At 41.0% G+C, this 125,429-nt stretch overlaps 1 protein-coding gene across 4 annotated transcripts; it reads right to left on the reverse strand.

The window, feature by feature from the left end:
* Positions 1-6,461: 6,461 nt before the first annotated feature.
* stxbp6 (syntaxin binding protein 6 (amisyn)) lies at positions 6,462-119,491 on the reverse strand. Of its 4 annotated transcripts, none has more exons than XR_006084553.1 (8): positions 119,195-119,490; positions 97,850-98,068; positions 24,845-24,975; positions 24,517-24,682; positions 16,041-16,151; positions 11,034-11,191; positions 7,115-8,883; positions 6,462-7,048 (listed from the first exon to the last, which is right to left on the reverse strand). XR_006084553.1 is itself a non-coding variant. In XM_024437100.2 (8 exons), the coding sequence occupies exons 3-8, from the start codon at positions 98,001-98,003 to the stop codon at positions 8,860-8,862; spliced, it is 744 nt and encodes a 247-aa protein (XP_024292868.1). In that variant the 5' UTR covers positions 98,004-98,068; positions 100,116-100,273; positions 119,195-119,491; the 3' UTR covers positions 6,462-8,859. The 4 variants fall into 4 exon arrangements, 3 of the variants coding, with proteins under 3 accessions (XP_024292868.1, XP_024292867.1, XP_024292869.1); XM_024437100.2 differs by adding an exon at positions 100,116-100,273 and having other exon boundaries at positions 6,462-8,883; positions 119,195-119,491; XM_024437099.2 differs by having other exon boundaries at positions 6,462-8,883.
* Positions 119,492-125,429: the final 5,938 nt, after the last annotated feature.

The following is a 125,429-nucleotide window of genomic DNA, read 5'->3' on the forward strand; positions in this document are numbered from 1 at the left end:
GTCTGTGAGTATAACAGAACTGATATTGCAGGCGAAAGCCTGAGAAAAATCCAATCCGGAAGTACCTAATCTTTTGAAAGCTCTGCGTTCCAATGTGTCCCTATTGAGCAGTGAATGGGCTATCAACCAGATTACTTTTTCTCCGTATTCCCCAAGGTGTCTACAGCATTGTGACGTAGTTTTACGCATTTATGTTGAAGAATACCCGTAAGCGGCTACATTGCGCAACTGGTCACCTGATGCTATCGATAAACTTACACAAATGCTTGTCTAGCTTTGGCTGTAAAGCATATTTTGAAAATCTGAGATGACAGGGTGATTACCAAAAGGCTAAGCTGTGTCTCAATATATTTCACTTGTGATTTTCATGAATAGGAATATTTTCTAGGAATATTTATGTCCGTTGCGTTATGCTAATTAGTGTCAGTCGATGATTACGCTCCCGGACCCGGGATGGGGAGTTACTAGAGGAGGTACCACGTTCATCTGTACAAAAAATAGTACGCAAGTATAAACAACATGGGACCACGCAGCCATCATACCGCTCAGGAAGGAGATGCGTTCTGTCTCCTAGAGTTGAACATACTTTGGTGCGTTAAGTGCAAATCAATCCCGACTACGTGCAGACTACGGTTTGCAACTGCACATGGGGACAAAGTCTCATAGCAAAAGGTCTGAATACCTATCAAAATAAGTTATCGGTTTTAGATTTTTAATAAATGTGCAAACATTTCTAAAACCCTGTTTTCGCTTTGTCATTATGGGGTATTGTGTGTAGATTGATGATGATTATTTTTAATCAATTTTAGAATAAGGCTGTAACGTAACAAAATGTGGAAAAAGTCAAGGGGTCGGAATACTTTCCAAATGCACTGTATATTTCCCTAATCTAGTCCAAATAGAACAATAGGTTTTTCTCTGGGTCTAAATGGGACAGTGCCAGTCTACATACATCCTCTCAGGACAGACCATCTGCTACACCTGCAGCTTAGTAGATTCACTAGAGTATGCTAGTTTTCAATGTCACTTGTTAAATCTACTTTTCTCCTCAATGTCTTCACTGACACAATTATTAAGTTATCGGACTTCCCTCAATCAGCCAGTGGTTCACGCCTCTCCACTACAGTCAATGTATCCACCAAGACCCAATAACACACAAATAATTACACTTGGTGATCAATTGGTAATAAAATAAAGAGCCACAGCGTACTGCAGGGTTCCTCAACTGGTGACCCGCGGATGATTTTATTTAGCCCCCAAGTTTTCTGAGCAATTTTTTTATTTATTTTGGAAATCTGTTCCAAAGTATTGTCACGCATAATATATACGCTTAGTGTACAAAACATTAGGAACACCTGCCCTTTCCATGAAATAGACTGACCAGGTGAATCCAGGTGAAAGCTATGATCCCTCATTGATGTCACTTGTTAAATCTACTTCAATCAGTGTAGCTGAAGAGGAGGAGACAGGTTAAATAAGAATTTTAAAGCCTTGAGACAATTTAGACATGAATTGGGTATATGTGCCATTCAGAGGGTGAATGGGCAAGACAAAAGACTGAAGTGCCTTTGAACAGGGTATGGTGGTAGGTGCCAGACGGACCGGTTTGTGTGTGTCAGGAACTTGCAAGGATGCTGTGTTTGTCCTGTGTGTATCAAGAACGGTCCACCACCTAAAGGACATCCAGCCAACTTGACATGGGAAACTATGGGAAGCATTGGAGTCAACATTGGTCAGCATCCCTGTGGAACGCATTCTACACCTTGTAAATGCCATGCCCCGACAAATTGAGGCTGCTCCGTAGGTGGAGGGAGCAACTCAATATTAGGAAGGTGTTCCTAATGCTTTTTACACTCAGTATATGTGGTTGTATGCAAATGTAGGCAAGGTAAAAAAAGAAGAAGATTGTGTTTAGTAAAATATCTGTTTGGGCTTCTTGCGGTCAATTTGCAATCTCCAAATGTTTTATAATTATGTTCCGGTCCCCTGACCAGCTGCTCAAGGTAAAACAATCTGGGGAAAATATACATAGTTGATGATCCCTGGCATACTGTATGGCTGGGTAGTGGAATATTTCTGACAGGGCTTTACTACCCCTAGTGGTAAAATATTAAAGTACAGTACCATCACTCCTCCAGCCCTGCATGCAGTATCATACATAATCCCCCAAGGACCTGTCTCACTGAACTGATTTTTCTGGAGTTGCTTTTTATTGGAGATGAATTTAGATCTGGGGAAACCAGGTACAGATGGGTTCCCAATTCCAAATAGATGCCAAGCTTGGCTTAGCTAAAGCAGAACACGGACACCAGTGAGGACAGGGTCAGGTTTAGCTTGAGCATCGCTGTGAACTACCTGTAGCTAACTTTCTGTCTTTTGACCATTAACAGCTGTGCTGGTGTGCATTGGGACAGGAGAGGCTGCAGCAGTCCTATTAGCCTTGGAACAGGCCCAAGCCCCTTTATGACAGGGCAGGTGGGCTATTGAGAGGTTTTTAGGAGGAATGGAGGAGAGGATGATTCAGTGCCTGTTTGGGGAGCGAGTCATGACAGCAAAGCCCGGCTTCTGAGCATTTTTATGGGGTACTTACTTACCCTCCTGGGCAGTAAAGATAGATCATGTATTTCTACATCATTACTGTACCCCACTCCCCTGCATGTCAAAGTGACAGGATCAGTAATTATGCTATTAAAGCACTATTAGTGGGTGGATGAGAACAGGAGGATAATATAGATGCTTTGACAAGATTCAATTCTGCTCGCTTGTGCCTGCCATCCAAATGTATGTCTTCATCTGGGAGTGGATTTGAGTCCTGCCTGCTGTGCTATTGTTGAAGGATATAATTACTGTATACTTCTCCAGATCTGGTCTGTGGAATAACATAGATAATTTAATAAAGTTGAATATCGTCATTAGCAACTTCCTAAAAATCGGAGTATTATTGTAGGAAAGTAACAATTCACATTGCTGAGGGGGCTTCCTACATTGAAACGTGCAACCAACTATTTGATTATATCAACAGACATTCCACTAACCGGTGGTCATGAATGTCAGTTCACTCCATTCCTAGTCCACCAGAATGAAGTCATCCAATTAATTCCAGTACAAAGAGTGCCACACAATCAATAATGTTTAATAAGGACCTACTACTGGCAGACGGAAGTCTCACAGCAGGAAAGACACACAGTACTGTACACAGAATGTCTGGCTAAACAGTGCCACTGTCATAGAGTGTCTAAGGTATGGAGGGATTTTAGGGTATAGGTAGCTGGGTTTCTCAATTCCACGGTACGTACAGTGCCTAGAGAAAGTATTCACACCCTTTTACTTTTTCATATTTAGTTGTGTTAGAGCCTACATCTAAAATGGATTAATTGAGATTGTGTCATTGGAATTATGTTTTTAGAAATACTTACAAATTAAACTGAACAAAAATATAAATGCAACATGTAAAGTGTAAAGTCCCATGTTCCATGAGCTGAAATAAAAAGATCCCAGAAATGTTGCATACGCATGAAAAGCATATTTCTCTCAAATGATTTGCTTTTCTCTTTTCCCAAGATAATCCATCCACCTGACAGGTATGGTGTATGAAGAAGCTGAAACAGCATGATCATTACACAGGTGCATGTTGTGCTGGGGACAATAAAAGGCCAAATGTGCAGTTCTCTCACACAACACAATGCCACCGATGTCCCAACTTTTAGGGAGTATGCAATTAGCATGCTGACTGCAAGAATGTCAACCAGAGCTGTAGCCACAGAATTGAATGTTCATTTCTCTACCATAAGCCTCCTTCAGTACGTTCAACCGACCTCACAACCGCAGACCATTTCTAACGCGCCTTCCCAGGACCTCCACAGCCGGCTTCTTCACCTGCGACCAGCCAGGTGTGGGTTTGCACAACCAAACATTTCTGCACAAACTGTCAGAAATAGTCTCAGGGAAGCTCATCTGCATGCTTGTTGTTCTCACCAGAGTCTTAACCTGACTGCAGTTCGGCATCATAACCAACTTCAGTGGGCAAATGCTCACCTTCGATGGCCACTGGTACGTTGGAGAATTCTGCTCTTCACGGATTAATCCCGGTTTCAACTGTATGGCGGCGTGTGGGTGAGCAGTTTGCTGATGTCAACGTTGTGAACAGAGTGCCCCATGGTGGCGGTGGGGTTTTGGTATGGGCAGGCATAAGCTAGACGACAAACATAATTGCATTTTATAGATGGCAATTAGGATGCACAGAGATACTGTGACAAGATCCTGAGACCCATTGTAGTGCGATTCATCCACCACCATCACCTCATGCTTCAGGATGATAATGCATGGCCCCATGTCACAAGGATCTGTACACTATTCCATGAAGCTGAAAATGTTCTTCAATGGCCTGCATACTCACCAGACATGTCACCCATTGAGCATGTGTGGGATGCTCTGGATCGATGTGTACAACAGCGTGTTCCAGTTTCCGGAAATATCCAGCAATTTCGCACAGCCATTGAACAGGAGTGGGACAATATTTCACAGGCCGCAATCAAAGACCTGATCAACTCTATGTGAAGATGTGTCACGCTGCATGAGGCAAATGGTGGTCACACCAGATACTGACTGGTTTTCTGATCCACGTTTCTTTTTTAGGCATCTGTGACCAACAGATGCATATCTGTATTACCAGTCAAGTGAAATCCATAGATTATGACCTAATGCATTTATTTCAATTTCAATTATTTTAATTCCTTATATGAACTGTAACTCAGCAAAACCTTTGAAATTGTTGCATGTTGAGTTTATATTTTTGTTCAGTGTAATAAAAAATTGAAAAGCTGAAATGTCTTAAGTCAATAAGTATTCAACCCCTTTGTTATGGCAAGCTTAAATAAGTTCATGTGTAAAAATGTGATTAACAAGTTACATAACTTGCATGGACTCATTCTGTGTGCAATACTAGTGTTTTAACATTGATTTTTGAATGACTCCCTAATATCTGTACCCCACACATACAATTATCTGTAAGGTCCCTCAGAGGATTTCCAATGCCCTGCAAAGAATGGCACCTATTGGTAGATTGGTAAAAATAAAAAAGCAGACCCTGAATATCCATTTGAGCACAGTGACATTATTAATTACACGTTGGATGGTGTATTAACACACCCAGTCACTACAAAGATATAGGCGTCCTTACTAACTCAGTTCCCGGAGAGGAAGGAAACAACTCCGGGACATTAACATGAAGCCAACGGTGACTTTAAAACAGTTACAGAGTTTAATGGCAGTGATAGGAGAACACTGAGGATGGATCAACAACATTGTCATTTAGGTTAGTTTTGTGGAGTACCTACAGAGTGGAAAGAATGAAGCCTGTACAGAATAAAAAATATTCCAAAACATGCACCCTGTTTGCAATGAGGCACTAAAGTAAAACTGCATAAAATGTGGCAAAGAAATGAACTGAATACAAAGCAATACAAAGCATTATGTTTGTGGCAAATCAAACATATCACTGAGTACCACTCTTCATATTGCCAAGCATGATGGTGGCTGCATCATGCTCTGGGTATGCTTGTCACCTGCAAGGACTAGGGAGCTTTTTTTAGGATAAAAAGAAACAGAATAGAGCTCAGCACAGGCAAAATGCTCAGTTTGGCCGGGCGGCCAGCTCTAGGAAGAGCCTTGGTGGTTACAAACTTCTTCCATATAAGAATGATGTAGGCCACTGTGTTCTTGAGGACCTTCAATCCAGCAGACATTTTTTGGTACCCTTCCCCAGATCTGTGCCTCGACACAATCTCTGAGCTCTACGGACAATTCCTTCGACCTCATGGCTTGGTTTTTGTTCTGATATGCACTGTCAACTGCGGGACCTTATATAGACATGTGCCTTTCCAAATCATATCCAATCAATTGAAAAATCAATATAATCCATTTTGAATTCCGGCTGTAACACAAAATGTGTAATAAGTGAAATCGGTATGAATACTTTCTGAAGGCACTGAGCATCTTGGTTAAGTTGGGTTGTGATGACTGAGTCGCCGTCAGTCGATAGGAGGAAAGAGTTTGCGGTTGTGTTTGACAAGTCAGGTGTTAACTGAATGTGTCATTTAGCCTATTAAACACAGTATGTTTCCAGTAATTAGGCAGGTCTGATGATGAAAAAGAAACAAAATGTTTGCCTATTTTAAATATATTTTATTTCTTGCAAAAAAAGTATTGTGTAGTTCCATTAGTTAACTACACCACTATATAGCAAACAAGTAATGAAAACACTAAAAACACTACCAAGATTTGAATTTAGTTCAACTACCACCAAGCTACTGCAAAATGTAGTTAAATTACTAGTTGAACTACATGCAGTTCACTACTCCTTACCACTACCTATACACACCTTGCCTTTCCCATGACTTTTCTAGTCTATTGGCCTTATTGTGAAATGCACCCCCCCCACACAAAAAACATTGTCAAAAATGTAGAGACTTGTGGAGACAATTTCTGTTTATTTAGATGGTATGCAATCTGATATAGACAACGAGACGGATGTTTTGAAATAACTCAATATGTTTAATTGAAAATAGTGTTTGTCTGTAATAACCACCTATTCATTCTGTAATAACCACCTATTCATTCTGTAATAACCAGCTATTCATTCTGTAATAACCACCTATTCATTCTGTAATAACCAGCTATTCATTCTGTAATAACCAGCTATTCATTCTGTAATAACCACCTATTCATTCTGTAATAACCACCTAATCATTCTGTAATAACCACCTATTCATTCTGTAATAACCACCTATTCATTCTGTAATAACCACCTATTCATTCTGTAATAACCACCTAATCATTCTGTAATAACCACCTATTCATTCTGTAATAACCACCTATTCATTCTGTAATAACCACCTAATCATTCTGTAATAACCACCTATTCATTCTGTAATAACCACCTATTCATTCTGTAATAACCACCTATTCATTCTGTAATAACCAGCTATTCATTCTGTAATAACCAGCTATTCATTCTGTAATAACCACCTATTCATTCTGTAATAACCACCTAATCATTCTGTAATAACCACCTATTCATTCTGTAATAACCACCTATTCATTCTGTAATAACCACCTTATCATTCTGTAATAACCACCTAATCATTCTGTAATAACCACCTATTCAGCCTTTTCTTCTTCTGTATTCCTCACACAATTAACTTCCAACAAGCACCATACATCTTAAGCAACACCCTCTTTCAAACCTGGTACAAAACATACTTTACTTTCTCCCTTTGGTTATCGATATAGCAAGGCACTGTTCGCCTGGGTTACCACGAGTGTTGTCATAACACAATCAGACTGCTCAAGTAAAACCACATGCTGTTGAATAACTAATAAAAGACTGTTTAAAAAGGCACCAATCTAGAACCATTGCACTTTGTTTAGGGACCTCATCTGGTCCTATGAAAAGTGAAGGATAATAAACGTATTCACTGAGACCAACTAAGGGGCTTGCACTAGCAAAAAACCCCAAAACATTCATAACCATAATACATAGTTTCAATATTTTTATTAAAAACAATGAATATCCAAAATGTTAGGACTAAAGCAGACTAGAAGTTGAGGCAACGAGAATTTCATTAAGAACTTAACAGTGCTCTGCAAGGTAAGGTTGTCCGTGCACTGTAACAGCAAGACATAGAATCTAAAAGTAATAAACATACCCACACTGTGGGTGGTTACTTGTTTGTGATGAAGCCACGGTTACACAGTCAGTGAATGGACACCAATACTGTACAATGCCGCTAGTGAAGAAGTGTCAGTCAGATGTTTTACAGAAAACATTTCATAAACCCCAATTAAACAAGAATTACAAGATGTGACCAAGTTAGAATGGAAATATTATTTTCAGAGATTGTGGTAGAATGCATTTACAGGTTTATAAGCTTGTTAACAACAGTTGAAGCTAATTTACAAATGGCACTGTAGTCTTTCACCTTACAATAAACAGTCTGATCTTGTTCTTACAACCAAGTGCTTCAATAACCCTTCGGAAATGTTACCAAAAGTAAAGCCTAAATGCTTGTCTTTACTCTGTAGGTTTCATTCAACCTTTTGACAGAGACCATGCACCTGAACATTTGGTCACTCAGACCTTTTAGTTGGAAAACAGCACATTTCATACCATCTTAGTTGAAATATAGTCTTCCAGCAGGAGGTTTTTGAAGCAACATGTCCGTCACACATTTGGCTAGTATTATGTCTGCAATGAATGAATGCACCAATGAGCCTTTACAACAGTGTGATGTCAAATGGCAAAAGAGATCTAACATTTTTTTAACAAGTTAATGTTCACATACAGGGATGTACATTGTTGTCTCCAAGTACAGGAAATAGCCATCATGTGATACGCATGTGTCACATCATCCAATCTCTTCTGTCTTGTTAAATTCTCCTTTTCCAGCACTGTATATATATAAAGTTACTTCTTTGAGAGAGACAGCGGAGTTGAAGAGTTGCTCCTTTTTTTTTGGGGGGGGAATCTAAAATGTGTGTGTGTGTGTGTGTGTGTTTGTCTAGGTTGGGGATGGCAGTGCCTACGTAAAGTCATGGAGTACTTAGGGGGCAATGGAGGCAGTGAAAGAGGAGTTAGCTGTGAAACTTTTGCTCTTAACTGTCTGAGCTCTCCCCCCTCAACGTCATCATATATTCTTCATTAGAAACAAGGTAGCTACACAACAACACAAAATTTAAATGTTACCGTTGTTAACAAGAGTAATCATGTTAAAAGTTGTAAGAATAATAAAATCAGAAATCCGTCCTTAATGGCGTCTGGCGCTCTTGGCGGACCCCTACTCCCGAAGGCTTAGCAATGGTTTAACACTTGTGCTTCATGGCCAGCTGTGGAGAGGGAAGGGAGAGAGAGAGGGGACAAAAAGTAGGCTACATGTCAACAATAGTAAGCTGTGGGGATATATAAACATTATACAGTGACTAAACCAAACGAGAAAGCTATTTAACTAAACATTTCTTTAACAGCCCCTCTGAATAGATGTCTTGGGTTTGCCACAAATCATTAAAAAAAATCTGCCTAAAAAAGTATCAAAACAAAGTGAGATGCAAAATCTATTAATCCGTCAATTAACCAGTCAATTCTTAAGTTAGCTAGCACATTCAAAACCAACCACCAACTAAGTCAAATAATCTAATTGATGCGGCTTTGTTTTCCCAACTGGTGGAAGCTAACATGGTTGGCATGGTGAGTAAAAGAACAGGGTCTATTCTCTAGGCAGAGAGGAATGATAGCTTTTAGAGTGGTGCTATTCCTCAGGCTTGGTAAGAGGCCCAAGCCCCAGTGTTTTCATCACCCTGGCTCATTAACAAGGGTTCTAATAGGCCTGGCTGGAGATTCATTAGAGAAAAGGCCAGGGCCACCAATCTAATTCACACACAGAGACGTGCGCACACACACACTTTACTCACCTACAGTTAAAAATAGAGGCGGTTGAAATCCTCAGAGCTAACAAGTGGGGGCAGCAGAGCTGCAGCACAGACAGCCGTGCTGTGGGGATGGTGAGAGCACAACAGTGCTGCAATTGGGACTGTCACAGAGCCTAAGCAGGTGGGAGACACTGCAGAGACGGACTAACCGAACCTGCAGTGCGGTTTCTTGCTCCAGGTCACCTTGACACAGAACTTCTTCCTTGTTACGAAGTCCTGCACAAGATACCGTATGCTCTCAGCTTCAACCAAAAGAATACTGGATCACAGGTAGAAATGATATCTTGTTCAATGGCATGACAAGGGGGAAACGTTTACAAGATTCTCACCACAAACCTGCCTTCTTACTGTACAATAGTTGGCAGATATACAACGTTCCCAACTCTTACTTAACATCAAGACTCAAGAGGGGGAAAGATGATTTACTTCATGTTTTGAAGGATTTTAGTTTAATGTTATCCCCAGGCAGAAAAGACATTGCAGAATGCATTTACTGTAGCTAACACCAAATGACACAGTGGTTATCCAAGTATAGGGCTGCAGTTTAACACAGTCACATACTGTACATGCTTAAGTGAGTCTTAACTTTTCAAAAAAGTGCAAGACAACCAATTAATTAAATAGCCCGTACAATTAAGCATCTAATAGCCGAATAGGGAAGTGGATGACTGGGCCTGTATGGCATGGGGTGTTAAAGGGCCATTCTCTGAGTTAAAGAGTGTTCCCATGAGCTTGATTCATTTCACACCACAGGGTCTTTATCTGTTAACAGTGAGAGGCTGACCATGTCCCATCAAATGGCTTTCAATTAGACCGCCATTGCAGTAGTGTTCAAAATGAATGCAATGTGAACTGTTTTATAAACAAATGAATTGGCGTTCCAGTCCAGAGTGGATAGAACAGTGGGTCAACCGAAGTGGGAAGAACCCGTTTTTACAGGAGATGACAGAAGCAGGCTTGAAAAAAAAATGCTAGCTACTTAAAAAGTTATTGCAATTGATCACAGTCGTGGGCGCGTGCTAGAAGCAGAGAATGATTCATTTCTCATTATATTTCTTCCTCCCGTTTTTGTAGCAAAACCATATTATGCTAATGACAACGTTAAGCAGCAGGTGATTCGTTTTACTTGTGTGAGGGATACAGTTGGATGGAGAGGATGAGAGAAGCCCATGGAGAAGAGCTGGGATGGACAGAATAGAGGAACGCACTGTGGAGAGGGGGACTCCTAACAAGAACATCAAGCTATAGTGAACCAGAAGCAACAAACTAACCACTTCAACTGAATCACCTCAAGAAGTAGAACACTGTTAGATCTTTCTTCTACCGAGTTTACATTTTCATGATAGATGGGATGAATTGTTAGTGAAATACAATTGGGAAATGTGGGTTACATGGTATCACTATGTGGTAATGTGTGATTATGTTTTAGCAATGTTATAGCGTATACCTACTGTAGGGCCTACATTTGATCTGTTCAGTTCATGTGGTGAGGAAAAATTCCCCAAGCCCTTGTAATGATCTGATATGTGACACGTGTGTGTGTGTGTCACCTTGTGTGCGGTGACTGAGAACTGCTCAGCACTGTTCTTCATCTCCCCTGTTTTCTCCTCCGCCCGGCTTAACCGCTCCCCTCGCTCGTTCAGAGCCTGGCTGGCCTTCTGTACAGCACTGGTCACACTGTCTGCTGCAGAGTGGAGTATACTGTTACCTGGAGAGGAGAGAGAAATGGGGAGCAGGGGGGAGAAGAGATGGGATAAATATAATACAGTATACAGTGCCTTGGTGGAGAAGAGGGTGAGGTGCTGCAGTTGCAACAGAGTATGAATCACTATCAACAAAATAACTCAATGCAGCAGTGACATGAGCCTTACAGAAATGCTCTGCATTAGTAGTTAATGTTGATGTTTCATTCAGCATCCCTGGCCGGACTTTGATTATTGACAAGGAACAGGTGAAAAACAGGGTTACTCCAATCAGGGACGTTCTAGGAAGCCAGCTAATGAGTTTTTCTTCAGAGGTTGGTTTCCTGTAAGAAATGAGCCAATGAAATAAACGTGTCACACTCCTCGTTTACAAAGCTTAGATCTGTCTATCACGCCATTTCTCTCAAATGAAATGAAATGACCAACTCGCTAACTAAAAGCATTCCAAATAGCTCCAGGTGTTTCTCAAGGGTTATTATTCTGATTTTCTTTAGTAAAACTTTAGTGGCAGCTCCTTCTCTTTTCCTCCTCTCAGACGGTGTGATAATAGCAGAGCGGGAACGAGTGTGTTCGACTTTGAACCCCTTGCGCTGGCGGCACAGCTGTGTGGATGAGAGGAAATAACAGAACACGGTCTTCCTCCGATAGCACCGACCCTGCGGATGTTTCAAACTGGCAAGCTATTCATCTACGGCTTTGGGGAGCGCCGCCTGCCGTCGACTAGCACTACGCTAACAATCCTTGCTTTAGGTTGGGGACCGCAGTCTGCCCAAAACTTTCACTTCAGAGCCATTACCCTGGCGCAGTGCCAGTACTGTATAATCATCGCTTTATGTGGCGATATATCCAAGGGCAGCGTGCCACTTTGAATAGTTTTGAGCATTGCTTTTCCTTTGAAGTGTCTAATGTTGACCTGGCTGGGGTTATTTGGTTGTCTGGGAAAGAAGACAATGGGGAGGTTTTTCGATCAGTTGTTCCAAAGTTGTGAACAAGTCATTCTTTCAACGAAACTAGGGACTGGTACTGCAACTTTCTGTATGAACAATGGACAAAAAAAAGGCAAAAAAAGGCACAAAAAATAAATAAAAAAAGAGTCCAGATTTGATAATGTGCTCCTCTCAACTGGCTAGTTGTGGAAGGAAGAAGAAATAGAGCGGAACTCAATGTAAATGAGGCCTTCAGTGTTAGATAAGAAATATGGGGTTAGAGTTCAGTTCCAAACAGCCCATGAGATCAAAGCCAATCATAAACAAATCACAGAGCCAATTCTATAACGGGGCTTTGACAATATAACAAATCATCCAATATGTCCCCTCTCCCCACTTCTTCAAAGGGTCTCTAGTTAGAAGACAATATTGCTTCCATTTATTCTTTGAGATAATTGAATAGGAAGACCGAGGACATCCAGGTTCTGCTGCAGGAGTGAGAAGCCACTAAAGATATTGAACACAGCCAGTCATTTTAACATGTCCTCCCAAAGGGAACCCATACTGTAGAGTGTAGGCTATGCAGTGCTGTCCTGTGGCACCCAGGCAGGTACGCTGACTGATAAATAATTGGAGTTGTGGCGCAGCGGGTTAAATGACAGCCCAAAGCAGACGGGATGCCAGCTGGTGTTCCTCTTCTCTCCTCTGCTTTCCTTCAAAGGAAGTTAACTTGATCAAGTAAAATCCATTTCATGCAAAGCTAGCTAGTGGTAAAGCAACCCATTGGATTCCACAACACTTCCAGTAAATACTCACCCCAAAGCTAGATTCCACATTTTCATGGATAATGGAATAAATTAGGAGTACAGAGACACTACACATTTTCGAGCCAAACCCAGCGCCATCACCGCAGTTCCAACATTTTTCCAGCGTTTCGACTTGCAGAAGATCTCCAAGTCTAAAGGTTTTGGCTAGGCTCTGGGTTTAATTACAGTGTAGGGAAGGAGAAGTGTGTTTATCTAGCTTTGCTGTGGTCTCCATCTTCTTCACAGTATTGAAATAAAGACTTGTATTGGGACACAAGTGACATGTCTCCCTCTACATCACCCTTCCCATCCTTTAATAAATAAAACCCTCTCCTTCCCCTGAGAGCAGAGATGGGATGAGACCTCTTCACCTCCGTCCACATCCCTTTAATCCCCTCTCTCCGCTAAGAGAGGGCCCAGAGATTAACACTCCCCTCATCCCACACACTCTTCCCTCTTTCCCGACTCTCACTCCATTCCCTGGGCTGGGCAATTTCAGCCAGCTGCTGGTTGAGTCCCCTCCTATGGTGAATGTAATTTAAAAGAGTAGCAGGGAGGCAGGTTGTGTGGTGACTTAAGGCCCTGGGTCTTTACTCTGTAGAGTTGATGAAGGTGCACTCATTCTGTAACAGAGATTTGGAAGGAGTGATGAAGCGCATGGTGATTCAACTCTCTGTACTCTGGTGGTTCTATTGAGGTTTCTCTTTACAAGAACATGGGGGAGTGATGTCTTGCTTTTAACAAGCACCTCTGGGTTGGTTTTTCAGGAAACCAAAGTAATCTCTGCTCAGAGAAAAATGTAACTTCAGTGTTACAAAAAGGGTTGAGAGCTGGCACATTTTTGGGGGGAGAAATTTGTTACGATCACATATGTGTTTGGCTGGTGAGTTTTTCCTGAAATGTTTCGCAGACTATCCCTGTAAAGGAATCTAACCTTCCTGAAGCTGTGTCCTATGACCAGGGAACTCCTACTTCAACAATGGAGGGAGAATGCGTTTCTACATCCCCATGATATCAATATAATCAGGGCGCGCCTGTAAAACAAAAAAGGCAAAATCTTGTTTCTGCAACAAAAGTTAAAGAAAAGTGAAATGCCCCACAATGAACCCAGTAGAGAGAAAGATGATCCAAATACACGATTCCAGGGTGATTCTATTCCTTGAGCCTTTGACCTCAATAATGAAGTGACCACAAGTCAGGCCGACACAATGTAATGTTGTGGTTGTGAACATTTTGAATGTGCAGGAACATGACGATGACTGTCAATCGCCACTTTCTCTCAAAGCCTGCTTGATTGGTTATGCCACTCACGAGTTTCCCAAACTCGGTCCTAGCCCCCACCATCTCACCTCAGGTGCACGTTTTGGTTTTTGCTCTAACACTACACAGCTGATTCAAATAATCAAAGCTTGAGGAGTTAGTTATTTGAATCAGCTGTATAGTGCTCGGGCAAAAAAACTAAAGGTGCACCCAGGGGAGGTGCCAGGACAGAGTTTGGGAAAACCGGACTGGAAATCACCCAATTAATACATTACACTCAGACCAATGCAAGCATACACTCAGGCATACATTCTTAGAGGCACATGCATGCTTGCTAGCACAAACACACCCTTGCATAGGCCAACTATCTTAAAGAGGTAAGCTCAAGCAGAGTCAATTACCATCCAGTATGAATAGTGTACCAGTATGTTGCCCTGAGGCAGTCTCTGTGTAGGTGTGGTAGGACAGAGGGTAGAGACCAGAGATGGGTTCTATATCTATGGTAGAGAGACTCTCCTGTAAAGTACAGCCCCACCTACTCATCTGTACATTACACATTTCATCAAAAGCTTTCCATATTATTTATGACCAAAGGGCCTTTGTCATTGTTCCCCTTAAAGCAGAGTTACTGGAAAATGGAACAGCTGTAGCATTGTGTAGCTACAGTAACTCACTCCCCTGTCATCCTTAGTTTGTCAGTAAGAATTTCACACCCTGCAGCTCAACATGGTGCTGCACATGCTGTGCACAGCGACGGGGAGAGGAGGAAAGACGAGAGTTGAGAGAGCTGTAGTGCTCAAGAGAAGGCAAAACAGATAGTGAGAAAGGGAGAGTGAGAAGGATACACAGCAGTCAATAGAGACTGACGTAGGCAACACAGGATGAACTCAATGTCACCCACCCAGAGCTCCCCAAAAGGATGGCATCACACTGGGCATACTGCTGTACCCACCGAAACCCCCCCCCTCCCCCGCTGGCAGCGGAGAAACCAAGGAGACAAATCCATTGAACGTTCCTTAACTCCCCCCTCCACTTTTCTGCTGTCTAATTCATGTAAATCTTGACATTAACTTCTAACCTAAGCCCCCGTTTTCTTCTTAATACAGTGTTAATCCACTTTTTAAAAGTCATTAGGAGAAAGGGTAAGATTCTTCTGACATTCTCAGCATGGTTACAGTAGAGTTGTGCATTCATTTTGGCACTGCTCTGCTAATAGGGTTGCAGCAGTCAGGGAGTGGGGATGCTAATGGAAACAAACATGGAACATTCTGTCCCTGAACTCAAGAGACACTGTAGGTCTAATGGAGCAAATTGCTACTAGGTATTCAAGTACCGTAACCCTCATGAAAGTTTAAAGAGATAAACGTCAGGGTTGCATATTATACTGAAAAACCATAACCCTGTTCATAATGGCCTTGTTTATATTAGTTCAAGGAGAGTTTGAGGATGAAATCGGTATTGAGGTGACTATAGTAGGTAATGCTCATTTTGTCATTTTACTGTCCTTGTGCTTGAGGTGGAGAGAAGGTAAGACTTAAGTTGATGACATGGTTCCTCGGAGTCAATGAGCTGGTTTAATCTGGAAGGCTGTCAGTGAGGTGATCGTCCATCTACATAACTCACATAAGCTGTGCATCTTAAAGGGGAGTCCTTTCTGTACACCGGGCCCTCAAAATGACAGTATCACACTTGGAAGTCGTATACTGTGTGTGTATACAGATATTCTAGAACACACACTGTACATTCTGTAAGCCATCAAATGTTATAGAATTCATTGAAGATCGAACATTTAGGAGCTTAACTGCCTTGTTAGTAAAATGATTAATTATTTTAGTTGAATGTAAAATTTGTTTCCTGCTTACCTTCTAAGAGTAGCCGGCGACCTTGGCGTCGACTGTTTAAAACAACTTCTTTCCTCATTCTGCTCAAAAAGACCTTGCAACGGAAAACGACTGAATCTACAGTTTCATCGTCTGTGACAAGAAAATGGAAAAGGAATGTCTTCATTTGGGTTTGTTTTTGTTATTTTATCTGTTAGACAGAATAAATGACTGTATGTTGGATAATACTTATTACAACACACTACAGTTTGTTTTAATATGGTCATTTTTGTTAACTTTGGTTAAATCATGTAATAGACTTACTGTTTTACGTTATTAAAAGGGTTATTAAAAGGGTTTTGTTCAAACAGTGAAGTAGGAAAGAAATCAAATATTTGAATTTTGGGTAACTGGAATAGATTAGGGAAGTTAGGGTACCGTTTAAATAGAAATGAAGCATTGTTTGTTATTAACTTGATGAAAAGGTAGCCTATATTCTAACACGTTTTCACTTGAGTTGTATTTGACTGCATAATCTACGGTTTCCCATAAGAAATCTCACAACAGTTTAAAATGGTGTGAAGAAGTCTTCTTGAAGTGCCCTCCTGACAGTAAGCATTTGCATGATGGTTTCCAAAATGATTCAATAGCTAATAAAAAGGAGTGTATAATAGCATTTAGCATCCTAGAATTAAAAAACTGATGAAAGCAAGCAGCCAATATTTTAAACGCCCTCTCACTATTCTAAGACACGCTCTGCCACTTAAGCAGAGGTCCATGATAGTCTGTGGGGAAGAGTGCGTGCTGCAGCCTCAGTCGATCCTGATAACATGGCATTAACAAAATGAGTCCAGCAACGCTGCTTTAATCAGGCCCTATTACACGGCCCATCAGGTATCACTACACAGGTTTCCTGGCTGCATATCTCCTCCACAGCGATCTCTAAAGGGAGTTTACAGTCTCTGGATGAGGGAGGCTTTTCGTGCATCACCTACACATAACAAATGAGGCGACAACCAAAAGACGTGACCAAGATGGAAGTCTTTGATGAGAAAATAATGCTTGTCATTATTTAACCACATGCATTAAAAAAAGGTGCACTCCGTAGTTTAACATTTCAGTCAATAAAGGATAGGACCAGGTGTCCTATTTATGTGTATTTCGGTCTAAACCTTCATTATGTGGAATTCATACCGTTACCACAAGGGGAAGTACAGCAATGGAGAGTGCCTTCACCCTCACCTTAAAGCCCACCTCTGTATTATAATTCCAGACCTTTCTTCAGATGAAGTAGATCTGCCAGAGTGAACCAGCAGGCCTCTTCAATAAAGGATGAATAAAGTTTGCATAAGCTAACAGAATCCACAGTAAGCCTGACGACCTTGTCCTGTCAAACCTTTACAATCTCTCAACGCATAAGAACAACCGTCCCGGAGTCCGGCCTGCCAATTAATATCATGTTCACTAACACATAGAACTCTGCCTCACTAAAACGGTGGCAAAGTGACAAGCCATTTCTTTGTGTTTGCCCAGCTAACAAAGACGAGCTCTTGTGTAGAATAGATAATTGCCTGTCAGGGTGACCCAGTGTAGAGTAAGCGCCTCTGTTCTGTGTTAAAGGCAAATCTAACCAGCAAGAAAGGGCAAAATCCTCGTGGGTCATCCTCCCAGAATCCTCGTGGGTCATTAGGCCCTGTGTGTTCTAGCAGTGTAGTAAAAAGTATGTTATCAAAGGCACCTCAATTACGACAACTGGTCTATTAAAGCCTTCAACACACAAACACAACCACCATAATAGTGATTGTGTCAACCCCAACAAGGTAGTGTGTAAACAACACGGTTTCGGACCCTTTGACTCAGTGTTCTTGGTGACAGTTCAATGGGACAAACCATGTTCATTGTTACATTGACAGCAGGATGTTATTTTTATCCGGGAAGTTAACGAGTCCAGTAAAGCAATACAATACTGTACATTGTGGTTACACTAAAGACCTTCAAGCTATATCTATAACAAACTATCTAATAGTGTATGTGACTTTTGAATAGGGTCCTATACTCCAGAGGTAGTTGCTTCGTCATCCCTATTCCCCATGCTGGTCAGTCAGAAGAGGGGCGTCCCACACAGGTATTGTCCCACACCGGAGCAGCGTCATGATATTTGTTTTGCACTGGTGTGAGACTTAAACTGGAGGGGACAGTGGTGGCAGCACTCTGACATTCTCTTCTTTCTACTGTCACTAGGTCTCTGGCTGTGCGGTCACCGCCGTTGGCAGTCACGCTACTCATTGTGCTTCCTGGGAGCTGAGAGTTGGCTTTGATGTGATTGAACAGGCATGGCGTTGCCAGGTCAATGTCTTTCTATGCTCTATATATAATCTAAGTCTATTAGATTGAAAGCATTAGCAGATTTGGGGATTGGATATTGATAGTAAAACTAATATTTTGAGTCAATTACTGGTTGAGCTGGTGGTTACATAAATAAACTAAAAACCGTTGCCAAAATACTGGAATAAAGCGTGCTTTGTGTTGGTGTTTAAGTATGTATGTGTGTTGTTGCATAAGTGAGACACTACACAACATCCCATTACACCCAGTATGCAGATGACCATTTAACTGGAGTTGTCTGACAGAGTGAATGAGAGTTAGGTCACAGATGTTCTCGGTTTTGTCATATTCTTCAGCCCCCCCGGAGGACAATACAATAACCTCTACCCACACTATAACTACAGCCCAGCCAGCAATACACTACTGTATTTGTCAGGGGTTACACTGAACAAGTTAAATAAGGAAGAAAAACATACAAGCTGTGGTTTATGATGTAGGAGGGAGAAGATCAGGGCAGAGGCATATAGCAATGAGGAGGAGAGGGAACTTTAACAGCAGGAGTAGCTGGGAAAGGAAAGGAACTGTCCTCCACTCAATAGTAATTGGCTAATACAGCTTTTTCTATAGAGGGAATGATATATTTTTTAAATGCATTGTTACAATAATGATCAAGCAGTACTACGTCTATAAAGAACACATGATCAGTGTGCAATATTCCTCTCAAAGTAACTGTTTATGAATGTTAATACAAAAAGCTTTTCTGGAGTACGCCCTTTGAATCACATTTGATCAAACACATCTCTCTCCACGATAGCTCCCCTCTCAGGTCTCTAGAACATGTTTACAGAATATGTTTACATGTTCATATAGGAATTGGTTGTGTTGTGAACGTATGTTATTTTGAATATAAGCTTGTGTATATTGTTTAGTTAGAGTGTGGGAGTGAGTTAATATTCCTTGTGACTAAAGATTAGTTCTCAGTGGACTGGTTCTTCCAACATCTCAGGAGTAACTGGATTTAATGATGATGTATCATAGTACAGTTAAACATCATTAGGTAGATGTAATGATGATGTATCAGTACAGTTAAATATCATTAGGTAGATTTAATGATGATGTATCAGTACAGTTAAATATCATTAGGTAGATTTAATGATGATGTATCAGTACAGTTAAATATCATTAGGTAGATTTAATGATGTATCAGTACAGTTAAATATCATTAGGTAGATTTAATGATGATGTATCAGTACAGTTAAATATCATTAGGTAGATTTAATGATGATGTATCAGTACAGTTAAACATCATTAGGTAGATGTAATGATGATGTATCAGTACAGTTAAATATCTTTAGGTAGATTTAATGATGTTGTATCAGTACAGTTAAACATCATTAGGTAGATGTAATGATGATGTATCATAGTACAGTTAAACATCACTAGGTAGACTTAATGATGTTGTATCAGTACAGTTAAATATCATTAGGTAGATTTAATGATGTATCATTGTACAGTTAAACATCATTAGGTAGATTTAATGATGTATCATAGTACAGTTAAATATCATTAGGTAGATTTAATGATGTATCAGTACAGTTAAATATCATTAGGTAGATTTAATGATGATGTATCATAGCACAGTTAAACATCATTAGGTAGATTTAATGATGTATCATAGTACAGTTAAATATCATTAGGTAGATTTAATGATGTTGTATCAGTACAGTTAAATATCATTAGGTAGATTTAATGATGTTGTATCAGTACAGTTAAACATCATTAGGTAGATTTAATGATGTTGTATCAGTACAGTTAAACATCATTAGGTAGATTTAATGATGTATCATAGTACAGTTAAATATCATTAGGTAGATTTAATGATGTATCAGTACAGTTAAATATCATTAGGTAGATTTAATGATGATGTATCATAGCACAGTTAAACATCATTAGGTAGATTTAATGATGATGTATCATAGTACAGTTAAATATCATTAGGTAGATTTAATGATGTTGTATCAGTACAGTTAAATATCATTAGGTAGATTTAATGATGTTGTATCAGTACAGTTAAACATCATTAGGTCGATTTAATGAGGTTGTATCAGTACAGTTAAACATCATTAGGTAGATTTAATGATGTATCAGTACAGTTAAACATCATTAGGTAGATTTAATGATGTTGTATCAGTACAGTTAAACATCATTAGGTAGATTTAATGATGTATCAGTACAGTTAAACATCATTAGGTAGATTTAATGATGATGTATCATAGCACAGTTAAACATCATTAGGTAGATTTAATGATGATGTATCATAGTACAGTTAAACATCACTAGGTAGACTTAATGATGTTGTTTCAGTACAGTTAAATATCATTAGGTAGATTTAATGATGATGTATCATAGTACAGTTAAACATCATTAGGTAGATTTAATGATGATGTATCATAGTACAGTTAAACATCATTAGGTAGATTTAATGATGTTGTATCAGTACAGTTAAATATCATTAGGTAGATTTAATGATGTATCATATTACAGTTAAATATCATTAGGTAGATTTAATGATGTATCAGTACAGTTAAACATCATTAGGTAGATTTAATGATGTATCAGTACAGTTAAATATCATTAGGTAGATTTAATGATGATGTATCATCGTACAGTTAAACATCATTAGGTAGATTTAATGATGTTGTATCAGTACAGTTAAATATCATTAGGTAGATTTAATGATGTATCAGTACAGTTAAACATCATTAGGTAGATTTAATGATGTATCAGTACAGTTAAATATCATTAGGTAGATTTAATGATGATGTATCATAGCACAGTTAAACATCATTAGGTAGATTTAATGATGATGTATCATAGTACAGTTAAATATCATTAGGTAGATTTAATGATGCTGTATCAGCACAGTTACATATCATTAGGTAGATTTAATGATGTATCATAGTACAGTTAAACATCATTAGGTAGATAAAATTATGTATCATAGTACAGTTAAACATCATTAGGTAGATTTAATGATGATGTATCATAGTAGAGTTAAACATCATTAGGTAGATTTAATGATGTATCATTGTACAGTTAAATATCATTAGGTAGATTTAATGATGATGTATCAGTACAGTTAAATATCATTAGGTAGATTTAATGATGTTGTATCAGCACAGTTAAATATCATTAGGTAGATTTAATGATGATGTATCATAGTACAGTTAAATATCATTAGGTAGATTTAATGATGTTATATCAGTACAGTTAAATATCATTAGGTAGATTTAATGATGTATCATAGTACAGTTAAACATCATTAGGTAGATTTGATGATGTATCATAGTACAGTTAAATATCATTAGGTAGATTTAATGATGTATCATTGTACAGTTAAATATCATTAGGTAGATTTAATGATGTTGTATCAGTACAGTTAAATATCATTAGGTAGATTTAATGATGTATCAGTACAGTTAAACATCATTAGGTAGATTTAATGATGTATCAGTACAGTTAAATATCATTAGGTAGATTTAATGATGATGTATCATAGCACAGTTAAACATCATTAGGTAGATTTAATGATGATGTATCATTGTACAGTTAAATATCATTAGGTAGATTTAATGATGCTGTATCAGCACAGTTACATATCATTAGGTAGATTTAATGATGTATCATAGTACAGTTAAACATCATTAGGTAGATAAAATTATGTATCATAGTACAGTTAAACATCATTAGGTAGATTTAATGATGATGTATCATAGTAGAGTTAAACATCATTAGGTAGATTTAATGATGTATCATTGTACAGTTAAATATCATTAGGTAGATTTAATGATGTTGTATCAGCACAGTTAAATATCATTAGGTAGATTTAATGATGATGTATCATAGTACAGTTAAATATCATTAGGTAGATTTAATGATGTTATATCAGTACAGTTAAATATCATTAGGTAGATTTAATGATGTTGTATCAGTACAGTTAAATATCATTAGGTAGATTTAATGATGTATCATAGTACAGTTAAACATCATTAGGTAGATTTGATGATGTATCATAGTACAGTTAAATATCATTAGGTAGATTTAATGATGTATCATTGTACAGTTAAATATCATTAGGTAGATTTAATGATGATGTATCATTGTACAGTTAAATATGATTAGGTAGATTTAATGATGATGTATCAGTACAGTTAAATATGATTAGGTAGATTTAATGATGATGTATCAGTACAGTTAAATATCATTAGGTAGATTTAATGATGATGTATCAGTACAGTTAAATATCATTAGGTAGATTTAATGATGATGTATCAGTACAGTTAAATATCATTAGGTAGATTTAATGATGATGTATCAGTACAGTTAAATATCATTAGGTAGATTTAATGATGATGTATCAGTACAGTTAAATATCATTAGGTAGATTTAATGATGATGTATCATAGTACAGTTAAACATCATTCGGTAGATTTAATGATAATGTATCATAGTACAGTTAAATATCATTAGGTAGATTTAATGATGTATCATAGTACAGTTAAACATCATTAGGTAGATTTGATGATGTATCACAGTACAGTTAAATATCATTAGGTAGATTTAATGATGATGTATCATAGTACAGTTAAATATCATTAGGTAGATTTAATGATGTTGTATCAGTACAGTTAAATATCATTAGGTAGATTTAATGATGTTGTATCAGTACAGTTAAATATCATTAGGTAGATTTAATGATGATGTATCATAGTACAGTTAAACATCATTAGGTAGATTTAATGATGATGTATCATAGTACAGTTAAACATCATTAGGTAGATTTAATGATGTATCATAGTACAGTTAAACATCATTAGGTAGATTTAATGATGTTGTATCAGTACAGTTAAATATCATTAGGTAGATTTAATGATGTATCAGTACAGTTAAATATCATTAGGTAGATTTAATGATAATGTATCATAGTACAGTTAAATATCATTAGGTAGATTTGATGATGATGTATCACAGTACAGTTAAATATCATTAGGTAGATTTAATGATGATTTATCAGTACAGTTAAATATCATTAGGTAGATTTAATGATGTATCATCGTACAGTTAAACATCATTAAGTAGATTTTTGATGATGTATCATAGTACAGTTAAATATCATTAGGTAGATTTAATGATGTATCAGCACAGTTAAATATCATTAGGTACATTTAATGATAATGTATCATAGTACAGTTAAATATCATTAGGTAGATTTAAAGATGCCTTTAGGGAGGGCAATCCTTAAAATGAAAAGTCCTCAAAGTAAATGGGAATAATAACTCGGTCTCGTTATACAACCAATCAGATCTGAACATGTCAGTGGCATTCTCGACATACAGAACAAAGGACTTTTCAGTTGAAAGACAAAACAGACCTTGGAGTGAGAACACTAGATCTGACTAAGAGCTTTTTCTGGATCAAAATGGGGCTTAGGTGTTGGGCGTGGCCAATGGTGCAGTCGCAGTGACAAAACGTCACTGGCTAATTTCCTGCAATTATATTCATTTTGCCATGTGGCGGAGATGCAATTTTGCAGTTTTAATGCAAATATACTGAAATTCTACACATTACCTTTCCTATTTTCACCCCCTTTTCGTGGTATCCAATTGGTAATTAGAGTCTTGTCTCATCGCTGCAAGTCCCGTACGGACTCGGGACAGGCGAAGGTCGAGAGCCATACGTCCTCCGAAACACAACCCAACCAAGCCACACTGCTTCTTGACACAATGCCCGCTTAACCCAGATGCACCAGAGGAAACACCATACACCTGGCAACCGTGTCAGCGTGCATTGTGCCTGGCCCGCCACAGGAGTCACTAGTGCGTGATGGGACAAGATCCCTGCCGGCCAAACCCTACCCTAACCCGGATGACCCTGGGCCAATTGTGCGCTGCCCCATGTGTCTCGCGGCCGGCTGTGACAGAGCCTGGACCACTCGGTCCAGTCCACTGCACCACTCGGGAGGCCCCCACATTATCTTTCCTACATACTTAATATTTGGTTTTAGTCGTTTAAGTTATTGTTTGGACATAGGCGGCATGAAAAAAATGAAAAGGCAGAAAAAAAACCTGACTTTCATACAGTTAGTGAGAGCAAGAGAGAGAGAGATGGTGTGTCTTGACACTGTGTCTCTTACCTCCCAGCAGTTTAGACTGACAGTTGACAAATTCTGGCTTGCTCTGAGAGCTGTAGCGCTGGCAGGTGTGGTGGAGGATCTGGATAAAGGTGCACTTTTCGCCGGCCGAGCCAGCCACCCACTGGTCAAAGGCATTGTCAAATGCCAAGTCAAACTCTGGACAGTCCTTATAGAGAGAGATACAGAAACAGAGCAAGAGAGATAGAGAACAAGCATGACCCAGGCAGTAGGTGTCGATATGGGATTTGCCCAAATGAAATGGCTCAGGTCATGTAGGTCAGGAAAAACTCAGCCCTCGGCAGGTAGGTTCAGTGAACTGTAAACTCACTTTGTTGGGGTCACAGCCGTTGACCTGTCTCAGCTGGTCGATGGTCCACATTGACCTCTTGGCGAAGGACGATGAACCTGGGAACTGCTTCACCTTGGTGATGGACACATGGGAAGGCTTCTTATTAGTCACTGGGGAGAAGAAATGAAGTAACATTTAGTTCAAAAATAAAATAAATGATCTGTTAACAATAGTAAGGGATTCAACTTAAATTGAACAAAGTTAGATGCCAAATGTTCATATAATGAAGGTGCTTCATTTTGAACAGAGTGAATGTGAGAACACACTACGGTCACCACAAGCAATGAGAGTGACAAGCTTCCTCCATAGCAGCTGTGTTCAGGAATACAGTAGTCATTGGTGCCAAAAAACAACATAGGCTTATCAGCAAAAGCAACAGAAAATAAAAAGCTTTTTTTCCCCCTGAGAGACAGCCTGGCCTAATGTTGACCAGACCTCCCTGTGACCGGGCCTTAGACATTATAGTTATCCAGTCAAAATATGCCTACTAATCTTTAATTTACTTCCAATGGGAGCTATCGTCTTTAACCAACCACACAGTGTCTGACAGTACGATAAGGTGCAGTGTGACAAAGAAAATAAAAAGTTTACTTCGTTGGTCTTGTCAGAGTCGGCGGTTATGGCACCTTTTACACTTCACCAGATGCAACTCGCACAAAAGAAAAGCACCCGTTTGTATTGATAAAAATGATGCATTGCATCCAGTCCTCTGTTGACTAAATCAAGAACAGCTAAAGCCTTGTGGTAGATAATCTACTCTCAGTATCTGGAGGAAGAGGGAAAGTATAAATCAACACGTGTGGTTGAACCAAAGAGGAGCACTCATATTAGTAAGTATGGCCTGAGGCCTACTGTAGTATCTAGTATCCACATCCTGCCCTGTGACATCACCAGAATATCACCACACCTCCCTGTAGCCCAGACTCTTTCCATGGATCAAAGCGCTGTGATTACAGATCATCCTGTTCAGTGTTCCGTCATGTGTCAGAACCACTGCATTCGTGCACAGCTGGATCCAGGCACACCAATATCTTTTGGAAGGGCCTACGTGCTCCTGTGTTGTTTCTGCTGGCTCAAATACCAGGCCACTGTTTCTGCCGTTGTGTCTTTCTGGATAGACAGATAGGCCTTGTGTAGGTCACTCGTATTCTGTTCCGAGTTTGGTTTCCAAAACACAGTCCCATCTGGGCAGGTTGTTATCAGTTACCGACATGTTTTTGAGGCCTAGTGTCCGACCAAGCCCTTCTCCTGTTTTTCACATTGTCTTTTAATAACATAGGTAGGGCTAGATCCCTGTCTGTTTTTTGCATCATCCTGTTTGTTGTGATTGTATCTCTTTGGCGAGGGGAGATGTTTGGATATATTGTACATTTATACAGCTGTATCTAACAGCGGAAGTTGTTGACTTTGATCTCAGGATGTGACAGTCAGGGGCATGGTGTGAAGAGTCCCGTTTTCTACCTGAGCCGCGTGGTGCTTCTGGTAAGATCTACTCTGTTCATTTTGATATTACAGACTTCCAGTGAGGACTGGAAGCACTTTCGGTTTAACCAGTAAAATTACGCATCTACAAAGTGGAAATGGTTTCTTTAAATGGTTCATCTTGACTAGCACACCTACAGAGAACAGCGAGAACGAGTCAGTCAGCCATGACAGGAGGCATGAAGGGATCCGATGACCGCGACTTTTTGCCAGTCCTGTCAGGTCCAGTGACAGTGTGTTTGTGCCCATAGGCGACATTGTTGCCAGTGATGTCTGGTGAGGACCTGCCTTATGACAGGCCTACAAGCCCTCAGTCCAGCCCCTCTCAGCCTATTGCAGACAGTCTGAGCACTGATGGAGGGATTGTGCGTTGCTGGTGTAACTCGGGCAGTTGTTGCCATCCTGTACCCGTCCCGCAGGTGCGATGTTCGGATGTACCGATCCTGTGCAGGTGTTGTTACACGTGGTCTGCAACTGTGAGGACGATCAGCTTTCCATCCTGTCTCCCCGTAGCACTGTCTTAGGCGTCTCACAGTATGGAGATTGCAATTTATTGCCCTGGACACATCTGCAGTCCTCATGCCTCCTTGCATCTTTCTGCTGGATTTTTTCAGAGTCAGTAGAAAGGCCTCTTTAGTGTCGTAAGTTTTCAAAACTGTGACCTTAATTGCCTACAATCTGTAAGGTGTTAATGTCTTTATGACTGTTCCACAGATGCATGTTAAAACCCTTTGCAAAGAAGATCTGTGAAAATATTTGGATTTTTACAAATGATCTGAAAGACAGGGAAAGACAGGGTCCTGAAAAAGGGCCGTTTGTTTTTTTCCTTCTGAGTTTAGGTATTTGAAGTTGTCCACATATTCTAAGTCATAACCGTCCAGAGTAGTGATGCTAGACGGGCGGGCGGGTAGAGATCGGTTGAAGAGCATGCATTTAGCTTTGCTTGCATTTAAGAGCAGTTGGAGGCCACGGAAGGAGTGTTGTATGGCATTGAAGCTCGTCTGGAGGTTTGTTAACACAGTGTCCAAAGATGGACCAGAAGTATACAGAATGGTGTCGTCTGAGTAGAGGTGAATGAGAGAATAACCAGCAGCAAGAGCGACATCATTGATGTTTACAGAGAAAATAGTTGGTCCGAGAATTGAGCCCCGTGGCACCCCCATAGAGACTGCCAGAGGTCCGGACAACAGGCCCTCCGATTTGACACACTGAACTCTGAGAAGTAGTTGGTGAACCTGGCGAGGCAGTCGTTTGAGAAACCGAGGCTGTTTAGTCTGCTGATAACAATGCAGTGATTGACAGAGTCGAAAGCCTTGGCCAGGTCGATGAATACGGCTGCACAGTATTGTCTTTTATCAACGGCGGTCATGATATCGTTTAGGACCTTGAGTGTGGCTGAGGTGCACCCATGACCAGCTCGGAAACCTGATTGCGGAGAAGGTACGGTGGGATTCTAAAAATGGTAGGTGATCTGTTTGTTAATTTGGCTTTCGAAGAAATTGGAAAGGCAGGGCAGAATAGATGTCTGTAACATACAGTGCCGACCGCAAAGCAATTCTCCCAAAATGGATTAAACAGCCAAATGGTTCTACTGTACAGTGGTTCTACTGCAAGTTGGGAGAGGCGGTGGAGAAGGAGTGTCGTCTACAAAATATCCGAGAGTGAGAGAGTAGACTACTCTGCTGAGACCATAATATTGAATTGCCATCATCCCAACCCCTTTGGCACCGATGCCAAATGAAAAGTGTGAGCTGCCTGCTGATCATAAGACAATACCAAACTGTATACAGAAATTAAGAGGCAGAAATAAATGGACCTGAAAGTAAAGTAAGAGCTCTATAAAATGAAGTACTGTAGGCCTGGTTTTAAAGAATCACTTAGGAAGAGAGGCTGCGGTAAGATAAAATGTCAAACATGTCATCGCTCAAAATAACGGTGCGTGCAAATCAATAAAGTCATGGAGATTGACAAGAAGTGTTATGATTCTTCCCCTTTGGGACCGAACAGCCTTGACTAACAGATCCATCATTAGCATATTCCTCTGCTCAATGGGAAGGCAGCAAATTACAGGCTTCGTGGCGAGCTCGCTTTCAAAACAATCTGCTTGATGCCAGGATGGTGAATAACGGTTATGTAAAGCTTGGGGAAACAACGGGAGAAATGCATCTGAAATGATCCGTTACAGAAGTGAAGTAAAAATACACCTAGAACTGTTTGGGGAAGACATGTTTGTTTTGCTCTTTCATTGGAGAAATATGATTGGCATTGTCTCAAGAAATAGGATGGGTTTCTCTGTTAGAGGACAAGGCTCATCAGTTAATGAGTGCTGAAATCTCAGGGCCACTCGGCTGTACTCTCAACACTCTGAATTAAACAAGCAGACATCTGAGCCGATCCAATCAGTTTCTTATGCTGCTGTTGACTCCTACCTTGTCTGAGTTTGTCTCCATGTTATCAGACAATTACTACATTCCATCAGAGACCTTGGCTCCAATGTCAGAGAAAGGATTGTGAGAAAACAAAGGTCTCTCAAAGGAAGTTCACACTGTAATCATGATTCTGTTTTCACTCACTCGAGACTCTAGGGTATTCCAGTAGATAATGAACATTTGAGATAATGGTTAACATCATATGCAGTAAATGCCCGTTTCAAATTAGAATTAAGAAGAAGCAACTCAGACATTCGTGTAAATCATTACTTGAAGTCAATGGCAGACTCTCAAAGACCTATCTGTACCATGAAGGAATGAGCATACGTACACACGCATGCATGCACACAGCCACGCCAGGAGGTTCTGAAACATGATTACCCCTCATGCCTGGGCCAGAGACCCCTTCAGAACTTAATATCACTTCACATTATAGGTGTGGACACTTCTGTAGCTCCGCATTTGTCCACCCCCTTTCCATAAAGCACTAAGGTGGATGGGAAAATAAAGCACTCATCAAGCTTGGAAGATGTAAGAGCTTTTTGACGTGCACCGTTTGACTCACTCTTCCTCTATATGATCAATTTCAAAGCTTTCTCCAGACCAGGTGGGTGAAACCCTGTTAAGAATTAAAATCCTTCAGTCAGATCTGTTCGGCCAGAGTGGCACCGTGGAGAGAGGGAGGGTTACCATGGCAATCTAATCTGCATGGTACAAAAACAACAACTGATTTCACAGGAGGGATGCCATCTGTAGCCGGTTAATTTAGGGCAGCGGTGTCACTCATTAGGCCCTGGGGGCCGCATTGGGTCCGGAGGGTCGCCCTTAAAATGTGTTATATTGCCTCCTGAGTGGCGCAGCGTTCTAAGGCACTGCATCACAGTGCTAAAGGTGTCACTACAGAGTGAGCCAAGGTCATCCGACAATAGACACTGATATCAAGGCCATCCCTGTAGAGATTGCATGTTAAGGTAAATTCTGCAGAGAGTTTGGACTCATTCACTTGGCACGGACCCACGTTCTTGTATGCTAGTTAACATGGTCCGCTGTGATGTTTAAACAGAATGAAAAAGTGAAAGTTCAGAAACAGTGTGGTGAGTGTGGTCAAATTATTTTCCAAAAGCTCTATGGCCAATCACAGCTTTAAAAGTAGGCTAATGTTTCAAGACTCAAACAGCTCTTTTGATTCACTGGAAACCATGTATACAGAGGGATAAACAAACAAGCGAGCTGACTGGTTTCTGAGTCAGTGAAGAGGAGATGCCTTCACCATGCTCTAACTTGTTATTATAGTGCTGGAACGACCCATCTAACGCTGCTCTCTGTCTGGGCCTACTACATCATTACTGGTCTATTTAAACCTGCCCCGCTCAGGCTGAACTGGAACACATTGTTACACTCCAACAGAGCCTGTCACTGTGACATGCGCTAGGCTAATACTGGCTAGACAGACCACAGCAGCCCACAACAATCCCGTCCACAGTCAATTCATGGGCTCAGGGACAAGGACCTGCTGTGTGGCCCATGTTAGTGCAGAGTGGAGGCCATGCCATGGCCAGACACTGTGGTAGTGTGGAGAGGACACACCATGGTACCTAACAACTGAGCAATGGAGCGCTGCTTGGTTCAATGCTATGTGAGACCCTTAATCAATCACCCAGCAGATGCAGAAGACATCATTTATTTACACGTGGGAGAAACAGTAGAGAAGTGATTGTCTGTGTTGTCATGTGCATTCTCTTAAACAGTGAAATCTTTATCATACCAAAGACAATGTTGAAGTGGTTATTGTGAAAGCTCTGTCGGCTCAAATCGAATAAAGTTTGATGTGTCACATGCTTTGTAAACAGGTGTAGACTAACAGTGAAATGCTTACTTAAAGGCCCTTCCCAACAATGAAGAGAAACAATTTGAAGTAATAGAAAAATATTAACAAGTAACAAATACACATTGACTAATGATAACTTGGCTATATACACAGGGTACCAGTACCGAGTCGATGTGCATGGGTATGAGGTAATTGAGGTAGATATGTACATATAGGTAGGGATAAAAGTAACTAAGCAACAGAATAGATAATATACAGTAGCAGCAGCATATGTGATGACTCAAAAGAATTAGTGCAAAAACAGTCAATGCAGATAGTTAAAGGGATAATCCACCCCAAACCACTAATTCCTATTATTAACCATGTTAAATAACACTAAAAGTGAAAACATTTTGTTGTAATAACAAGATAAACATGGGAAAATAATTTAAGGAAATCCATTGCATCTCAAGTCTACTACAAAACTCACAATGCAATGTTCTCCATTTCCCTGGGGTGGCTGGTTAGCTAAGTAGCTAGCCACAAAACATAGCTACACACAATCACACCAAACTCAATATCAACATGTGAAGTAGCTAGCTAGCTGTAAAATCGCCTAAACATACTGCGCTGTCAATTTAGGAGTCTCTCACAGAGTTCAACTTGCAGCTTGTCTCTGCCACTGAGCTATAAATGGCGTCTCTGCCCAGAGCAAGAGCAGCATTATGTTGCTTTCCCACAGAGCTAATTTTGAGATGGGAAACGTCATTAGAATCGGATTGTGTGACGATTAGCTTAGCAACCGAGTGACGCAGTATGACACGTGAATGCAATTGGTCGACAGTCAGTTGGGTGGGGCATTTTTCCATTATTTGCCCAATGGGATTGCCATCTCCTTTCTGTAATATATCCGTTTCCTACAGACACGGTGCATTACAACATGGTACTTGAAGGAGAAACGGTCGTTAATAATTTGGTAGACTGTTTAGACTGAGCACATCTATGCGAAATCTGCACTTAGTCATGACGATATAAACAGATGGATGTGTTATAGACAAGTATGACCATACCATCTATTGGCGATCTAGTGTATGTCATTGTTTTAAAAGCGTTATGAAATGTGATAGGGGAATACACAAATCTCCAGTGACAAGAATTGTATACCAATTCCTACACAATTTACTATTTTACCCAGTAGAACATAGGCTTTCACCAAATTGACAGGAGTATCATGATTTTTATTTCTGGGGGTGGATTATACCTTTAAATCAAATAGCTACCTGTACTAACTGTTTAGCACTTTTATGGCTTGGGGATAGAAGCTGTTCAAAGTCCTGTTAGTTCCAGAGTTGGTGCATCGGTACCGCTTGCCGTGTGGTAGCAGAGAGAACCGCCTATGACTTGGGTGGCTGGAGTCTTTAAAAATGTTTATGGCCTTCCTCTGACACCGCCTGGTATAGAGGTCCTGGATGGCAGGGAGCTCGGCCCAGTTGCAGAGGATAGTACGCGGTGATGCAGCCAGTCAAGATGTGGTCAATGGTCCAGCTGTATAACTGAGGATCCAAGGGCCAAATCTTTTCAGCCTCCTGAGGGGGAAGAGTCGTTGTTGTGCCTTCTCCCCAACTGTGTTAGTGTGTGGGGACCATAATTCCTTAGTGATGTTGACACCGAGGAACTTGTTCACGACCCGCTCCACTACAGCCCCCTCAGTTCCCTGTAGTCCATCAGCTTCTTTGTCTTGCTGATGTTGAGGGAGAGGTTGTTGTCCTGTCACACAATTTATGGACAGAGATTGAATACATGAAACTCCTGTTCTTTGAGAGTTTACACCCTTCCATTTTTATATCTCAATGACAGGGACAAATCCCAGGCAGTTTTTTTTTTAAATGGATTGTAGATATTTTTTATCTCCCTTTAATCCCATATTCAGAGTATTTTCATAATATGAAAGGGTCTTTGCTGTGGAGGGGAAAAGAACAGTCTGATCAATGAAAAATGGAGATTAACTGACAGAAGCTGACCAAAATTCCTTTTCATCTGCCGACAGTAACACTTCCCTTTGTAATTTAAATCAGGGACACATCACTACCCAGAACACAGTATCTGTGCATTCTGAAAAGAGATACAATTATTATCTGCTTCAATATTTGAACAGCTCCAACTATCTGGGTGGACAAGGATGAAACAAAACCCTTTGAAACAGGACACTGGAGAGAGAAAAAGTTATTCATGTCAGTTTGACAGTTGGATGGAGAAATAGGGATACTATTTTCTTTCCAGTCACTTTTTCCAGGTGTTTTTAGCCATGTTTGAATATATTTTGAATTTAACGTCTCATTACCTTCAAGCACAACATCAATTCCGCTGTGATGCAAATGGCTCTGAGTGTGTAGCATATGCATGGGGTAACCTAATGATCATTACTATGACAACACCACAAAATGAGGATGGATTGTCAGGGCATGTTTACTAGAACAGTGTGAGAAGTTAGATAGGCTGATGTTCCTCCAAACATTGGGAGTAATTCAACGTATTTTAAAAGACTACTACACAAGAGACTTGCAGTTTTTTATTAGCATTAAATGGTCAGAGGCTTTTGGATAATGAAAACATATGTTCTACCTAGTGCTGGGAGGGGGTTGTTTATTAAACAGCTAATTGACCAAGATTGGTTCAATTACTTCAATTATTTTTAGTTCCTTTTTTTTGTGAGCCCCAATGAGGCATTTCTTTAGCTCTGCAACATCCTTAAGCAGACAAGCCTAGCTAAATAGGATGACTAAAGTCATCAAATAAAAAAGTAGTAATACACAAGTGAAATATTTGATTCTGTCATAGTCATTTTCTATTGATGTGTACCCAATGTGGACCTAACAGACAACGGAATATTGGCAGTTGAATGTTCACTATTTTTGGCTTTGGAATTTGCATTAAAAAGCTCTAAAATCATTTCATATCGTTATTTCCTAATGCATTTAATAAAAAAGAAAAAAATTGAAACCGATTTTTTTTTTTTTTTTTTTAAATAATCAAGCCGAAGCGACCTCAAAAGCACTAATCGCTCAGCCCTAGTTCTACCTTATCAATGGGAGTTCTAGGCCTATCTCCTAGCCAAATTATTGCCACAAGCTTCAAGCTAGCCTTTAGTTCATTTATTTTTTTATTCAACCTTTATGTAACTAGGCTAGTCAGCCAAGAACAAATTCTTATTAACAATGACGGCCTACCCCGGTCAAACCCAGACGACGCTGGGCCAATTGTGATACTGCCTGGGTTCGAACCAGGGACTGTAGTGACGCCTCTTGCGCTGAGATGCAGTGCCTTAGACCGCTGTGTCACTCGGGAGCCAGCCCATTACTCTTCCATGTTCTGAAGGGAATTTCTTCTCTTCTTATGTCCTTGTGATGCTGAATGTTTTACACCCTAATGAGCTATTTAAAATAAAGCTCCTCTTGCCTTCAGTCACTTCTGTAATGCATTCCATCTAAAACACTCGGCAATAGACCGCTAAATTGGGCGGTAGGATGCCTTATTAAAACAGGAAGGTCCCTACATGCATTACTGGGAGTACAGCAATTTAATGAAAGATGTGGAAGTTAATTTGTCTGGATTCTGCTGACAGTTTGTAATAGTGCCAGGGAGATGTTGCTGATTAGTGGTTAAATGAGAGATGAAGAGGATGGGAGTCAGTACGCTGTTCCCCACAGACACATGAGTGATGAGAAGATTTGACAACAGACACAACGGCTATAATGAGGGTCGTTTGGAAGAGCAAAGTTATTGTGAGAGAGCGAGAGAGAAAGTAGAGTGAGTAAGAGAGAGATCTTTTCTCATGACCGACATATCAGGTCAAAGATATTGAGAACACTATTCTGAATGGTGTAACTGCATAGAGTATAAGAAGGGTTTCAGAGTTGTAGCCAGTTAGAGAGGAAAGGGACATTCAGAAGAAGTGGGACGAAGTCACAATCTCTCTGGAAGAGAGCGAGTCATGTTTCTGAAAATAAAGACAAAACAATGACAAGCCATAAAAATTATTCAGATGCAAATACACACACACACAGATTTATGACCGACATGTGGCAAGTCAACAGGCAGGAATTACATACAGCAATAATGGAGATGTTAGGAAGAGGAAACCAGGAACACATTCATCACCAAATACAGGGGAAATAAAATACTTCCAGCCTCCATATAGTGGCATCTCATTCCTTCCCTTCTCATTTCTCCTACCGGTCAAGGGGAAATGGAGAGGGTGTGCTGTGAGGCCATGACTACACACTCCGAGCCCCTCTGCTCGTTTACCACACTGAGCTCTGTTAATAACATAGGACATTCTCCAGCCCATTCAGCCTGGGCCCTGCTGTGCACATACTAAGAATTCCTCAGGAGCCGGGGCTGGAGGAGTAAAATAAGTCTTTAATTACACAGGGGCAGAGACCTGGTACCTGCCAAGGGGCTTCTCTCCTATTGACTATGTGGTGGAGTGGGCCTTGTCTGCTCTGCTATCTGATGTCCTCAATGGGGTTTTCTACAGTTGAAGTCGGAAGTTTACATACACCTTAACCCAAGTACATTTGAACTCAGTTTTTCACAATTCCAATTCCAATTCCAAAAATTCCCTGTCTTAGGATCACCACTTTATTTAAGAATGTGAAATGTCAGAAAGTAGTGTGATTTCTTTCATCACATTCACAGTGGGTCAGAAGTTTACATAGACTCAATTAGTATTTGGTAGCATTGCCTTTAAATTGTTTAACTTGGGTCAAACGTTTTGGATAGCCTTCCACGAGCTTCCCACAATAAGTTGGGTGAATTGTGGCCCATTCCTCCTGACAGAGCTGGTGTAACTGAGTCAGGTTTGTAGGCCTCCTTGCTCGTACATGCTTTTTTCAGTTCTGCTCACAAATTTTCTATAGGATTGAGGGTAGGGCTGTGTGATGGCCACTCCAAAGGCTTTTTTTATAGCTGGTTTGAAGCAGTGGCTTCTTTTTTATTTTATTTATTTATTTCACCTTTATTTAACCAGGTAGGCTAGTTGAGAACAAGTTCTCATTTACAACTGCGACCTGGCCAAGATAAAGCATAGCAGTGTGAGCAGACAACACAGAGTTACACATGGAATAAACAATTAACAAGTCAATAACACAGTAGAAAACAAAGGGGGAGTCTATATACAATGTGTGCAAAAGGCATGAGGAGGTAGATGAAGTTACAATTTTGCAGATTAACACTGGAGTGATAAATGATCAGATGGTCATGTACAGGTAGAGATATTGGTTCTTCCTTGCTGAGCGGCCTTTCATGTTATGTCGATATAGGGACTCATTTTATGGTGGAAAGATACTTCTGTACCTGTTTCCTCCAGCATCTTCACAAGGTCCTTTGCTGTTGTTCTGGGATTGATTTGCACTTTTCGCACCAAACTACGTTCATTTCTAGGAGACAGAACACGTCTCCTTCCTGAGCAGTATGACGGCTGCGTGGTCCCATGGTGTTTATATTTGCGTACTATTGTTTGTGCAGGTGGTGGTACCTTCAGGCATTTGGAAATGGCTCCCAAGGAAGAACCAGACTTGGAGGTCTACAATTCTTTTTCCTTGGCTGATTTCTTTTGATTATCCCATGATGTCAAGCAAAGAGGCACTGATTTTGAAGGTAGACCTTGAAATACATCAACAGGTACACCTCCAATTGACTCAAATGATGTCAATTAGCCTATCAGAAGCTTCTAAGGCCATGACATAATTTTCTGGAATTTTCCAAGCTGTTTAAAGGCACAATCAACTTAGTGTATGTAAACGTCTGACCCACTGGAATTGTGATACAGTGAAATAATCTGTCTGTAAACAATTCTTGGAAAATGACTTGTCATGCACAAAGTAGATGTCCTAACCGACTTGCCAAAACTATAGTTTGTTATTAAGAAATTTGTGGAGTGGTTGAAAAACGAGTTAACCTGTTGGTACTAGGGGGCAGTATTTATTTTTGGAAAAATAACGTTCCCAAATTAAACAGGATATTTTGTCAGGACAAGATGCTAGAATATGCATATAATTGACAGCTTAGGATAGAAAACACTAAAGTTTCCAAAACTGTAAAAATATTGGCTGTGAGTATAACAGAACTGATGTTACAGGCGAAAGCCTGAGAAAAATCCAATCCGGAAGTGACTCATCTTTAGAAAGCCCTGCGTTCCGATGCGTCCCTATTGAGCAGTGAATGCCCTATCAACCAGATTACACTTTCTACGTATTCCCCAAGGTGTCTACAGCATTGTGACGTAGTTGTATGCATTTATGTTGAAGAATACCCGTAGGCAGCTTCATTGTGCAAGTGGTCACCTGATGCTCCCAGAGAAATTCTCGCGTAAAATACAGAGGTAGCCATTATTCCAATCACTTCTACTGAGAAACCAATTGTCCAATTGTTGATATATTATCGAATAGATATTTGAAAAACACCTTGAGGATTGATTATAAACAACATTTGCCATGTTTCTGTTGATATTATGGAGCTAATTTGGAATATTTTTCGGCGTTGTCGTGACCGCAATATCCGGTTGATTTCTCAGCCAAATGTGAAGAACAAACGGAGCTATTTCGCCTACAAAAATAATATTTTGGGAAAATAATAAACTTTGGCTATCTACCTGGGAGTCTCATGAGTGAAAACAGCCGAAGTTCAAAGGTAAACGATTTAATTTGATTGCTTTTCTGATTTTCGTGACAAGGTTGCCTGCTGCTAGCAAGGCATAATGCTATGCTAGGCTATCGATAAACTTACACAAATGCATGTCTAGCTTTGGCTGTAAAGTATATTTTGAAATTGAGATGACAGGGTGATTAACAAAAGGCTAAGCTGTGTTCCAATATATTTCACTTGTGATTTTCATGAATAGGAAGATTTTCTAGGAAGATTTATGTCCGTTGCGTTATGCTAATTTGTGTCAGATGACAACGGTCCCGTTCACGGGATGGGGTGTCACTAGAGGTTAATGACTCCAACCTAAGTGTATGTAAACTTCTGACTTCAACTGTATGTTAGCACAGCTGAAAACTTGTACTGATTAAAGTTCTGACTTCAACTGTAATTGCAGAAGGCTTTTCTAATGATCAATTAGCCTTTTTAAAATTCGTGCAATTGGAACACAGAAGTGATGGTTGCTGACAATGGGCCTCTGTACACTGATGTAGATATTCCATTTATTTATTTTTAAAATCAGCCGTTTCCAGCTACAAGTCATTTACAACATTAATGTCTACACTGTATTTCTGAACAATTGAATGTTATTTTATTAAATGGCACAAAAAGGTGTTTCTTTAAAAAACAAGGACATTTCCTTTTTTTGTATTTTATTTAAATTTTACCCGCTTTTCTCCCCAATTTTGTGGTATCCAATTATTAGTAGTTACCATCTTGTCTCATCGCTACAACTCCCGTACGGGCTCGGAAGAGACGAGGGTCGAAAGCCATGCGTCCTCCGAAACACAACACAACCAAGCCGCACTGCTTCTTAACACAGCGCGCATCCAACCCGGAAGCCAGCCGCAATGTGTCGGAGGAAACACCGCGCCTGGTTAGCATGCACTGCACCCGGCCTGCCACAGGAGTCGCTAGTGTGCGATGAGACAACGATATCCCTACCGGCCAAACCCTCCTGAACCCGGACGACGCTAGGCCAATTGTGCATCGCCCCACGGACCTTCCGGTCACGGCCGGCTGCGACAGAGCCTGGGTGCAAACCCAGAGTCTCTGGTGGCACAGCTAGCACTGCGATGCAGTGCCCTAGACCACTGCACCACCTGGGAGGCCCTACAAGGACATTTCTAAAGTGACCCCAAACTTTTGAAGGGTGGTGTACATTTAGGAAAATTGCACATTAATTAATTGGCAACAGCCTCTATATCCTCCCACCTATCCATTTCCTGTCTCAGGTAGCCCACAAAAGTCAGCATGGATAGAACGTAAGAATTGACAAATATTTGCCATATTCTATTAAATCTCATGTGCCAACATATGGCCACAGTCTGTGGTGAAATCGTAACTCCTGTAGATCTGGGAAGGGATCACTACCGCTACCTCACTTTCCAAACAAGGTGCATGAATTGAGGAGGAAACAGATTCAGCAACACTTGAAGGACAAATGGAATTAAATACAAAAAAAGCTTCTTTATTGCAAAGCGTAGAAACGCCGCATTTTGGCCTTCAGGGTCTTCTAAAGTAATTGGATGGAGAGTAATTGTATCTGAAATAATTGGATGGTGAAACTTGCTTCCAGCCAAGGTGGCCAACCAGAAAAGCAAGAAGAAAACATTATTTAGCTGAAAAATAGATTTAGCAAGAAGTAGGCATTTAGAATTAAATGTGGAGTCGAGCTTTATGGTTACGTGATGACATCACATGCCGTATACAGTACCTTCAAATGTATTCTGCAATTAACATTTATTTGAAAAACACATTTTCCATAATTTGGTTGCAATAAAGTTCCACAAGATTAACATTTTATCTTCAGAACATTTCTCCAAAAGCTGCCACTTCCATTACACATATTGTATTGTTTTCTTTCTGCATTGCTTTGTCAAATAATACTGGGTCAATGGAAACCTGCCTACTATAGCCAGTTAAACTCAGATACTGCCTGCCTCTAAGAAGTCAGAAATCTCACCAATTCAATATTTGGCGAAGTTCTGAAGAAGGCATCTCAGTATGAAAACATGTCTGTGATCACCCTGTGCCATTAGTATTCTGTCAGGGACCCCATTCCACTCTTGCCGAGTCTGGAGACATTATTTCCATTTTCCCTAAAATATAAAATGAGTACTTTGTCATCAGCAATCGTGTCATTGTTGTTTTCTCTATGATGGGGACGAGGATAACTTGACTTTTGTCTTGGAGGATAATGTTTGTTTTCTGTTATCGTCACATCTACTTTTGAGAATGCGGGGCATGACAAGTGTAATCCTCCCTCATGCTAAGGCATTGTTTTCCATGTCCAGACAGGATAAGAGCCCAATCTGAAATACCTTCAGGATTTCAAGGAAGAAGGTAGACATTTCAGGTGAGGATAATACAACAGAGACAACAGAAAAACAACTCCATGGGGAATTGAGTGCATGGTTAGGTAACTTGATAAGGTTGGATCTCAACTTACTCCTCCAATACTCCACATCTAACAGGTATAGTAAACAGAGCCTTATGTGTTGAGATTTTCAACTTAAACATTTAGGTACCAATCACTCAATCATTCATGCATCACCGTATCTTGCATCACACAACAAATCACTCATTCAAGTCAGGTTGACTCGCATGTTTGTAAACTAACGTCAACTTTAGTCCATGAAGAATTCATCACATTTCAGGTGCATAGCATCTTAAACTCGTCCACCTTTGACCATTCTCCTCCTTCCTACAGAGTAAATGATGGATGGTCTCTCTGTTAAATAGCAGCAATGCATCTCCCCTCCTCACATCTAGTCAATCAGAAAGGTACCGGGGTCGGTCGGTGGCATTGTGTGGAATCCATCTTTAGAAAGGACAGATGGAATCTAGGAGTTGTTAAACAAGCACTTTTAAAAACGATATCTCAGATGGTTCTCCTACACCAGGGAGAAAGTGGACTATAATTAGAACCCAATGGGCAGTCATTTCAGAGGATATCCTGCATGAAATCCATCTATCAGAATCAAAGCCCGTTTCACAGTTCAGATCAGTGTTCACAAGGAGAGCTTATACAAAATCATTACTAGTTAATACATTAAATTATGTAAGCGAAGTGATGATACAAACCAATCAAACAATGCTACCAAAGTGTAATCCATTTTGTTACGATAGCTTTATAGTTTATTTGTCGTCATGAAAGAGGGGGTCTGGGATCACTCAATGACAGACTCATAAACAGGGGTCTATAAATATTGAACACGTTTGTAAAGGAATATATACACACACACACACACTGAACAAAAATATAAACGCAACATGCAACATGCATCAGTCAATTGAAATACATTCATTATGCCCTAATCTATGCATTTCACACAACATAAATAGATGTGCATCTGTTGGCCACAGAAGATCAGTATCTGGTGTGAGCTCCATTTGCCTCATGCATCGTGATAGAGTTGACCAGCATAGAGTTGATCAGGCTGTTCATTGTGGCTTGTGGAATGTTGTCCCACTCCTCTTCAATGGCTGTGCAGAGTTTCTGGATATTGGCCGAAACTGGAAAACGTCGACCCAGAACATCCCAAATGTGCTCAATGGGTGACATGTCTGGTGAGTATGCAGGACATGGAAGAACTTGGACATTTTCAGCTTCCAGGAATTGTGTACAGATCCTTGCGACATGGGGCCGTGCATTATCATTTTTGATTTAACCACTGTATTACCAGGTAAGTTGACAGAACACATTCTCATTTACAGCAATGACCTGGAGATTAGTTATAGGGGAGAGGTGTGGGGATGAATGAGCCAATGGGATGATTAGGTGGCCATGATGGTATGAAGCCAGATTGGGAATTGAGCCAGGACATGGGGGTTAAAACCCCTACTCTTACAATAAGTACCATGAGATCATCAGGTCAACCGTTTAACATCCCATGCTGAAACATGATGGAGTGAAGGAATGGCAGGGCAATGGGCCTCAGGATCTCGTCATGGTATCTCTGTGGATTCAAATAGCAAATCAATGAAATGCAAGTGTGTACGTTGTCCGTAGCTTATGCCTGCCCATACCATAACCCCACGCCACCATGGTGCACTCTGTTCACAACGTTGACATCAGCAAACCGTTCGCCCACACAACGCCATACTGCCCGGTACAGTTGAAACCGGGATTCACCTGTGAAGAGCACACTTCTCCAGCGTACCAGTGACCAGCGAAGGTGAGCATTTGCCCACTGAAGTCGGTTACGACGCCAAACTGCAGTCAGGTCAAGATCCTGGTGAGGAAGACTAGAAAGCAGATTACCTTCCCTGGGACGGTTTATGACAGTTTGTGCTGTCTCAGACAATCCCGCAAATGAAGATGCCGGATGTGGAGGTCCTAGGCTGGCATGGTTACAAAGAGTACATTACAATTATATAGTTTACTTTATGGGGACTGAATGTTGAGTTAAGGCTCCCAGGCTTGCAAGGACAGACCAGATACAAATTCAATTAGCACTAATGTGATAAGTAAAAGCTGTCGAGGCATTTGGGCCCAACAAGTGGCAGAAGTCTTTGAAGCGTCCTCTGAAGCCCCCTCCTGCTGTTCAAAGACAATACAATGGCATTTTCTACAATAAATCTGCCTCCAGAAATAAAAGCACACATGCACTGTTGGGGCGAGTGACTCCGAACTTACAATGGCAAGCCACAAGTTATATATTACATTTTTTCTTGTGCATTTTGCTTCATGACTCCTGCATACTTTGTTGACTACAAACATTCTTTACCCAACCATAGGACCAACTGTTTGTTCCCACACTCAGGATTCTGACTATATTGGTTACACAGATGTTGGCTTCCCATCCTATTCCAACCACCTCTCGCTGGCTTTGTATTCGTGTTACCTGATGAAATTGCTGTACAATATGATCTTTTTGACATTGATGAGCACATTCAGATGTCAAAAATCAGCAGTGCAGAACTCTCCCTGTCCTCTGCTGTGCCTTGATTGTATTACTGCTGATGACATCTGGAAATGTGCATCTACACCCTGGCCCATCTGCTATTGCTAGCCCAAATTCTGACTTGTGCTCTGATATCTCCTAAACTGATTTCTGCTCACGTAAAAGCCTGGGTTTTCTGCACGTCAATGCAACCGCTGTGTCAGTTTTCAAAAAAACTTTACCCGCAAAAGCACATCATGCTATAATCTGAGTACAGCGCTCAGAGACCAAAACAAGCCATACAGATATCCGCCATGTTGTGGAATCAACAGAAGTCAGAAATAGCATTATAAATATTCACTTACCTTTGATCTTCATCAGAATGCACTCCCAGGAATCGCAGTTCCACAATAAATGTTTGTTTTGTTAGAAAAAAGTCCCGAAATGTATGTCCAAATACCTCCTTTTTGTCACGCCTTTAGTTCACAAATCCAAATTCACGACGCGCAGGCAATTCCATGAAAGTTCGTAGAAACATGTCAAACGATGTATAAAATCAATCTTCAGGATGTTTTTAACATAAATCGTCAATAATGTTTCAAGGGGAGAATTCCTTTGTCTTTAGAAATGCAATGGAACGCAGCTACCTCTCGCGGGAGCGCGCCTGACTGAGCTCATGGCTTTCTGGCAGACCCCTTACTCAATAAGCCCTTATTCTCTCCTCCTTCCCAGTAGAAGCCTGAAACACGTTTCTAAAGACCGTTGACATCTAGTGGAAGACTTAGGAAGTGCAATCGGACCAAATTTACACTATCTTGGATAGGCAAAGAGATGAAAAACTACAAACCTCAGATTTCCCACTTCCTGGTTGGAATTCTTTCTCAGGTTTTCGCCTGCCATATGAGTTTTGTTATACTCACTCACAGACATCATTCAAACAGTTTTAGAAACTTCAGTGTTTTCTATCCACATCTACTAATAATATGAATATCTTAGCTTCTGGGCCTGAGTAGCAGGCAGTTTACTCTGGGCACCTTATTCATCCAAGCTACTCAATACTGCCCCCCAGCCATAAGTTAAACTCGTTTTTCAACTACTCCACAAATTTCTTGTTAACAAAATATAGTTTTGGGAAGTCTGTTAGGATATCTACTTTGTGCATGAAACAAGTCATTTTTCCAACTATTGTTTACAGACTGATTATTTCACTGTATCACAATTCCAGGGGGTCAGTAAGTTGACTGCCGTTAAACAGCTTGGAAAATTCCAGAAAATTATGTCATGGCTTTAGAAGCTTCTGATTGGCTAATTGACATCATTTGAGTCAATTGGAGGTGTACCTGTGGATGTATGTCAAGGCCTACCTTCATACCGCTTTGGTTGACATCATGGGAAAATCAAAAGAAATCAGCCAAGACCTCAGAAAAGAAATTGTAGACCTCCACAAGTCTGGTTCACCCTCAGGAGCAATATCCAAATGCCTGAAGGTAACACCTTCATCTGTACAAACAATAGAGCGCAAATATAAACACCATGGGACCACGCAACAGCCATACTTCTCAGGTAGGAGACGTGTTCTGTCTCCTAGAGATGAACGTACTTTGGTGTGAAAAGTGCAAATCAATCCCAGAACAGCAGCAAAGGCCCTTGTGAAGATGCTGGCGGAAACAGGTACAAAAGTACCTATATCCACAGTAAAACAAGTCCTTTTTGGAGAAATGTCCTCTGGTCTGACGAGAAGCCACTGCTCCAAAACCGCCATAAAAAAAGCCAGACCGCGGTTTGCAACTACACTGGTGGCAAAGATCATACTTTTTGGAGAAATGGCCTCTGGTCTGATGAAACAAAAAAATAACTATTCGGCCTGAAAAAGCATGTGCGAGCAAGGCCTACAAACCTAACTCAGTTACACCAGCTTTGTCAGGAGGAATGGGCCAAAATTCACCCAACTTATTGTGGGAAGCTTGTGGAAGGCTACCCGAAACATTTGACCCAAGTTAAACAATTTAAAGGCAATGCTACCAAATACTAATTGAGTGTATGTAAACTTCTGACCCGCTGGGGAAAAAAACGTATTTCATCTTTATTTAACCAGGTAGGCAAGTTGAGAACAAGTTCTCATTTGCAACTGCAACCTGGCCAAGATAAAGCATAGCAATTCAACACATGTAATAAATAAAACATACAGTCAATAATACAGTAGAAGAAATAAAACAAAAAGTCTATATACAGTGAGTGCAAATGAGGTAAGATAAGGAAGTTAAGGCAATAAATAGGCCATGGTCACGAAGTAATTAGAATATAGCAATTAAACACTGGAATGGTAGATGTGCAGAAGATGAATGTGCAAGTAGAGATACTGGGGTGCAAAGGAGCAAGATAATAAAAAAATACAGTATGGGGATGAGGTAGACAGCCCATCTGTAAACAGCCCATCTATGTACAGGTGCAGTGATCTGCTCTGACAGCTGGTACTTAAAGCCAGTGAGGGAGATATGAGTCTCCAGCTTCTGTGATTTTTGCAGTTCGTTCCAGCCATTCGCAGCAGAGAACTGGAAGGAAAAGCGACCAAAGTAGGAATTGGCTTTGGGGGTGACCAGTGAGATATACCTGCTGGAGCGCGTGTGCTGAGATAAGGCTGGACTTTACCTAACAGAGACTTGTAGATAGCCAGTGGGTTTGGCGACGAGTATGAAGCGAGGGCCAACCAACGAGAGCATACAGGTCGCAGGGGTGGGTAGTGTATGGGGCTTTGGTGACAAAACAGATGGCACTGTGATAGACTGCATCCAATTTGTTGAGTAGTGTTGGAGAATGTTTTATAGACGACATCTCCGAAGTCGAGGATCGGTAGGATGGTCAGTTTTACAAGGGTATGTTTGGCAGCATGAGTGAAGGATGCTTTGTTGTGATACAGGAAGCTGATTCTAGATTTAATTTTGGATTGGAGATGCTTAATGTGAGTCTGGAAGGAGAGTTTACAGTCTAACCAAAACACCTAGGGGTTTGTAGTTGTCCACATATTCTAGGTCAGAACCGTCCAGAGTAGTGATGCTAGTCGGGCGGGAGGGTGTAGGCAGCAATCGGTTGAAGAGCATGCATTTAGTTTTACTAGCAGTTGGAGGCCACGGAAGGAGTGCTGTATGGCCTTGAAGCTCATTGGAGGTATGTTAGCAGTGTCCAAAGAAGGGCCATATGTATACAGAATGGTGTCGTCTGCGTAGAGGTGGATCAGAGAATCACCAGCAGCAAGAGCGACATCATTGATATATACAGAGAAAAGTTGCACACAGTGGCCATACACACAGCCCCGTCTCCTCTGCTAAGTTTTCAGGATAAAAACTTTTAACTTGATGGACAGACAGCGTGGTGATGAGTGAGATCAGGCCAGGGGTTATAAAGGTTAGACAGGATGAGGACTGGCATCTTGGTATGTCTCTCTCCAGGCATCTCCTCTCTGAATGGGCTTGGTGATAGGGCTCTCTGCTGGACCTCTGGTGGGAGCAGGCAGGGGCTTCCTCTGTGTCCCTGTGTGGGTTCCGCTGTGGTATTTGTCTTAAGGGTCATGGAATGGCACTCCTGCCGATTGCCTGACAGCGCACACCCACACACAAAACACTTGCACTCATACAGAACAAACACATCAGCTGGAAGAGGAGATTGCATTTTTGATCATTTTGAAATGAATTTCAGTCATTTCAAATTGCTGTAGAAAATGATACATCTATTTGTCTCACGCCAAAAAGAACTCAAAACAGGAATTTATGTTCTGATCTTTAAGGCTGTTTCAATCCCAGGATGGAAGACCGTATTGCTTCATATCATTCAGGGCTCAACAATTAACGCTTGTCCTCTTGTCTGGAACAAGTTTAAAAAAAAAAATAGTTGGACAAAGAAGAATATAGATTTGTTAAATATATGCTAAACGCCAGTCATGTTTGCCAAATATATTGAAGGATAATTAACATGAACATCTAAAGTCTTGATTCTGTCGAAGTACTCGGCATCGTTCGTTCAGATCAAAATGGTCACAAGACCGGCGAGGGAAGGACCGTGCCTGTTGCGCACAGCACATCATCCACCATGAATCTGAGTGGAGGCGGTCAGCATTTTCAAACTATTTAACTATTTTGTATTTATTACTCTTCCTGGGGTCCAAACACATTAAAGCACTTACATCACACATAAAACTGAACATTATTACACCACTACATATCCATAATACAAGATGTATAATACTACCATACAACAATATTACAATGTACGTGTGTGCAGAGTGTGTCTGTGTGTGTGTGTGTGTGCGTATGCATTTGTCTGTTCCTGTGTGTGTGTCTCTTCACTGTCCCCGCTGTTCCATAAGGTTATTTGTATCTGTTCCTTAAAACTTATTCTACTGCTTGCATCAGTTACCTGATGTGGAATAGAGTTCCATGTAGTCATGGCTTTATGTAGTACTGTGCGCCTCCCACAGTCGGTTTTTGACTTGGGGATTGTGAAGAGACCTCTGGTGGCATCTCTCGTGGGGTATGTGTGGGTCTCAGAGCTGTGTGCTACTTGTTTAAAACAGACACCTTTGTGCATTCAGTATGTCAACACTTCTTATAAAAACAAATAGGGATGTCAATCTCTCCTCCACTGAGCCATGAGAGATTTACATGCATATTATTAATGTTACCTCTCCGTGTACATTTAAGGGCCAGTCGTGCTGCCCTGTTCTGAGCCAATTGTAATTATCCGAGATCCCTCTTTGTGGCACCTGACCACACTACTGAACAGTAGTCCAGATGGGACAAAAATAGGGCCTGTAGGACCTGTATTGTTGATAGTGTTGTAAAGAAAGCAGAGCAGTGATTTATTACGGACAAACTTCTCCCCTCTTAGCTACTGTTGTATCAATTTTCTGACCATGACAGTTTACAATCAAAGGGTTACTCCAAGCAGTTTAGTCACCTCAACTTGCTCAATTTACACGTTATTATTACAAGACTTAGTTGAGGTTTAGGGTTTAGTAAATTATTTGTCCCAAATACAATGCTTTTAGGTTAACTTAATGTATTTCTTGCCACCCATTCTGCAACTAACTGCAGCTCTAACTGTTGCAGTAATTTTACTCACCGTAGTAGCTGACGTGTATATTGTTGAGTCATCCGCATGTCATTAGTATAGATTGAAAAAGTAAAGGGCCTAGACAGCTGCCCTGGGGAATTCCTGGAGAGGCTTCCATTAAAAGGACACCCTCACTGTTCCCAATATAGCAGGGGGTGTAAAGCCATAACACAAGTTTTACCAGCAGCAATGATCAATAATGTCAAAAGCCGCACTGAAGTCTAACAAAAAAGCCCCCCAATCTTTTTACCATCAACTTCTCTCAGCCAATCAGTCATTTGTGTATGTGCCATGCTTGTTGAAAGAGCAGGCAGCTTGATGAAAGCCAGTCAATATTTAAATCACTCAGAAAATATACCTCTGTTGATATCACATACATTATCAAGCATATCACACATGTTATCCAGATACTGACTGTTAGCACTCGGTGGTCTATAGCAATTTCACACAACTTCACACAAGAATGGGCTTCAGGTGAGGCAGGTGAACCTGTAGCCATATTACTTCAACATTATATCTCCTCTTAAGCTTTACAGGAATGTAGTTCTGAATTTAAACAGCAACACCTTCACCATTGGCAGTTCTGTCTTTTCTGTAGATGGTATAACCATGTATTTCTACCGCTATCATCAACAGTATTATCTAAGTGAGTTTCAGAATTTGAATGTCATCTGTTACTAGAAAGTTATTGATTTCATGAACCTTGTTTCTTAAACTACATATGTTAACGTGGGCTGTTTTTAGCACTTCTGGGATGCTTGATTGTTTTCATTGTTTTACTGGGAAGCTTAGCAGAAGTAGACATGCTCTTGTTATTTATGTTAGCTGCACACAGTGCACTTCCTACTAGGGCACGCCACCTCAGTGCTAACAGTACAACGCCCCTGGGATAATGTACATCTGCTGAAGCAATATGACAACTCAGCAACACAATGGTAGGGGTTAACTGAGCTGGGCTTGGGTCATTGATAAGTCATTGTCTCAACGCAGCATTATAAGGCTGTGAAAGGATCCAGGAACACAAATAAAATATTTTGTTTCTAAAATGTATCAAAATTGTCAACAAAAGCTACACCCATTGAGCTGCAATAATCACAGCCAGTTGTGAAGCGTAAGAATCCTGCTAAAGCGTTCAATGCCACGATTCAGAGGGCATAGGGCCAGATATGATGGGTATTTTATTAATGTCTAGCAGAGAATCAAGCAGCTTTTTAAAATTCAGTGTCAACAGTTCAGAGCTGCCCTTCATAATGTCCTTAAAACCAACATGGACTACGATAGAATCAATTCCATGTCCTTGTGTAGAACATTAGGGAGAAGCTTAGTAATGTATCATACTCAAACTCTGGGATAGCACAGTGTTTTTGCACCAGGAACGGTGACATTTCTTACAATGGAGCTGCCCAAAATTATGGCTGGCGAGAAGGAAATCCATCCACTCCCACGCATCACAGGATTCGGAGAACCCTTTAAGGATGGGCGAGAGGCAGGATAGCTTGAGCCAGTAGCTCCCGGCGTCTGGTGCAGGCCTCCGACAGATGGAGAAGCCCCGCCTGATCCAGAGAAGGGACGGAAGGTTGTCGACTTCGAAATCGTAGGCGAAGGAGTAGGCACAGCGGCCGCAGACACAGGTACCCCCAGCGACGAAGGTGCAGGAAGATCTGGATCCAGGGAGGGGATATTTTCATCTCTGTCACATGAAACCGCTTGCATGTGCGCTGCACTTTTGAGAACAATGTTTTCCCGCTAATTGCATTTTGGAAAATTCAAGCAAAGCCTACAGCTATGTGCGGATTGTTGAGTTAATCATTTTAAGAAATAAAACCTCCAACATTTTAAGCTAAACTGTCTGGTCTGTTGCATCAGCTCATTGCTTTAAAAAAATATATATATCTGCCGTGGTTATATGAATTTTGGATATTTTGAATCTTAGACACATTTTTCCGTCCCACGGACGACAGGACTCCCTTAATTTTGATCCCTGGGAGGGAATTATTTTATAAAGACACAAAAGTGTCTGGTTATAATTTTGCAATATTTCCTAGGCTACTAAGGGGCTATCCACTGGCTCTCCCTCTATAATCATTACACTGCAACTGACTGATCTACAGGGGCTGAGCTGATGTCTGAGGGGAAAAGAGAGAGAGTTTGCAGAATAGATGCTGGAATATGTGTCTGTCTGAGTGATTGCCAGACTAATGGTGAGTGGGTATCCGGTCCTTATCAGCAGGCCCTTTGTGTGGGATTCAGATGGATAGACATGCCAGACTGTGGGTGTTTGTGTACACCTGTTTTTCCTCTGACCTTGGTGATAAGACTAGAAATACCTGTGTGTGTGTGTGTGTGTGTGTGTGTGTAGTATTGAGGATGGCAGGCTCAAACATTGTGGCTCATGGAGGGACTGTAGAGGAGGATAAATAGATATCTTATACCTCTAAATAAGCTTTGTTGTATAATTAAAGGTAAAATACACTGCATTTAAAAACAGTCAGCGATAATGTAATGTCATTTACAAAATAGCCTCCAATACACTACTCTCCAAATTGGATGCAGTCTATCACAGTGCCATCCGTTTTGTCACCAAAGCCCCATATACTACCCATCACTGCGACCTGTACGCTCTCGTTGGCTGGCCCTCGCATCATACTCGTGGCCAAACCCACTGGCTCCAGGTCATCTACAAGACCCTGCTAGGTAAAGCCCTGCCTTATCTCAGTTCACTGGTCACTATAGCAGCACCCACCTGTAGCACGCGCTCCAGCAGGTATATCTCTCTGGGCACCCCCAAAACCAATTCTTCCTTTGGCCGCCTCTCCTTCCAGTTTTCTGCTGCCAATGATTGGAACGAAGCACAAACATCTCTAAAACTAGAGACTCATCTCGCTCACTGGCTTTAAGTACCAGCTGTCAGAGCAGCACACAGATTACTGCACCTGTACGTAGCCCATCTATAATTTAGCCCAAACAACTACCTCTCCCCCTACTGTATTTATTTATTTTGCTCCTTTGCACCCCATTATTCCTCTCTACTTTGCACTTTCTTCCATTGTAAATCTACCATTCCAGTGTTTTACTTGCTATATTGTATTCACTTCGCCACCATGGCCTTTTTTTCGTTGCCTTTACCTCCCTTCTCACTTCATTTGCTCACATTGTATATAGACTTATTTTTCTACTGTATTATTGACTGTATGTTTGTTTTACTCCATGTGTAACTGTTGTTGTATGTGTCGAACTGCATTGCTTTATCTTGGCCAGGTCGCATTTGTAAATGAGAACTTGTTCTCAACTTGCCTACCTGGTTAAGTAAAGGTGAAATAAAAATAAATAAATGAATTCAAAGCTTGGTAAATGATACCGTGGCTGAATATATGCCTTCCACAAACCATAAGACCACTAATAATTTAACCACTAATAAAATAATAAATTATCTAAATAGTTGTACCTGCTTTTTTGTTGTTGCAATAATTACTGGTCTGGCTTTCAGGTCTGTCTATAAAAATGCCCCTTTTTGTTACAAATGTAACCAGAACTGCACATAATGCGCATTCACTAATAATGCAGCAGGCATTATAGAAAACAAACAATCACTCAAGCACGAGCCCACCTGCTAGTGAGTAGTCAGCTAATATTTATATTTCAAGTTTAGCAAATTTCACAAGCTATAAATTAAGCTAACAAGGCAAAAGTTCAATTGTCATGAACATAACCTTCAGTCCGTCTCCAACTGTTTGAACAGCATGCTAGCCTGTCCACTTTGTTCAGATGTTGGAATAGTGTCCTGTCTTATTTCACAGAAAGAGCCAATTTCTTATAATAGTTTGATGCTTATCGCACATTTTATACAGCTGAAGTAGGAAGCCTTCCACAAGCTTCCCAAAATAAGTTAGGAAGAATGGGCCTAAATTCACCCTGACAGAGCTGGTGTAATTGAGTCATGTTTGTTGCTCGCACACGCTTTTTCAGTTCTGCCCACACATTTTCTATAGGGTTGAGGTCAAGGCTTTGTGATGGCCACTCCAATACCTTGACTTTGTTGTCCTTAAGCCACTTTGCAAGTATGCTTGGGGTCATTGTCCATTTGGAAGACCCATTTGTGACCAAGCTTTAACTTCCTGACTGATGTCTTGAGATGTTGCTTCAATATATCCACATCATTTCCCTACCTCATGATGCCATCTTATGTGAAGAGCACCAGTCCCTTCTGCAGCAAAGCACCCCCACAACATGATGCTGCCACCCCTGTGCTTAACGGTTGTGATGGTGTTCTTCGGGCTTGCAAGCCTCCCCCTTTTCTCTCCAAATATAACGAAGGTCATTATGGCCAAACAGTTCTATTTTTGTTTCATCAGACCAGAGGACATTTCTCCAAAAAGTATGATCTTTGTCCCCATGTGCAGTTGCAAACAGTGGTCTGGCTTTTTTATGGAGGTTTTGGAGCAGTGGCTTATTCCTTGCTGAGCGGCCTTTCAGGTTATGTCGATATAGGACTCGCTTTACTGTGGATATAGATACTTTTGTACCTGTTTCCTCCAGCATCTTCACAAGGTCCTTTGCTGTTCTGGGATTGATTTGCACTTGTCGAACCAAAGTGCATTCATCTCTAGGAGACAGAATGCGTCTCCTTCCTGAGCGGTATGACGGCATGGTGTTTATACTTGCATACTACTGTTTGTACAGTTGAACGTGGAACCTTCAGGCATTTGGAAACTGCTCCTAAGGATGAACCAGACTTGTGGAGGTCTACAATTTTCTTTGAGGTCTTGGCTGATTTCTTTTGATTTCAAATCAAATCAAATCAAATTTTATTTGTCACATACACATGGTTAGCAGATGTTAATGCGAGTGTAGCGAAATGCTTGTGCTTCTAGTTCCGACAATGCAGTAATAACGAGCAAGTAATCTAACTAACAATTCCAAAAAAAACTACTGTCATACACAGTGTAAGGGGATAAAGAATATGTACATAAGGATATATGAATGAGTGATGGTACAGAGCAGCATAGGCAAGATACAGTAGATGATATCGAGTACAGTATATACATATGAGATAAGTATGTAAACCAAGTGGCATAGTTAAAGTGGCTAGTGATACATGTATTACATAAGGATGCAGTCGATGATATAGAGTACAGTATCAACGTATGCATATGAGATGAACAATGTAGGGTAAGTAACATTATATAAGGTAGCATTGTTTAAAGTGGCTAGCGATACATTTACATCATTTCCCATCAATTCCCATGATTAAAGTGGCTGGAGTAGAGTCAGTGTCATTGACAGTGTGTTGGCAGTAGCCACTCAATGTTAGTGGTGGCTGTTTAACAGATTTTCCCATGATGTCAAGCAAAGAGGCACTGAGTTTGAAGGTAGGCCTTGAAATACATCCACAGGTACACCTCCAATTGACTCAAATGTCAATTAGCCTATCAGAAGCTTCTAAAGCCATGACATAATTTCTGGAATTTTCCAAGCTGTTTAAAGGCACAGTCAACTTAGTGTATGTAAACTTCTGACCCACTGGAATTGTGATAGTGAATTATAAGTGAAATAATCTGTCTGTAAACAATGGTTAGGAAAATAACTTGTGTCATACACAAAGCAGATGTCCTAACCGACTAGCAAAAACTATAGTTTGTTAATTAACAAGATATTTGTGGAGTGGTTGAAAAATTAGTTTTAATGACTCCAACCTAAGTGTATGTAAACCGCCGACTTCAACTAAAGCACACCCGACTACCTCATCCCCATATTATTACTTACCCTCTTGCTCTTTTTCACCCCAGTAACTCTATTTGCACATCTATCACTCCAGTATTAATGCTAGATTGTAATTATTTGCACCTCTAGGGCCTATTAATTGCCTACCTCCCTACATTTGCACACACTGTACACAGATTTTTCAATTTTTCCTTTCTGTTATTGACTGTACGTTTGTTTATGTGTATCTCTGTGTTGTTTGTGTCGCAATGCTTTGCTCCATCTTGGCCAAGTCGCAGTTGTAAATGAGAACTTGTTCTCAACTGGCCTAACTCGTTAAATAAAGGTGAAATAAAAAATAAATCAAATATTTTTTTAAACTCGCGCAAATAAGGATCCACGTGTATGGTTGACTTTTGCTGTAAACTGAGCATCACTATTAGTAAATTCTCTGGGTTCTCCTGTATTCAGAGTTAGGCTCAGGGTTGCTGTAATGCAGTGTGGGTGGGCTAATGGGTGCGGGTGATTGAGGGGTGGGGTCATTCCATCTGCATTCCATTCTGCCCCACCACTGATTTCAACCTTTCCTTCACCCAAAATGAAGGCTGTGTGCCCTGCAGTTTCATAACAAACCCATGCGCTTTGTGTGAAAGGTCTTTGTTCTCATATCAATGTATCATAATAGAATGCTTGTTTCAATCTCAATGATTCAGGCAGTGGGGGAAAAACAACAACAAGAGTATCTATTTAGAGGTGAATAATGTTGTTTTCAAGAGTTCTAAATACTTGCAGAGCTATGGTAATGAGTATGCAGTAGAAACAAACTAATCCTTGTAGTGTTGTGTTGGAGTATTTTCTACGGGCACGGGGTGTTCACTCCTCTCACTTTCCTAGAGCCTCAAAGCCTGGATGATCTTTCAAAGTAGAGGTACTGTGAAAGGTGATGGGTGGGGAGCATTTAGTGGTTTGCAGGGTCCTGGTGAGACCCATACGGCAGGTCCGTACTCCTGCAGTGTGTGTTGTGGGGACAGGGAGAGGGACTCCAGCTGCTCCTTGGGGTGACCTTTATTAGCACGTGTGTCACTCAGAGACTGACTGTGCTGGGTATGATACTGTACTGCAGCCTTGCAGTGGAAGATCCGTGCTGGATAGGCTTAATGTGCTGGCCTTCAGAATTTCCCTGACCATATTAGCGTGTATAGACAATTGACTGTCGTATTGCCCTGCTGCAGAGGCAGTGCAGAGGAGATGACTCTTCAGGTTATAAAAGCATACCAACTACTCTGAAGGACACACGGTTATTTAATTGACCTGGCTGACTGGTATGATTAAAGAGATGACAGAAAAATCACTCCACCACCCAGAAAAGTGTGAATGTGTACACAATAAGCATATCTAAACACTGCACTAACACAGCAGATTCAGCTAATCAAAGTCATGATAATTAGTTGACTGAATTGGAATTCTGCACAGAAAATGGGCAATTTCCCATTTGTGAATTAAATCCAATTCCACCTCTTATTAAAATACTGAGCTGAGACGGAATGGACACCAACCCATTGTCTGAATAGAGCAATCCTCAATCTTCTTCCAGTAACCTCCTCCCACACCAGTAACCCCTGATAGGAAAACTATCACACTCTGGATCACATTACAGCTAATGAGCACTTTATTCAGTCCCTTTGGTTGGAGATTAGTCTGGGGGCTAATCGATTCCTCTCCATGCTTAGAAAGAAAAACCAAGAGGCCAAGCAAGGTGAGCAAGACTGAGACCATCATCTCCCTGCTCTAATCTGGTCTAGTAGAACACAATCTTTGTCTTCTGCATCTAAATAGGTCCCTGGGGAAGGAGCAGGGAACACGCAAAAACACAGGGCAGCCTAACTGGGAAGTGAAAGGGGCCGGATCTGTTTTTTATTTTTATTTAACTAGGCAAGTCAGTTAAGAACAAATTCTTATTTTCAATGACGGCCTAGGTACAGTGGGTTAACTGCCTGTTCAGGGGCAGAACGACAGATATGAACTTGCAACCTTTCGGTTACTAGTCCAACGCTCTAACCACTAGGCTACCCTGCCGCCCTGTAACGTCAGAACAGAGCAGAGGTATTGGCCGTAGTGTTGTCCCGATACCAACACTTTTACTTCAATACCAGGTTCAGTATCACGATACTTGATACCATCACGATACCGAAACAATACCACGACAAAAAAGGCATATAATCCAGTCACAGATTGGCACTTAATTCAGACAGATCTTTTGAGGTCAATATTATTACATAAATGTAAGCTTTTTGAATGTATTCATTCATTAATCAATACAATCATTTAAATCAATTTGATTAAGTTTTTTACCAACCTAATAACTACATAACAAAATAATGGTAATCATTTATTTGAACATAAATATATATTGATAAACTGGGTAAATCAAGATGTAGTCTAGGCCTATTCACAATATAGGTGAATGCATATTCAATAGGAGTGTGTGCGTGCATTGAGTAATCAAGCTGGTTTTGGCTGATTTCATAAGACTACAGACGAAAAACAATCTTTCACTTTGATTTGAGACCTATGTTATTGTATTGATCAACAAGATTAACATAGTAGCAATCTCTTTTATAAAAGTAAGCGCCGTCTAAGACTCATAACATCATTCACACACAGTCAGTTCGAGGCTCAAGCAAAGATGATCTCGACTGGGAGAGACGAGGTAGGGAAGACAAAGTAAATTAATAACGTTTTTGGTGACAATCAGCTTTGAAATAAGCAATAGTTTCCATTGTGATTTGCATATGATCACAAACGAGGTACTAGGGTAGTGAATTGATGTTGGCTTCGCCTTCAGCCGTAAGCTAGCAAGGAAAGTTAGCCTTCCAAGCTGAAAGCTACCAGTATCTTCTTGCATTGTGAAGTGTTTTAGTCTTTAATGGACATTGTTTTGCAAACAGTAATTAAGTTTCAACATTTCTAAATACTGTACATACTGTATTGCATTATTGATGTGTTTTAACTTTTGTGCAGCATAAGTGGTGATGCAGCCCAGACTCTCAGTGAGTGCAGTGGCTCCTCCGGACAGGTTAGAGCTGGCAATGAGTAAGTGGAGCAGGCACGTTGGAGACACGGAGGAGGCACGGTGGAGACGCGGAGGAGGCACGGAGACGACGCGGAGGAGGCACGTAGACGACACGGTGGAGGCACGGGGGCACAGAGCAGACACGGTGGAGACACGGAGGCACGGAGCAGACACGGAGGAGACACGGAGGCACAGAGCAGACACGGAGGCACAGAGCAGACACGGAGGAGACACAGAGGCACGGTGGAGACACGGAGAAGGCACGGGCTGCGCTGATAGACGATCCTCTGTCAACCAGTAGATGACAGAATTGTGTGTGTGTATGTATATATATATATATATATATATATATATACACACACACACACACATATACACATACATATACACATACATACACACACACAGTGCCTTGCGAAAGTATTCAGCCCCCTTGAACTTTGCGACCTTTTGCCACATTTCAGGCTTCAAACATAAAGATATAAAACTATTTTTTTGTGAAGAATCAACAACAAGTGGGACACAATCATGAAGTGGAACGACATTTATCGGATATTTCAAACTTTTTTAACAAATCAAAACTGAAAAATTGGGCGTGCAAAATTATTCAGCCCCCTTAAGTTAATACTTTGTAGCGCCACCTTTTGCTGCGATTACAGCTCTAAGTCGCTTGGGGTTAGTCTCTATCAGTTTTGCACATCGAGAGACTGACATTTTTTCCCATTCCTCCTTGCAAAACAGCTCGAGCTCAGTGAGGTTGGATGGAGAGCATTTGTGAACAGCAGTTTTCAGTTCTTTCCACAGATTCTCAATTGGATTCAGGTCTGGACTTTGACTTGGCCATTCTAACACCTGGATATGTTTATTTTTGAACCATTCCATTGTAGATTTTGCTTTATGTTTTGGATCATTGTCTTGTTGGAAGACAAATCTCCGTCCCAGTCTCAGGTCTTTTGCAGACTCCATCAGGTTTTCTTCCAGAATGGTCCTGTATTTGGCTCCATCCATCTTCCCATCAATTTTAACCATCTTCCCTGTCCCTGCTGAAGAAAAGCAGGCCCAAACCATGATGCTGCCACCACCATGTTTGACAGTGGGGATGGCGTGTTCAGGGTGATGAGCTGTGTTGCTTTTACGCCAAACATAACATTTTGCATTGTTGCCAAAAAGTTCAATTTTGGTTTCATCTGACCAGAGCACCTTCTTCCACATGTTTGGTGTTTCTCCCAGGTGGCAAACTTTAAACGACACTTTTTATGGATATCTTTAAGAAATGGCTTTCTTCTTGCCACTCTTCCATAAAGGCCAGATTTGTGCAATATATGACTGATTGTTATCCTATGGACAGAGTCTCCCACCTCAGCTGTAGATCTCTGCAGTTCATCCAGTGATCATGGGCCTCTTGGCTGCATCTCTGATCAGTCTTCTCCTTGTATGAGCTGAAAGTTTAGAGGGACGGCCAGGTCTTGGTAGATTTGCAGTGGTCTGATACTCCTTCCATTTCAATATTATCGCTTGCACAGTGCTCCTTGGGATGTTTAAAGCTTGGGAAATCTTAGTATCTCAGACCTGCCTGGTGTGTTCCTCGTTCTTCATGATGCTCTCTGCGCTTTTAACGGACCTCTGAGACCATCACAGTGCAGGTGCATTTATACGGAGACTTGATTACACAGGTGGATTGTATTTATCATCATCATTAGTCATTTAGGTCAACATTGGATCATTCAGAGATCCTCACTGAACTTCTGGAGAGTTTGCTGCACTGAAAGTAAAGGGGCTGAATAATTTTGCACGCCCAATTTTTCAGTTTTTGATTTGTTAAAAAAGTTTGAAATATCCAATAAATGTCGTTCCACTTCATGATTGTGTCCCACTTGTTGTTGATTCTTCACAAAAAAATACAGTTTTATATCTTTATGTTTGAAGCCTGAAATGTGGCAAAAGGTCGCAAAGTTCAAGGGGGCCGAACACTTTCGCAAGGCACTGTATGTGTGTATATATATATATATATATATATATATATATATATATATATATATATATATATATATATATATATAAAAAAAAATTTAATCTATTAAACAAACTGTTTTTCATGTTCTAGTATCAAAACAAATACCGGAGTTTTGGTTTACCGTGGAACACTAATTGGCCAAGGGTTGTTTAGCCAACAAAAGGAAGGCATTACATGCATAGAAATCGTGCATTTAAGATAAGGTCATTGCAAATAACTGCAAGCATCAGGTCTTTGGTCTCCTGCGTTTGTCTTTTATGCAAATGACAATAGATTTCTCAGTGGAGTAAATTATCCAAATGGTTTGCCACAAGGTCAGACAATACACTGTTTCCACATAGCGTACAGTGTTCGTATTCCAATGTCTTGACCTGCACTGAGCTCTATTGAAATGCACTTGGCTGCGGAGCCAGAGTACTGCAGAACTGTTTGTTACTGTAGAGAGTAGCTTGACATCCTGACAAGCAGAGCACTTAAAAGCATTAAGTGGAAGGCTTAATTCTGCCTGGCTTTCAGAGGGCTAAGGAAAATGCACTGATGGCTCAGGTTGAATATTCATAGAAAGTTCATTCCATAATCAGTGGGAATGCAATTATAAAATGACAAAGTGAGTAATATGAAGAGGACTGAAGCAGTAACACTGTAGCATTGCGAGGTGAAAAAACAGATTAGAAATGACAATCATTCTTGTTTTCCAAAATTTTTGGCAAGTATATTTGACAAATAATTGAGATATGTTTCAATGTGCATTGCAAGTTCTAGTGTAGAATTCCTTTCCCCAAAGTCATAGAAGACAAGCCATGATCAGAGAGAGAGAGATCGAAAGCGTTTCATAACTTCTCCTCAGCCTGTCAGCTTGATAATCTTCACACTCACATCAATACAGAGACACCACTAGACTCACACAAATGCACGTACAAACCCACTTTCACTTCACCAGAAATTCAGTCCTTCACTGCGCCCCTCATCCAGGGCTGCACTTCCTGTAATGGAAGCAGCATTTATCTTCCTCACCCCTGCTATTCATCATTCTAGAGCAGCCTGGCACTGAGGAGGAAGAGTGAAGAAAATCATTTGTTTTCTGTTTCCTCATGTGTCCCACTTATAGCAGAGGACCAGTCACATTGAGTCTTCTAAAAATCCTCCAAGGGCAGTTCATATCAGTGCAATGGCAAAATACATGATTAGAACATGTTCTTCACATCATCTCTCTCTCTCTCAATCCAAAGCACAGGACATTGTTTTCATATAACCGTGTAATGAGAGAATGTCCTGTACAGGAAAACAACACATACTAGAACACCTACATCTAGGCCAATATTTTGATACAGCCCTGCTGTCAATTATTTTGAGAGGTTACATTGTTTTCTACTGTATCAAACGCCTCATGAGGACATGACTCAAGGGAGATTGTTGTTTGAGTCTGAATCATCTCTGAATATTACTCCTTTTTAGCAATAACCAGATCGTCGTAGGTACCAGTGGGAGTAGTGATGGACGGTATATTCTCGGAATCGCCTTTCACTGATCTGCAGTCAGCTAATAATCACATTCTCTACAGTGGAGGCGCGAGGGGCAAGAGAGGTCACCGTCAGGAAAACCCTGTCTGCACCAGGGTTTCCATTAGCTGGTAATAGCTGACTTTAAGCATATATATATATATATATATATATTTTTTTTAGCCAATGAATAAAATTACCAATTGTCCAGGAGAAGAAGGAAAAATTCCATTGCGAAATGATGCTTTTTAGCCTAGCCATTGATGGGAATACCAGTCCATGTAAATAGATTTAACTGGTCAAGCTTATCATCTATAGGTTCATTTGCATAATTTAGTGGAATTAAATTGGTGTGTGTGTACAGTATATTCGTTATGTAGGCTCTTATTTATCACATCGTACCGCATACAGATACAGAGCCTTTGAGGGGAAAAATCTATCAAACAGCGCGAGAGCTGCTGCTACAGCATCTCAAACAGAAAATGCACAGGGAACTGAAGGCAGGCTTCATCAGCGCGTCACACACGACTTTGCAATGAGCTGGAGGTATTATGCATTTTGAAAACATGCACTTCATTGTTTGAGCGCTGAATGTTTTGCTACATATGAGGGATGTCTTACCTTGCTTCAACGTAGCCTAGCCACAATCCGACCAGATCAGTGGAGCCAATTATGTTATTATATCAATTATAATCGCCCCTTTTTCTAAATTTCTAACGGATATTTTCATCCGCTGGCATGTGCCGACAGTGTTTTTCCACTAATTGCATTATGGAACAAACATCCGCGCGTAACCTACTACCTTGCGCGCATTGCTGCGCTTATAATGTGAATAGTTTGCTGTTTAACTAGTTTTTTTTATATACACTGCAAAAAAATAATAAAGGGAACACTAAAATAACATCCTAGATCTGAATGAATAAAATATTTTTATTAAATATTTTTTTCTTAACATAGTTGAATGTGCTGACAAATCACACAAAAATTATCAATGGACATCAAATTTATCAACCTATGGAGGTCTGGATTTGGAGTCACACTCAAAATTAAAGTGGAAAACCACACTACAGGCTGATCAAACTTTGATTTAATGTCCTTAAAAGGAAGTCAAAATGAGGCTCAGTAGTGTGTGTGGCCTCCACGTGCCAGTATGACCTCCCTACAAAGCCTGGGCATGCTACTGATGAGGTGGCGGATGGTTTCCTGAGGGATCTCCTCCCAGACCTGGCCTAAAGCATCCGCCAACTCCTGGACAGTCTGTGGTGCAACGTGGCATTGGTGGATGGACGAGACATGATGTCCCAGATGTGCTCAATTGGATTCAGGTCTGGGGAACGGGCGGGCCAGTCCATAGCATCAATGCCTTCCTCTTGCAGGAACTGCTGACACACTCCAACCACATGAGGTCTAGCATTGTCTTGCATTCGGAGGAACCCAGGGCCAACCGCACCAGCATATGGTCTCACAAGGGGTCTGAGGATCTCATCTCGGTACCTAATGGCAGTCAGGCTACCTCTGGCGAGCACATTGAGGGCTGTGCGGCCCCCCAAAGAAATGCCACACCACACCATGACTGACCCGCCGCCAAACCAGTCATGCTGGAGGATGTTGCAGGCAGCAGAATGTTCTCCACGGCGTCTCCAGACTGTCACGTCCTTCACATGCTCAGTGTGAACCTGCTTTCATCTGTGAAGAGCACAGGGCACCAGTGGCAAATTTGGTGTTCTCTGGCAAATGCGAAACATCCTGCACGGTGTTGGGCTGTAAGCACAACCCCCACCTGTGGACGTCGGGCCCTCATACCACCCTCATGGAGTCTGTTTCTTACCGTTTGAGCAGACACATGCACATTTGTGGCCTGCTGTAGGTCATTTTGCAGGACTCTGGCAGTGCTCCTCCTGCTCCTACTTGCACAAAGACGGAGGTAGCGGTCCTGCTGCTGGGTTGTTGCCCTCGTCCACGTCTCCTGATGTACTGGCCTGTCTCTTGATAGCGCCTCCATGCTCTGGACACTACGCTGACAGACACAGCAAACCTTCTTGCCACAGCTCGCATTGATGTGCCATCCTGGATGAGCTGCACTACCTGAGCCACTTGTCTCATGCTACCACTAGAGTGAAAGCACCGCCAGCATTCAAAAGTGAACAAAACATCAGCCAGGAAGCATAGGAACTGAGAAGTAGTCTGTGGTCACCCCCTGCAGAACCACTCCTTTATTGGGGGTGTCTTGCTAATTGCCTATAATTTCCACCTGTATTCTATTCCATTTGCACAACACCATGTGAAATGTATTGTCAATCAGTGTTGCTTCCTAAGTGGACAGTTTGATTTCACAGAAGTGTGATTGACTTGGAGTTACATTGTGTTGTTTAAGTGTTCCGTTTATTTTATTGAGCAGTGTATAATAAAGTAGCCTAAGCCTACTGGTTGTATGAATTTTGGATCTATCGTCCCACAACTGTCCCAGAGTCTATTTGGAATAGGTCATTTCTTTCGACAAACTGACCAATAGAATAGGTAAACTTCTCTACTATGGGGGATAGTAGATTGACATTGGCTAGTGATTTTGCTGTTGGTTACTCGTCTTGTTGGATGAGGAATAGTACATTTGGATAGTTATTCTAACATCTTCAAAGTACGCATCCGAATTAGGTAAGAAGCAACGCACATCATTGCATCCTCGTTCTGTTAATATGAATTACCATAATCTTTACATAACAAAAATATAAACGCAACAATTAAAGATTTTACTGAGTTACAGTTCATGAGGAAATCAGTCAATTGAAATAAATGTATTAGGCTCTAACCTATGGATTTCACATGACTGGGCAGGGGCGCAGCCATGGGAGGGCATAGGCCCACCCACTGGGGAGTCAGGCCCAGCCAATCAGATTGAGTTTTTCCACACAAAGGGGCTTTATTACAGGCAGAAATACTCCTCAGTTTCATCAGCTGTCCGGGTGGCTGGTCTCAAACAATCCTGCAGGTAAAGAAGCTGGATATGGAGGTCCTGGGCTAGCATGGTTACACACGTTCTGTGGTTGAGGCCGGTTGGACATACTGCCAAAATATCTGAAATGATGTTGGAGGCGGCTTATGGTAGAGAATTAACATTCAATTCTTTGGCAACAACTCTGGTGGACATTCCTTCAGTCAGTTGGCGAATTGCACGCTCCCTCAACTTGGAGTCATCGGTGTCATTGTGTTGTGACAAAACTGCACAATTTAGACTGGCCTTTTATTGCCCCCAGCACAAAGTACACCTGTGTAATGATCATGCTGTTAAATCAGCTTCTTGATATGCCACACCTGTCAGGTGGATGGGTTATCTTGGCAAAGGAGAAATACTCACTAACAGGGATGTAAACAAATTTGTGCACAACATTTGAATTAAATACGTTTTTTGTGCACGTGGATAAACTCAGGGAACTTTTATTTCAGCTCATGAAACCTGAGACCAACACTTTACATGTTGCGTGAATATTTTTTTGTATAAATGTGATTTCTGTCATTCTGAGCACCGTGGGTGGACGCCCTAATCAGGTTACGCACCCAAAGCATATGGGTCTGATACATTTTTCTAAATGTTTGGAAAATTAAAATGCTGCCAGTCAAATGTCAGGCGCTATATTTTCCTAAAGGGAACACTGATCTGGTAGACAGACTGCGCACACATTCTCTAAATAGTAGGGTCAAAATATTATTGATACGATGGAGAGAAGTCAGTCAGAGGCCTTTTCTAAACCACACACATACTGTAGTAGCCTAAAAGCCCACGGACATTGAGAGTGACATACAGCCATAACACTTACTGTATGTCATTCTCTGACTTCAGTGCTTAGAATTAGTGTCTGATCCATGTTACAATTGATATTGATCATGAATAAGAAACTTCTGTTTCTAATTAGGTTTCTCAACGCTTACTCATCACTTGGTCTTTGTTCCTCTCAGATGTAGATCAGCTGCTAGAAAAAAAATGGCAAAAGAAGTTCAGAAAGGAAACCACGTAGAAATATGTTTAACCATTTATTAATCTTTAAGAGTCCAAGCAGTTGGGGGGTGGATCATTTAGCTATTTGATTTGGAATTTTAGGATACCTTAAAGTGTGTGTGTACACACACACAACCAGTCAAAAGTTGACACACTCAGTCAAAGTTTTTTATTTACTTACTATTTTCTAGTAAAAATATAATTTTAGATTCTTCAAAGTAAGAACCACACAAGCAGAGATCATCCGTTCACGTACTCTGCGTCACAGACACACCGGTTGGAACCAAAAATCTAAAATTTGGACTCAGCAGACCAAAGGACAGATTTCCACCAGTCTAATGTCCAGTGCTTGTGTTTCTTGGTCCACGCAAGTTCTCTTCTTATTGGTGTTTTATTAGTGGTTTCTTTGCAGCAAATCGACCAGAGGGCTGATTCACGCAGCCTCCTCTGAACAGTTGATATGTGTCTGTTACTTGAACTCTGAAGCATTTATTTGGGCTGCAATTTCTGAGGTTGGTAACTCTAATGAACGTATCTTCTGCAGCAGAGGTAATGCAGGGTCTTTCTTTCCTGTGATAGTCCTCGTGAGAGCCAGTTTCATCCTAGCTCTTGATAGTTTTTGCAAGAAATTGCCAATAAACTGAGGATCTCGTACAGCGCTGGGTACTACTCACTTCACAGAACAGCGCAAACTGTCTCTACCCAGAATAGAAAGAGGATTGGGAGGCCCCGGTGCACAACTGAGCAAGACGACAAGTACATTGTTTCTCAAACTAGACACACCAAACGCCTCACAAGTCCTCAACTGGCAGATTCATTCAAATAGTACCCGCAAAACACCAGTCTCAACGTCAACAGTGAAGACGCGACTCCAGGATGCTGGCCTTCTAGGCAGATTTGCAAAGAAAAAGACATCTCAGACTGGCCAATAAAAAGAAAAGATTAAGATGGGCAAAAGAACACGGAAACTGGAAAGAGGAACTCTGCCTAGAACGCCAGCATCCCGGAGTCGCCTCTTCACTGTTGACGTTGAGACTGGTGTTTTGCGGGTACTATTTAATGAAGCTGCCATTCACTCCATATTTCCAGCTACAATAGTCATTTACAATATTAACAATGTGTACACTTTATTTCTAATAAATGTTATTTTATTTGGACAAAAAAAGTGCTTTTCTTTCAAAATCAAGGACGTGACTAACTTTTGAATGGTAGTGTGTGTGTGTGTGTGTGTGTGTGTGTGTATATATATATATATTTTTAATGATTTGATTGAATATTGAATTTGGCCTTTACTACAATAGCCCATAGAAATACATTGATTAACATTCATAAACGGTAAAAAATGGTCAAAAACAAAATCATAAGGAATAAGGTTTTGAACGGTCTGTCCTATCTCTAGGAGATAATTGTTTCCCGTAGAGCAAAACGGAGACCACCATCATGTTTGTGACAGTTTCATCTTTCCATAGAGTGGTCATAATAGCCAAACTGTTTGGATGCTACAGAAGACCAATTTTTGGGATGGCTCATGGTCTGACAACCACCGCTCTCGCTCTACCACCTTTCACCGCAGATGCCGAAGTGCAACATCTGTGGATGCGGTGGATTGAGACACATTCAATACAACAAAAAACATCTAACTTGAACTGATGGGGATTTTTTATTATGTTACTTGGACTAACACACCGGTGCATCAATCGACTCCTGGGGGTTAACGAATGAATAATGCAAGTCTTGGCAATACAGGCGCTGCAAACACACACTAGCAGTAGTAGCAAAAAGCAGCAGGATTAGTGAGCAGAACAGGTCATCTTAAATAGGCCGCCAAATAAGGTAAGCATGATAATTACTAGCATCTAATTGGTGCAATCAGTCGGGCAGTCGGGGTTCCCTTTCTGAACTGGCTTCACTTTATTAAAAGAGAACAATGAAGACAAACAAGCAAGACAAACAGGGTTAACTAAGGTAAAACTAGAATAACTACAAAATAGGAAAACATGTCGCAAAAACAACAGGTTATAGACACTGAAACAAAATAAAAGGGCAGGAGCTTAAGTGGTTAATGTTTTCCTGTCAAATATCACATGACAACAAAAAAATCCATGAAAACATTTGACAGACAAAGTGTCCACCTGTGACATCACAGCACTCTGGCAAGAGCTTATCTCATACTGTAAGGCCCTTAATCTGACTACCTTGACGCTGCACAATATTTCCAAATAATACTTTTTCATAAAAACCTCACCCAAAAGACCACTCACTCCAGCCTCAATATGAGCATTTGAGGGGCTTTTTTGATCTTATAACCATAATAATGAATAATGTGATGCAATTATTATATTTTCCAACGGGGCTATACATTTGGGTGAGTTTTTCCTCCATTTTTCCCCCCACCCGAGTAGCCTCGTTTCACTGCCAAAAATAAAATAAAACCATCTAGTGTTCAGAAAATTAACAATGTCAAATACAGGTAACCTACTCAAATAATTAACATCCAATCACATTAACCGTTACTCTTTCGCGGGCATTCCACTAGCAGTCTGTATGTAGCCAAAACGTAGCTGCTGCTCATGTTGGTATCTGTACTGATGGCGCAAAAGCCATGACAGGGAGACATAGTGGAGTGGTAATGTGGGTGCAAGCAGTTGGGTACACTGCAGCATCCACCGAGAGTCTTCCTGCCAAGGGAATGCCTGACAGCTTGAAAGACTGGACACTACAGTGAAAGTGGTTAACTTTGTTAAAGCAAGGCCCCTGAACTCTCGTGTATTTTCTGCACTATGCAATGATATGGGCAATGACCATGTAACTATTTTACAACATACAGAAGTTTGCTGGTCATCATGGGGGAAAGTAAACACTTTTTTACTGACCATAATTTTGACCGCTTGCATGATGAGTTTCTCATACGACTGGTCTATCTGGGTGATGTTTTTTCTCGCCTGAATGATCTGATTCTTGGAATAGGGGACTCTCCAACTATATTCAATGTGCAGGACAAAATTGAGGCAATGATTAAGAAATTGGAGCTCTTCTCTGTCTGTATTAACAAGGACAACACACAGGTCTTTCCATCATTGTAGGATTTTTTTGTGTGCAAATGAACTCAAGCTACCGGACAATGTCAAATGTGATATAGCAAAACATGAGTGAGTTGGGTGCGCAATTACGCAGGTACTTTCCCAAAATGGACGACAAACTGGATTCATTATCCCTTTCATGCCCTGCCTCCAGTCCACTTACCGATGTCTGAACAAGAGAGCCTTATTAAAATTGCAACAAGTGCTTCTGTGTAAATTGAATTGAATTACAAGCCACTGCCAGATTTCTGGATGGGCTGTGCTCAGAGTACCCTGCCTTGGCAAATCGCGCTGTTAAGACACTGATGCCCTTTGCAACCACGTATCTACGTGAGAGTGGATTCTTGGCCCTCACTAGTATGAAAACTAAATACAGGCACAGACTGGAAAATTATTTAAGCCAGACTCTCTCCAATATAACCCAACATTTGCAGAGTTATGTGAATTATGTGCATGCATTTCAAGCACACCCTTCTCGTTAACCTGTGGTGAGTTATTCACCATTTATGAATAAATAAGGTTATATATGTAAGATGGTTAAATAAAGAGAAATTATTATATTATTATTTGTGCCCTGGTCCTATAAGAGCTCTTTGCCACTTCCCACGAGCCAGGATGTGACAAAAACTCACTCATTCTTATGTTTAATAAATGTATCGTATAGTGTGTGTGTGTGGTGGGGGGGGGGCTTACAATGATGGCAAAAAACAACATTTGAGAGTACGCTAACCCTGGTGCTTGAGGGGGTATGCAGATAGAGGTTGAATGTTTGAAGGGGTACTGGACTATAAAAAGTTGAGGGGGGATTATAAAGTGAGAGTCTAAGACAGGGATCTATAGAGGCTTGTTTGGAACCCTGCCCAGCTCCAAATGTAAGCACTAACGTTTTAGAAGGGGGGGGGGCTCCTGTAGGTTTATCCAAGAGTGCAGGAATCTATGGGAACAGAAACTCTTCCATTCTTCACGTCCCAAAAAAGATGCAGCCTACTGCAAGTCCTGTATTAATGAATCAGCTTAATAAAACCTCTTAGTGTTCCATAGGGATATCTTTTTAAAATATATTTTTTTAAATAAACTGAACCAGTCTTTATCCAAGGCTGTGAAGAGCTTGATTAATTCACTCTTACAAGTGATAGTTAACTCCAGAAGCACTGGACTCCGTCAAATCTGTGCCCCTTCAAAATCAATACAGCTTTAAAAATGATATAAGAATCCTCTGCTAGCGGGCTGGCACATCAGGCTGGAATCAGATACGTTGGGAATTCATTAAGTCTGTAGATATCGGTCATGGTGCGGCTTGTTAGAACATTCCCTCTGAAGCCGCTCCCTCAGTCCTCCTAAATATCTGTCATCTCAAACAGCTGCAGTCTGGCAGGTCGTTGACAGGGAAGGTGAGGGAACGACATTAAAAAGTCAATTGAAATTGCTAGGGATATATCAATGCTAGAGGAGTCATCTTAGTGATGAAGCGATAGGCCTAAGCACAGGAAACAAGTACTGGACTCTAGAGTGGGGCCACCAGGTTAGGCATGTTTTATGGACTATTGCATATGCGTAATGTAGCCCATTTGGTGTGTGTGACTTCAGTGTTTTCACACCAAGTAAGGTTCCTGGTCAACATAATAAAATTATACGGTAAGTAAATAGACTCCGAGATAAACAAATATACATTGTCAAACTTGCGTCATCACAACATTAATGGTTCATCCCAATGAGTGTAAAGGACTTACTGACTCAACATCCTCACATTGTTTGCCTTTTGTATTCAACAGTACTCCTTTTCAATGTCTAATCGCAGCTAGATTCCATTGCAAAGACAACCTTTCAAATTACATGTAAGTATTCCTCCTACAGTGATCAGCTTTGTGAATATGGAAATTGCAAAAGAGCCCATTGTCACAGCTAGCAGTCTCTACCCACCCTTAGGGAAACTAATTATTGACTGTGTGCATGCATGTTAATGTGTACACAAGTGTTTGTATGTGCATACAGTGCCTTCAGAAAGTATTCATGCCCCTTGAGTTGTTCCACATTTTGTTGTGTTAGTCTGAATTCAAAATGAATTAAATATTTTTTTTTTTACCTCACCCATCGACACACAATACCCCATAATGACAGTGAAAACATATTTAAAAATTTTTTTTATTGAAAATGTGACCGACAGCCTTGATTCGGTCTTCTGCAGGAAAATATGAAATGGTATTTTTTGCATTGGATAAAAACAGAGACAGAGCTACAAAATGGTATATCAAGCACAGCATTTGAAGAATGGGAAAGTAATTCTGCTTTGAAAGTTGATAAACTTGTCACCTCACAAGAGAAAATGGCCTTTGAATGTTTTAGTACCTACTGTCAACACCCATTCAACATCGTTCACACTCTTATTTATTTACTTCACCTTTATTTAACCAGGTAGGCTAGTTGGGAACAAGTTCTCATTTGCAACTGCGACCTGGCCAAGAAAAAGCATAGAAATTCGACACATACAGAGTTACACATGGAATAAACAAAACATAGTCAATAATACAGTAGAACAAAAAACAAAAAGTCTATATACAGTGAGTGCAAATGAGGTAAGTTAAAACCAGTTTTGGCTGCATCCCTTTGTTCTCAATTTCCACCTGAAGACATACCCAAATCTAACTGCCTGTAGCTCAGCCCCAGAGGCAAGGATATGCATATTCTTGGTATCATTTGAATGGAAACATTCTGAAGTTTGTGGAAATGTTAATTGAATGTAGGAGAATATAACACAGTAGACCGCGTGGAAGAAAAGAGAAAGAGCATACGTTTCCTGTTTTTTATTGTTGGAGCATCATCTTTCACATGTACTAGAATAGCCACACAGTCAAGATAGGATGCTGGAGATAATTTTGATGGATAACACAAGAGGGCAACTGTAGGTGTGCAAAGTTTCAGACTGATAACTTCAGGAATGGGTGAGCTACATGACATTTTGCATGAAGTCACCCAGGTGTCCCACACAAGTTGCCCAAATGTACCCAAGTGGCCGAATTGGTGAAATGACCTATAACTATATACAAGAGTGCAAATAACTATATACAACATATCAAAAAGCAATTCTAACACACACACACAAAAATGTAAAAAAAAATATTAGAAAATGTATATTTATTTTTAAGTGTAGACTCAATTTTGCTGCCTGTGCCATGTCCCATAGCAGTCTCTTTCTGATGTAAAGCAGAGGCAAACTGAACAAGTGGTGCAGTTCATGCGATACAGAACACAACAACGCCTCCATGCTGTGCCCTTTTGGCCTGAGGCACAGTCATGCCTGCAGTAATGAACTGTGGCATATGAACACCACTGGGGGCTTCCAGTCGCTATCACTGTGAAAGAAAACGTTAAAAAAATATTTGTATTGTATGAGCCTTTTATCATCACATAAAATAAACATATGTATTGTATAGAGCAGAGGGAACAGTCACTAAGGTGAAGTGCTGTTCCATTTAACTCCGGCCATTGTTGTGGGCCTGCCCTCTCCTGAACAGCACCCAATGGCTATTTCATATGGAAATGGAGAGGAGTAGCAGGCGCAGTGGCCATGTGTGTGTTTGCTGTTCTACTCCATTCCATTTGAATAAAAAAAATGGAAAATATAATCTGACATGGGAAAAAATATATATAATTATACATACACACACATTTCATTGCAAAAAAAATATTTGTTTTATATATAATGCATATATTTTTTTATATTCCATAAAACGGCATTAGCACTTACCCATCCAGAAGTATGTCCTGTCCTTGCAGAAACAGCTCCTCAGTTTGTTTGAATCATAACACTCCAAGATTCCTCAAACAAAAAATCTCACTTTCACTTTGCTTTTCCTGATTTATTCGCCATATCTTCAATGAAAACATTGAAAATATAACTTTACAAAATACAGCTGCGCGTAAAAAGACTTACAGCAACTCCTCTGATCGTCAAGGAGAGAATGGAGTTCCTTACGCGTGCGATTACAAACAAGGAATGGTGGTCCAACCCAAAACCATTACATACTGGCGTTTACCTCAGCTCATTGGCTATCTACCCAGCTAGATTTCAAGAAGATCAGTGGTCATTGGGCAGAAATATAGTCAATCAATGAAGCGTCGCTAAAATTATTGGTGCATAAGGTAGTCATTGCTCATTGTCTTCAAATCAGTTCACTTCGGGTCAACACTTCCCGCAAAAAAAACAATGACATTTGGCTGTGTTGCAAACATCCAGAGGAATGCACTGAAACCAACCATGACTAGATAAACGATTGTTTACGGTGTGTAATCACGCCGAATACTCCGTAAAAAAAATGATAGAGATGGAATTCACAGCACAAACGGTTTACAAAATGTTTTGATTTAGGCTATAAAAATGGATTTTATCAAAGAAAACGGCACTTCATTTGATCACTGGGACCCTCAGGAAGAGAAATAAGAGCAAGATATCAGAAGTCATAATTTTACCTTCAGATGTGAATGTGTAAAAACTCATGGCGGAAAATGTTTGTTGTTGATTGCTCTTCTCAAACAAAAGCATGGTATTTGTTCTCTGTAATACAGTGCCTTGCGAAAGTATTCGGCCCCCTTGAACTTTGCGACCTTTTGCCACATTTCAGGCTTCAAACAAAGATATAAAACTGTATTTTTTTGTGAAGAATCAACAAGTGGGACACAATCATGAAGTGGAACAACATTTATTGGATATTTCAAACTTTTTTAACAAATCAAAAACTGAAAAATTGGGCGTGCAAAATTATTCAGCCCCCTTAAGTTAATACTTTGTAGCGCCACCTTTTACTGCGATTATCCCAAGCGACTTACAGCTGTATGTCTATCAGTTTTGCACATCGAGAGACTGAAATTTTTTCCCATTCCTCCTTGCAAAACAGCTCGAGCTCAGTGAGGTTGGATGGAGAGCATTTGTGAACAGCAGTTTTCAGTTCTTTCCACAGAGTCTCGATTGGATTCAGGTCTGGACTTTGACTTGGCCATTCTAACACCTGGATATGTTTATTTTTGAACCATTCCATTGTAGATTTTGCTTTATGTTTTGGATCATTGTCTTGTTGGAAGACAAATCTCCAAATCTCCATCCATCTTCCCATCAATTTTAACCATCTTCCCTGTCCCTGCTGAAGAAAAGCAGGCCCAAACCATGATGCTGCCACCACCATGTTTGACAGTGGGGATGGCATGTTCAGGGTGATGAGCTGTGTTGCTTTTACGCCAAACATAACGTTTTGCATTGTTGCCAAAAAGTTCAATTTTGGTTTCATCTGACCAGAGCACGTTCTTCCACATGTTTGGTGTTTCTCCCAGGTGGCAAACTTTAAACAACACTTTTTATGGATATCTTTAAGAAATGGCTTTCTTCTTGCCACTCTTCCATAAAGGGCAGATTTGTGGAATATATGACTGATTGTTGTCCTATGGACAGTCTCCCACCTCAGCTGTAGATCTCTGCAGTTCATTCAGAGTGATCATGGGCCTCTTGGCTGCATCTTTGATCAGTCTTCTCCTTGTATGAGCTGAAAGTTGAGGGACGGCCAGGTCTTGGTAGATTTGCAGTGGTCTGATACTCCTTCCATTTCAATATTATCGCTTGCACAGTGCTCCTTGGGATGTTTAAAGCTTGGGAAATCTTTTTGTATCCAAATCCGGCTTTAAACTTCTTCACAACAGTATCTCGGACCTGCCTGGTGTGTTCCTTGTTCTTCATGATGCTCTCTGCGCTTTTAAACGGACCTCTGAGACTATCACAGTGCAGGTGCATTTATACGGAGACTTGATTACACAGGTGGATTGTATTTATCATCATTAGTCATTTAGGTCAACATTGGATCATTCAGAGATCCTCACTGAACTTCTGGAGAGAGTTTGCTGCACTGAAAGTAAAGGGGCTGAATAATTTTGCACGCCCAATTTTTCAGTTTTTGATTTGTTAAAAAAGTTTGAAATATCCAATAAATGTCATTCCACTTCATGATTGTGTCCCACTTGTTGATTCTTCACAAAAAAATAGTTTTATATCTTTATGTTTGAAGCCTGAAATGTGGCAAAAGGTCGCAAAGTTCAAGGGGGCCGAATACTTTCGCAAGGCACTGTAGCTATTTTAAATTGGAAAACTAAGTTTGATTACCAATATTCTAATCTTTTGAAGGGTGTAAGACACTTGCATTTTCATGAATGTTTAATGTTATGAAGTTGTATTTTTAGTTGTCACTCTGAAATTACCCCTGATGTACAGGGATCGTAGCCATAACAGGTTAAGGAAATACATTTTTTCTTAAGCTTTAGCACACCTATCTCTTTAACCTCTCTAGGGTAGGGGAGACGCTCACGTCCCACCAGGCCAACATCCGGTGAAACTGCAGAGAGCTAACATTTTAAATACACCATTCGTTGTATTAAACATTCTTGTAAATACATGTATCTTACATCATTTAAAAGATGAACGTCTTATTCATCCAGCCGCTGTGTCAGATTTCAAAAAGGTTTACTGCAAAAGCAAACATGCGATTTTCTGAGGACGGCGCCCAACACACACAGGTATTACTAGCATTTTCCAACCAAGCATTAGCGTCACAAAAGAAAGAAATAACTAAATAAATCGCTTACCATTGAATATCTTCCTCTGGTGGCAATGCCAAGTGTCCTAACTACACAGTGAATGTTCGTTTTGTTTGATAAAATCAATTTTTATAGCCTAACACGAAACATTTGTAAACCGGTTGCGTCGTGATTTCCGTCTCATTAAACTTTGGACGAAGCGTCCGTGGTAATTACACACACTAAACAAATGTTTATCCAGTCATGGTTGGTTTCATTGCAATCCTCTGGTTGTTACTAACACAACCATACATGACGGTTCTTTTCCCAGGATGTATTGACCGAAACAAACCGATTTGTTACCATTGCGCACCAATGGTAGGACCGGTCTATCGTTGATTGACTGTATTTTGGCCCAATGACCACTGATCATCTTGAAATCTAGCTTGGAAGATAGCCAATGAGCTGAGGTAAACGGCAATATGTAAATGGTTATACGTTCGAGGACCAGCCTTTGTCGTCAACTCTGGCGTTAAATAGGTTCATTCGCCATTGCAAATCCTAGTTGACGGAGCCACAAGTGTTACGCATAGCAGTACATATTCAACAGCATTTTCAACAAGTTTATATATTTAAATTATGGCGAATAAATCAGGAAAAGCTAAAACAAAGTCTAGGTATACAGATTTAACCCAAATTATAGAGGAAATTGATCGAGACAGCGAGACAGAGTTTCTTCAGGAAGATGAATCTTGACTCTCAGGCGGAAGTAATGTTTCTGCACGGCGAGGATGCCATGCTGGATTGGTACATTCGAATGCTAATGTCATTGAAATTAATAGGAAATATTATTCATGAGATTTTTTTACATTTTCATATTTTATTTGCAATATATAAAAATATAATCTGTAATGAAAATGTGTAAAGTACACATTGGCAATACTGTGTGTGATATATTTTTTAAATTCATTTTTACACAAACTTGGAATGGAACAGCACTTCACCGTAGTGATTATGTTCCCTGTACTCTATATACATGTATATCGGTTTATTTTACATGTTGATACAGGGCTCACACGTGAAAGTATTGTTACTGATTTTTAAAATCTTTCACAGTGAGAGTGATTCTGATTATGAGCCGCCAATGTCTAGGTGTCCATCTCCCTCTAACGCTGGTTCATCCAGCCGGACCCCCGCTGTCTCCGGCTCCACACCTACCCGGCCATCTAGAGTTGAAGTCAGTGACAAAGAAGAAGAGGTGGGGAAGAGAAACCTGCAGAGGGCCAGAGGGTCATTGGCACTCTGTGTTAGAAGATATAGAACCAAATCCACCAGTTTTTAGACCCAAAAGGGCAGCCAGGACCTCAACTAGACATGACTGCAAAGTACAGCCCCCTTCAACTTTTTTCAACTGTTTTTCACCTCGTCAGTTGTTGATTCCCTGGTGGCGAAACACCAATAAGTATAGGGCTTAGAAGCAGGCAGGAAAGAAAGAGGCATGGAAGACCATTTCCATGTCAGACCTTTTCTGCTACTTTTCAATGGTCATTTACATGGGGCTGGTGAAGTTGAAAACTCTAAGGGACTACTGGAAAACGTCAGCTCTCTATCACCTGCCTTTCCCCATGACTGTCATGTCTTGTAAAAGGTTTCTGGCTATCTCACATAAGTGATCCAGAAGTTGATGGGGAGAATGACGAGAGGCACAGGTTTGATAGGCTCTGTAGGCTCTGTAAAATAAAACCTCTACCCCAGCATCGTTGATGCCTGCAAGACTTATTTTCAGCCCGCCCAGAACCTGTCCATTGATGAGAGGATGGTAGCCTCAAAGGCCAGAATCAGCCTCAAACAATACATGCGTAACAAACCAACCAAATGGGGTTGCAAGCTGTTTGTTTTGGCTGATTCTGTGTGTACACTCGCAATTTTTTTGTTTATGAGGGGAAAAACAGTTTTGCTACCGGTAATGGACTGAGTTATGATTCCGTTATGGAGTTATTGGATTTTCAACTGCTGGAGAAGGGCTACAAACTGTTTGTGGACAACTTCTACACAAGCCCTACCCCGTTTACAGAGCTGAGGAAGCGGGAGGTGTCGGCTTGGCACCATTCATACCAACAGGGTGGGATTTCCAAAGACCAAGGTGAACAACATGCTTAAGCGAGCTGAGCACCATGCAATGGATCCGTGAAGATGGTCTGCTGTTTGTGAAGTGGATGGATACCAGAGAGGTGGTGTGCTCCAGTATCCACAAGTCCTTCAGTGTAGATCACGTCGTCAGGCATGTGAAGGATGGTGCCGGGGCATGGACCACAAAAAATGTCCCCATTCCAGCTGCTGTAAAGGACTACAATAAGAGCATGGGAGGTGTGGACCTGTCAGATGCGCTGATAGGATACTACAATGTTCTTCACAAGACCATGAAATGGTACAAAATGGTACATTTTTCTATCATTTCATTGACATTGCTGTGGTGAATTCCTTCATCCTCCAGAAGGAAAATGGCCAAGAGCTGTGGACAACCACCCAACTCACAGCTAGCCTTCGGGGAGCTGCTCATCCAGGAGCTTGCTAGCTACAGCAAGTCCATTGCAGCACCTTCTGCTACAACCAGTGGTGTTCACCTGCCCAGATTCATCTCTGCAGGCATGAATGTGCCACAGGGCAAAAAGGGCACAGTAGGGAGACGTCGTTGTGCCCTTAGTCACAGGAAATGCCCCATCACCTGCACCAGCTGTTCAGTAAGCCTCTGCTTTACAGCAGAAAGAGACTGCTATGGGCCATTGCACCAGCAGCACAATATTGTGTAGAGGACAGAGGGTCTTCACAATATTGTAAATAGAAAATGTGTAAATAGTTACCCTTGTTATGTTTGTTTATTATTATTTATTTTTGTAATTATTGTTTTCATATATAATTTTTGTGGGGGGTGTGTTAGAATAGCATTCATGTATAATGTTCTTTCCTTCAAAATGTATCACTGTACCAATTTGGCCACTTGGGTACATTGTGTGGGACACCTGGGTGACTTCATGCTCAATATCACGTAGCTCGCTCATTTTTGAAGTTCTGTCTAAAACTTTGCTCAGCTATTGTTGCCATCTTATGTTCTTCATTCAAACCATTCCCAGCATCCTATCTGTATGTTTGGCTGTTCTTGGTCATTTGAAAGATGCAGCAACAATAACAAACAGAAAACAGATTATTTTATTTCCTTGCATTTTCTTCTACCAGATCTAGTGTTATACTCTCCTACATTCAATTCACATTTCCAAAAAATTCAGAGTGTTTCCTTTCAAATGATACCAAGAATATGCATATCCTTGCCTCTCAGGCAGTTAAATTAGGGTATGTCTTTAGGTGGAAATTGAGAAGGGGGGGGATACCTTAGAGGTTAAGGGTTGATCTGTACTTTCTTTCCTAACAGTAGTAAAGCACCCAAGCTAACTGGCTAACGTTGGCTAGCTACTTCCAGAAATGAGAGAACTCACTGACCATTTCACTCGCCCTCGCAGAGTTGGTTAGGATGTTTTTATTTTATTTAGAGTGTTGGTGACTGCAACTGTGCTGCTGGCAACAATGAAAACGAAGTAGATAGACGTAGCTGGTAAATTCGCTCTTGCTATCAACAGTTGTCGCAGTGACATTCTATAGAAATGGGAACCTGCATAGTGGAGTCTTTGTTAAGAAATGTAGCTAGCTAGCTAAACAATGAACCATAATCCCAACTCATGATGTTACTACCCTGCATGAATCTACAGGTAGCTAACCAACCAGGTTCAATGTTCGCTAGCTAACATTAGGTTGTAAGAATCAAAGCAAATGGCTCCGATACGAATATCATACGCGTAACGTTTGCTAGCGAGTCAGCTAACGTCAGCTAGCTAGTTAACAGTACACCAACTTGAAAAGAAGTGTGACATATTTGAAAACGTAGCTAGCTAGACTATCTTACCCGTGCTCTGAAATTGAAGTAGATAGCCAGAAAGAATTTACCAGCTACATCGATCAGCAGTTGTTGCAGTGACATTCTATTGAAATGGATACTTGCATAGTGGAGTCTTTTGTGAAGACATGTAGCTAGCTAGTTAAACAAGCAACCATAATCCCAACTCATGACGTTACTACCCTGCATGAATCTGCAGGTAGCTAACCAACCAGGTACAATGTTAACATTCGGCTATAATGAAGTCACTGAAACTCATAAAGCTGTTGCAGTCTGTTTTAGAATCGGTGGCCAGTAATAAACTGGTCCTGAACATGTCTAAAACTAAGAGCATTGTATTTGGTACAAATCATTCCTTAAATTCTAGTTCCCAACTGAATCTGGTAATGAATGGTGTAGCTATTGAACAAGTTGAGCAAACTAAATTACTTGGTGTAACCTTAGATTGTAAACTGTCATGGTCAAAAAATTTTGATTCAATGTTTGTAAAGATGGAGGTCTGGCCGTAATAAAGACATTGTAGCGGTATTTATTAGAGAGGGGTAAAGAAAGATTTTGTTCGGGCGCCAGGCAGGTATTAACCATGCCGAAAGGAAAAGAGTAGAATAGAGAGAGTACCACTACCAGACCCACACACATCAGCAGAAGAGACTGCCTAGAGTGTAGCCTGTTTACCAGATAGCCAGTGGAGAGAAAAGAGAATACACAACATATAAAACCCACATCACAGCACAGGGGTAACCCCAACAAGAATACCTCATACAATAATAATAATACTAATAATGGCAGAGCAATTTAACACAAGAAAGAACCCAGTCATCAGAGGATTTGCAATAATATGTATTATCGTCCAGTGGAGGAGTGCAGAGGGTATGAATGTGGGGAGTGTTCATAGACACAAAGGCGTTAAGAATGACCCCAATCTTCCTCGGCCACATGTCATTAGTACACCTCAATACAGTTCACATAACGCATAACTTGCAAGCAACCTCCCTTTTAACTAAAATGTCCACCCAAATACTTCTGGCAGGGCAATAATAGTCCAGCTCTAATGAACTTCAATGGGAAGTGCATTGGAAAAATAGAGAGTCTGTTGCAGGGTAAAGCCCTGGGAAGAGAAAGTGAGAGAAAAAAAAGAGAAATCTTAGCTGTGGTCTTCAGGCCTGCCGGTGTACTGTCTGACTGTCCGATGGTTTGTTGGTTTGTATGGTAGAGCTTCGCAACAATGTTGCTACTAATCCATGCGATCCATAACAGGCGCGGTCCCAAACAAAAACAACCACGATCTAAAGCGATCACACCGATGATTGAGGTAAATACTTTATAAACTATAAACGCTAAAAACAAAACTTCTGCAGCACAGCACACACAATCAAACTGTCGCGCCACCCAAGAGCCCCTCCCCAAAGAGCTGAATGAGCTCTTTATTTTCTCCTTCCTTACTGTTCATGCGCTCTTAAAGTGGCAGTGCACGGTGAAGGCTCCGTGCAGATTTTGCCACAACATGCTCTGCTTTTTTGACACCACACTCCAAAAAGCAAGTTCTGCCTAATCTTGATTATTGTCCAATTGTGTGGTCCAGTGCTGCAAGGAAAGACCTATTTAAGCTGCAGCTGGCCCAGAACAGAGTGGCACATTCTGCTCTTAATTGTAATCAGAGGGCTGATAGAAATACTATGCATGCCAGTCTCTCTTGGCTAAGAGTTGAGGAGAGACTGACTGTCACTTCTTTTCAGAAGAAACAGTGTGTTGAAATTCCTCAATTGTTTGCATAGTCAACTTACACACAGCTCTGACACACACACTTGTCCCACTAGACATGCCACCAGGGGTCTTTTCTACAGTCCCTAAATCCAGAACAAATTCAAGAAAGCGTACAGTATTATATAAAGCTCTTATTGCATGGAACTTCCTTCTCATATTGCTCAAATAAACAGCAAACCTGGTTTCAAAAAACAGATAAAGCAACACCTCATGTCACAATGCCTCTCCCTTATTTGACTAGATAGTTTGTGTGTATGCATTGATATGTAAGCTAGGTGTGCCTTATTTAAATGTAGTTCTGTCCTTGAGCTGTTCTTGTCTATTGATGTTCTGTATCATGTCATTCTGTATTATGTTTAGTGTTTTGTGTGGACCCCAGGAAGAGTAGCTGCTGCTTTTGCAACAGCTAATGGGGATCCTAATAAAATACCAATACCAAACTAGCTAGATAGGAATAATAAGACCATACACGTAACGTTAGCTAGTCAACAGTACACTAACTTGAACTGAAAACGTCTGTCAAAATTAGAAACGTGTAATATCGTAAAATGTAGTTAACTAGATGATCTTACCCGTATACATCATTGATGGACGCCTCTCCCTGTCAGAGGCCATGGATGCTCTTAATTTGAAGATGTAATCCGGATACAGGTGTTTCTCTCCATCTCCTTAGCTATCATACTCGAATTCCACTGATTTCAAAACTCGGTCCTCCAGAAAGTGGAAAGCAACACTTAACGATAAAACTTTTTTTTTAAAGCAGCGTTAGACAGGATTACTTACAGTGCACATACTAACCATCTCAAATAGATGCGTGCTATATGGCAGACCAAACCAAACTCATCTCTTGGCATGCTCAGCCCACTCATTATCTCAGCCAATCATGGCTAGCGGGAAGGTTGCTGTGGGTAAACCAACTAGGCTCGTAATTGAACAATTTTATTCATATTTACAGGTGGCATACAAGTCTGTTATCAAGGCACATGAAAGTTCACATGTCCAGAAGGAATTTCTGTCCCCCAAAAAGTTTACGTTCAAATGGCTCTCCTATGACGCAGTGACCCGAGACATAAGCCTAGTTTCCTGAAACGAGTCACAAATTATATACAGAAATATAATTTACATAAGTATTCACACCCCGGAGTCATGTTAGAATCCCCTTTAGCAGCGATTACAGTTGAGTATTTCTGGTTAGGTCTCTAAGAGCTTTGCACACCTGGATTGTACACTATTTGCACATGATCATTTTTATTAATTATTCAAGCTCAGTCTAGTTGGTTGTTGATCATTGCTAGACAGCCATGTTCAAGTCTTGCAATACATTTTCAAGCCGATTTAAGTGAACTGTAACACCACTCCAGAACATTCAACGTCGCCTTGGTAAACAACTCCAGTGTATATTTGGCCTTGTGTTTCAAGTAATTGTCCTGCTGAAAGGTGAATTCATCTCCCAGTGTCTGTTTGAACCAGGGTTTTCCTCTAGGATTTTGCCTGTGCTTAGCTCTATTCCATTTATTTTTATCCCCCAAATCCTTGCCAATGACCACCATGCCCATAAGATGATGCAGTCACCACTATGCTTGAAAATATGAATAGTGGTATGCAGTGATATGTTTGGGGCAAATCCAACACATCACTTTCTATTCAGGACAAGATAATTTGCCAAAAATGTTTGCAGTTTTACTCTAGTGCCTTATTGCAAACAGGATGCATGTTTTGGAATATTTGTATTCTGTACCGGCTTCCCTTTTTTCACTCTGTCATTTAAGTTTGTATTGTGGAGTAACTACAATGTTGTTGATCCAACCTCAGCATTCTCCTATCACTGCCATTAAACATTAAAATAGTTAATGGTCACCATTTGCCTCATGGTGATATCCCTGAGCGGTTTCCTTACTCTCCGGCATCTGAGCTAGGAAGGACGCCTTTATTTTTAGTGACTGGGTGTATTGATACACCATCCAAAGCGTAATGAATAACTTCACCATTCTCAAAGGGATATTCAATGTCTGTTTTTTTATTTTTTTACCCATCTACCAATAGGTGCCCTTCTTTGCGAGGCCTCACTGGTCTTTGTGGTTGAGTCTGTTTAAAACTCACTGCTGACTGAGGGACCTTACCAATCATTGTATGTGTGGGGTACAGAGGTGAGGTAGTCATTCAAAAATAATTTTAAAACACTGGTTAAATTTGTACTCCTGAACTTAGTCTTGCCATAACAAAGGGGTTGCATACTTACTGACTCAAGACATTTCAGCATTCCATTTCAATACATTTGTAAAAATGTATAAAAAATATAATTCCACTTTGACGTTATAGGCCAGTGGCACAAAATCTCAATTGAATCAATTTTAATCTGTAACAAAATGTGGGAAAAGTTGAGGGGTGTGAATACTCTGGCTCTCAAACTCACTGAAGGCACTGTATATGTAAGTGTGTTTGCTACATTTACACAGGCCCTTGGGCTAGATGCTATGTGCATTCCTCATTGAGCATGTCACCCGTGTGAAAGTGTGGATTATTCATGGTATACCGCACTCAGAGATGACAAATGAAAGCAATAAACGTGCAGCATTCACTTAAAATCGCTCCCCTTTCAGAAATAATCTTCAATGAATATGCAGTGAAGGGAAGTGGACTCCTGAAGACCATTCTCCCTCCATGCAATAAGATGAATGTGTATAGGCAGACTGAGCATACTGCAAGACTACGTTGAGGGATTGCGGCTGAGAAACTCCTTTGGCAGTTTAGGGTAATAAAATGGACAGGAACCAACGACCTATGAGTTTGAGGAATGTCATTAATCCAAAATTACTTTAGGGGCAAATGCTGCTCCTGCTGTAGAGTGGGAGCAAATGGATCAAGTGCCAAAGATAAAATGTGACAGGCAAGAGGAATACACCGTATACACAGACTTCCGGCGCCGACAGAGATGGCCGCCTCGCTTCGCGTTCCTAGGAAACTATGCAGTTTGTTTTTTTACGTGTTATTTCTTACATTAGTACCCCAGGTCATTTTAGGTTTCATTACATACAGTCGAGAAGAACTACTAAATATAAGATCAGCGTCAACTCACCATCAGTACGACCAAGAATATGTTTTTCGCGACGCGGATCCTGTGTTCTGCCTTACAAACAGGACAACGGAGTGGATTCCATGCAGCGACCCAAAAAAACGACTCCGAAAAAGAGGGAAACGAGGCGGTCTTCTGGTCAGACTCCGGAGACAGGCACACCGTGCACCACTCCCTAGCATTCTTCTTGCCAATGTCCAGTCTCTTGACAACAAGGTTGATGAAATCTGAGTAAGGGTAGCATTCCAGAGGGACATCAGAGACTGTAACGTTCTTTGCTTCACGGAAACATGGCTCACTGGAGAGACGCTATCCGAGGCGGTGCAGCCAGCGGGTTTCTCCACGCATCGCGCCGACAGAAACAAACATCTTTCTGGTAAGAAGAGGGGCGGGGGCGTATGCCTTATGACTAACGTGACATGGTGTGATGAAAGAAACATACAGGAACTCAAATCCTTCTGTTCACCTGATTTAGAATTCCTCAAAATCAAATGTAGACCGCATTATCTACCAAGAGAATTCTCTTCGATTATAATCACAGCCGTATATATCACCCCCCAAGCAGACACATCGATGGCTCTGAAGGAACTTTATTTAACTCTCTGCAAACTGGAAACGATTTATCCGGAGGCTGCATTCATTGTAGCTGGGGATTTTAACAAGGCTAATCTGAAAACAAGACTCCCTAAATTTTATCAGCATATCGATTGCGCAACCAGGGGTGGGAAAGACCTTGGATCATTGTTACTCTAACTTCCGCGACGCATATAAGGCCCTGCCCCGCCCCCCTTTCGGAAAAGCTGACCACGACTCCATTTTGTTGATCCCTGCCTACAGACAGAAACTAAAACAAGAGGCTCCCACGCTGAGGTCTGTCCAACGCTGGTCCGACCAAGCTGACTCCACACTCCAAGACTGCTTCCATCACGTGGACTGGGAGATGTTTTGTATTGCGTCAGATAACAATATTGACGAATACGCTGATTCGGTGTGTGAGTTCATTAGAACGTGCGTTGAAGATGTCGTTCCCATAGCAACGATTAAAACATTCCCTAACCAGAAACCGTGGATTGATGGCAGCATTCGTGTGAAACTGAAAGCACGAACCACTGCTTTTAAATCAGGGCAAGGTGTCTGGTAACATGACTGAATACAAACAGTGCAGCTATTCCCTCCGCAAGGCTATCAAACAAGCTAAGCGTCAGTACAGAGACAAAGTAGAATCTCAATTCAACGGCTCAGACACAAGAGGCATGTGGCAGGGTCTACAGTCAATCACGGACTACAGGAAGAAATCCAGCCCAGTCACGGACCAGAATGTCTTGCTCCCAGGCAGACTAAATAACTTTTTTGCCCGCTTTGAGGACAATACAGTGCCACTGACACGGCCTGCAATGAAAACATGCGGTCTCTCCTTCACTGCAGCCGAGGTGAGTAAGACATTTAAACGTGTTAACCCTCGCAAGGCTGCAGGCCCAGACGGCATCCCCAGCCGCGCCCTCAGAGCATGCGCAGACCAGCTGGCCGGTGTGTTTACGGACATATTCAATCAATCCCTATACCAGTCTGCTGTTCCCACATGCTTCAAGAGGGCCACCATTGTTCCTGTTCCCAAGAAAGCTAAGGTAACTGAGCTAAACGACTACCGCCCCGTAGCACTCACATCCGTCATCATGAAGTGCTTTGAGAGACTAGTCAAGGACCATATCACCTCCACCCTACCTGACACCCTAGACACACTCCAATTTGCTTACCGCCCAAATAGGTCCACGGACGATGCAATCTCAACCACACTGCACACTGCCCTAACCCATCTGGACAAGAGGAATACCTATGTGAGAATGCTGTTCATCGACTACAGCTCGGCATTCAACACCATAGTACCCTCCAAGCTCGTCATCAAGCTCGAGACCCTGGGTCTCGACCCCGCCCTGTGCAACTGGGTACTGGACTTCCTGACGGGCCGCCCCCAGGTGGTGAGGGTAGGCAACAACATCTCCTCCCTGCTGATCCTCAACACTGGGGCCCCACAAGGGTGCGTTCTGAGCCCTCTCCTGTACTCCCTGTTCACCCACGACTGCGTGGCCACACACGCCTCCAACTCAATCATTAAGTTTGCGGACGACACAACAGTGGTAGGCTTGATTACCAACAACGACGAGACGGCCTACAGGGAGGAGGTGAGGGCCCTCGGAGTGTGGTGTCAGGAAAATAACCTCACACTCAACGTCAACAAAACTAAAGAGATGATTGTGGACTTCAGGAAACAGCAGAGGGAACACCCCCCTATCCACATCGATGGAACAGTAGTGGAGAGGGTAGCAAGTTTTAAGTTCCTCGGCATACACATCACAGACAAACTGAATTGGTCCACTCACACAGACAGCATCGTGAAGGCGGCGCAGCAGCGCCTCTTCAACCTCAGGAGGCTGAAGAAATTCGGCTTGTCACCAAAAGCACACAAACTTCTACAGATGCACAATCGAGAGCATCCTGGCGGGCTGTATCACCGCCTGGTACGGCAACTGCTCCGCCCTCAACCGTAAGGCTCTCCAGAGGGTAGTGAGGTCTGCACAACGCATCACCGGGGGCAAACTACCTGCCCTCCAGGACACCTACACCACCCGATGTTACAGGAAGGCCATAAAGATCATCAAGGACATCAACCACCCGAGCCACTGCCTGTTCACCCCGCTATCATCCAGAAGGCGAGGTCAGTACAGGTGCATCAAAGCTGGGACCGAGAGACTGAAAAACAGCTTCTATCTCAAGGCCATCAGACTGTTAAACAGCCACCACTAACATTGAGTGGCTGCTGCCAACACACTGACAATGACACTGACTCAACTCCAGCCACTTTAATAATGGGAATTGATGGGAAATGTAAATATATAAACAATGCTACCTAATATGTTTACATACCCTACATTATTAATCTCATATGTATACGTATATACTGTACTCTATATCATCTACTGCATCTTTATGTAATACATGTATCACTAGCCACTTTAACTATGCCACTTCATTTACATACTCATCTCATATGTATATACTGTACTCGATATCAGCTACTGTATCTTGCCTATGCTGCTCTGTACCATCACTCATTCATATATCCTTATGTACATATTCTTTATCCCCTTACACTGTGTATAAGACAGTAGTTTTGGAATTGTTAGTTAGATTACTTGTTGGTTATTACTGCATTGTAATAACTAGAAGCACAAGCATTTCGCTACACTCGCATTAACATCTGCTAACCATGTGTATGTGACAAATAAAATTTGATTGTATTTGATGTGTGAAAATGGAAATGAGTAACGAGACAAAGCCACTAATCTGAAGTCTCCAAAAGTGTATCTTTATTCATGTGCCAGGGTAAAGGAGCATTGTATTTGTTATTCCCCGTTACCAACCTACAAGGCTGGAGAGAGCGGAACAAATATTTGCTTTTGAGAAAGAGAAAAGTGCAGACTGTTCTGCAAAAAGCTGATCGATAATTCTCTGACAATAAGTTACAACCTGCCAATGAGCCAATTCATTGTCCTGAGGAATTGGCTTAGGTTGACAACGAACCTAAGCAACATTTTGTTTAGACAGATAGGGTAGTTTTCCCCCCAATGTAATCTATATTCAGAGGCACTAGGAGACCATACTTGTGGGACTGGTTCAGCGGACTTTGGTTGCAGTGCAAACGGCAGAGAGTGTAAAGGGGCAAAACCCTCACTGAAAGAAAGGAAAGCATTAGGCTGAATTCCATTTAGTCATTCTTAGTGTATCATGAAGAAACTTCATTTCAAATCAATCATTCTGGTTTCCAATGAAGTTATTCCCTCATGGGGAAACCAGTGGGGTGAAGATGCTGATACTGAGAGGAGTACTAAATCAGAAAACACCCTGCCACTTTTGCCTCGTAAGACAAGAGCACAATACCACTACAAAAGGGCTTCTCTGTGGGTAAGTGAAATGTATATATTCCTGAGGCCTTTGTACCAGATAGACAGATTTTTGTAGGGAGATAGTAGCCACCTGCCTACTGCCTCTGTAGTGTGACAGACAGCTCAATCTGAGATCTCATTGCATGGCGGAAACTAGATCTGCCTCAACTGGGAGCATCCAAAAGCAACAGAGGCTTCTCTAAAACAGGCAGGAGGCACTGAGAAACATGAGCCCTGGAGCGATCCCAAAGAGAGGGAAAGACAGTGACAACACCGGGAGCCATAATCATCCAGAGGTTGTGACTAATTCATGATGGCGTCTCTCTCAATGTTTTATTTATGCAGCACTGGGGGTCTCGGATGGCACCCCTCTGTTGGACAAGGGGGGTGTATATCAGTCGACGGCACAAATTACACTCCCACCGCCGCTTGGGAAGATTGAGAGCCATGTATGAGTGTGTGTGGAATTAAGAGTTGTGGAATAAGCATTTGGCTCATGCAACATCCTGAGATAGGGCAAACTTTGTGATTTACTGTGAGCTGGATCCACCGTCTTTGTTTTGCATTGTTCCTAGCATGGCATATTCATGCACAGCATGGCTTAAAATTATAGACCTGTTTGAAAACAACAGGGGGAACTTGAGCTGCTGCCTCAATGACCTTTCTGCTCCTACTGGAAATAAATTGAAAATGTGTTAATGCTTACACTATGTAGTACAATAAAAAAAAAGTTGAGTTTGGAATGGTAGAAGTCATGGAGTTGTCCTTTACCATATAGCCAACTCTGAAGGCTACTGAATATGAAATCTGGATCAATATATATATATATATATATATATATATATATATTCTCCTCAAATGGTCAGGATTTTGTAAAAACCAAAGACCTATTAAAAGCATTTGGGTAAACCACACCACTCATTTTCCACATCTCGAAGCCTCTTTTCCCAGTAAGGCCTATCAGATGCTAAGTCCCTGGAAAACTCCCTCTCCAGACATCCTCCTATCCTGCAGGAGCATGGAACTGTCATTAAACATACCAGACAAATTAATGAACCAGACCCAAACCATTCAGACTGCATGGCTGTGGTCTCCTGTTGTGTTTTTTTTAGAAAGACCAAATCAAGGGCAGGGAAACTTTAAAACCTCTACAGGATCGGTGTCCCTATACTGGGACGGTTAAGCTAACATGCGCTAATGTGATTAGCATGATGTTGTAAGTAACAGAAAACTTCCCAGGACATAGACATGTCTTACTTGGGCAGAAAGCTTAAATTTGTGCTAATCTAACTGCACTGTCCAATTTACAGTAGCTATTACAATGAAAAGATACCATGCTATTGTTTGAGGAGAGTGTACAACAACTAAAAAGATTTATCATGGCAACTGGTTTGATACATTCACCTCTGAAGTTAAATAATGTACTTACATTCAGTAATGTTGCTCTGATTTGTCACCCTGAGGATCCCGGAAATAAAATGTAGCTTAGTTTGATAAAAATCCATTTTTATATACAAATGTACAGTTTAATGCGCTGCCGTCTCTGGCTCTACACCCAACCCGCACAGCCATTTAGATGTTTGAAAGTTAGAGTATAAGCGAATTATCCATCATGTACGACATTCCTAGGAGTGTGTAAACTTTTTTTTTTTAAAGATATGGTAATACAAAATATATGTTCTCTATAGTTACGCACTTGAAAATGTATCAATTGATTAATTCGGCACATTTGGGCAGACTTGATACAAAATATTGTTCAGTATTGCAATGCTTCACTGGATCAATCTGAAACTTTGCACACACACACACTGCTGCATTTAGTGTGCAAAATCTAAATTGCACCTAAACTGCAATATTATATTAAAGGCCTTTCTCTAGCATTTGAAAGATGGAAAAAAATTCATGGTTTTTTTGTATCATCTTTTACCAGATCTAATGTGTTACATTCTCCTACATTAATGTCACATTTCCACTAACTTCAAAGTGTTTCCTTTCAAATGGCATCAAAGAATATACATATCCTTGCTTCAGGTCCTGAGCTACAGGCAGTTCGATATGGGTATGTCATTTTAGGCAAACATGTAAAAAAATGGGTCTGATCCCAAGGTTCTAAATAAGACATTGGTTTTGTTGGCTTATTTTGAGTGGACTCTAGAGGGAAAGGGTCACTATGATTACTACATTCTACAGTCTCACGTAGCACTAGATACTTTGCTCTACAATATTAATATGAACTAATGAATGAATTAATAAAATATTAAATGTGGTCAAAAGCTGGCATTAAATATTTGTCCATCTTTGGCCAGCCTTAATTCTCAAACCATTATTTTTCCAAACATCTCTGAGGCAGTTTAATACTGCTGAAGTAGAAAGTGGTTGGAAGTCACTGAGAAGCTGTAAATAAAGCAGGTTAAGTCATGAAGGCTTTCCGTTTGACAAGTACAGGGCACTGGCCAATTATATGCATGGCTGCCTTTTACAACAGCCACTACAGAGACTTTGTATAGGACTTTGTTTTTCCTTTTCATCCTCCATACATTTTCAATGCTATCAATTTATTTTAACCCATTGCACACCTCACAGATGATGCTCTGGTACCACCAAACAGCCGAAAACTTCCTGAGGACGGCTACGTCAGTTTCAAATGCAAAGAGGAAATGTACCTTTGGTTCAACTCTGGTCATGATACAGCACGTTGGCTGAGCGGTTGCCCCTGTGTATCTAACTATCCAATCACCTCATTGTTATCCTCTGCGCCGTTGTCCCCTAAGAGCATCAGCTCAACACAAGCTGTGAAACATTAACCACCATGACTTTCAATCATTTAGAAAGTAACTACATCTCTCAGCAGAGAAAAGACATCCAAACTCGAGTTTGTCTGGTTCCAAACGCCTCCGTCAGATGCATCCTCTGCTACATGTTAAGAGTTTGGAACCAGCCGACCCCACTTGTTGTTGTTACTGTAAGTCAAACATGGGCATTGGTGAGCACTCCAAAGCTACAGGACATGAGGGAAAAGGGGGATACCTAGTCAGTTGTCCAACAATGTATTCACCTAAAATGTGTCTTCCGCATTTAACCCAACCCCTCTAAATCAGAGGTGCAGCAGGCTGCCTTAATCGACATCCACGTCGTCGGCACCCAGGGAACAGTTGCTGCCTTGCTCAGGGGCAGAACAACAGTTTTCCCTTGTCAGCTAGGGGATTCTGCCAAAACGCTCTAACCACTAGGCTATCTGCCGCCCCAGGAACTTGTTTACTGGTCTCATGGAGAAGATGGTGAACATATTCTTCTTTGGCCTTGAGCAAAGCTGTTAAAAGCCTCACTCAGACTTGGGTGCAATAAAACGTATACAATTCATTTTTGTGGCATCTACAAGAAAACATGCTGAGTTTTCCACTGCAGTGAAGACAAGCAACAAATCTTCATGGGATCAAGAATTCCACATTTTGTAAACAAGCTTATTAGCTCTGATCCATTACACCACACAAGTAAACAACATTGGCACACTAACTCAAATATATAGCAGTATGCCATCTCCAGATAATTTGTCTGATGCATAGATCTTCAATAAAAGTCTGCCCCATTATAGATTTAAAATCTTGGAGGGAACACAAAGCACTAACTCCTTGTCCAAATATCCCCCTTCCACCTCTCCCCTCTCCTCTGTTCCCCTCCAGTGTGAGAAGAGACCCTCACAGGCTCTGTGCAGCCTTAAATCAGGAGCTGAGGAGAGGTAGCAGCCAAAGGGCAAGGTGGGGAGGAGAGAGGAATGTAAAAAGAAAAAAAAATCTAAATAACACACCGCCTCCTCAACTATCAGAGTTCCAGTCATAAAGAGATGGGGATCCCTACTGCTAAACAAAAGCATGTTACTTCTACACAGCCAAAGAAATGACCACAGTAAAGTCACTAGGCTGCCAAGTGGCAAGAGCTGTAATGGAGGAGTTTATATACATGCCAAACTAACCCGGATTCAGATGACCATTCTACCCATGCTAGATTACGGAGACATCATTTATAGATCAGCAGATAAGGGTGCTCTCGAGTGGCTAGATGTTTTTTTTCCCATTCGGCCATCAGATTTGCCACCAATGCTCCTTACAGGACACATCACTGCACTCTATACTCCTCTGTAAACTGGTTCTCTCTGTATTCTCATCACAACACCTACTGGTTGATGCTTATTTATAAAACCCTCTTAGGTCTCACTCCCCCCTATCTGAGATACCTACTGCAGTCCTCATCCTCCACATACAACACCCGTTCTGCCAGTCACATTCTGTTAAAGGTCCCCAAAGCACACACATCCCTGGATCGCTCCTCTTTTCAGTTCGCTGCAGCTAGCGACTGGAAACAAACTGCAACAAACACTCAAACTGGACAGTTTTATCTCAATCTCTTCATTGAAAAAGACTCAAATCATGGACAGTCTTAATGAGAGTTGTGGCTGCTTTGTGTGATGTATTGTTCCCTCTACCTTCTTGCCCCTTGTGACATTTTGGTAGTGTATAAACGTGACATGGAATTTTGTCACAGAAAATAGTAGGTTTGCAGTATGGATCAGATGAAATGGAGGTCATTACCACTAAATAAATTCATAGGGAAGTTTTAGGTGTGCCACAGAATGTTATATCCCATCAAGTTGTGCAACTGTTCAAAAAAAGGTTTGGCAACCACTGGTGCATACAAATCTAACTGCAGACCCAGTTACTGGCATTGGCACACACTAAGCTTGGGCGGTATCCAGATTTTCATATCATACTGTCCTTCACTCATCCCAGGATTTACGGTATAGCACACTAAAAACAAGAAAAGGCCTTTATTACCAGAACGCTAACAGAATTAGCATAAAATAGTGAAATCACATCAACGCTGTTCTAAAAAAAATTAAGCTACAACAAACAAACTAATTGCAGACAGGCAAATCCAGCTCATGAAGTTATCCAAGCATAGCTAGTAGCTACCCAATGTCATTTTCAGTGAGTGTGGACATTTACAAGCGAAAGGGAATGAGATTTTTTTTTTTAAAGGAACAAAGTTGTGATGAATGTTTTTCCAAAGGAAGAGCAGCACTTGTACACTGAGCAGAGGGGAGAAGAATGGAGGAGAAAAACACTAATAGGAAGCACAGGAAAAAAATAACTCATCCAGAGCTCTTTGACTTCACGCAGAAAGCCATAAGATATCTGATGTTAGTAGTGAATTACATACAAGTGTAACTTCATCACTTCATGTGCACCGCACAACGGAGACTCTCCAATAGTTATAGAACACTATAGACTCACCGGCTCCTGCTTCCTCCAGTTGTGCTATTTACGAACACTTGACTGTTCTGGGGAACTACACTAAGCTTCACAATGTGACAGGTGAAATGAAGAACGCAATATGCTTCATCTAACATATTGCACAAGTTGACTGCAGGTATTAACTTAGGAAAGTAGCTACAAATATTCAAATCTATTGAAAAACATCAAGAAATAGTTTTGAAGGTATTTACAGTGTTGAGAAACCATCCTATGGCTTTTTCCAAATACCCCAGTATACGGTATACCGCCCAAGCCTAGCTTGCACACACACACACAGTCCTACACACAGATACCATCCTGCTGATGTGGCTGAGGGAGTCCTGCACTATTTCTCTCCACTCTAAATACTGAAAGCAAAGTGCCGCATCAATCTGCAGTGGATAACTGCATCATCAGCCTTGAGAAGAATACAGAACATTCCTCAAAACCAACACCAGACCAACCAAGTCGCACCTCCACAAACACTTATTTGTCAAGACTGAGAACATTGTGACTTCATTTCAAGCTAAACACTCAGGAACTTTTTTCAAATCCTGGCAAAGAAATGTAAATCCAACTTTGACTTTCTCGTCACGACTATTTTCACGAGTTAAGATGCCTGAAAACACTTTCATACAGCAATGACCTGGGGGAGAGCTGCAGAGGAGAGAGGAGAAGTACAATGATCCAATATTTCTTAAGTTAACTATATGCGACTTTGAAGTGCTGAGAGATTCCGTGTAACCTTTCCCTGATGGATACCTGCCTTTAAAAGCACTGTCATCCATCTTGTAGCGCAGATGGTGTCAATGCTTTCCATCTATCTCTAAATAAATATGCTTCCATCCTCATTCCATCTGGACCGTGTGGGTTACACTGACCTCTCTGCAAAACCACATGTGAATACATAATCATGGTGGGGAGGATTTCTGCTGTGATTCAGACTTGATAACTAAGTTCAGACAGCTTTCTTGACTTACCTATTCACTACAGCTAAGAAGCTAAGTCTACAAGTATGCCTGTGGGGCTACACACCAATCCATCTCCCTACATAACAAATCATCTATGAAGGTGAAGGGGGCTAACGTTCATAAAATCAGTGACAGATTGGTCCCAATTTAAGTTTGAGATCAATCTGTTCATGTTTGTCAGGCCTTCTCAGCTTGGTGGAGTATGTCTCAGGTTCACATATACCTACAGGGGGATGGGCTGCTGGAATGTCGACACACACACACAGAAACCCTTTACACATGCAACCATGGTCATCCACACCAGGGTGAACACACAAGCACATCATGCATACAAAAGCATGTGCTCCCACACACAAACGTACACCTGCATAAGCACTTAGCATACAAACACACACTCACCACCTGCACATAAAACACAGATTTGTTAGTGTGACATGGCAGGGTCTTGCTGTGTATTGATCAGACAGGAACGGCTCCATCACTGCCTGCTCCTCATTTCCTGCTCTAAACTCCATTAAGCCCTGGCCAGCCTCCGACACACAGACAGACAAACAGGCAAACGATACAAGAACATCCAAAACTGCAAAGGTGCTGGTTTACCCTTTGTTTATACTGTACTGTCAATATAGTCTTCAACACTTGTTTAGCTGTCCTGCCCAGTGTAAAAGCCCTGAGATTCAGTACTGGAGAGAGACAAACATGGGAACACAGTGATCAAAGTCTGATCCCACTGACTTGGCCCTGCCTGGGTTCCTGGCACTGCGCCAGCACTTTCCTTCTCTCTCATACGGAGTACGAAGCCCTGATGCACTATCCTTTAGGTGTGTGTGTGTGTGTTTGTGTGAGTGACAGAGACTGAGACTGAGATCAATGTCCGTTTATACAAGCATATAGAGCACACACACAGCAACAACAGCATCCACTGTACCACTGTTTATGTCCCAACTTCCTTCCAATGTCTGACTACATTTCCACCAATTCAACCCCATTTTATAAAAAGCAGTGCAAGAGTTTCCAGACATTAATCCAACAGTGTATACATTACACCCTGTTTAATACATTCCTATAACACTAACAGTGCAGCGATAGTACATTTTAATAGCCAGCCCATTGATTTTGGGGAAATAATGCTCCAGGAAATGCCTTGTAGTAGAGTCATTTAAGTAACACTATTCTACTTGATGATCCCAGAGTACACTGACTCACTTGCTAGTTATGGCCCTCCTGGCCAAACAGTCAAGTCAGCGAGCGTTCGTGTGGTTCCTGCCGAGACAGAAGTGAAAGACAACAAGGAAAAGTGCAGTCGCAGCATCTTGTCCAGGCCTATAGGGTTCAGTGAAGAATGCACCGACCGCACATCTCCCTGAGAACAGAACATCCATCCAATTCACACCCACTAAACTCTCACTCAGTGAACAAAACACACACCTTTAAACTTTTAGCTTTCTTGTTGCTAGAAGTCAATTGTACAAAATCATGGCCTTGAGCGTGAATTGATTTAAGATCAACGCTGTAAAGAACACCTTGTCAAGACCAACATTGGCAGTAATTTAATTTCACTGTGCATTGAGCACCAATAAATTAAAATCAGGCTACTTGGTGACATTTATTCAATAACGGTTATGTGTCATGATAAAGTGCATTGTAACGAGACCATTCATGACAATGTTCTTTGAGAGACCTCCCGCATAGTCTGAATGAAAGGATGCTCTACTCTCTGCTTGAGTAAAGACATGCGGTAGGGCACTATACCAGTAATGGACTGACTGGACCGATTTGAACGGCATCCATCTTGCCTGGGGTCACTGGCTGTAGCGGTACACTACGTTCAGTGGCCAGAGAAAGTGAAGTACAGTAGAGCGCTCTGGGCTCACTGATCCTAGGTCAGTATGGTGGCCATGTCAACACAGTAGCCTTACTGTACCAAAGGCGTGTCAATAGCTCCTTACATAATAAAAGTGCCTCTGTATTTCGATGGGCCTCACTGCCTACTGTTCTGTACCACTGGAGCAGCAGTCATGGGATTGTCAACTCATCCTTGAGGTTTTCCCACACACACAAGCACGCACAGAAGTATGGCTGTCAATGACAAAAAAAAAAATCATAAATGGTGGTCGACCAAGAGTCAGCTGTTCTTTCGATTGGTTGTCATTTTCAACAACAAAATGGCCGTTGAAATCAGGTTCATTTTCAGTTCTGAATGAAAGTTGAAAACAATTTATAGAGGTCAAAGTTTGGACCAAATCAAGTCTGGTCCAGACCGGACAAAATCTAAACCAAACATAAACATCGATCATTGGTTCAGATTTGGTCTGGACCAATGTCCGTGGAAGTGACAGCCAAAAGGTCCGTGATTACTGTGCTTACACAACGGAATTTCATGAATGCCCAAGCCATTGCACTGGCTTAATTAGTCCTGATACCTGTGACTAATAAAGTTGGCTATTTAAGCACTGAATATCAGCTACCCAACCTTATCAGGAGTTACCATGAGTCTATTTGCAATGCGTTTAAACAGCTGGAAAAGCAGAAGTATTTTATTTTTCGCTATGATGAGCTTGTCATTTTTTTTTTTTACAGATACAAACATGAAACCACTGATCAGGACAATGGGGTGAAACTCCTTCTCCAATCCATAAAGTCCATTTAGGCTATTTGATCGGAGAAACCTGCATTATGTAAAAAATGTCTGTCTCATTACATTGTCATACATTTTACCTCCAGCCTTTACCTCCAGCCTGTCGATTATAGAAAAGGCCACACTCTTTCTTCCTATCCTATATCTGCTACTTGAGATATGTTAGTTTATTTTATTGACTGAACGTTGGTGGAGCGCCAATCTGAAGTCGTAGATTGCCGAGTATCAACTGCAAGATAAAGAATGGTTGGCTGATTTTGCCTTCAACCGTGGACATCATGGCCCCCATGAATGAACTGATCAGCCTCAGCCTTATCAAAACCTTCAAGGGAAAATGAATCCTCCTGACCAGCCAAGTAGAAGCCAACAATCTCACTCACCTTCCGACACTACTAGTCTGTTCCCTATCAGGTGACCAGCGGGAGATGTATACATCGCTGCTGCGTGCTTTGAACAGTGACTTTCCTCGTCGTTTTGAGGATTTCAAAGTCTTGGAAAATGACCAGCTGTTGGTTTCCTCTCCTTTCACCTTCAATGTGGACAACGCTCCCACTGACCTGCAACTTGAGCTTATCGATCGTCAGTCTAATGCAGTGAATGGAGAACTATTTAAAACAATGTCACTGACGAGGTTCTATGCATCTCTTGATGAAAAAAAAACTTTCCAAAGATTAAGAGTCATGCCCAGAAGATGTTTGTACTGTTTGGGTCAACCTATGTATGTGAACAGACATGCTCAGTGATGAAATATAACAAGTCAAGGCACAGATCATCTCCTACTGACTCACCACTCAGCAATCCTGCTCATGGCGACGTCAGAAACTATACCCGACTTCACCGCTCAGAGACTTCACTCCTCACACGGAGTAGTTAAAATGTAATGTTGCGCTCTCTTGGTGTTTTTGTTCATACCCAATAACAAGAGTTCTGTCCGTGGTGCCGAATGCACAGTGTACATTTCCCTCCGTGTAGTTCATTGCATGTTTAATAATGAAATTACCAACAAAAATCAGAACATGGGTGTGGTTTATAGATGTGCATGTTAAAAAAGTAAAATATGTAGCATATTTAGATGTGATTTACAGTAGATATATCTGTCAGTCATACACATGACGTATAGTCCCATAATATGATCCTGGCACCCGATGGCAAAAATATATTCTTATGTGGCCCTCCATGGAAAATAATTGCCTAGTCGGTAGTGAATGTGTACAGCTCCTAAAAGCTTATGAGCCATATAGAGGGATAGGATCTGTGCTGCTCCACAAAGCACAACCCTTACAAGATGTAGTAGTAGACCTAGCTGCATGTACAAGGAACCCAGAATGGAATTGTGAATGTGCATCCATTCACATTATAGCAGTCAGTGGGACAAACGGAGGGTTCTCCTTCCCCATCCAACAAATTCCACCAACAGTCTTTGCATCACAAATTTACAGTGATATTTAAAGCGTCGCTATAGAGGTTTTGAATAATTTCAGCAAGTAGTTTTGAAAGTAGTGTTCACAAGCCAAAATGTCTTATTTCTTCCACTCGATGTTGGAACATTGCTGAGGGGATTTGCATCCATTTAGCCACAAGAGCATTAGTGAGGTTGGGCACTGATGTTGGGCGATTCATTCCGAGGGTGTTCAATGGGGTTGAGGTCAGGGCTCTGTACAGGCCAGTCAAGTTCTTACACACTGACCTCGACAAACCATTTCTGTATGGACCTCGCTTTGTGCACAGGGGCATAGTCATGCTAAAACGGGAAAGGGCTTTACCCAAACTCCAGCCCCAGACCATTATTCCTCCTCCGCCAAACTTTACAGTTGGCACTATGCATTCAGGCAGGTAGCGTTCTCCTGGCATCCACCAAACCCAGATTCGTCCGTCGGACTGCCAGATGGTTATGTGTGATTCATCACTCAAGAGAACGTGTTTCCACTGCTCTAGAGTCCAACTGTGGCGAGCTTTACGCCACTCCAGCTGACACTTGGCATTGCTCATGGTGATCTTAGGCTTGTGCGCGGCTGCTTGGCCAGTTCTTGTGCTGACGTTGCTTCCAGAGGAACTTTGGAATGCGGTAGTGAGTGTTGCAACTGAGGACAGACGATTTTCAGCAATCAGCGGCCCCGTTCTGTGAGCTTGTGTGGCCTACCACTTAGCGGCTCAGCCATTGTTGCTCCTAGACGTTTCCACTTCACAATAACAGCACTTACAGTTGACCAGGACAGCTCTAGCAGAGCAGAAATGTGACACAGATGGAGATTGCATGGCTGCATATATCAATATTTATTTTTCTTCTTGCAATTCGTGTATGTTACAAATCCACTTTGTACAACACGTTATGAATTTGTAGGTGCTTTAAGATCTAAGAAAAAAGTGCCCAAGAATTTAAAAAATAATAATAATCTGACCAATAGGGAAATGGTGAAGAGGAGTGCTGTACAGTACTACAGACATCAGGGTAAAAATAATGTCAACTGTCATATTGCACCATGTTGTAATTACTTACTGGAAGACTACATTGAGTCCTGACGCAGTGGCGTCAGCGAGGTAGTTTTGGCCTTCAAGGTTAAGGTTTACAGCAGTAAACAGGCTCTTCAGAGAGAGTATTAGAAGGTGAAGTGAAGGGGACGTGTGTTGCAATGTGGCTGTGGTCTCTCTAGCATGTTACCTCAAGTCCAGGCTGATAACACTGACAGTGAGGATAATCACTCTGGGCAGACATTAGATCAGATGCAGTACCGCCCCCTCTAGTTGGTCCACCAACACACACATACAAATAAACAAACACACACACACTCATACCACTGCCATCAAGAAACCTGTCAATAGCAGGGACATTATAGCCACATGCCACAGACAATGCTACAGGGAAACCTGTCAGTCTGGAGTAGTCATCAGCACAGGAGCCCCAGGACTCACAGATATGAAGAGAGGAAAGGAACACAAGACTGTAAAGAGAGGAACAGCAAAACAATGAGAGAAAAAAACTAGGAAACGAGGTAAAAAGAGGAAAGACAAATAAATGAAAAAGGTGAAAAGTAGGAGTACCTGAGAGGCAGATGAAGGTCATGTAGTCTCCCTGTCCTCCAGTAGCCAGGAAGGGGATCTTCTTCTTGGTCCTCCTCTTCACCTGCACGGCTGCAAGCATCTTCTCATCGTGGGGCGTGAACACCGCCTTGTTGATGGCTGACTTGGCACTCATCTTGGGGGAGGGGGAGAGTCGCAGAGAGAGAGAGGGTAGATGGAGAGGAGTTCGTCAGCTCTCCTCTGTGGATGGAAAGAGACAAGATCATTGGTGAGTGTTACTTTGGTGGAAGGGGTTAGGTTATAGGGTTTAATATTTTCCCAGTATTTTACAAATGTTGCATCCTGAGAATAAACCTCTTCTCCCGGGTAGCCCGGTATTTCCTGCCAAAACCAGAAGTGTAATTCAAGACGATATGAAGCAAATATTTTTTAATTTTTTTAAATCAAGCCTGATGCTTCCTGAGCCTGATAAGCTATACATTATATACAGTGGGGCAAAAAAGTATTTAGTCAGCCACCAATTGTGCAAGTAAATTCATTAAAAATCCTACAATGTGATTTTTTGGATTGTTTCTCATTTTGTCTGTCATAGTTGAAGTGTACCTATGATGAAAATTACAGGCCTCTCATCTTTAAGTAGGAGAACTTGCACAATTGGTGGCTGACTAAATACTTTTTGGCCCCACTGTACATTTTATGAACCCAAGCCCCAAAAAAGCTAAATGATTGTGTCATTATCCAATACATATGATTTATAGGCTTTATAGGCCAGATATGCTTTACGCACGTCATAAAAACAAAATCCCATAGATGTAGCTAGCTATATGCTCTCTTGAGTAAATAAATGAAACAAGCTCCAGTAGGCTAATCTTTTTGAGTGTGAACTGTATTACATGGACTGGAATTATGCACCTCCTTCAACTCATGATGAAGCTGGGACAGAACTTTCTGGTGCATCACATGTGGATTCTGGTGCATTACATACGGCCTACAAAGTTAGAAGTATAGGCTAGAGAATTTTATTTTAAAATATAGTAGGGCCTATTTGTATTAGTAGGAGGCTGACTCATATATACATTTGATAATATTTCCCCTAATGTTATAGCCTACCTCTTTCTATTGTTGCTTCATTCTTTCCTCACAACAGTTAAGTTACGTTGTCCTCATCTTCATTATTCTAATGACATGCTTGTATAATAGGACTATAATTAGATTGATGGCTTTCACGAAGATTGAATTGTTATATGTCTGAATAAATAAATGCTATAGCCTACCGCCATCGCGCGTTCTCGCTTCTTTCAAATGACCCGTGAGTTCTATTGTCTGCTGTAATTAACAGTCAGCAAACAACAGCTTACACCCATCTTTGAATAGTCTATTGCTATGAGAAATGCACACAAAAAAGTCCAGCAAATTATTCTAGTCTAGCTTTTCTTGCATGGGACCCCAAGAGCTAAGGAGCTTTTTTTAAGGAGAGAGACCAGAGGAGCACAGGTGTGTGCATATTGCACAAGAGACAGAGGCTATAAGTTAGAAGCTTATTATTCATAACCCATCATTAATTAGCTAAATAGAAGGCTGCATTGAATGTATTACCTGAAAGAGCTAAGCTAGGACATCTATATATGCATATATCAATCTTGAACAGGATTATCTATTTTGGATGCACTTTGAATCTAATTTAGAAAGACTGCGAGAGTGCTTGCGCATGCATTGATTTAATGCAACAACATCCAAGTGATAGGCTGTTTTAAAACTCTGCAGGTGCAAAAAAAATACATCTTCACATTCTTCCAGAATCTCCCAGAAGTGGTCAATTGGGTTGAGATCTGGTGACTGAGTCAGTCATGGCATATGGTTGACATTATGTTCATGCTCATCAAACCATTCAGTGACCACTCGTACCCTGTGGATGGGGGCATTGTCATCTTGTTGGGGCATAGCCATTGTAGCCAAAAGAATTCCCTGCCCAGCATTTTTACAATTGACCCTAAGTACGATAGGATGCTAATTGCTTGATTAACTCAGGAACTACACCTGTCTGGAAGCACCTGCTTTCAATATACTTTGTATCCCTCATTTACTTAAGTGTTTCCATTATTTTGGCAGTTACCTGTAGCTCTCACTTTCACATAAATCATGCATTGTCAATGCAAACTTTCTCCAGAGCATTCTATCCTAAATCAAATCAGTCCAGCCAATATCACAGAATTATTCTTATAATGAAGGGAGGAAAAGACACACTGGTAGAAACAGTCTTAGTTACATGTCAGAGGAAATCACATACCCAGAAATCACATTGCGAAAGCAGTGAGATCAGTCCGGGAAGAAATAAAATAAAAATGGCCATTACATCCGACTGCTCTGTGCTTTTCCAGTCCCCAGCGTCAGAAAGACCACTCCAATCTCATTTCAGAAACATTCTGCTCCCCAAAATAAATGGCCCTATAAAAGAATGTAATGACAGAATGAGTGACCGCCTCCAATATGGAAGACAGGCCATCGTTTGTGGAGTAGTGCAAATAGACATCTCTTAATATTACACAATGTTCCCTCCAACATCTGCTGCAAAATTTTAATGACTTCAGTTAGTAGACTTTTCAGAAACATCATTGCCATTGAACAGTCATCACATTTTACATTATTTGAAATACATATTTTAAATGTAACTTTGTTCACATTATAAACTGTCAGCTCCTCATCGAATGAGACGAAACACCCAGGTCCACAAACACAATGTCTTTGCTGATCGCGTCAGAGAAAGCAGTGCTGAGGCAGTGCAAATGTGGTTACATTAATGGAGGAGGCAGTCATAAACAATAGCGTTTAATTGTGTCCAAATGCTCTCCAGGGAACTATGGAGTTTAATCATTGTCTCAGCCAGACACACACACACACACACACAGAGGTGGTGCACTGGTGATACAAAAATATAACTGTCCGTCACAACAAATGCTACATGAATTAGGGCAACTCAGAGGCATAGCAACAATGCCATCGTCAATTTGGATTTCTAATAAGCAGGCCCAAAATACTCATTTTTCACACTGCATTGAGCTTCAGATAAGTGTTTGGCAGTTGAGGAGGAGAAGCAAGGAAACAAAATAGTTTCACAGAAACATTAACCGCAGCGTTCGAAGCATTGCCAAGACTAATTAATTGTAGGGAAAACACTAACAGCTTTTTGAAGTTTTGATGGAGCAAGAACAGTTGACTTATTAAACCAGATAAGCAAACTACTGTACATCAAGGTTAAGCTTCCAACACTGAGGATTATGTTTCTGTGAAACTATTTTGTTTCTCCTCCTCAACTGCCAAACACTTATTTGAAACTCTATTAGGAGTAACACTGAACACCCATGTCTCTTCATCTTCAACAGTCCAGCGAGAAAAACATTCTGGCCTTTCTTTGAGAACAATAAATACAACAGGTAATATGAAACGTCAAGACATCGAGATTCCATCCAGAAAAGCCAGGATTGTTTACTTTCAGACATTTTGATTTTCTGAATCATGAATGGTGCTGCATCTGGCGAGATTTAGTTCTAAGCATTGGCACATTCACCGTTTCTACTGCTAGGTACACCTATCCACAGGGTAACGTTAGGTCACAGTGAACACTATGGGAGAGCACAATTCAACTAGCATAAAAACAGTAAAACAATCCAGCTCAGCAAATGGCATTTCAAAATATCAGCAGACTAGGCTCTAAACAAATTGTCTCTCTCAGAGAAAACATACAAGCCAAGATTTCTTTGAGAGCAATTAGCCAACAAAAATGTATTTCCTTGTAGTGTTTAAAACATCCAACACCTAAATCTACAGACAAGTGCATACAGCAGTGGTAGCTACCCAGATGAGGAAAGGGAGGACCATCCTCCTCAGTGAATTTCATAAAAATCTGAATAGTTAAAAGGTAAAAATAAATAAAACTAATGATAAAACTATACTACATATTCACGTTAACAAATAATCTATAAAAACACATTTGAAGGTATACAGTCGCCTCAACAGCACTCCCTGGGGTAGCACCACGGGGTAGCGGGAGGACAGCTAGCTTCGGTCCTCCTCTGAGTACATTGAGCGAAATGTTTGTGCTTCTAGTTCCGACAATGCAGTAACAACTACAACTACCTTATACACACACAAGTGTAAAGGGATGAAGAATATGTACATAAAGACGTATGAATGAGTGATGGTACAGAACGGCATAGGCAAGATGCAGTAGATGGTATCGAGTACAGTATATACATATGAGATGAGTAATGTTGGGTATGTAAACATATAAAAGCGGCATTGTTTAACCTCTTGAGCTTATGGCTGAATACTGCCCCCTTTGGAGGAAGTGCGTGCCCATAGTAAACTGAAAATATTTTTTTCCAAAATTGATAATATATGCATATAATAATAATTATTGAATAGAAAACACTCTAAAGTTTCTAAAACCGTTTAAATTATGTCTGTATGTAAAGCAGAACTCTCAGGGCAGCCTTTCTCCCAAACTCTCTCTTGTCAAGAGAAAAGTTGGGTCAACTTTGACGTCATCGCCCCCACCCTTCCCAGGCAGCTACCGATCTGGGAACAGTATGTATTTGTTCAGCGCGATGTCTGCTTTCAATTGGCACGTTCATTGTTTGAATTTCGCGCTCCCTCATCCTTTGGCGGGCGAAAATGCCCGGTTCACTCTCACATACATGCACTCTATTGCGCGCGGCCGATTTGGAGAACGTTCTTTTCCAATAGACACCAGTTGAAGCCGGTTCGTTTGTTCGCGATGATCATTGTTTTACATGATAAAAACATCATTTTGCTCGATTCTGCACTTAGTTTGACCAGTTTAGTCAACATATAATATGTAATTTTGAAGTTTGATTGCGCAAGAGTGCGGGACCAGAAGGAGCAGAAGTTATTTTGGGTGCATTTCAGCTGAAGCTGTTAGCATATGCTAATACAAAGACGCACAACTTGAAACCAAACGATGTATTGGGTAAGTATGACTCCTTCTACGTCTTCTGATCGAAGAACATCAAAGGTAAGGGAATATTTATGTGGTTATTTTGGGTTTCTGTGGACTCCAAACGTAGAGGAGACACTGCTAATATCTGAGCGCCGACTCATAGCATAGACTAGTGAACGAATTCTGTAACGTTAAAAATAAATGTAACACAGCGGTTGTATTAAGAAGAAGTGTATCTTTGTAACTATATGTAGAACATGTATATTTAGTCATGTTTATTGCTTGTTATCTGACGTTATCTGTCCGAGCTATCATAATTTCTCCGGACATTTTGAGTAGCATTTTTGAAATGTCGTCATTGTAAACAGAGATTTATGGATATTAATGGCATATTATTGAAAAAAAAAAAATGTACTGTGTAACATGTAATATTACTGTCATCTGATGAAGATTTTCAAAAGGTTAGTGAATTATTTATTTTTTAATCCTACTTTTAAATTTTATATTTTCTGGGACAAAATGGCCGCCGCTTGCATTTTGTTTCGGTGGTGGTCTAATATAAATGTGTGCTATGTTTTCGCCGTAAAACATTTTAGAAATCTGACTTGCTGGGTAGATGAACAAGGTGTTTATCTTTCATTTGAGCTATTGGACTTGTGTAGGTGTGGAGGTTAAATATGTCTAAGAATATTTTTTCACATTTTGCGTTATGCTAATGAGCTTGAGCCGTAGTCACGATCCCGGATCCGGGATGGGTAGCATCAAGAGGTTAAAGTGGCTAGTGATACATGTATTCCATAAAGATGGCAAGATGCAGTAGATGGAGGCTCATGGTTCTCACCCCCTTCCATAGACTTACACAGTAATTATGACAACTTCAGGAGGGTGCCCTCCAACCTAAGAGCTCTTGCAGCATGAACTGACATGTCTACCCAATCAAAGAGAATGAATCTTGTACTGAAAGCATAACCTACAACTAGCTAGCACTGCAGTGCATGAAATGGGGTGTTTTGACTCAAGACAGAAAGACAAAAGTTGAACAGTTTTGAACAAATTCATTTCTTTGAAGCAAGAGTATTGTATTTTTTCACTTACACAGCTAGCAAATGCAGCTAGCTAGTTTAGCCTACTCAAATAGAGAGGGATGCCTTGTTAGCTAGCTGGCTAAGGCTACCAAACACTGGAACTCTTGCAGGTCAAGGTAAACTTTTGGTTTTATTACATTTATTGCCACCGGGGCCACAAGTGTAACTGCTTATCCGTTTGCTGTACTGCATGATTGTAGTGAGTTTACTAACACGTTAGTTCTAGTAGCTATGTTGACTATGACTAGCTAATATGGTGACAACGATGTAAGCTGTGTGTAGCAGTTATCGGTTATAGTATGAAGGTTTGGCTTGGAAAGGTTTTTCGCCTGGTCACAGACAGCTGTTGTGTTGGGCACTGAAGTCCACAAGCGAAGAGAAAAGGTGAGAGGAGGAGTGCGTGTAGATGCAAGAACCTATTGATGTTACATTGAGCTGGGTGAATGAAATATGAATGACAGTCATTCAATATGCTGTAATAGAAATAACGCCATGTAGGGGCCTCCCGAGTGATGCAGCGGTCTACGGCACTGCATCGCTGGGATGTCCTTGTCCCATCATGCTCTAGCAACTCCTTGTGGCAGGCCGGGAGCCTGCAAGCTGACTTCAGTCGCCAGGTGTATGGTGTTTCCTCTGACACATTGGTGCGGCTGGCTTCCGCGTTAAATGAGCAGTGTGTCAAGAAGCAGTGTGGCTTGGCAGGGTCGTGTTTCGGAGGATGCATGGCTCTCGACCTTCGCCTCTACAGAGTCAGTACGGGAGTTGCAGCTTTGGGACAAGACAAACTACCGATTGGATATCACGAAATTGTGGAGAAAATAAAATACAAATAATAATAACAATAATACTACCTTCAAAAAAATAAAAGCCATGCTCATAAAAGTGCATTCTTTCATCACATGTGCAGTGCACGCTTCCATCACATGCACAGTTGATTCTCAAGAGCTTCCACACTAATGAGATGCTATTGAGGCTAGAGGTCGACCGATTAATCAGAATGGCCGACAACTTGAAATCGGCCCCAATTATTCATAACAATCGGAAATCGGTATTTTTGAGCGACGATGTGCCGATTTTTTTTACATAACTAGGCAAGTCAGTTAAGAACCCATTCTTATTTTCAATGACTGCCTAGGAACGATGGGTTAACTGCCTCGTTCAGGGGTAGAACGGCAGATTTTCACCTTGTCAGCTCAGGGATTCAATCTTGCAACCTTACAGTTAACTAGTCCAACGCAATAACGACCTGCCTCTCTCTCGTTGCACTCCACAAGGAGACTGCCTGTTACACGAATGCAGTAAGCCAAGGTAAGTTGCTAGCTAGCATTAAACTTATCTGACTGAGCGGTGGTAGGCAGAAGCAGGCGCGTAAACATTCATTCAAACAGCACTTTCGTGCGTTTTGCCAGCAGCTCTTCATTGTGCGTCAAGCATTGCGCTGTTTATGATTTCAAGCCTATCAACTCCTGAGATGAGGCTGGTGTAACCGAAGTGAAATGGCTAGCTAGTTAGTGCCGCTAATAGAGTTTAACATCACTCGCTCTGAGCCTTCTAGTAGTTGTTCCCCTTGCTCTGCATGGGTAACGCTGCTTCGATGGTGGCTGTTGTCATTGTGTTGCTGGTTCGAGCCCAGGGAGGAGCGAGGAGAGGGACGGAAGCTATACTGTTACACCGGCAATACTAAAGTGCCTATAAGAACATCCAATAGTCAAAGGTTAATGAAGTACAAATGGTATAGAGGGAAATAGTCCTATAATAACTACAACCTAAAGCTTCTTACCTGGGAATATTGAAGACTCATGTTAAAAGGAACCACCAGCTTTCAAATGTTCTCATGTTCTGAGCAAGGAACTGAAACGTTAGCACATATTGCACTTTTTTCTCCAACACTTTGTTTTTGCATTATTTAAACCAAATTGAACATTTTTCATTATTTATTTTAGGCTAAATTGATTTTATTGATGTATTATATTAAGTTAAAATAAGTGTTCATTCAGTATCGTTGTAATTGTCATTATTACAAATAAATACGTTTTTATTTTAATTTTATTTTTTAAAATAGTATTTTTATTTATTTAATTATTAGTAGTAAAAATAAAAAATGTTTTTATTAAAAATCGGCCGAGTAATCGGTATTGGCTTCTTTGGTCCTCCAATAAATCGGTATCGGTGTTGAAAAATCATAATCGGTCAACCTCTAATTGAGGCCACACTACTACACTGTCTGAGCCAAGGACTACATGCTTTCTGGTAAGTTTTGATTACAATACTGGGTGGGGTGAATCTATTGCATATGACACACATGATTTTTTGTCAACTAGCAAATAGTAGCCTACAGCAAAGTGTGTTAAATCATTTCTAACTTGTTAATTTCTGCTAGTTAGTTTTTACCTTGTGGGTTTTAGCTTGCTTGAGCCTCCTACTGAAGAGTGTTAATTCACCTGTTTCCATACATGTTTCATTTTAAAACATCTTACAAAATTAGTTGTTTAATCTGACTGCTTAACTAATCGTTACAAGAAAATGCCACGGGCACAATCTGATATGTGGAGACATTTCACACGGAGACATATACCACAATCTACCTCACCAAGCAGAGTGAGAAGAATAAGAGCACCACATCGAAGGTGCCCAGCAATACCATTTGGGGTGGTGTTGTCATGTTTGACAGTCTCCTGGAGGGAAGGAGTCTCTCCAAGAAATGGCCATATCACAGTCTGCCGATATGGACAGCCCCATCAAGAGGATCCTCCTGGATGATGCATCTTGGGAGAGAATGGTACGCAGCCTGAACCCTATAGCAGTAGCCATTGCATGGATTGAGGGAGACAATGCCATTCTGTCTGATGTTCAGACTGCTTGCAGATGTAAGAGAAGAAATCCATACTGCTCTGCCCACTTCACTGTTACTCCAAGCAGAGGAAACTGCAGTTCTAAAATACATCAAGAAGCGTGAAGACTTCTGCCTGAAGCCCATACACACCGCAGCGTACATGTTGGACCACAAGTATGCTGGCAAGAGCATCCTGTCTGGTGCAGAGATTGACAAGGCCTATGGTGTCATCACTACCGTGTCTCGCCACCTTGGCCTGGATGAGGGCAAGGTTCTTGGCAGTCTGGTGAAGTACACTTCCAATCAAGGGCTTTAGGATGGAGCTGAGATATGTTGGCATGACTGCCATATTACATCAGCAACCTGGTGGAAGGGACTTTGTGGATCTGAGGCTCTTTCTCCTGTGGCCTCCATCCTCCAAATCCCACCAACATCAGCCGCCTCAGAGCGCAACTGGCCCTTGTGTGGGAACACGCACACCAAAGTACGCAACAGACTGACCAATACAAGGGTTGAAAAATTGGTGGCCATCCGGGTAAATTTGAGGCTTTTTGAGCCTGACAACGAGCCATCCTCAACAGGGCTGGAAAGTGACAGTGAAGATGAGGCCTCAGAGACTGATGTTCAAGAGTTGGACATTGAGGAGGTCCAGGGAGAAGACATGGAAGCCTGAGGGGAAGACAACCAAAGCTTTAGTTTCTAGACTATGTTGAAAATGTTTTGGGAGATGGGATGGATCATTGGGGATCATTCAATATTCCCTTTTGTTGTTCAGTGAAATAATCCCATGTGAAGAATCAACACAAACGGATAGGGCCGTGTTCAGTTTTCTATAAAAACAGAAACCCTTTGTTCTTCCACCATTTCAGCCCAGTGGTGCCCACCAATATCTGTACAAATGATTCTCTAGTAATTCAGAACTTCAATCAAATTAATTGAAGTGGGAATAATACGCTTCATTATGCACCTACGCGTATGAATAAAACATATGAAAACCTTGATTTTGTTTTGAGAGATGGCCTCAAACACAAATCATATGAAGACACTAGTAAACCTGAACATCAAATGTCAATGGTCCTACTGTCACCTTAAGAAGGGGGTAGAGAGGCATAGAGAGAGGGAGAGAGATAGTAGCCCTAATCCTGGGTGTCCCTACCGATCCATTATCATCCTCCAGCTGAGAGAGAAGGCTCCCCGTGTCTCTCAAAGCTGTCGGCAGATAGTGGTGAGTCTATATCCTGCCTCAGGTGGGCAACTGAAGCGCGAGGGATGGAAGGGAGGACCTTGGAGATTGAGGGTGGATTTCACTTTGTGATGTTTTGAATTACATCAGCCTCACATTCCGACACTGCCTGGCAATGGTGAAAACAACCAGCTGTGGAAAAAGTACCCAATTGTCATACTATAGAAAAAGTAAATACATGTTAACAGAAAATGACTAAAGTAAAAGTCACTCAGTAAAATACTACTTGAGTAAAAGTCTAAAAGTATTTTGTTTTAAATATACTTAAGTAAAAGTAATTGCTATAATATACTTCCTTATATTAAGCAAACCAGATGGCACTATTTTCATACATACATGGAGAGGGGCTCACTCCAACACTAATTTACAAACAAAAAACATTTGTTTTTAGTGAGTCCGCCAGATCAAATCAAATTGTATTGGTCACATACACATGGTTAGCAGATGTTAATGTGAGTGTAGCGAAATGCTTGTGCTTCTAGTTCCGACTATGCAGTAAAATCTAACAAGTAATCTAACAAATTCACAACAACTACCTTATACACACACAAATATACAAATGTAAAGGGATGATTAATATGGACATATAAATGAGAAATGGCATGCGGCATAGGCAAGATGCAGTAGATGGTGTAGAATAAAGTATATACATATGAGTAAATGTAGGATACGTAAACATTAAAGTGCCGTTATTTAAAGTGACTGGTGATACCTTTATTAAGTCTGTATTTAAGTGGCCAGAGATTTGAGTCCGTATGTTGGCAGCAGACTCTCTATGTTAGTGATGGCTGTTTAGAGGCAGTAGGGATGACCAGGGATGTTATCTTGATAAGTGTGTGAATTGGACCATTTTCCTATCCTGCTAAGCATTCAAAATATGAGTACTTTTGAGTCTTAGGAAAAATGTATTATTTTCTTTAAAAACTTATGGCTGGGGGCAGTATTGAGTAGCTTGGACGAATAAGGTGCCCAGAGTAAACTGCCTGCTACTCAGTCCCAGTTGTATATGTGTATATTATTAGTATATTTGGATAGAAAACACTGAAGTTTCTAAAACTGTTTGAATGTCTGAGTATAACAGAACCTATATGGCAGGCAAAAACCTGAGAAAATATCCAACCAGGAAGTGGGAAATCAACTCATTCCCTATTGAAGAAACAGTGGGATATTGGTCATGTTGCACTTCCTAAGGCTTCCACTATATGTCAAGTCTTTAGAACCTTGTTTGATGCTTCTACTGTTAAGTGGGGGCGAATGAGTCAGAGGTCTGCCAGAATGCCTTGAGCTCGTGACGCTCGTTCACGTGAGAGCGAGCTCTGTTCCATTGCAATTCTAAAGACAAAGGAATTCTCCGGTTGGAATATTATTGAAGATTTATGTTAACATCCTAAAGATTGATTCTATACTTTGTTTGACATGTTTCTGCTGACTGTAACGGAACTTTTTGACTTTGTCTGCTCCTAATGAACGTGCTTTGTGAGTTTGTTTACCAAACGTGCTAACAAAAGGAGCTATTTGGACATAAATGGCAGACATTATCGAACAAAACAAAAATTTATTGTGGAACTGGTATTCCTGGGAGTGCATTCTGATGAAGATCAAAGGTAGGCGAATATTTATAATGATATTTCTGACTTCTGTTGACTGCACATTATGGCGGATATCTTTTTGGCTTGTTTGGGCTCTGAGCGCCGTACTCAGATTATTGCATGGTTTGCTTTTTCCGTAAAGCTTTTTTTAAATCTGACACAGCGGTTGCATTGAGGAGAAGTGTATCTAAAGTTCCATGTATAACACTTGTATTTTCATCAACATTTATGATGAGTATTTCTGTAAATTGATGTGGCTCTCTGCAAAATCACCGGATGTTTTTGGAACTAGTGAACGTAACGCACCAATGTATACTGAGATTTTTTAAATATAAATATTAACTTTATCAAACAAAACATACATGTATTGTGTAACATGAAGTCCTATGAGTGTCATCTGATGAAGATCAAAGGTTAGTGATTCATTTATCTCCATTTCTGCTTATTGTGACTCCTCTCTTTGGCTGGAAAAATGGCTGTGTTTTTTTGTGACTTGGCTCTGACCTAACATAATCGTTTGTGGTGCTTTCGCCGTAAAGCCTATTTGAACTGTGGTGGGATTAACAAGAAGTGTATCATTAAAATGGTGTAAAATACTTGTATGTTTGAGGAATTTTAATTATGGGAATTCTGTCGTTTTGAATTTGGCACCCTGCACTTTCACTGGCTGTTGTCATATCAATTCCGTTAGCGGGATCTCAGCCCTAAGAAGTTATTATGGAATGTAGTGAAGTAAAAGTTGTAAAAAATAAATAGTAAAGTAGATACTTTAAAGTACTAAAGTATTTTGGGGGGGTATTTTTACATAAATACTTTACAACACTGAAACTCGCGTTGTAACCCTGTCCATCACCCCATTTTCCAGTGACAATCCCTCCCTTCCCAGAAACACTTAATTCACTGTACCTCGCCAAGCGGTGAACGGAGGGAGCAGTGCCGAGTGCAGTCTCTCCTTTCGCTCAACGTGTTAATGTGAAATCTGTTCAGCCAGAGCACACGGCTCTCAAGAGGTCTCTTGAGTAAGGGTGCTTTGCTTTAACCTACAGCCAAAACTTTCAGCACTCCCCACCACTCCTTTCCCTGCTTACTTCTTTACACAGGCCAATAGAATTAAGCGTAGGCTACCACAAAGCCAATTCAATTAGTTTGACATCTTCCAGAATTGCCAAACACTGATTTAAAAAAAACAGAAAAATCAAGAAACTGATTCCTGATTATTTATGTTTAATCTTTGGTATAGTGAGAAATTTGGAATGCTGTTGTTACAGCTACTTTCCTCTGACATTTACAGTTAATGGTTAACAACCCTTTGAAGAATCCTTCAGAAAACAGAGGATCTGAAATAGGCTTGGGCGATATACCGGGGTATTTCGAAATACTGACGGTATGATATGGCAATGCATATGACTATAAATTAAGTATAACTACAAGAAATGTAGGAGGGGCCAAATAAAGTATACACACACAGCTCAGGGCTCCAGTTATGCATTTGTTTTGCTAACTTGCTAGCTAAGTGGCTAGATCAAGCTTTTTAGTTACAGCAGAGACAGTCTAGCCTAAGTAAGTCTCTTTAGCTAACATTCCACTCCGAACCACTCCTTGTCATTGTCAAAGAAACTGGCCTTTCTGTCATCTTCAAATATGAACATTCAATCATTAATGAGCGAGGAGAACTGATGAGTTGATAACCCTCACAGGTTATCCTCCAATTACAACAATTATCCAAATATTGGAACTCTATCACTTTTTTCTCCACAGAATACGCTGGTATACGGTTACTAAGCAACTGTGATTGTCCAGATGAAACTAATCTGTCAAATTGCTAGCTCAGTCTAAATACATACGGCAATTCCAACCACAAAACCTCTGCTTTGATTTTAAGCCTCAAAATACAATAACTTGCCTAGCTAACAGCTAAATGTTTTGACTTTGTCAAAGTTCTAATTCTATATTCAAGGCTCCATGTTGTCGTGGAACATATTCATGTTATTTCCAACAACCAACAAGCAACTCCACCTTAAATCCAGCTGCATATTGAACATGAGGACTGCTGAAAGGCCAGTCTCTTTGGCAATGAGATGGAGTGGCAAAGACTGGTACCAGACTACAGACATTCAATCTTCAATACCCTCCTGGATCAAGATCCCTGTTGCCTGAATTGTTTTGTGCGGTATGGTACAGAAACGGTGTGAAAATCTAGATACCGCCCAAAACTAATCTGTGCACTAACCAACCCACAGTTGGAACACCGTGCCGGGTGTGATGCCAAGGTGTTATGTTTAACTTTCTTTGTGCCACATCCAGGGTTGTTTTCAGATGGCAGTGTGCAGATCGAGCCAGGGAGACTGCGATAAGCAGGGGAAATCACATTCCTGGGGCTTATCTTCCATTCACATTCCTTAGAGAACGCTCCACACTCAACAGGAATAACCGCTACACTTCAGCTTTGCTCGAGTGGGAGTTTGTAGAGGGGTGGCCCCTAACAGAGTAGAATGCAGGAAGGATGATGAGGGAGCCTGCTCTGAAACAGCTTTCTTTCAGGGGAGGAATGAGAATCTTCATATTGGGAAAAATACTATTTATTTCTAAAAGGAATACAGTTGCATAGCGTATATGGCAGGGAAAACACTGCTTGAAATGGATGCAGTATGTAGAAGATAGACATTAAGTTGAAATGTTCCACAACAGGTGCGTGAAAATTGTTCCAGAGGATTACTTACAGCAGAGAGATTGCACAATGGTCTCACTGTCTGCACAATGTTTTTAAAAACGAGGTGACAACATTCTTTATGCTATATTTATTTAAGGATCTAGGCCTAAGGTGAGAAATACAATGCAGAATAAAACATTCACTGAAAACAGTGGCATAGTTCCACATAAAACTATCACTATTTCATATGTAGTCCCACATTTGAGGTGAGAAACAGCACAAATAATCATTGAATGGTTTGGGTCAGGGCAGTTTTTTAGTAAGCCTACTCCTCTTAACATGAGCAGTAAGGAAATACTGGCACAGTGTAGTAGGACTGGCACAATTACCATATAATTGTGTAACCGACGGTTATGGATGAAGAGCGTCATGAAATTAACAGTCATAACCGTTTGGAACGAACAGCTAACGAAGACTGCATTTATGCGGTTTACTCCATTTCTGCGATAAGACTCATTTTTTACCCCCTTTTTCGTGATATCCAATTGCGATCCAATTACAATCTTGTCTCATCGCTACAACTCCCCAATGACCTCGGGAGAGATGAAGGTCGAGTCATGCGTCCTCTGAAACATGCTTCTTTACACCCGAAAGCCAGCTGGACCAATGTGTTGGAGGAAACACCATTCAACTGACGACCGGAAGTCGCTAGAGCACAATGAGCCGAGTAATGCCTCCCCGGCCAAACCCTCCCCTAACCTGGACGATGCTGGGCCAATTGTGCGCAGCCCTATGGGACTCAGTCACGGCAGGTTGTGACACAGCCTGGGATCGAACCCGGGTGTGTAGTGACGCCTCAAGCACTACGATGCAATGCCTTAGACCGCTGCGCCACTCGGGAGGCAATAATAATGGACTCTTGACAACGGGTTGACATTTTTTGCCCCTTGCTGAAACAAGCAAGGTATTGTAGCAAACAATGAATAGAATGGACTTTGAACCTCTAACCCTGGTAATGACTGGTTATCTTACAGGTATACTGGCAATAGCGGCTTGGTATTATGATGCAATCATTTCCATGCCAATGTAGAATGTTAACTGATATGGCTCATGCAATGGATTTTTCGTAATGTCAATGGAGTTGAATCAACAAAAATCACAGCACGTATTGATGGGTACACTTCCTGCTTTGCACTAATGGGTACACTCGCAATGGCTGCCAGTCCACCCATTATGCCATCATTGACTTGAATGCGGACGCACGTTCTATTCATTCTATTGAAGTGCCTTCAGAAAGTCCTGACTTATTCCACATTTTGTTGTGTTACAGCTTGAATTCAAAATGGATTAAATAGGTTTCTCTCACACACACACACACTTTTAGAAATGTGTAATAGTTTGCAGAAGCACCTTTGAGTCGTGTGTTTTATGTCTATCAGCGTTGCAAATCTGGATTTGGGATTTTACTCATTCTTCCTTGAGGATTTTCAAGCTTTGTTAAGTTAGATGGGAAGTGGTGGTGAACAGCCATCTTCAAGTCTTTCCAAAGATTTTCAATGGGATTGAAGTCTGGGCCACTCAAGGACTTTCACATTCTTCTTCTGAAGCCATTCCAGCTTTGCTTTGGCTGTATGCTTGGGTCATTGTCTTGTTGGAATGTAAATCGCACCCCCAGTCAAAGGTTGTTTACACTCTTTAGCAGGCTCTCATTAAGCATTTGCCTGTATTTGGCGCCATTCATTGTTCCCTCTATCCTTACCAGTCCCTGCTGCTGAACAGCATCCCCATAGCATGATGCTGCCACCACCATGCTTCACAGTAGGGATGGTGTTAGAAGGGTGATGAGTTGTGCCTGGTTTCCTCCAGACATTACACTTTGCATTCAGGCCAAATAGTTACATTTGTCTCAGACCACAGAATCTTTCACATGCCTTTTTGCAAATTCCAGGCATGCTTTCATGAGCCTTTTTTCTCAGGAATGGCGTCCATCTGGCACCTCTCCCATAAAGGACAGATTGGTGAAGTGCTGTAGAGACTGTTGTCCTTTTGGCAGGTTCTCCCATCTTAGCCAATTAACTCTTTAGTACTGTCAGAGTGGTCATTGGGTTGTTGGTCACCTCCCTGACACAGGGCCTTCTTGCCTAGTTGCTCAGTTTAGTTGGTCAGCCAAGCTCTAGGCAGAGTCTGGTTAGTTCCATATTTTCTCCATTTCCCAATGATAGACCACTGTGTTCTTGGAAACTTTCAAAACTAAAAATGTTTTATACATTTCCCCAGATATGCCTCATGACAATTATATCTCTGAGATCTACGGACAGTTCCTTGGCCTTCACGGTATAGTTTCTGCTCTGACATGCACTGTCAATTGTGGGACCTTATATTGACAGGTGTGTTTATTTCTAAATCATGTGAAAAGATTTGAATGTGGTTTCCGTCTGGCCACTCTACCATAAAGGCCTCATTGCTGCAGAGATGGGAGAACCTTCAAGAAGGACAACCATCTCAGTAGAGGATCCAGCTCTAGAAAGAGTCTTGATGGTTCTGAACTTCTTCAATTTAAGAATGGAAGCCATTGTGTTCTTGGGGACCTTCAATGCTGCAGAAATGTTTTGGTACCAGTCCATAGATCTGTGCCTCAACAAAATCTTGTCTCGGAGCTCCATGGACAATTCAATCCGCCTCTTGGCTTGTGTTTTGCTCTGACATGCATAATCAACTGTGGGACCTTATTGACAGGTGTGTGTGCCTTTCCAAATCATGTCCAATCAAGTCAATTTACCACAGGTGGACTCCAATCATGTTGTAAAAACATCAAGGATGAATAATGGAAACAGGATGTACCTGGGCTCAATTTTGAGTCTCATAGCAAAGGGTCTGAATAATTATGTAAATAATATATGTTTTCAATTTTCTAAAATTTCTAAAAACCTGTTTTTGCTTTGTCATTATGGGGTACTGTGAGTAGGTTGATGAGTCAAGAAATTAATTTAATCCATTTTAGAATAAGGCAGTAACGTAACATAATGTGGGAAAGGGGTCTGAATACTTTCCAAATGCACTGCAAGTATTAAAAGCAAAGTTAGTGTCAATAGATCCTCCTTACCTGTAAAACAAACAAAGATCCAAACTAGCTGAAGTATGACAAATTGGAAACCTGTTATTGAAGTATCACTTAACCTGTCATGGCTGAAATTCCCCTATCGGGATAATTGTCATCAACAACCTCTGAATAGCATAGCGCTACATACAATAAATATGACTATAAATATTTATGTTCATGAAATCACAAGTGCAATATAGGAAAACACAGCTTAGCCTTTTGTTAATCCACCTGTCGTGTCAGAATGTGAAATTATGCTTTACAGTGAAAGCAATCCAGGCGTTTGTGTAAGTTTATCGATCGCACGATAAAACATCAAGTACACTTAGCATCAGGTAGCTTGGTCACAAAAATCAGAAATGCAATCAAATTAATCGTTTACCTTTGATGATCTTCGGATGTTTTCACTCACGAGACTCCCAGTTACACAACAAATGTTCTGTTTGTTCCATATATATCCAAAATACCTCTGTTTGTTTGTTGCGTTATGTTCAGAAATCCACAGGAAAGAGCGGTCACGACAACGCAGACGAAAATTCCAAATAGTTTCCATAATGTCCACAGAAACATGTCAACCTTTTTTTTATAGTCAACCCTCAGGTTGTTTTTAAAATACATAAATCGATACTATATCAACTGCAAATGTCTTTCACAGTAGGAGAGGGGAAAACAATGGCTGTCCAAATTCTGTTGCGCAAGCAAAACTCATGTGACCACTTGACGCGATGTTATCGTTCTGGCTCATTTTTCAAAATAAAAGCCTGAAACTATGTCTGAAGACTGTTGACACCTTGAGGAAGCGATAGGAAAAGGAATCTGGTTCATAGCCCTTTAAATCCAGCAAAGGGAGGCTATGGAACATGGAGTTTTCAAAATAGAAGCCACTTGTTTTGATTTTCCTCAGGGTTTCGCCTGCAATATCAGTTCTGTTATACTCACAGACAATATTCTGACAGTTTAGGAAACTTTAGAGTGTTTTCCAATACTAATAATAATATGCATATATTAGCAACTGAGACTGAGGAGCTGTCCATTTACAATGGGCACTTTTTCATCCAAGCTACTCAATACTGCCCCTGCAGCCATATGAAGTTAACATTCCCTTAGCGGTGTTGGTTTTGCATGAATATGCTTTGTAATTTGTATAAAGTGTTTTAAGGTTGTTTGCCCATACACACTTGCCTAGTGATGTCATTTCATGTGTGCATCCTCCAGCCAAGTGGTGGGATGGGACAGTGTGTTCCCATGTTGAAGCTTCATCGGAAACTAGCAAGGATGTTTTTTTCTCCACTCTCCATTATATGAGCCACTGAAGACAGGAAACTGGCCTCGTTAGTTCGGCTATCTTCTCATTGCACAAAAAAGGAGTGTCTCCACTTTCCCTTCCAGCAAGCATGGCAGTGGACATTCAGAGAAACCCCAGTCAAAATCATCACACCATGTGTAATAGGTTAGATAATCTAATTATTTCCAATAGCCTATCTTTCATGGTGTACTTGAGCAGCCTAAATGTTGCAATTAAATACTTCATGGGAGTGTGGTGTGCATTTGGAGTTAATTGGGTTGGTCAACAGCTAGGAGATAAGAAGTAGTATTAAGGAGAGCAAGAGATGAGGTGAATAAGGTGGAAACAGCAGCCCTGCATGGCCCCAACCTGTCAGAGACTTGGCAATACAGAGATAGGATTTATCTGCAATGAGCAATTACCACCCAGCTAAAAATGTATTGCATTTTCCAAATGACTTCTTCCACCCTTTCGCTCCAATACAAACTCAAGCTCAGCGTTGTAGCTTGCCTAAACACTATGGAACTGGGAAAAATAACAATGTTCAGAGGAAAATTATTAGTAACAGCCTGATTTTAGTGGGGTCACACCTTACATTACCTTCCACTCATGCCATTTGAGTAACCCTGAAGGCTACTGTAATTACCCTAGTAACAAAACAAACATGTTATTACACTTGTTACATAATCATTTGGGGCGAGCCTAATTGCTTTGCAATGACATAAAATTATGATGTTTTTGAAATTACTCAAGTCCAATATCATAGCCACTAAGTTATGACAGAATAATATTGTAGGTTAGCAAGGTTACAGCAACATGCACATTTGCATGAACTAATAACCAATGAATTGCTTTGATATGGTTTTGGAGTAGGGCCAATAGCCCTGCAAAATTATACAGTTTCCACAAGTGCTTCACTTCAGAACATGTGTTCCATAGATTCAGCAAGCCATGTGTTCCGCTGTGTTCTACATTCTCCTTCTTGTAATGTTCCATAGGATCATGTGGTACACGATTGTATTTATTAAAGTGAAAATGTGGAAAATGTTCTCTCTCTGTGTGCAGGTGTGTGAGAGAGCAGAAGTCAAGTACTAACCCCTTTTTAAATCAGCTGTCTGAGCATTGCATTGTTACACATACAATAGTATCTGGCCATTAGCCTGGTAAATATTTTTTTTTTCCTCATGGAAAACCGCCTTCCATTAGGGTTACTGCTTTCAACAAGAGTTTCATATGAACAGGACATCCTGGGTTTTTATAAACCATAAAAGTCAAACAAACTTATGATCAATGATAGTCATGTGACATTTCCTTATTGCTGGGTGTGGTATTCAAACAAATCAAATCCCACGAATATAAATGGCTTTCTCAATAGCCTGACCAATGACTATTTATGAATGGAAAACGCTATCGATCACGTAATACAATTCGTTCCTATGAGAACACCAAATAGTGCATTTGAAGCCAAGGAAGTCTTAAAATGTCGTTTCATGTGGGAGATTTACGTAGACATAACATGAGCAGCTTGAGCTACTCCAGGTAGTGACGTTGCAGGCTAGCTAAGTGCTGCCCCCTCTCATTGAGTATCTCAAGCAGCATTCTGACCGGGGTACTGCAGGCTGCCAATAGCTACTACATGATCCTTATAACTTATTCTGTGTGCGATTTCAGAATAACCGGTTCAAGGACATACATCAAGTGTAATATAAATTGCCATTTTCCCATTCCCTATAAATGGGAGATCCGGTTTTCTGCAAAGAATGCCTGCAGTACCGTGCTCGGCCTTGAACGTCGTGGCTTCAATGAGAGGGGTCAGTCGTTCTCCCCTGAGCCTGACTGACATTTTCTATTAAGTTCAACCCACAGTTAATGTCTTAATATACAGATGAGCACATAATAATGAGCTTCAGGTTATGAAAATGTAGCTCTTGCAATAAAGCATCCTAATATGAAACTAGCAGGATGCATTATTATTAGGAGCATAAATGAAATAATTTGCCATTCTATGAAGCTTGTGAGAAAAGCCTCCCTGAAATCAGATCGGGGGCTATTTGAAGTTTGAACAATGTCTAGCTAGTGTTCAAAACACCATAGTCTCAGTTTGAAAATTATGAGCATGGGAAAAATCAGACTTCAAAATTAGGCGGCGTGGTTGCTGTGTAGTGTGAGTTGCATGCCTTTGAAATACATATTTTGCAATAGTCGAATGTTCTGTACAACTTGAACAAACTTTACTTTGACAGTGTAGTACTGAAATGAACTTGGTGTCAGACTTCAGCCCAAAATACTTAAATGACTTGTTTTGCATGCATTTTACAAGATGTAAGTCTTCAAATTCTGAATAAAAGATTGAATGAATGTTTTGACGTGTGCAATAGGTCGTAAACTAATGTATAGCCTTTAACAGTAGCAACGTCGAGGGGATATTTAGCTGAATCTTGCTACAGGCACCGTGAAGACAGAGTGACACAAACAGGACGCTCTAATGTTAATTGTTGAACGAAAGTCCAGTACAAACGTAGATAACTCGTCACACAATTTGAACTTGCTATTGTGTGTATATAACATGTTCATAATGTGAAAAACCGAGAGTAAACAGAACAGTAAATATCAAAGTAACTCACTTCTTGTTAGGCGACTGTTTCACGTGTGGTTCAAGCGTCAAAGCCTCAAAGGATATCAACGTGAGTCCATGAACTTTCACTTGCAAAGTCGTTCCTGTTATCCAATCAAAGTAAAAGGTAGCATGTCCTTTTTGACATAGAAGTAACCTAATTTCGTTCAACAGTCGTATTTCAAAGAAAGACAGAGCGCCTCAAACTCTCGCAGTGCTGGACTACTAGCGCGCCACAGCTGCTGTCTCGATGGAAGAGCAGTAGCAGGTCCTCACAGCAACTTTTCCAAACCGCCAGTCACGTGGAGTAGGCGCTACGTAAACGCAATCTGGATTTTATTTGACTCTCAAAAACACTCCTCCAAAATAACAAGTATGTTTGCCATGATTTACAGTTGTTTTCCTTCGAATGAGAAGGATTTATAGTTGTTGTCCTTCTATATTTTCTTACTTTGCTTGCTATCAAATCTTAAATATTGGCCTTGAATAGGCCTATGCATCCATGATAATGCATTCAATCTCTCTTTTGGTTGGCCAACCAAAATTGTTTTTCAATTGTTGGCTATAAAGGTTCATGAAGCCAATATTTGCAACACATTTAATTGCCTGGAATTATTGCTTGGAAATGTATATTTCCTTGATTAACTGCACAAAGTTCTGCACTAATTGACTAGTAGCCTATTGGGCTAAATAAATGTTGTCAATGTACACACCACATGCCTGCTCTCCCAAAATGCCAGCTGTTGCCACCCTGCCTGCCAGTGTGTTCATTCCCACTGTTCCATAGGAATTCCCACAGACTGTGCCCAGTTTAAGAAATCATAGACCCCATGGCTTTGTCCTTTTTTATAGCGCCCCCCAGACCATAATTCCACCCACGGGATTTTTTTGGGGGGCAGGGTCTGAAAATAAATCTGCCTTTTAAAAATGCATTTCATGCAATTCCACCTCATTTACATGATGGAAGACATTAGCTGAATATTTTTTAATACCACACAAATGACTGAAATGAGTGGCTACTCTGACACTGACAAACTGAGATTAAACTGGTCTTGACTTCAAACCAACAATAGCCCAGGCCAATGAAATGACACACAGATTGTACAATATTAGGAGGAGATGTATATTATAGGCTACAGTAAGTTACTAATGATGAAGATGAAGCCATAGGCTACTCATGGTGATGGCCGATGTGCTTGTTGTGGCAATAGCTTACCAAATCTACACCAATGTGCCAGAGGAAACACCGTTCAACTGATGACTGAAGTCAGCCTGCAGGTGCCCGGCCCACCACAAGGAGTCGCTAGAGTGCGATGAGCCAAGTAAAGCCACCCCCAGCCAAACCTTCCCCTAACCCAGACGATGCTGGAACAATTATGCGCTGCCCTATGCGACTCCCGGTCACGGCTGGTTGTGACACAGTCTGAGATTGAACCCAGGTCTGTAGTGACGCCTCAAGCACTGTGATGCAGTGCCTTAGACCGCTGCGACACTCGGGCGGCCCTGAAAAAACGTTCTATTTGTTCTACAGACAGCAGTGGGCATTTGCTTTCCAAACTGAACATTTTTTCCGCGATTGTGTTTTGAAATCTGCAAAAAGCAAACCTACAGCCGCAACCAACCATAGAAATATAATCCATAGATGGCAGTTCCCATTCAAGTCAGGGTTGGCACCCACTGCTAGTTTACCCATGAGTTTAACAGTCAAATTGCAAGGGTAAGAGGCTCCAAAACCTTTCTATGGATTATATGTCTATGGCCACAACGCAACAAGCTGTATATTTTGCACGCATGCCGCCAAAACTGCGGACTCCCGACTGTAAGTACAGTTGAAGTCGGAAGTTTACATACACCTTAGCCAAATACATTTAAACTCCGTTTTTCACAATTCCTGACATTTAATCCTCGTAAAAATCCCTGTTTTAGGTCTCTAGGGATCACCACTTTTGTTTAGGAATGTGAAATGCCATAATAATAGTAGAGAGAATTATTTATTTCAGCTTTTATTTCTTTCATCACATTCGCAGTGGGTCAGAAGTTTACATACACTCAATTAGCATTTGGTAGCATTGCCTTTAAATTGTTTAACTTGGGTCAAACGTTTCAGGTATCCTTCCACAATCTTCCCACAATAAGTTGGGTGAATTATGGCCCATTCCTCCTGACAGAGCTGGTGTAACAGAGTCAGGAATGTAGGCCTCCTTGCTCGCACACGCTTTTTCAGTTCTGCCCACAAATGTTCTATAGGATTGAGGTCAGGGCTTTGTGATGGCCACTCCAATACCTTGACTTTGTTGTCCTTAAGCCATTTTGCCACAATTTTGGAAGTATGCTTGGGGTCATTGTCCATTTGGAAGACCCATTTGCGACCAAGCTTTGACTTCCTGACTGTTGTCTTGAGATGTTGCTTCAATATATCCACATATTTTGTGAAGTTCACCAGTCCCTCTTGCAGCAAAGCACCCCCACAACATGATGCTGCCACACCTGTGCTTCACAGTTGGGATGGGGTTCTTCGGCTTGCAAGCCTCCCCTTTTTCCTCCAAACATAATGATGGTCATTATGGCCAAAAAGTTATATTTTTGTTTCATCAGTCCAGAGGATATTTCTCCAAAAAGTGCAGTCTTTGTCCCCATGTGCAGTTGCAAACTGTAGTCTGGCTTTTTTTATGGTGGTTTTGGAGCAGTGGCTTCTTCCTTGCTGAGCGGTCTTTCAGGTTATGTCGATATAGGACTTGTTTTACTGTGGATATTGATACTTTTGTAGCTGTTTCCTCCAGCATCTTCACAAGGTCCTTTGCTGTTGTTCTGGGATTGATATGCACTTGTCGAACCAAAGTAAGTTAATCTCTAGGAGACAGAACGCGTCTCCTTCTTGAGCAGTTTGACGGCTGTGTGGTCCCATAGTGTTTATACTTGTGTACTATTGTTTGTTTGTACAGATGAACGTGGTACCTTCAGGCGTTTGGAAATTGCTCCCAGGGATGAACCAGACTTGTTGGGGTCTACAATTTTTGGCTGATTTCTTTTGATTTTCCCATGATGTCAAGCAAAGAGGCACTGAGTTTGAAGGTAGGCCTTGAAATACATCCACAGGTACACCTCCAATTGACTCAAAAGATGTCAATTAACCTATCAGAAGCTTCTAAAGCCACAACATAATTTTCTAGAATTTTCCAAGCTGTTTAAAGGCACAGCGAACTCAGTGTATGTAAACTTCTGATCCACTGGAATTGAGATAGTGAATTATAAGTTAAATAATCTGTCTGTAAACAATTGTTGGAAAAATGACTTGTGTCATGCACAAAGTAGATGTCCTAACCGGCTTGCCAAAACTATAGTTTGTTAACAAGAAATTTGTGGAGTGGTTGAAAAACGAGTTTTAATGACTCCATCCTAAGTGTATGTAAACTTCCAACTTCAACTGTATGCCGTTAACTGCCAAAATAAAGGAAACACTTGAGTAAATGAGGGATACAAAGTATATGTTATGGTGTGAGGTGCATTTTCCTGGTATTGTTTAGGTCCACTTGTAGAATCTATGCCGAGGCGCATTAAAGCTGTTCTAGCAACTTTTGGTGGCCTAACACCCTTTTAAGACACTTTGTGTTAGTGTTTCCTTTATTTTGGCAATTACCTGTATGTGCTTATAATAAAACTTCATCCACTGCTCATAATAATGTCTGGAACGGAGCAGATGGAATGGCATCAAACACCTGGAAACCATGTGTTTGCTGTATTTAATACCATTCCACTGGTCCCACTCCAGTCATTACCATCAGCCCATTCTCCCCAATTAAGGTGTCACCAACCTCCTGTGATCCACAATAATTATTTTTTATAAACTATTGATCCTCTGTGGGTAAATGATGCTCTCTGGTGTGTTTTGAACATTGAGAACATTCCTGTGATTGGCAAAAAAAGTATGTTATTTGTATATGTATTTTTGGGGGGCCCAGCCCCTGAATGACATAATTGACCAGTCACATTTATTTGTTATGCAGTTTATCTTTATTTTTCTATGAATCAGTTACCTAATCAAGGCAGGGCCACCCACTTATCCATGTGGACCCCCTACCTTATCTCCTCCCCATCTGACAATTAGCATAGCAGCAGGCAGCAGCAGGCTATCCACACTCATTGTGGTTGGCAGTTGCAGTAAATATATATACACACACACATATATATATATATATACACATATATAACCTATACTGTATTTTTAATATATACTGTATTTATTTATTTTTTTACTTTTTAGATCCAACCCCGGTAAGCCCCTGCATTAATCAGACCCTGAGTGTGCTGTGTCCAGTTTTCTGCTTGGTTGTGTGTGAGTCATCCAGTTTCTTTAGAGACCTCTAACTCTTGTCCTGGCAGAGTTTCTCTTTTATAAACCAAAGACAGGGAGAACAGGTTTAATATGTGTCTCAGTAGTTTTAAAAAGGTTCTCCTCCTTTTCTTCTTTCATGACTGGTCACGAGGAAAATAAACTAGCAAAGGAAATAATTGAAGACTATTTGGACATTATTGGGACACTTGGATGGGGCTATGATAATGGTGATCCATGATTTTTGAAAAAGAGATTATAAATCCTCTCGCTATCTATCACCTATTTTCTTGTTGCAGAAAGTACTGCACCAGCCATTGCTTCCTTGCTTTTCAGAAAACACTACACTCTTTGTAGTCCTGTTGACTTGATCATAACATCAACCACTGGCATGAATCCACCATTCTGGAGAATTAGGGGTAAGGTCAGTTTAATTGCCCCATGAATATGAGTCATTTGGAGATCAGTATAAAATTCCCTAAGCACAAGCACTGATAGTCCTAGATATACAGTAGATTATGTTGGCAGTCATAGAAAATAGAACTGTTTCTCTGACCTTCAAAACTTCCTCTGGACCAATTTCCAATAGTTTGTGAAGTTCTGTGTTGTGTTTTCAATATCTCGAACCATGCAAGCATCTAGTTCAACATGTGGAGAGCGTTCATTGAAAGAATTTACATTTTGACTGTGATTCTTGGGACTCTTCTGGGACATACTTTTTTCCCGTACCTCTGCAATGTGATTTACTGGGGCTTTATTATTGCTAGTACATTTGAACCTGTATGTTGTATGGTAGCAGTTTGACTGCTCTTACCAAGAGCCAACTGGGACAGGACAAGGTGGAGGCAGGGATTTCGTAGCATTACCGTCTCTACGGTACCCCACTCTGACAAACAGACTCAAACTAATGTCATATTTCCTCTTCAGTAGTTCCATGTGGAATGTGTGTATGTGTGTGCGTGTGTGTGAGAGAGAGAGAAACAGAGAGGGCGAGAGAGAATCCAGGGGGTTAGAGAGGGCCATGGGTATTTCCTGCCGGCTTGTCTGGGAATTTGGGCAGCTGTGTTTCTCTGAGGAGATACTGGGAATTTGAGAAGCGGAGACGATGAAAGAAACTAAACCTTCAGCATGAAACTGAGTCAAGGTTACAAAGGCTCAACTCACCTCTCAAACTGCAGGAAAGGATTGCTCAATAAGTGGAAAAACAGAGAGTAGTTATTGCTCAATTCTGTAAGATCTTGTAAATAGGTGTTTTGTACACCACAGAGACCAGACAGATGCCACATCTTCAGTTGGGCAAAAGAGGCTATGTGGACGTGCCAGATGGGTGGAACACTTTTTTATGGTTGTTATCTACCTATGTATCTATCTACAGTGCCTGTCAAAAGTTTGGTCACACCTACTCATTCAAGGCTTTTCTTTATTTTTACTTTTTTCTACATTGTAGTATAATAGTGAAGACATTGTGAAATAACATATATGGAATCATGTAGTAACCAAAAAAGTGTTTAACAAAACAAAATATATTTGAGATTCTTCATAGTAGCCACCCTTGATGAAAGCTTTGCACACTCTTGGCATTCTCTCAACCAGCTTTATGAGGTAGTCAACTGGAATGCATTTCAATTAACAGGTGTGCCTTGTTAAAAGTTCATTTGTGGAATTTCTTTCCTTCTTAATGTGTTTGAACCAATCAGTTGTGTTGTGATAAGGTAGGGGTGGTATACAGACAATAGCCCTATTTGGTAAAATATCAAGTCCATACTATGGCAAGAACAGCTCAAATAAGCAAAGAGAAACAACAGTCCATCATTACGTTAAGACATGAAGGTCAGTCAATGTGGAAAATTTCAAGAACTTTGAAAGTTTCTTCAAGTGCAGTCGCAAAAACCATTAAGCTATAAGATGAAACTGG

Source organism: Oncorhynchus tshawytscha, linkage group LG11, assembly GCF_018296145.1.
Source record: "Oncorhynchus tshawytscha isolate Ot180627B linkage group LG11, Otsh_v2.0, whole genome shotgun sequence".
Classification (NCBI taxonomy): domain Eukaryota; kingdom Metazoa; phylum Chordata; class Actinopteri; order Salmoniformes; family Salmonidae; genus Oncorhynchus; species Oncorhynchus tshawytscha.

Bases quoted from the DNA above. Each gene is read 5' to 3' on its own strand.
- stxbp6 (XM_024437100.2), bottom strand. From the start codon at position 98,003: ATGAGTGCCAAGTCAGCCATCAACAAGGCGGTGTTCACGCCCCACGAT. The intron at 16,152-24,516 runs GTAAGAGACACA...TTCTTGTCACAG, and splicing joins TCAGTCTAAACTGCTGGGAG to ACGATGAAACTGTAGATTCA. The intron at 8,884-11,033 runs GTGACACACACA...CCCTCTCCACAG, and splicing joins TCTCAGTCACCGCACACAAG to CTGGCCATGAAGCACAAGTG.